The sequence below is a fragment of the Dipodomys merriami genome, unplaced genomic scaffold (genome assembly GCF_024711535.1).
Source record: "Dipodomys merriami isolate MVZ:Mamm:240054 unplaced genomic scaffold, mDipMer1.0.p SCAF_33, whole genome shotgun sequence".
In the NCBI taxonomy this organism is placed as follows: domain Eukaryota; kingdom Metazoa; phylum Chordata; class Mammalia; order Rodentia; family Heteromyidae; genus Dipodomys; species Dipodomys merriami.
The window spans coordinates 8,337,092-8,468,357 of NW_027204826.1; the positions used below are offsets into that span (position 1 = coordinate 8,337,092).

At 39.7% G+C, this 131,266-nt stretch overlaps 1 protein-coding gene across 6 annotated transcripts; it reads left to right on the forward strand.

The window, feature by feature from the left end:
• Positions 1 to 37,990: 37,990 nt before the first annotated feature.
• Positions 37,991 to 119,890, forward strand: Ube3a (ubiquitin protein ligase E3A). 6 transcript variants are annotated; one of them, XM_070043076.1, is made up of 14 exons: positions 37,991 to 38,519; positions 41,602 to 41,673; positions 59,579 to 59,698; positions 65,493 to 65,537; positions 69,545 to 69,675; positions 92,256 to 92,554; positions 94,697 to 95,943; positions 102,115 to 102,259; positions 103,732 to 103,937; positions 104,521 to 104,685; positions 104,925 to 105,080; positions 105,178 to 105,251; positions 112,615 to 112,758; positions 113,690 to 119,890. In XM_070043076.1, exons 5-14 carry the CDS (start codon positions 69,623 to 69,625, stop codon positions 113,808 to 113,810), a joined length of 2,610 nt encoding a protein of 869 aa, XP_069899177.1. In that variant the 5' UTR covers positions 37,991 to 38,519; positions 41,602 to 41,673; positions 59,579 to 59,698; positions 65,493 to 65,537; positions 69,545 to 69,622; the 3' UTR covers positions 113,811 to 119,890. The 6 variants fall into 6 exon arrangements, with proteins under 6 accessions (XP_069899177.1, XP_069899176.1, XP_069899178.1 ...); XM_070043075.1 differs by lacking the exon at positions 69,545 to 69,675; XM_070043077.1 differs by lacking the exon at positions 59,579 to 59,698.
• Positions 119,891 to 131,266: the final 11,376 nt, after the last annotated feature.

The following is a 131,266-nucleotide window of genomic DNA, read 5'->3' on the forward strand; positions in this document are numbered from 1 at the left end:
TTTGGTATCTTGCATTTTGTATATACATTTATTTAATTTGGGGAGGGGATGGGGAATAACAAAATGCTGAAACAAGGACACAGGATGACCCATTGCAACAATGAGACTCACTAGACATTATGTTGGAAATGAACCTTACAACTTTGGGCGGGAAGGGGGAGAGGGTGTGGGAAGTAGGAGAGAGAAGGGAGGGATAGTGGGAGAAAAAGGAGGGGGTAACAATGCCTGACAAGAAATGTACTCATTGCCTGACTGATGTAACTGTAACCTCTCTGTACAGCATCTTTACAATAAAATAAAAATTTTAAAAATCCAGCTAGTGTGCCAAGAACCAACAAAATCACATCTTGCCTAAGAAAGCACACTTAGTGTATTGAGATAAATATGTGGTTGGAATGATCAGATAAGGATTTTTTAAACAGCCATATAAATGTGTTAACAATCCATGGCAATTTTTCTTGAAACAAATTAAAATATTATTTACAAAATCTCAAGAGAGAAATAGAAATTACAAAAAAATTAGCAGAAATTTTACAACCAACCATTTGGACAGGGTCAATAATTGAATAGAGAGGCCAGAAGATTACAATCACTGAACTTGAAGGTGTAACTTTCCCAATTTGAAAAACAATTCAATAAAAAGAAAAAGAAAGTAGGCTAAAAATGAGCAATGGGAGGCCTATGGATATATAAAAGAGCTAAAGTTTATGTCATGAGAATCCCAAGAGAAGAGAGAGTAGAGCTAAAAGTCTGTTTTAAAAAGCAAAAGTTGGGCTGGGAAGGTGGCTCAGTGGTAGAGTGCTTGCTTTGCATGCATGAGGCCCTGGGTTCAATTCCTCAGCACCACATAAGCAGAAAAAGCTGAAAGTGGCCTGTGGCTCAAGCGGTAGAGCACTCTGAGCTGAAGAGCTGATGGACAGTGCCCAGGCCCAGAGTTCAGGCCCCACGACCAGCAAAAAATAAAAAGAAGAAGCAAAAGTTTAGCAATGTGTACAAACCTATAGATCAATTTTTTTAATTAAAAAAAAAAAAAACAGAGTAAAGCTCATTCACATGAAGCTCCAAAGTCCATGTCAAAGAAAAGAAAAAATATCTTGGAAGAAACAAGAGATAAATGACACATTACCTGTAGGAGGAAATTGATTCAAATAGCAGTAGATTGCTCATCTGAAACAATGAAGGAAAATAGCACATGTTTCAAGTATTTGAAAGGAAAAAAAATTAACCATGAATTTCATGTCTGGGAACTATATCTTTGAGGAATAAAGGAAAAAAATACATTCTTCTTCCTTTTTTTTTGCCAGTCCTGGGGCTTGAACGCAAGGCTAGTACTCTACCACTTGAGCCACAGTACCACTTCTGGCTTTTTCTGTTTATGGGACACTGAGGAATCGAACCCAGGGCTTCATGCATGCTAGGCAAACCCAGGGCTTCATGCATGCTAGGCAAGCACTCTACCACTAAGCCACATTCTCAGCCTACATTATTCTTTTTTTTTTTATGTTTTGTTTTGTTTTATTATTGTTGTTATTTTGTCAGTCATAGGGCTTGAACTCAGGGCCTGGATGCTGTCCCTGAGCTCTTTTTGCTAAAGGCTAATACTCTACTACTTTGAGCCAAAGGGCCATCTCTTGTTTTCTGGTGGTTAGTTCAAGATAAGAGTCTCACAGACTCTTCTGCCCTGGCTAGCTTTCAACTGCAATCCTCAGATCTCAGCCTCCTGAGTAACTAGAATGACAGGCATAAGCCACCAGCACCCAGCTAAGAAAGACATTCTTATTCTTAGATGAAAAGAAAAAAAGACTTTAAAAAAAAATCTGTCCCTATAAGATCTACAATTTGTCAAATCTGATGAAAGAGGGAATCTTGAAGTATTAGAAATGAAGACGGAATGGGACAAATAGCAAATACATGGGGCCATATAATAATAGACAATCCTCTACATGACTGGTATAGGTCATACTTTGTAAAACACTGTTGGGATCCAGTATTTTATGCCTGTAATCCTAGCTACTCAAGGAGGCTGAGACCTGAGGATGACTTTTCAAAGCCAGGTTCAAAGGCAGGTAAGTCCACAAGACTCTTTTTTTTTTTTTTTTGTCGGTCGTGGGGCTTGAACTCTAGGCCTGGGCGCTGTCCCTCAGCTCTTCAGCTCAAGGCGAGCTCTCTACCACTTGAGCTACAGCGCCACTTCCGGTTTTCTGGTGGTTTATTGGAGATAGGAGTCTCACAGTCTTTCCTGCCCGGGCTGGCTTTGAACTGCGATCCTCAGATCTCAGCCTCCTGAGTAGCTAGGATTACAGGCGCGAGCCACCAGCGCCCGGCAGTCCACAAGACTCTTATTTTTAATTAATTGGCAAAGAGAAACAGACGTGGAGTTGTGGTTCAAGTGACAGAGCAAAGTAAGAGTGGGAAGCCCTGAATTCAAGCCCCAAAAAGAAAAAGAAAACCACTATTTGGTTCTCAAACCAATGAACTTCAAAAGAAAAGAAAAAGAGCACTTGGTAGGGGTGAAACTCCACACAACACAATATGATAAAATATTGATGCTAGCCGGGCACTGGTGGCTCACGCCTGTAATCCTAGCTACTCAGGAGGCTGAGATCTGAGGATCGCGGTTCAAAGCCAGCCCGGGCAGGAGAGACCGTGAGACTCCTATTTCCAATAAACCACCAGAAAACCGGAAGTGGCGCTGTAGCTCAAGTGGTAGAGCGCTCGCCTTGAGCTGAAGAGCTGAGGGACAGCGCTCAGGCCCAGAGTTCAGGCCCCACGACCGACAAAAAAAAAAAAAATTGATGCTAGTAGATTGTGATGTTATATTAAAATACTGTGATGTTATATGTTTATATTAAAATACCCAGAGAAAACACACACACACACACACCAAAAAAAAAAAAAAAAAAAAACCTTTAAAAGCCATACTCAAAAGCACCAGGTGCTGGTGGCTCATGCCTTTAATCCCAGCTACTCAGGAGGCTAAGATCTGAGGCTCACAGTTCAAAGCCAGCCTGGGCAGAAAAGTCCATGAGACTCTTATCTACAATAAAGCACCAGAAAACCAAAAGTGGTGGTGTGGCTCATGTGGTAGAGTGCTCGCCTTGAGCTGAAGAGCTGAGGAACAGCGCCCAGGCCCAGAGCTCAAGCCCCACAACCAAAAAAAAAAAATTTAATAAATACACACACACACACACACACACACACACACACACACACACACACACACACACACACACACACACACACACACACACACACCACATATGCTCAAAAGCACAATAAATCAAGATAGAATTAAGAAACTGCCCAAGGAAAATCAGTCCTGGTACCTTATGCCTGCAATCCCAGATACATGAGAGGCACAGATTGTAGAATAATATTCCCACTCTACTCCCAGGCAAAACCATGAGAATCTCCCTGAGAAACAATGGAAGTTAAAATGGCCTTAAAGGATGGTACAAGTGGTAAAACCTAGCCAATGTAAGGTCCTCAGTTCAAAGCCCAGTACTACCCCCCCAAAAAAATTATTTAAATATCCAAGGTAAGAAAATAGAGAAAGGAAAAAGAACCCGAAGAAGCCAACAGAAAATAAAAATTATTTAAAAAGAAGATGTGAGCACCAAACATGTAAATATTTATCTTCTATATAGATAGTTTGAAGACAGCAATAAACAACACGGAGATGGGCAGAGTGGGTAAAAAGAATTCATGCTGTCTGGGAAATGTGACTTCAAATGACACAATATAGGTAAATTGGAAGGCTAAATAATAAAATAAATTCGATCATCTATACCATGGAACATTATTCAGTCGTACCAAGAAAGGAGTGGATTATTGATACACACAATGACTTGAATATGTGCCAGGAGAGTTACAATAATGGAAGAGGTAATCGCAGATGTCATAAGTGCATGGTTACATTCACATACAAAATTGTAGAAAGGAAGAATAATAGGTCTGTGATTGTGAAGGCAACAAGCAGAGAAGATGGGTGTGGCTTGCTTTCTTTCCTTCTTTTTTATTTTTGTTTGATGGGAGGTGGTGGGCTGGTACTGAGACTTGAACTCAGAGTCTGGGTACTGTCCCTTAGTATTTTTTCCTTTGGTTGGGTTTTCTTTCTGAAGGCTAGCATTCTGCCACTTGAACCACAGCTCTGGGCCCATTTATTTTATCTTATTTTTTGCTGGTTAATTGGAGACAAGAAACTCTGGGACTTTCTGGCCTTTCCTGGTTTTGAACCACGATCCTCAGATCTCGGCCTCTTGAGTAGCTATGATTATAGCCATGAGCCACTGGGATGTAGCTTTCGTTGGGCAACAGAAGAAAATCTAGTGGTGAAAAAGCATTCAGTATCTTGACTGTACAGGTAGAAAGCCAATTTTATACATATGAGAGAGAGAGAGAGAGAGAGAGAGAGAGAGAGAGATCTGCAACCTTCTCTCTTTATTGAACTAACATTTTGCTCACTCCTGGAGTTCATTGCTTCTCAGTAGTCCCTAGCTTCTCCCCCTCAGGCATCTCTGTAAGATGTTTGAATAAAAGGAAGCACTCTCAGGAAGCTACCTGACTCCTTTCTCCGCCTCTGCTTTTGTTCGATTCTCTGTACCTCGCTGATCTAACTCTCTAGTTCTGAGTCAGCTTGTCTTGGCTCCTGATAAGCCAGCTGTAGCGTTAACCGCAGGGCTTTGACTAAGCCCCAATTTGGCAAGCGCAGACAAAAGGGAAAGGAACAGAAAAAAAAGGAAAGCCAAGACTGCGGGAAGGCAGCATGGAGTAATAAAGACTTGAAGGCCAGGAGGCGCATGGCAATGTAGCTGCGCTTATAGCTCTTTGGGAGGCTACTGGCGCCTTCTCTGACAGCAGGAAGAATAGATTGGAAGTGGCTGTGATGTGCATCTATTAAGTACTAGGATGATCTATTAAATAGCAGTGGTATTGAAATAAGGATACTGGGTCTAAGTAACTATGTCTTTTCTTACCGCCATCCTGGTGTCTTGCTGGGTGGTTGGAGCTTTTCACCCAGCTGGGGTTGGGGTTGGGGGGGCGGGGGGCTAGAGGCGAGATAGGACATCCCTTGAATTGCAGATGTCGTGTTGCTTAATCTCACCAAAGCTTTGCTAGGGAGAATGCTCAAATGCTGAGTATTTCCCCAAACCGTTTGATTTGCTCACCTCTGATTATTTCCCTAGATGGCTTGCTTTTGTTGAGCCTGGGCTCCCCACCCCAAACATGTGGTTTTTGCCTTTAAAAGCTTTGTGCTGACGGCGTTCTGGACTGTAGGTCTTTGAGACAAGAGTCTACCTTCAGTTGCTGGCTTTCTAATAAAGACTCCCAATGTGACCTCTCAAAATGTGGCTTCTCTGTTTCTCATGATTGAATTCCCATATAACAGCATAAATGCCCTTCAGGACATACAAAAGGCTTAACTTGTTCCTTGGGCCATTCAAGGAGTCTGAACAGGTTAGACCAGGAACTTGGTATGAAATGTTAGTGTAAGATTTTTATCGTTGGCAGAATAGGATTGTCATCATTATAATCACCTTTAGACATTTTTTTTTGGTGTATTAGCATTAACAGACATTAGGGGGAATGTTCACTTAACTTTTACTCTATAATTGGGGTAACACCCTGTAATTGAAGTAACCAAATATCCCAGCAAAACCACCACCAGAAATCCAGCCAGTGACTCTGGATGCTTTAAGTTACCTACCTTGCCCTCCAGGGGATAGAGATGTTGGTCCCAATGAATTTCTATTGCTTTTCCAACCTAACGCCCTCTCCCTACACTTTCTTGTCTAAGAATTTCTCTTTTTTTCTTTGCTTTTTTTTTATTGTTGTTTTTGTTGGTTGTGGGTCTTGAACTCTGGGCCTGGGCACTGTCTCTCAGCTCTTCAGCTCAAGGCTGGCGCTCTACCACTTGAGCCACAGCGCCACTTTCGGCTTTTTCTGCTTATGTGGTGCTGAGGAATTGAACCCAGGACCTCATGCATTCAAGGTAAGCACTCTACCACTGAGCCACCTTCAGTTTATTATTTTGAATCTCAAAACTCATACTAAGTATCATTTGACCCTCAGGGTGACTCCACATTACTCAGCTTTGTTCATCTTTTTCTTTTTTGCTGGTCCTGGGACATGAATTCTGGGCCTGGGCACTGTCCCTGAGCTCTTTTGCTCAAGGCTAGTGCTCTGTCACTTTGAACCACAGCACCACTTCTGGTTTTCTGGTAGTTCATTGGAGATAAGCATCTGACCAGGCTGGTTTCCTCTGATCCTCAGATCTCAGCCTCCTGAGTAGCTAGGATGACAGGTGTGAGCCACCAGTGCCTGGCTGGAAAGCTCTTTGAGAATGTAAAATCTTTAGTATCCAAATCTGAACTCACCTTGTTCCCTGCCCTGCATAGTCTTGTATATGAATCTTACTTCTGTTCCTGGCACCAAACCCAGGAACTGCAGCATACCCTACCCTGTGCATCTCTCTTTTTTTTTTTTTTTTTTCTGTCAGTCATAGGGCCTGAACTTTGGGCCTGGGCACTGTCTTTCAACTCTTCAGCCCAAGGCTAGAGCTCTACCACTTGAGCCATAGCACCACTTCCAGCTTTCTCTGCTTATGTGGTGCTGAGGAATAGAACCCAGGGCCTCATGCATGCAAGGTAAGCACTCTACCACTGAGCCACCTTCCCAGCCCCAATCTTTTGAAGTAGAATGGGGGCTTCATCATTGAGGATCAGGCAGCTAGCACAAGATCTAATATAGAGTAGGAGCTGCTTAGGACATTTAGGAAAGGCCTCATCCTTTCTATCATCATTTGAACTAGCCACCACAAGTAATTCAGACGAAATGTACAAAAGGGTCTGGGTGAAGTTGGCAATGATGACAGAAATTGCAAGGAGCAGTGGAAATAGAATAAGATGTTGACCCGAATATACTATAGCTTTTCCATTGCATCAGGCTGCTCATAAACACAAAAGGAATTATTAGTAGAGAGTGGCTCATTACTGTCATCCTAGATACTCAGGAAGCTGAGATCTAAGGACCATGGTTCAAAGACAGCCTGGGCAGAAAAGTTTGTGAGACTTTTTTTTTTTGGTCGGTCATGGGGCTTGAACTCTCAGCTTGGGTATTGTTCCTCAGCTCTTCAGTTCAAGGCGAGTGCTCTACCACTTGAGCCACAGCACCACTTCCAGTTTCCTGGTGGTTTATTGGAAATAAGAGTCTCACAGACTTACCTGCCCAGGCTGGCTTTGAACCATGATCCTCAGATCTCAGCCTCCTGAGTAGCTAGGATGACAGGCATGAGCCACTGGTGCCTGGCTATGAGACTTTTATTTTCCAATTTTACCAGCAAAAAAAGCTGGCAGTGAGGCATGGCTCAAGTGGTACAACACCGGGCCTTGACTGAAAAAGATGAACAACGGTGTGAGGCCCTGAGTTCAACTCTCAGTACTAGCACTCACACATACACACACACAAAGAAAACATGAGGCAAAGAAGCGTCATTATATTGATTTTAAATATCTATTTTATATCCATCTCTACTGATCCCAGACAAGGGATTCTCATGGCTTTTCTAGCCCTTTCATTTAACAATCGTGTCATCAACAACTGTATTTGCTTTGGTTTTATTTCTTTTATGTTTCAAACAAGGCTCTCATTCATTTCCCCCCTTACTAATGTATATTAATTGTACAAAAGAGTTTCATTTGATAGTTTCATGTGTACATACAATGCGCTTTCACCAAACTCACTCCCCTTAAGACGTTCTTAAGTATTAATGAGAAGATGCCCCAAATTCTCACCTAGAATGCCTCATCTGCTAAGAAAATGTCTTGAATAAGATGTAATGAAGTTGGGAGCTGGTGGCTCACACTTGTAATCCCAGCTACTCAGGAGACTGAGATCTAAGGATTGCAGTTCAAAGCTAGCCAGGGCAGAAAAAGTCCATGAGCCTCTTTATTATTATTATTATTATTATTATTAAGTTTTTTATTGTGAAAATACCGTACAGAGGGGTTACAATTACATGAGCAAGGTAATGAGTACATTTCTTACCAAGCATTATTGCCTCCTTTGTTTCCCCTTCCCATCCCTACCCTCCCATCTCCCCCCCCCCCCCATGAGACTCTTATCTACAAGAAACCACTCAGAAAACCAGAAGTGGCATTGTGGCTCAAGGAGTAGAGCACTCGCCTTGAGCTGAAGAGCTGAGGGACAGTGCCCAGGCCCAGAGTTCAAGCCCCATGACCAAAAAAAAAAAAAAAAAAAAAAAAAAGATAGAATGGTGTTCATTTCTGTGTACACACGTGTGCACACACGCATGTGCGCACGCATGCATTCATGCTCACTTGTTAGGTTTCTGGGTTGGTAGCAGCGATCAGGGGACAAAATATAAATAAATAAATAAATGAATAAATAAATAAGCTTTCCAAAGACTCCATTTCCAATAGCAGTTAAAGGCCATCACCATTTCACAAAGAGTGCTAGGACAATGAAAATTGCAGACATTATTACCCAGTTGGATATTATTTTTATTGCCAGCAGATTTACATCCGCAGAGAAGGAAAGAGGAAATTCAGCTTAGATGAGATCAGAGCAGACACTGCCCTCAGGATCTAGGAGGAGGCACGAGATATGGATGAGGCAAAGCCCTGGAACCTTCGTTTCTAAGGGGACCTTGACTATCACTGTGCTGCGCAGGAGGTGGGTGATTTTACCTCCCTTTTTCTCATTCACTCTGCCAAAACCAACAAAGGAAAGGTCTCGAGAGATTTATTGAGATTTCCCTGTCATCAGAGCAGCATCCATACCATCTTGCTGTATGGAGGAAGAAATTTGGATCTCGGGTTTTGTTTTGTTTTTTCAAGAGTGAGATCTTTTTTTAAAAAAAAAAATAATAAAATTAACGCTCTTAGAGCGCCCCTCCAGCATCAAGATCATCGATAATGAGAAGAGCTGGGTGTCTGCTTGCGTTTATCATGGAACTGATTTTTTTTTTTTTAATCGATTCAACCCTTGCGGTTGTTTCTTATTCACACTGGGTAGTACACAATCTGGAAATTAGGAGGTTCTGGGTGACCTCTGACAAATCAGCTCTATTGATATTCTCCTCTCTCTCTCTCTCTCTCTCTCTCTCTCTCTCTCTCTCTCTCTCTCTCTCTCTCTCTCTCTCTCCACAAACAAAGCAGTTACTGTGTTTCAGGAGCTGGGTTTAGCACAGTGATAAACTACATTCATAAAGCCGCCAGCTTTTGCCAATTCATAATCTATTGTGAGGGAGCATGTAGATAAATAAAACACACATACACACACACACCATACATCATACACATACATTAGTAAAATGCGCTCTGAAGGAAAATAATAAGCACCATAACAAGACTTTACTTGTGTGGGCTGAGCAAGCAAGGCCTCTCCCCCAATAGGGACTCAAGGGGGTGAAAGGCCTTTGGAAGAGGAAGCGTGGGGGAGGGAAGTGGACTCCAGAACACAGCAGCCCGAGGGGCCTGGGACAGAAAGGAGCTCTGCCCATCCAGAAACTATGAGCAAGCAAACAATGGAAAGCTGACGGAGCCGCAGTGAACAGGTGGTAGGGCGAATCGTGCTGGGGTTTCTACAGACTTCATTAGAGGGTTTAAGCTGATTGGTGGATTTTGTTGAGATTAGAAGTATGTGTGGAATGGTGAACATAGGTATTGGATTGCACAAACTGAGGAAGAAATGGATGAGGCTATAGATAAGAAGTGGAAACATTCCCCCCTGCCCCTTCTACCCTGTACAAGTACTAGAACTTGAACTCAGGGCCTGGGTGCTGTCTCTTAGCTTTTTTGCTCAAGGCTGCTGCTCTACCACTTGTGCTATTCCTCCACTTCTGGCTTTTTGCTGGTTCGTTGCAGATAAGAATCTCCTGCACTTTCCTGCCCGGGCTGGCTTTGAACCTCAATCCTCAGATCTTAGCCTCCTGGGTAGCTGGGATTACAGGTATGAGCCACTATGCCCAGGTTCATCAATCTTTCTTTAAGAGATCTCCATCATAAAGGACTATAGAAAAGAGATGGAGAGAGGATTCTTTTTATGGGTAAGGTTTTATAGACTAGGGGTAAACTTTTATAGACTAAGTGTTTATAGACTCAAGAATGAGTCAGGGAGGACAATGGACATGAGGAGGATGGTCCCTCATCCTGGAACGGGAAGTGGTTCTCCAAGAATGTACAATGAACCCCCTGTGAGTCTCAGCCTCCTTCAGAGGCTGGTTAGAAGATTTCCTGGGTAACAGCCAGCATTGGTCTTGACTGAAGGTAAGGTCCATGAATTTTCCATCTTTACAAAGTCCTTAGTGTGTGTAACAGGGGCTGGGAGCCTCTGTGAGAACAATATCCTGAGTAGACCAGCCTCCAAGGAGAAAGGCACTTTATTACATCTGGTGACAATGAAAGCAGGAAGAAGTACTACTGTACAGGAAGAGGTAAATCTATCTACAGAGGAAGAAGCTCACCCTCGTAATATCCAATGAGGAAAGAGCCCCACCCTGTTCCAGTCCTGGTAAAAATGCACCAACACCACCACCACCCCAAAACACACACACACACACACACTAACAGCTCTGTGCCAGTCACCTGTGGCTCATGCCTGTAATCCTAGCTACCTAGCTGCTCAGGAGGCTGAGATATCAGGATTGTGGTTCAAAGCCAGCTCAGGCAGGAAAGTCTGTGAGACGCATATCTCCAATGAACCACCAGAAAGCCGGAAGTGGTGCTGTGGCACAAAGTGGTAAAGCACCAACCTTGATCAAGGACAGTGCCCAGACCCTGAGTTCAAGCCCCAAGACAAACAACAAAAAGCTGTGATTCTCAGCCCCTTTTTGGACATTACCTCAATCTCATACAAATCTGATTCTCCCTGGTTCTTTTGAGTGTGTAGCATGATTGATAACTGACCATCCTTGGTGGGACATGACAGCCTTTCCACCTGCTCCATGGAGTGGGTATCAGAGACATTGAACAAGAGAAAGCTAGAACATGGCAGCAACTCTCTCACAACCATCCATCCACTGCTGTGGAGCCACACAAGCTCTTGGCTACACCAACTTCCAACTTAGACAGCTGAGAAACAGCCTAAATAGACAGGCTTAGGCCTGGTGAGAATCTTCATAGATATGGCACTGGCCCACGTGAAAATGGCAGCTCTCAAATCCAACAGCTGAACACTACCATAAAAAAGTAAGGCTGGGACTGGGAAGGTGGCTCAGTGGTAGAGTGCGTGCCTTAGCATGCATGAAGCCCTGGGTTTGATTCCTGAGGACCACATAAACAGAAAAAGCCAGAAATGGCACTGTGGCTCAAAGTGGTAGAATGCTAGCCTTGAGTGAAAAAGCTTAGGGACTGTGCCCAGGTTTTGAGTTCAAGGCCCAGGACTAGCAAAAATAAAAAAAGAAAGAAAGAAAAGTAAGGATGACTAAAATCTGTGATTTCTTTTCAAACATGTTCTTCAAGTTTGTATGTCCTGTTCATAGTTTTCTAATGAGTCATAGTGTGGGGGGAAATATATACAGTTCTCAAACTCTCACAATACAATGCATTTTACTATTTCCAACTTTCAGAAGCGCTTTTAGAAGGCATCCGACCATTGTCTGAGCCTCGTTTCAATCAGCAGACCACACCCTTCTGCAATGATCTTCCAGTTCACCTTCTACAGGAGAGTGACCCCTAAAATACAGGCCCCCAGAGGACACCCCAGCTCTCTAAGTGTGACGAACAACTGTGCCCCCGCGGGAGAGAGTTCTCAGAGCAGGTGCTTTCTCCCCTCACATGATCCCCTAAAATAGTATCACCATCCAGAAATAGGGATGGGGTATCTAATGTTTGCCAGAATTGTAAGAGCAGAGCAGCTGGGAAGAGAAATCCTGGTCATGCTTACAACTCGTTATGTTTAAGGCCCAGGCCCAGCTCCGTCCTCCAGGGCCTCAGTGCTGTCCCTGAGCTTTTCTGCTCAAGGTGAGCGCTCTACCACTTTGAGCTCCACGTCTGGTTTTCTGGTGGTGTCATTGGAGATTAAGAGTCTCAGAAACTTTCCTGCCTGGGCTGGCTTCGAACTGGGCTCCTTAGATCACAGCCTCCTGAATAGCTAGGATTACAGGCATGAGTATCCAGCTCCCTGGGAAAAGTTTTTACATTTTCTTTTTTCTAATTGACTCAGTGTAATAATAATTGACTCATGGTAATAATACACATATCTATGACATTTATGGTAACAGCCTAATATGTATATACTATGCAATGATCAAATCAGGGTAATTAATATTTCCTTCTTTTTTTTTTTTCTTTGTGGGTCATGGGGCTTGAACTCTGGATCTGGGTGCCGTCCTGGAGCTCTTTTTCTCAAGGCAAGTGCTCTATCACTTGAGCCACAGCACCACTTCCAGCTTTCTAGTGGTTCATTGGAGATAAGAGTCTCACAGACTTTTCTGCCTGGGCTGGTATTAAACCTGGATTCTTAGATCTCAGCCTCCTGAGTAGCTAGGATTACAGGCATGAGCCACCTGCTTCTTGCTGAAATTTTACCTTCATTTACTGAATGACAACCACATTTCAGACAACAGCTGTATTTCATCTATATATCAAACCAATAACATTGAAATGAAATCTATAGATATTATTAAACATTCATATGTTCTCTTTCTCAACCTGTAAATAATATAATGGCTACCGGATCTATTTATTTATGAAACCATTGGTTTGAATCACTTTCTGAACTTTTACTTAACACCTCCTGGCAGAGGTGGGAGGATCTGAAAATAGCGTTCACTTTCCCAATAAATCTGACCTTCTTCAGCAGGGAGTCTTTATGTTGGTGTTTGTTATTGAAGAAATAGAAGAGGGGCTGAGAATGTGGCTTAATGGTGGAGTGCTTGCCCAGCATGCATGAAACCCTGGGTTCGATTCCTCAGTACCACATAAATAAAAAAAAAGCTGGAAGTGGTGCTGTGACTTAAGTGGTAGAACACTTGCCTTGAGCTGAAGAGCTGAAGGACAGTGCCCAGGCCCAGAATTCAGGCCCCACAACCCAGCAGGGGAGCAGGAGGGAAAGAATGATACAGGATTCCTTATCAAATCCTCAAGCCAGTGGGTGTCACACCCATTTCTAGTCTGGTCTGAATGTCAAGCACATTTGGGCTTTGCCATTCATATGGGAAATTGGTATCCACACCACCACATGTTTATGTCAATCAGTGGTGGTTTCTTTCTTTTTCCATTTTTTTTCCCGTGCCACCACAGATGTTTGCAGACTTGGCTTTCACAGAGAGGCGTGGCACCCAAATGGCTCTCCTTTAAGACCCCTGGGGATCGGGCAGGCCAGTGACGGTCCACCCACCTGCCACCATCCTTCAGCAGCAGCTTCCAGCTGATTTGTCCACTAGGATATCCTAACAGGACTAGAAAGCCAATCAAACACTGGGCTGAGCTTTGAACTGAATCTTCATGGTTGTAGTTCTTACTTGGAAATAAACACGTCATCTTTCTGGTCCTGGGAACATTAACAGGTGGAGGCCTCCATTTAGCCTGTGGTTGCCAGACAAGGCCCTCTAAAGAGATCACACACAGGGTTCTCTTCTCTCCCTGCCCCAGTGCTTATACAATGACAGTGCCCATGTCCTGTCTGGAAGTCTTGGGTGCTCTTTGGTTGCTAGTGAATCTTGTGTTCTTTGCAATAGAGAGAAGACTATGCTGCTCCTTAGGGGACACTCGAGTCCCTGGGCCCCTAACATTTCTGCACATGTCACAATCATCCGAAAGTTTTCTCCAATAGTTCCATCAGCCACTGAGCTCTTATTTCTGAGAGCTCAAAGTCCTCTCTGAAAAGTAGCTCTTGCCAGGCATTGATGGCTCACGCCTGTCATCCTAGCTACTCAGGAGGCTGAGATCGGAGGATCAAGGTTCAAAGGTAACCTGGGCAGGAAAGTCTGTGAGGTTTTTATCTCCAATGAACCACTGGGAAAAAACAAAATACAAAAAAAAAAAAAAACTGGAAGTGGTGCCATGGCTCAAAGCAGAAGAGCACAGGGACAGCATCCAAGCCCTGAGTTCAAGCAAGAAGAAGAAGAAGAAAGAAGAAGAAGAAGAAAGAAGAAGAAGAAGGAGGAGGAGGAGGAGGAGGAGGAGGAGGAGGAGGAGGAGGAGGAGGAGGAGGAGGAGGAGGAGGAGGAGGAGGAGGAGGAGGAGGAGGAGGAGGAGGAGGAGGAAGAGGAGGAAGAGGAGGAAGAGGAGGAGGAAGAAGAAGAAGAAGAAGAAGAAGAAGAAGAAGAAGAAGAAGAAGAAGAAGAAGAAGAAGAAGAAGAAGAAGAAGAAGAAGAAGAAGAAGAAGAAGAAGAAGCAGCAGCAGCAGCAACAGCAGCAGCAGCTGTGATTGACAGGTGTGACTTTTTATAGTGAATCATTGGGCAAGTTGACGCTGTCCAGCCTGTCAGTAGAATGTCCCTCCTCTTGGGACAGTGTTGCATTCCAGGGCAACTTTTCTGACTCTTAGTTCTCTACGCTGAGATCTGTCCATGTAAGCTTTATTTGACACTGCCCCTGATGTGAACAAAATATGCTGTGTGAATCCTGGCCTTCACAAGTCAGGAGCTGCTACAGAACTCAGCCTGTGAGCTACGAAAGAATACTCTCCTGTTTCTTGTCCCACTACATAGTTTCATATGGGTTCCCTATCTCAATCTGTAACCTTTAAACTCCTATTTAAAAAGCATCCAGTAGCCATCATGTTGGGCTCCTGCCCGCCCCCCCCCCCCGCCCCACTGTAACAAGGGTGGAAAATAGAACCCATCGATAAAAAGCTACCAGAGTCAGGGCAGAAGTAACTCAGAGAAAAGTGCCTGCAGATGCATACTTCTTGCAGGCTGGCCTTGTCTGTGCCAGTAGAATTATTTTAGGATTGTTCCTGAGGGCAGGAGGGACATTAGACACCCAGCATTCTCTCCTGGCTTCTGAGCCAGCGGTTGGCAAAGTTCCTTGGCAGAAGATCAAGGAAGTATGGCATGCTCACAGTAAGCTAAGAGAACTGGTTTATGTCAAGGTTTATTCCCTCAGCACTGTTTTTTTGTTTGTTTTTTTTTTGGAGGGGTTTGTTTGTTTGTTTGTTTTAAATCAATATGCCAAAAGCAGTGACCTCACCTGCTACTCCTAAAATATATGCTGAGGATTTGCATCTCATTCTTCATGATGATCAATATAAAGTGAAACTCTCCCCAATGCAAAACTTCCCTGAGACTCAACCGACAGTCTAACTTGTTTCAGATAATACTTGATGCAGTAGGTGCTGGAAATGAAAAATGAATTGGATACTAGTGACTCACGCCTGTCATCCTAGCAACTCAAGAGGCTTAGATGTGAGGATCGAAGTTCAAATCCAGCCAGGGTGGAGAAGTCCATGAGACTCTTATCTCCAATTAACCAGTTATAGAACCAGAAATAGAGCTGTGACTTAAGTGGTAGAGCACTAGCTTTGAGTGAAAAAGCTAAGGACCAGCTCCAAGGTTCTGAGTTCAATCCCCAGGACTGGTACAAAGAAAAAAAATGGAAGCCAGGCTTTGGTGGCTCACGCCTGTAATCCTAGCTACTCAAGAGGCTGAGATCTAAGAATCACAGTTCAAACCCAGCCTGAACAGGAAAGACCGTGAGACTCTTATCTCCAATAAACCACCAGAAAACTGGAAGTGGTGCTGTGGCTCAAGTGGTATAGCTTCACTGATGGTCCCAAGACCTCGCCGCTCCCCACACTGGCACCTCAAATTTTACATTGTATGAATATTGTGATATTTAGGGTTCCATCTCCAAGAGATTACAAGCCTGGGACTGAGATATGGTGGCCTTTATGCTGGGCAGTCAGTGTTCCCTAGGGACCAGTCTCTGGTGATACCAACTTTGGGCTCCTGATCTCTCATACACTCCATCCAATAAACTCATTAGTCACCTGTTTAGCAAGTTTCACCCCCGACACACACACACCAAGTGCTGTTTGTCTCTTCACCCCAACCAAAGCAGCTCCTTTCCAGATTCCAAATCCCATCTTTTTTTTTTTTTCGGTCAGTTGTGGGACTTGAACTCTGGGCCCGGGGAGCACTGTCCCTGAGCTTTTCAGCTCAAAGAAAGTGCTCTACCTCTTGAGCCACAGTGCCACTTCCGGTTTTCTGGTGGTTAATTGGAAATAAGAGTTTCATGAACTTTCCTGCCTGGGCTGGCTTTGAACCACGATCCTCAGATCTCAGCCTCCTCAGTAGCTAGGGTTACAGGAGTGAGCCACCAGCGTCCAGCCCAAATCCCATCATTTTAAAATGCATTTTTAATTGTTATTGTAAAGGTGATGTTCAGAGAGGTGACAGTTACATAAATCAGGTAAGGAGGGCATTTCTTCTTGAACACTGCCATCCCTTCCCTCACTCTTTCCAGTTTTCCTCTCCCATCCCCATCCATAAGTTTTCATTTTCCACATAGTATCCAGTGAGTACCACTGCTCTATTGGTTCACCCTTTGTCCTACCATTTGTATCCTCCCCTTACCTTCCCAAAGACAAATAAACAACCAAACAAGACAAAAGGAAGAGAAAACAAAAACAGCCACAAAGAAAAAAAGCTTATTGTTTCCATTTCTTGGAGTTTGTATCCATAAATACTATTTTGTTTGATCAGAGGCACATAGTTATTGTGCCATTGTGATCCTCTCCTAAGAAAACCCTCCCCAATCCCATCATTTTGCTCTTTTGTTGATTGTTGAATAGACCTGGAGACTCCAAGCTTTCCTTTGTACCCATGATGACTGCCGCTTCTTTCCTCACAGGCCTGCTCCTTCAAATGGATGTGCTTGTGCTTGTGTGGAAGTGGACATTCCCCTGCTTATACCAATCCCACTCTTCCAGAGTTTGGATCTTGGAATGTCCTCCAAAGGCTCATGTGTTAAATGTCTGAGCTCCGGGTAAATTGTGGGCCTCAGCCTGTGCTATTGGTTGGTGCTGAAACCTTTAGTAGGTGGGCCCTAATGAGAAGAAGTAGGTCTTTGGGGAGTGCCTTTGAAAGGGATAATGAGACCCTGGCTTCTAACCTCTTTCCTTCCCTTCCTCCTCTCCTCTCTTCTCCTCCCCTCCCCTCTCTCCTCTTCTTTCCTCCCATCCCTCTCTTCTCTTCATCCCTCCTCTCCCCTCCTCTTCCTTCCTCTCCCCTCTTTTCCCCCTCCCTCTCCCCTCGCCTCCACTCCCATCCCTTCCTGTCTTTCCCCTCTCCTTCTCCCCCTCTCCTCCCCTCCCATTCCCCCCTCAGTGAACTGTTCCTTCTACACTCCTGATTAGATACACTGCCTAGTCACAAGGGCCCAGGTAACCATGGACTGAGTGCTAGGAGCCCAAATAAACCTCATCTGCTTTACGTTGATTTGCCCCTGGTATGTGCTGCGATAAGGGAAAGCTGACTAACACGTGCTCCTATCTGATGCAATGCCTTGTTTTCCTTTCCTACTCCTTACTGTCCATCAGCCATCATTTTCCTTCCTCCTCAGACCTGACTGTGCTTGCCAAGCCCCAACTCTCAGTTTAAGTTTCCTCCAACTCTCCCTCTGGCCTGGGTACAACTGTCTCCCCCAGACAGAAACCTGAGGAGCCCTGGTTCACTGCCCGGTCATTTGCCCTAGGTCTGCCCTGCTACTCACCCCAAGTCTTGCCTTTCACATTTGCTGAGCTCCTCCTTTGGCTTTGACACCAAGGCCCTGGTTTGTGCCTCAGTTCTAATGATCATAGCCTTCTCTAGGGAGATGGAAAGCTGTCAGTTGAGGTAGCCATAGGGGCAGGGATGAGCTGTGAGTCTCTGTCTTCCGATCACATCACCAGCTCCTTGGCTTTCCTGCCCTTTAAATCTTCTTCACTCCTTTTCTAGCCCTTGCAGAAGCAACCCTCTTTACTAGAATGAGTTGCCCTCCCTCCATTTCATCCATATTTCACCCTAGTTTCATCCATACTTCCATAACAAAATCAAATCCCCCCAAAGTCCCTATTACCTTTACTCCAGCCTCACAGAGCATCTTTTTCTCAAAACCATAGTACCTGTAAGCCATACAGACTCAGTGAACACTTCGTTTATTGTAGAAGATACAGCGAGTATATTTATGTTACACATACTTGAAATGTGTAAGGCAACCAAGAGGAGAATGACGTCCAAAACTACTTTGAGAAATAGTGTCCTGCCAGGTGCCAATGGCTCACACCTGTAATCCTAGCTATCAGGAGATTGCGATCTAAGGACTGTGGTTCGAAGCCAGCCCAGGCATAAAAGTCTCTGTGAGACTCTTATCTCCAATGAACCACTCACCACAAGTGGTACTGTGGCTAGAGTGCTAGCTTTGAGTAAAAAGAGGCTCAAAGACAGCGCCCAGACCCTGAGTCCAAGGTCCATTACCAACAACAAAAAAAGAAAAGAAAAGAAAGTATTATCCTATTGGAGAGATTATGGACCAGAATAATAGTTTAAATATATGTCATGCCAGCCTTCCTGAGCTAAGACTTCATCTATACCAGGACCAGAACCTAGACCACAAAACCTGTTATACATCATACATTATTACCAAAGTCACTTTCTGGAGTGCTATACGATACACTTTCTGAAGGTTGGCAGAAAACTTCTTTGCATTTGTAAGGCCTTTTCCTATTGGTCCTAGCCTATATGTCACCTGTTATACCTGGTCCTCATACCTCCTGCATTTCTGATCTGCTGAAACATACCACTGCCCAGATACACCCCTACCTGGGAGACTCTGTTCTCTTGTCCATGTTTCAAAGAGAGCAGAATTCCTTGAGCTATTCTTCAAGATCCAAGTTATATATTGAATATTTATAAAAATTCCTTTCTGTTTTGCCAGTCTTGGGGCTTGAACTCAGGGCCCAGGCACTGTCCCTGAACCTCTTTATGTTCAAGGCTAGAGCTCTACCACTTGAGCCACAATACCACTTCTATCGTTTTCTGAGTAGTTTAATAGAGATAAGAATCTCATAGACTTTTCTGCCTGAGATGGCTTTGAACCATGACCCTCATTTCTCAAGCCTCTGAGTAGCTAGGATTACAGGCATGAGCCTCCAGCACCCAGCTTTGAAGAGATTTTATATGATCGAAATTTTATAAATATTCAATATCAGCCAGTGCTGGTGGCTCTGAGGATAGCCATTCCAAATTAGCCTGGGCAGGAAAGATCATGAGACTCTTCAATTAACCACCAGAAAACTGGAAGTGGAGCTGTGAGTCAATGTGGTAGAGTGTGAGACTCAGGGACAGTGCCCAGGCCCTGAGTTCGAGTCCCATGACCAACAAAAAAAAATTCCTCAAATATTCCTGGAGAATGATGTATTTCTCTGTCTCCAAAGTGATCCTTATCCATTGTGGGCCCCTTACCTCTGAGAAAATCTTCCTATCATTAGACTGTGAGCTCTTTGGGAACTCAACATGCATGGTGCTTACCACGGTTTCTGGAGTATAGGCAGTATTTAATGGGCTAGGTCATGCAAAGAATGAATAGTCTAGACATCATCGATGTTTCTGAAATGTTTGAAAGTGATTTCTTGGAAAACAGGATCCCATTTTCAAATAAGTATGGGTTTTGTTTTTTGTTTTGTGCCAGTTCTAGGGCTTGAACTCAGGGCCTGACCCTCTCCCTGATTTTTTTCTTTTCTTTTCTTTTCTTTTTTTCCACCTCAAGGCTAACACTGAGCCACAGCTCCATTTATGGCTTTTGGGTGGTGGTTAATTGGAGATATAAAAGTCCCATGGACTTTCCCTACTCAGGCTGGCTTTGAACCACCATTCTCAGATCTCAGCCTCTTGAGTAGCTAACATTACAGGCGTGACCCACTGGCACCTGCTTTTATATAGTTTTGATCTTGGAGAGTTACAATAAACCAAAAAAAAGTTAAAATCTCTGGGAAATCTCAGCTAAAGAAAAGTATTTAGATCTAACTACATGTCTCTCAGATTTTAATTAATAACCTTAAACACAGTGCCTACTAATACACTAGTAGTGAGTTTGGGATCCCTGCGGATGGGAGGAATTCCTCCTTTAAGGTGATCTGACTTTGCATGACTGAAGGTGCAACACCACCAGGCCTGACAAAGCAGAGGTGGTGGGGCTGGCAGAGGGCTAGCACGCTGTTCGACATGAAGTTTGGTCCTCACAGGCAGGCAGACAGGGTCATGGGGAAGTTACACACAGGCATTTATGCAGCTGCTCAAAGAAGTGTGCCAGGCAGCAGTGTCAGCTGCTAGTCTTTGGTTCTGATAGACAAGTTCAGGCTTTGAGAGAGACAGAGAGAGAAAGAGAGACAGAGAGAGACAGAGAGACAGAAAGACAGAAACAGATAGACAGAAAGCCATCTTCTAACAATGAATGAGGAATTAGGACAAAGAGATAGTAGGTCTAAAGATGACAAATTGACAATGGGAATACTTTGGTTGGGTGGTAAGAAGGGATGGGTGGCAAGTTTGGGAGCTAGCACTGGGAGAATCTGTCTAGCAATTTATGTAATGTGGAATCAAGGTTTTAAAGTAGGTGGAAGTTACCGTTGAAAGGGATGTTATTGTCTTAGGCATCAGAAGGTTGGCTTTTGCTATTAGAAGCTTGTGGCCTTGGAAAATTACTTTTTCTTCCATCATCCTATAAAATGGGCTAAAATAGCATACATCGGACAGAATGTGAGAAAGTTCTTAGAAGTGAGATAGATAAGATAGTAGATTATTTTCTGAATGGCAAGAGAAAGTACAGGCAGATGTAGTCATAATATTCAATGTACAAGCCAGGTGCCAGTGACTCACACTTGTCATCCTCGCTACTTAGGAGGCTGAGATCTGAGGCTCATGGTTCAAAGCCAGGAAAGTCCATGAGACTCTTATCTCCAATAAACCACCAGACAACCAGAAGTGGTGCTGTGGCTCAAGTGGTAGAGCCCTCACTTTGAGCTGAAGAGCTGAGGAACAGTGCCAAGGCCGAGTTCAAGCCCCATGACTGACAAATATATACATTCATATAGAAATATAAATACATATAGATTCAATGTACATAGGTTAAAATGGAATCATGAAACTGGAGGGAATGGGTGGGGTTGGGAGAGATGGGGGGAAAAGGATAGAAAAGGTGATATTGATCATGATACATTGTACTCATAAATCGACATGTTGAATTGACACCCCTTTGTATAGCTATTTAGAAATAAAATTATTATTTTTTAAATCTTAAATCAGAAAATGTCCATATTTTGACCAGCCTGTGGCTGGTTTAGTGTTCAGGATCAGGGAGTATCCCCTGGTGGATGTCATGTTGACTCCTCAGTGGGTCTGAGACCTGCACCCAGATTGGGTTTCAGGTGATACCCACAGACTTCTCTCTCTACAGGGATGTGACTTGTTAAGGCATGGCCTGAAAGCACTGGGACTGTTATTCAGTGAGAAAACAGAGAAGCCACATTTTGAGAGGTTGAATCTGGAGTCTTTATTCAAAACAGATATACAAATCCTGAGGGGGAAAAAAATCTCTAAAATCTTGGGATTGTAAATCTCAAAAACTCCAATAAAAAATTCAGTTGAACCAGGTGCTGGTGTCTCATGCCCATAATCCTAGCTACTCAGGAGGCTGAGATCTAAGGATCATGGTTTAAAGCCAGCCCAGGCAGCAAAGTTAGTGAGACTCTCTTATCTCTAATTAACTACACACAGAAAAGCCAGAAGTGGAGCTGTGGCTCAAGTGGTAGAGCAGTAACCTTGAACACAAAAGCTACGGCACACTGCCAGGTTGCAGAGGGGGATAGGGGAAGAAAAATAAATAAATACACACGGAATATATAAAAACCTTTGAGGTATCATCAAAAGATCAGAACTAAAAACTACAGGTAAAGAAGAAGAAATGATACAGGATAAATGTGTAGAAAACATACCTAATAGCAGAAAACTCCACCAATCTTGGGAAAGAGAGTCATCCAGGTGCAGGAGGCTTTCAGAAAACAGAAAAGGCAAGATCAGAAAAGAAAACACTTCTGGATATATTAGAGTTAAGACACTAGATGTACAGGAAAAATGGATATTGAAAGCTGCAAGAGGGAAGTGACAAGTCATATATAAAGGCAAACACATCAGAATAACAGCAGATTTTTCAACAGAAATTCTAAAATCAAAGGAGGCATGGAAGGATATATTCCAAACCCTGAAAGAAAATAACTGTCAGCCTAGATTAAAGTATCCAGCAAAGCAACTTTAAGAAATAAAGTAGAAATAAAACCTTACATGATAAACAAAACTAAAGGATTTCATGAGTGCTAAGCCAGTACAGTAGAAATACACTTAAAGAATAAATTCCACTGGAAGAGTAAATTAGCAGAAGAGGATCAGAGAAGTAAATCTCTCTCCTCTCTTTCTCTCTCTCTCTCTCTCTCTCTCTCACACACACACACATACACAAAACCACGCACGCACGAACGCAGGCAGGCAGGCAGGGAATACTATATACTTTTTAATATTAACACTGAATGTTAATGGTCAAAAATTGTTTAATCAAAAGACAAAATGGAGCCGGGCGCTGGTGGCTCACGCCTGTAATCCTAGCTACTCAGGAGGCTGAGATCTGAGGATCGCGGTTCAAAGCCAGCCCGGGCAAGAAAGACCGTGAGACTCCTATCTCCAATAAACCACCAGAAAACCGGAAGTGGCGCTGTAGCTCAAGTGGTAGAGCGCTCGCCTTGAGCTGAAGAGCTGAGGGACAACGCCCAGGCCCAGAGTTCAAGCCCCACGACGGACAAAAAAAAAAAAAAAGACAAAATGGACTGGAGCTGGTGGCTCATGCTTATAATCCTAGTTACTCAGGAGGCTGAGATCTGAGGAACAAAGTTCAAAACCAACACAGGCAGGAATGTCCATGAGACTCTTATCTCCAATTAACCACAAAAAGCAGAAAGTGGAGCTGTGGCTCAAGTGGTAGAATGCTAGCCTTGAGCACAAAAACTTAGGGACAGTGCCCAGGCCCTGAGGTCAAGTCCCATGACAGACCCTCCCCGACTCTCCCCCCCCCCCGCAAAAAAAGGGCTGAGAAGGTGGCTCAGTGGTAGAGTCCTTGCCTTGCATGCATGAGGCCTTGGGTTCTATTCCCCAACACCACATAAGCATTAAAAGCCGGAAGTGGCACTGTCGTTCAAGTGGTAGAGCACTAGCCTTGAGCTGAAGAGCTGAGGGACAGTGCCCAGGCCTAGAGTTCAGGCCCCACGACTGACAAAAAAAAAAAGGACATAGAATGGTGGATTGGATGAAAAGCAAGACCTGAACAGTTGCTGCCTACAAGAAAAATATTTCACTGATAGACATTCATTAATTTTCCTACTATTCACTCTTAGGAAATGTGTTGAATGTATCAACAGAACAATGAGGAAAGTGAAGATTATGTTTGCATTGCTGAATCACAAAGTCTAGTGGGGAAAAAAATACAATCAAGCAAACAGCTATGGAAAGCACAAAGCTAAACTACAATAAGCCTGGAGAACCACTTCTGTGGAAGAGTCCTTTGCTCATGATTCAGAAAACAGCAGGCTATCTTCACTTCAAGGATTTTCCTTGTGGCATTACTCTGTATAATTCCAAATAAGAAAGAACAAACATTGAATAGGTTAATAGATTAATTAATAGGTTAATTGTTCAGCAGTTGAGTAGATTAATCAGTTGCAGTATATTAGAATGACATAGCACTGAAAGTGAACCAAGAATAAATGCATGCAAAATAATGGCTAAATCTCACAAACATAATTTTGATTGGTATTTTTGTGGTAGAACCATATATATATATATATATATATTTATATGCCATATATATATTTATATATATTTATATACCACATATATATAAATAAAATGTGATTTGGGGGGGAGGTCCAGTCGTGGGGCCTGAACTCTGGGCCTGGGAGCTGTCCCTCAGCTCTTCAGCTCAAGGTTCCGGCTTTTTCTTTTTGCTTATGTAGTTCGAACCCAGGGCCTCATGCATGCAAGGCAAGAGCTCTACCACTGAGCCACCTTCCCAGCCCTATAATGTGGTTCTTTTCACATAAAGTTCAAAATGAAGGAAAACCCAATGATACTATGTTTAAGAATTTAAATGTAGGGCTGGGAAGGTGGCTCAGTGGTAGAGTACTTGCCTTCCATGCATGAGGCCCTGGGTTCCATTCCTCAGCACCACATAAGAAAAAGCCGGAAGTGGCACTGTGGCTCAAGTGGTAGAGTGCTAGCCTTGAGCTGAAGAGCTGAGGGACAGCGCCCAGGCCCAGAGTTCAGGCCCCACGACCGGACCCAAAAATAAAAAATAAAAAAAAATAAAAGAATTGAAATGTATATGACAAAAGTATGAAGAAATGGAAGGAAGTGATCTCTTTAAGTATTTCCTTTAGGGAAGAAAGAAAGATTAAGTCAAACTCATCCAGCCTCTCTATACAGACTCTTTCAAGTCAGAGATCTTAACAGCTATGCCAACAATGAAGCCAAGAAAACTGTTTTGGCTGCATCAACAATTCTTGATGAGTATCTGAGAAGGCAATTTGAGTGCTTTTATTTTTAAGTTGGTTTATGAATTCTGATGATTGGTTCTGTTGACTTTACATTATAGAATGCTAATTGTTTCCCCTAAAGATACTAAACTTTTCTTGAAAAATTGTCATTTTGCAAGGTACTTTTTTCTCAATTATTAATTTACTTTATGGTCATTAAAGAGGTAATGTACAGAGGGATTACAACTGCATGCATCAATTCATGCGCACATTTCCTTTTGAACAGTGTCTTCTGTTCCCTCATTCTCTCCCAGTCCCTCCCTCCGGTCTCCACCCACAAGTTGTACAGTTCATTTTCATCAGTGTCCAGTGAGCTCTACTGCTTTTCCCCTCAAGTTCTATACCCTCCCCCCAACCCTTCCAAAGATGTACACTTGAATACACCATACATAAAGTAAAGAGGACAGAATCATCAAAAACTAAAAACCAAAGGAAAAGAAAAAGATATGAAGAAAAAAAGAGGCCACTTGTTTCCATATCTTAGAGTTCACTTCCATATGTATATTATTTTATATAAATATGAAGAGTCACTTAAGGCAGTGAACCTTTGTGTTTCTCTCCAAAGAGTATCCTCTTTGGGTCTCCCTGTGAGTCTCTAGAATCCTGTATAATTTATCATGTCCAGTAAGTATAATGAAGAGTACAGAGCAGAGTGTAGTGGTCAACACCTATAAGCCCAATACTTGGGAGGCTAATGGGCGGGGGGGGAGGGAAGAAGGACTTGAATTTGAAATCAGCCTGGGTTACACAGAATCCATAGAAAAATAAATTTAAAAAAAAATAGCGTAGGCAGTGTGGGTTTGAAGTGAGCAATCAAAGACCTGTCAAGTCTGACTCATCCCTCTTACCCCGGTGGCTGCCTGTTTCCCAGAGATTGATTGAATGTGATTGTGATAGCTCTTTGTGCTCAAGACTCGGTGTTACTGTGGGGACTTAGGGATTTCTGACTTTCCGCCTTCTTTTCTGTCATTCATTGGCAGCACATAATTGTGAGCACTTACTTTAGGCTGCTATTCTTCCGAGATGCTGAAGAGACGGCCTTCCTAAGACTTATAATGTATCAGGTGAGATGGAAGCATGAAAAAAAAAAAAGGAAGCAATACAAATGGATAATTTAATGCAGTGATAAGTACTAGAGAAAAAAATGTACTAGAGAAAAGAGGAGTGAAATTATGTGGAGTCCGTGTCATTTTAATATGTAAGGGCCAGCAGGGCCTCGAACAAACACTTCAAGAATATGACCTCACAGAGATGGAAATTTTCTATAATTTCCTTGCATATAGGCTAGGGTGTCATTTCATTCTTCCCCCACTCCCCCCCTCCCGCCCAGTCTGCTTCTTTATTATTAGATCTAAAGGGCATGCAGTTATTCAGTCGCTGAATAGTCCAAAGAGTCAGATCCAGCCATAGTCACTAAATGACACTTCTTTTCCTCCTGTCTTCTATCTAGCTCCAAAGGCAAGCTTCAGATTAGCTTAAATGTTAATGAATGCCTTCACTCTAGGCTGGTAGGGTTGAGTAGTTGAGATCAAAACCATACAACTCCAAAAGCCTAAAACATTCACTGTTTGACCCTTTATGGAAAAATGCTGGTGACCTCAAGTTTAGAGGATTGGTCCCCAAATGTGACCCTATTTTGAGCCATTAGTTTCCCACTGCACATTTCTTTCATTATCACTTTTTAAACATTGCCCGAAACTTATTCTCTTACTGCTATCATTAGTGTGCTGTTCAACTGCTAATCTATTGGAAATTTGTTCTTCTGCGTTTAATTTTTTGTTTAAATTCATTGTGTTCGGAAGAATACACTATAAATGTATTTTAGTAATTTGAATTTTTTCAGATTTTAACCAGAGATTAATATATGGCATACGTAACTGTTCTATGTCCTTATAAGAGTGCATAGACATATATATTGATTTATACTGGTCAAACTCAGAGGCTGGGAACTGTCCCTGAGCTTCTTTTGCTCAAGACTAGAGCTCTACTACTTGAGCCACAGCTCCACTTCCAGCTTTTGGGTAGTTAATTGAAGATAAGAGTCTCATGGACTTTCCTGCCCAGTCTAGCTAACTATGATCCTCACATCTCAGCCTCCTAAGTAGCTAGGATTACAGGCATGAGCCACTAGTGCCTCATTCTATTAACAACTCTTGAGTAGTTATAGTTACTTAGAAATTCAGTATGAATACCTTGTTACTTCAGACTATATTATATTAGATTTTTGTTTTTAGCACATTCTGCTCAATACAAAAACATTGCAACAGCTAGGCACTGGTGGTTCACTCTTGTAATCTTAGCTATTCAGGAGGCAAAGATCTAAAGTTCATGGTTTGAAGCCAGCCTGGACAGAAAAGTCCGTGAGACATTTTCTTTTCTGTTTTCTTTTCTTTCTCTTCCTTCCTTCCTTCCTTCCTTCCTTCCTTCCTTCCTTCCTTCCTTCCTTCCTTCTTTCTTTCTTTCTTTCTTTCTTCCTTTCTTTCTTTCTTCCTTTCTTTCTTTCTTTCTTTTCTTTTCTTTTTTCTTTTCCTTTTTTTTTGTCAGTCATGGGGTTTGAATTCAGGGCCTGGGTACTGTACCTGAGCTTGTTTTGCTCAAGGCTAGTGCTCTACCACTTTGAGTCACAACACCACTTCTGGTTTTGTGGTGGTTACTTGGACGTAAGAGTCTCATAGACTTTCTTGCTCAGGCTGGCTTAGAATTGTGATCCTCAGATCTCAGCCTCCTGAGTACCTAGGATTATAGTCATGAGCCACCTGCACCCGGCTTCCATGAGACTCTTTTTTTTAATGATTGATTTCTTTATTAAAATTATGCTATATAAAACAATTTCTGTACAGAGGGATCAAATGTATCATAATATAGTTATCTGAATATTACAAGTTACAGTCATTATGATTATGAAATTTACCTAAGACATTTATCTTCAATTAACCACAAGAAATCTGGAAGTGGTGCTGTGGCTCAAAGTAGTAGAGCCCCAGCCTTGAACAAATGAGTTCAGGGTTAAGCATCCAGGCCCCAAGTTCAAGCCCCATGACAGAAAAACAAAAAAAAAATTTAAAAAGCACATTACAACATATATAGTCCCTTGAATGTTCTCATTTTTTTGTGCCATTGCTGGCATGCACTTTTATATTTACATGTCAGAAATTGTACACTATAATATATTATTTCTGACATTTATTTATGTATTTATTGTGGTACTAGGTTTGAACTCAGGGGGCCTTGCATTCACTAGGCAGGTGCTTTAACATTTGAGCAATGACCCCCTCTCAAGCCTGATTATATTCTTACACTTTTTCCATTTCATTCCTTATTCATTTTTGCAGTTGTATGCTTCCATTTGGGATGTTTTTCTTGCAGCCTAAAATATCTATTTTAGAATTTCTTTAGGAAAAGATTTGCTGGCCTTGGATATTATTAACTTCTCTAAAATACTTTCTTTTTGTTTCACACTTATTTATGAGGAAGAATGCTTTCTCTGAGTAGAGAATTCTACTCTGGCTGCTATTTTACTTTTACCTTTCAAAGATGCCATTCCCTGTCATGTGGTAGTGACAAAGTCAGTGTCAGTCTTATTACTAGTCCTTTAAGAATAATGTGACTCACTTCTCTATTTTTAAGATCATTCCATTATCTTTGGTTTTGTGGCTCTTTGGCTATGATGCATTTCAGTGATATTCTCTTTGTAATTTTTTTTGTCTGAGATTCACCAGTCTTTGGCTAGTGGGTTGATAGCTTTCAATAGAGTTTATACATACATATATATTCAAATAAATACATAATATAATATTTTCATAATATGTTTAAATAAACATGTATATTTATTTAAATTTACTTATTTTATCTTTTTGTGCAGGTAGTGGGGCTTGAACTCAGGGCCTGTGTGCTGTCTCTTAGTTTTTTTTGCTCAAAGCAGGTACTCTCCCACTCAAACCACAACTCTACTTCTGGGTTTTTGTTGGTTAGTTGGAAATACTAGTCTTGTGGACTTTCCTGCCTGGTTGTTTCAAACTATTATCACAAATCTTAGCCTCTTGAGTAGTTAAAAGTACACACCTGAGCTACTGGTGCTGGCCAGCATCATTATATTTAAAAAATATTCCTTATGGTCCATTTCATCCTCTTCATCTCAAGGAATTCTCATTAAGCATGCATTAGATTATTTTCTTTTAGATTGTTTATTTTACATACTTTTTATGCTCTTATCTTTATGTCCATTACTTTCTTCTCTTTATGCTTCAGTCTGGCTACCTTGTAATAACCTGTTTTGAACAAATATATTGTTCTTGTCTTCTATGCTATGTCTGGTCTGTTGCTAAAGCCACTCAAATTGTCCTTAATTGAGACATGTTATTTTTTCATTTCTAGAGTATTCATTTAACTATGTTTTAGAGTTTCATGTTTCTGTTAAAATTATTTCTTCACAGTTTCAGAGATTACTGGTTTTTTTTGTTTGTTTGTTTTTTAGCTTCTAGCTTTCTATGCAAAATCCTAACTAGGAGTGAAGAAAAACAGATCATGACATTGCTTCAATTCAGTCAGAAGGAAGAATTGCTCTAACTTTATGTGTATCTAATAACATAGCTTCAAAATACACAAAGCAAAAATTGATGCAACTCAAAAATAAGTAAAATACGCAATCAAAATAAATGTTACTGTACTTATTACTGATAAAAGCAAGTAGGAAAAAACACTTTTAAACAGTGAAATGGTTTCTGGGCTTGCCAGATAAAACTGAAACCTGACATTTCTATACATGACAGCTAATCATCAACAAAATCACTAAAGTTAGAATAGAAAATACTAGCTCTGACTTGCCAGTGAGCCTTGACTAAAAACCATCAAAGATTCTCAAATTCCTCCATCAAGACAAACCTTAATGAAATTTTGAATGTATTGGATATTTTATCTTATTGCCATCAAAATTCAGTTCCTTCAATTGCCTTATTTGCAAGTACACATTTTCTAATCAATCTGGTGTTATTTTGGGGCTTTGTATATTTTCTTTCAGGAAGAAAACAGGCTAATCCTTTCCAGCATTCTAATTCTCATGACACATCTCTCTCAACTTAAAATCAATAAACCAATGCTCTAATTTATAATAACCTATCTTGAGCTTGATTGGCGTGAATGTGGTCAGTGAGCTGGTTAAGATGAATTTTTAGCACGCAATTATGGAGACCAGACTGGATCTCTGAGATAAGTTCATTATTAATTTTTGGCTTGTTCATTCACTCGTTTGCTCTCGGTGCCCTGAATCTTGCAATCGATTGTCAGTCATCTGTATTTCTCGCCTAGGGCTTTTTTGTGACCAGCGGGTGCTCCAGTGCCCTGGCAGCAAGCTATCAGGATGAAGACAACTCTGCTATCCATTCACTGGATAAGTGGCTCCCAGAGGTACTTAGCAGAGGTCAATCCCAGTTACTGACTTTGGCATTTGCCCTTTCTGGGGGACCTTCTCTCTCTTCAAGGTCCTTCCTTCCTTAAGCCAGGGTTTTCAGGACTACCTCCCCAATAAATTATTTGCATTCAAATCATTGCCTCACAATATTCCCCCCCTTCCCCCCCCTGCCAGGGAACTTCAAAATAAGACCATTTCATTCATAAATTCATCAGCATCGCTAGATCATTGAGTATGTGTCCAGGTAGAGACCTGTCCTGGCCTTAGCAACAGGTAAATCACATTGTCTTTTTAATCATCAAAATAGCATTCCCTTTACAGATGAAAAAAAGGGGGTGCTTAAAGAAGATAGCCACACCATTAGGATATGGTACTGTGAAGGAAATTGGCATTCTGAGGTCGGCTAAGTCTCTGATGCCTAATATTCAATTGAAGAGTATGGAAAAAGAGCCCTTTAAGAATATTGTGGTATAATATGTCTATGAAGCAGTTAACAAAAAAGGCTGTTGACTGATGTAGAAAACATTCTATGAAACTTTATTTTGTTTTACTTTTTTATTGTTATTATGAAGGTGATGTACAGAGAAATTACAGTTTTATCTGACAGGTAATGAGTCCATTTATTTTTGGACAATGTCTCTCCTTCCTTTGCTCTTTCCCAGTTCTTCCCTCCCATCCCCACACACAAGTTGTACAGTTCATTTTCAACATAGTGTCATAGTCTCTGTAAGATACTTCTCTCTCGCCAATTAACCAGCAAAAAGCGGGAAGTGGAGGTGTGTCTCATGTAGTAGAAAGTCAGCCACGTAGATTGCTATTGGGAACACAAGGGTGACATGAAGGGAGCTTCCTTCTTTTTCAGAGTTTAAGGGGAAAAGAAGCAAGAGAACAAGATGGAGAAAAAAAGTGGCACAAAGGTATGAGCAATAACCAACCCTGTTTGGGTAGATCAGAAGCTTCTCAGGGTGATACTTGGTTCTGTCTAAAAGGTAGAAGGAACTGTATACAAAACAACTCTAAATACCTGAAAGTGTGTAAGTAGTGTTTGAGCAATAATTCATATATGGTGTGGGGAGAAGAGACTGGAAGGGAAGCAAAGGCTACATCCAATAGGCCTTATTTTTAAGAGTTTAGACTTCAGTAGGACATGCTGAACCATGGATAAAGTTAAGAAAAGGAACAAAGTGCTATTTGTTTCTTTTTTTAAAAAAGAAATTCTGTGATCAGGAGAGCATTATAATATGAACCAGCAATTTGCTGGGTGATAGGGATAAAATAGTGAAGATTCCTTTGTGGAGATTACAGTTTAGTTCAAGAAGGCTCTAAATTAAAATAGTAGTGGGGAGATTACATAGGAAGAAATGGGTATTATCATCATGATGGTGATCATCAAAATGACAATCATAATAATGATAGTGCTTATTACCATCTACTGAACATTTGCCCAGTGTCAGGCATTAATCACTTCACATGCTCTATTATCTTTGTCTCTTCTTCAGCTAGTAGCTATGGTGATTTTTTTTTTTATCAAAGCAAGGAGGGGTGGTGATGGTGAATACACAGTTTAAGAGGAATGGAGGGCTTGATCTAAATGGCGATTTTTACCTTGTACAACCCTTCCAGAGGCAACCCACCTCATTCAGTGCCTATCTCCAAGGTTTCAGATTAAGCTATGGTGCACTCCACACTCTGACTCACTTCTCTGCAAGTTCTGTCAGCTCATCCAGACTTTTTGTGATGGCTTCCGGACCTTCTCTGTTTCGAAGGCTTTTATAGCACCATAGTTCATCCCTGCACTTCTGTCAAGTCCATTCAAATGTTATCTTTTCAAGGAGACCTTCTTTGTCCACCCTGAGTGACACAGCTCCAGTAGCATTTCCTATTGCTTTTGCCTTGCTTTCTGGCTCTCTTGGACACTTATCACCTGCTGACACAACATACGTTTATTGGTTTTCTTCCTCTACTCATTCATTCATAAACTCCACGAGGACAGGGTCTTTGTCTTGCTTATACTTGTAGGTTTGGGAGCTAATATGGTGATGGTCTACTCTATTGAGTAACTGTGTACTGAGTGGAAGAAAGAAGTCTTACAATAACTCTACAAAGTCAGTATTATAATTTTCCCCCATTTTACTGATGAAGAGATTGAGATCAGTTGGAGTACTTGAGCTTCTCCATTTGGCAAGTGGCGGAACTGGGATTGGTGTGGGATATAAAAGCTTGTGAAGCCGGGCGCCAGTGGCTCATGCCTGTAATCCTAGCTACTCAGTAGGCTGAGATCTGAGGATGGAAATACAAAGCCAGCCCAGGCAGAAAAGCCAGTGAGACTCTTAGCTCTGAGGGCTAGCCTTGAGCTGAAGAGCTGAGGGATAGCACCCAGGCCCAGAGTTCAAGGCCCCCGACCGACACAGACACACAGACACACAGACACACAGACACACAGACACACAGACACACACACACACACACACACACACACACACACACACACACACAGAGCTTCTGTTTGTGGGCCTTGTACTATGTGCCTGGAAATCTTGAAAGTGCTTAGTGTATATTGACATTTAACCCTCCTAATACCTAATAAGGAAACTAAATGAGAGAGGAGTTTACGATCTTGTCTGACATTTTGCATGTGCATATAAGTTGGGAGCCTGTGTTCTTAACCTCTTTGCTATACTGTCTAACTTTAAAAAATAATCCTTTCAGGGATATATGACTTTGTATTTCAATTGAGGGAGAGGAAGAACTATTAAATTATTATTGGATATTGCCACAAATAGTCTTTATTAACCAAGTAAAGAAATGTAGAATGAGTTGGATTGATTTACTCCTAACTCCAGAGACCTACACCCAACTATATTTGATACCTTTACTTGGATATTAGGACACAAGATCAGGGAAGTAAAAGGGATCTAGAATAATCATGGCAGATTGTACAAGTTCATATAATGACACGTGAGCCTTCTCAAAGTTCAAACTGGTACATAAGCTTTGTTTAGTTAACTCCTCAGGGACTCACTGTATGACTTTGTGAGCTCTAGAATGTTTCTTTCTGACTAATGTTTGTGTTGTCATCACAAATTACCCAATATTGGGAAATTGAGAAAGAATAAAAGCTTATTTTCTCCCTGTTTTGAAGGCTGGTAAACTCAAGGTCAAGACACCAGGTGCCTTGGTGTCTGATGAGAACTGCTCTGTGCTTCCCAGCTAGTGCCTGCTGCTGGCAGAAGGACAAAGGAGACCCTACGCTTCTAGTCCCTTTCTAAGGGCACTAGTCCATTCGTGGGGGAAGAGCTCTTAGGGCTTTATCACTGAAGTTTTAACATGCACCTTGGCAAGGACATCATCAATGAAACCCTCTGGCATAGCTCACCTCTACCATCACATTGGTATCATTAGAAGGGGAGAAAGCAAAAGGGTATGGGACATTCCATTTCTCCCCTCCCCTACTCTTCTTCTTCCCCACCCCCCTTGCCCTACCTCTTCCTCCTCCCTCTCCCTGACTCCTCTGAGAAGGTCTTACTGTTGTCAGGCTTATCCTTAAATGTCCAGGCTCAAGTGACACCCCTTCCCCTTAAGCTCCCGAGACTAGGATTGCACACATATATCATCACACTCATTTCTTCTCTCTAGTGTGATCAAGAAACTGCAAACACCATTTCTACTCATACCTCAATGCCCAGAACTTATTGACATGGCCACACTTAGTACTTATTATGTGTGTCTAGCTAGATACATATATTATGCAATGAACGAGCAGTAGCAGTCTCTACTATAGATATCTGATAGCCTTTTCAAATTTTACACTAACTTCTTGTTCTTCCAAAATCTGTTCCTCCTCAGTTATTCACATTAATAGTGGGAAATGGTATAAACTCAGAAGTGTAATTTTAAACGTGCTGAGTTCAAGGTGCCTATGGGGCATCCACAGAAGCTGAAGATTTTGTCTGAGGCTTCAGTGAGTGGTCTGTGTTCAAAATTCAGATGCAATCTCTGACTGAAGTGATAGAGTATATAATATAAATGGTGCTGTCCAAGAGACTGTACTATGGTGGACAAACAAAATCAAGAATGGAGAAGGAGGGGATTCTGCATAAGAGACAGCAAGTATGGTACAAGACACCAGGAGAAGCAGAGAATGCAAGGTTATGGGACCAAGGCAGTCTTTTCCAGGAAGCAGTGATTATCAGGTAAGAGAAACCTTTGGATTTTGGTTACTATGCCGATGACATTGATAGAAAAGCACAATGTACACAGTAATGTGGAGAGAGATGCTAAACTTTAGTAGTTGAGAAGAACTGGTTGAGAACTAGCAATCTAAACACAGACCAGCTGTATGGGACATGGTCAATACAGGGAGAGTTAATGAACAGGAGAGGGAATGATTGAGGAAATAAGAGTCTTTAACTGACTCAAAACCCATGCTATAGGTCCAAGCCTTTTTGAAAGTTTATTGCTGGCAAATATGCCTTCAGCACATGAGCTTTTTTTTTTTTTTTCTCCTTTCTTTTTTGGGGGCAGGTTCTATTTAAACCACAACATTACTACTACCATTAGGTTTAACATTTATTGAGTGCTTAGAATATGCCAGAGAGTGTTCTCTGCAGGGAGCAAATTTTGCTTCAATAGTATTGCTTAAATACTGGGAGCTATTTATATACCAAAAGCTGAGTGACTGTCAGTAACTGACTGTGTAATAGTTTGATGCAGCCTAGAAATAACAATAGTGAATACAATCATATCTGACCCCTTTTCTATTCCATGTTCTCAGATTACTTCTGATTCTGTGGAAGGCTGGGTAATAAAAATTGTTTTGGGGGATCATTTGTTATAACTCCAATCAACAAGCAATCATTTTTTGTTTGTTTGTGTGGTACTGTGGTTTGAACTCAGGGCCTTATGCTTGATTGGTAGGTTGTTCTACCACTTGAGCCATACACTCAGCCCTTTAACATGGAATCTTGAACAACTGGTTTTGTCAAAAATCTAACTTCATTGATAGTTCCAGGTAAAATGTTTCAATTTCTACAGCCTGATTAGGCTTAGCAGCTACATACTAACAGATAACCCCATAGTCACTGAAGTGTTGGGTTACTCCTTAAAAAAAAAAAAAAGGTTCATAGGTGTGAAGAGGAAACCATAGGTATGATTTCCTCTTCAAATAATTTCTTCAGGGCAGGTATCAAGACTGCTGTCTTTTATGGTTTTCCAAAGCCTGGCACAGTTCTGGGTAAATTGTAGAAGTTTAAAGTTTGCTTAAGGCATTGCATATGTATCAATGATTTATGACCTCATGATTTATAAATCAATCTTATGATTTATAAGATTAAAACCGCTCCAGTCAAGTGTAGTACTTCAGGACTATAATCCCATTATTGTAATCCTAAATTTTAGAAGAAAAAGACAGGAAGATCATCAGTCCAAGGCTATCCTGGGATACTTGGTGAGATCCTGTCTCAAAAAAATAAAAATAACCAGGTATTGGTAGCTCATGCCTGTAACCTTAGCTACTCAGGAGGTTCAGAACAGAGGATCATGGTGAAGCCAGCCCAAGCAGGAAAGTCTGTGAGGCTTTATCTCCAATAAACTACTTAGAAAAAGCTAGAAGTAGAGGTGTGGCTCAAGTGGTAGAGTGCTGGCCTTGAGCAAAAGGAGCTCTGGGACAGCACCCAGGCCCTGAGTTCAAGCCCTCACCCCCCACAAAACAAAGTTTTTAAAAATTAAAAACCCAAAAAGCACTAAGAACAAAATTCCTCCTTTTATGCTACATCTGGAAATGAGAAAGGTTTTACAAATTATGTTGTCTCATTCTTATTTTTCTTGGGGAAAAGAATACCTAAAGGAAAACACAGTTCTGATATGGGAGAAGAATATTTTTCATTAAAAGTGACACATCAGGAGATACAGCCCTACTGGTATTCTGAGGATTCCTTGCCACATTAAGTATAACTTTCTTGCTCTTCCTTCTCATCTGTATTTTTTATTTTTAGAATCTTTATTTTTTGCAGCCCAGGCTAGCCTGGAAGTTGAGATGCTTCCAGTTTTACCTCCTGAGTGCTGAAATTACAGCCATGCACTACCATGTCTGATAGCAACACTCATTTTTAAATCTGAAAATGGACAAATCCAAAAAGTTCCTGTATCAAGTGGGACACCTGATACACAGTTAACATGAATAAACTAAAAGGATTCTCTTTGACCTTAGTAACAAACTGTATAGTCATTTTAACATCTGAAAGTAAATTTCTTTCCCTTCAGTCTTTAGAATTCAGGGATTGCAACTACATTTTGATACCTCAGAGTATTATAAATATCACATTTCCTTTATTCAGAGAGCTTCTACTTCAGATGAAGTAGCTATTAGTATCTTCACATGGTAGATACAGTCCTAATAATATTATTATTTTTTTATTTTATTTTTGGGTCCATTGTGGGGCCTGAATTCTGGGCCTGGGTGCTGTCCCTCAGCTCTTCAGCTCAAGGCTAGCACTCAACCACTTGAGCCACAGTGCCACTTCCGGCTTTTTTCTTTTTGCTTATGTGGTGCTGAGGAATCGAACCCAGGGCCTCAGGCACGCAAGGCAAGCACTCTACCACTGAGCCACCTTCCCAGCCCTAATATTAAAATTTAGTTATTTTAGTAAAGTCTTTAGCGATTTTGTTTCTAACTCCTCAGTTTCCTAAATTATAATAATAAAGTTTCCAAATGAGGATCTGTAAGGGCAGGGGGGGAGAAATGAAAAATAGATATTTAACAATATCTTAGAAATCTTAATCATGTTATCCTCAGCCCAGAAAACAATTTCTTCATATATTTTTATAGCTGGTTTTTTTTTTACAGCGGGATATATATATATATATATATGTTATAAAATATATAGTTATATACATATAACCCGCTGTAAAAAATATATAGGCACCTATGTGTATGCACATACTTAACAAGCCATAATACACGTTCATAGGTACACATATGACTAGATACACATATTCACATATATTAAAGGATGCCGTAAGAATGACAGTGGAAAAAAAAAATCCATATGTTTGATTGTTAATATGCAGGCAAAATCGAATACCAGGTTCCTGGGTCCTCCTGTAGTCTTGTGAGGGTTTATCTGCCAAGTGGTCAGACTCGTTATTTTGAGGGACTCCTCATTTTGCTAGCAAGCGTTGCAGAGTCATGAACAAACACTATTTTGGGGGGATCGGGGGGGAGGGGTTGGAGGTCAACCAGGCAGCCTCAATTCTCTCCAATTCTATCCGGGCACAATGCACTGGGGAGTCAGGCAGTGGGGTTGTTTTTTGAAACCTTCCAACCTCAGGTAAGAGCAGTGACACGTCCTAGGCTGGCTGGAGGCCTGAGCCCCTGACCTTGGGCCCCCCCCTCCAGCCCCCCCAAGCTGCTGGGCCTAAACTCCCCCGCCACCCGGACGGCTCGGGGTGGGGGCGGGTGGAGAGGGGTTTGGGGTCAGCACCCAGGATCCGAGGTCAGCACCTCGTGAACGGAGGCTTCGGCTCTTCCTCGGGGCCTGGGGCGCTAGGCCACGACTTGAAACGTGTCACCCAAGGAAAGGCGCGAAGGGAGACCCGAGCTCCGCCGTCACCCCGGCGGGGCCCGCCCCGGGTTCCAGTGTGCACCCAGGTCCTTTCAGTGAGGCCTGAGCGAGGGGAGCTGAACAAGGACTATTCTCTACCCCCCCCACCCCCGCCCCCTTTACCCAATCTCAAGATGGCGACCGACCCTGGTCGGTCTCCGCCAAGCCGCAAGCCCTGTCCCCTTCCCACCCGTCCCCGCGCCGGCGGCGACGGCGAGCAGGAGGCGGGCCGAGCGGGGCGGAAGGGGGCGTGTCGGACGACGTCACCCTGGGCGCGCGCGTCTTGGCCCCGCCCCGCGTCCTCGCGTCGCGGCCTGGATGGAGCCTGAGCCCGGGCGGCTGGCCGGCGCGCGCGCTGCCTGCTGGGATACTCGGCCCGCCCAGCCAGTCTTCCCGTCTTTGCGCGCTGGCGGTCGCGAGAGCCGTGGTTTCTCCCAAGATGGTGGCGCGGGGTTCGGGGTGACTACAGGAGACGAGCAGGGGCCTTTTCGCCTTCGCTGAGGAGCTCGACGCGCCATCCTTGGCCCGCACGCGCACCTCGTCGCCGCGTCCTCATCCGCCGCCGGCCGAGGCTCGCCCCCTCCCCCCTGCCCTCGCTTGGCCGAGCCCGGGTCGCCGGCCGCGTCGCCCTCCCCTCGGGCTCCGCGTCGGAGTGGATCGCGGCCTGCTCCCCGCCGACGGCCCCGCAGCCCCGCAGTGAGGACCGACAGCGGCCAGCGCGCCGGGTTTTCGGTGGTCCGGGTGCCCCCGTCTTCCCGGCCTCCCGTTTCCCCAGAAGGAAGCGCGGGTCCCGCATGAGCTCCGGCGGTGGCGCCAGCGAAAGGGAACGAGGCGGTGGCGGGCGGAGGCGGCGGGCGCGGGCGACGACAACCACCAGCGAGGCGGCCGCAGCTGCGGGAGCAGCAGCCCGGGTGCGGGGGCCGAGACAGGTCAGTGTGGGCCGCGGACGCGGCCTGGCCGGGGCGCGCTGCCTCCCCCCGCCCCCTCCCCCACCCCCCTCCCCCCCACCCCCCCACGTCCGCATCCCCGCCGCCCCTCGGCGGTGGGGGAGCCCAGCTCTGGCAAGGATGGAGACCCCCCCTCCCCTCTCCCTCCCTCCCCCTTCGCTTCTGCGCCAGCCAGCGAGGGTTTGGTGGTGGTGGTGGGGGGGGATCGCATGTTCTGGAGTGTGTGTGTGGGGGGGGGGGGGCTGTGCCAAGGACTAGGCCTCTCTGGATGGCCGCGGCTGCTGCAGCCTCAACTGTCAGTCCTGGCTGAGCGCCGGAGGGAGGGTTTGGTCACCCCCAAGGGGACGCGGGCAGCGGGCCCCGGGGCGGGGCGGGGCGGACGTGGCGGTGCGGTGCGTCGAGTCGAGATTTGGCCTCCCCCCCCTCCTCCCCGCCCCCCTCCTCAGCGGAGCCAGGATCGCCAGAGCCCAGCCGCCCTCCCCTCCCTCCCTCCCTCCCTCCCTCCCTCCCACCCCGAGGCTGGGAAAGGCAGGCCTTTTGGCTTGGAAAAGGAGAGAGCTCTTTTCTCAGCATTTCCGAGGTTTGGGGGAAGACATATTTGGACGTGTGCTCGGTGGGTTGGGAGTCGGTGGAGGGGGCGGGGGTGGGCCTGTGGACGGATATCTGGGCAGGGAGGGCGGATGGATTCGCCTCGTCCAACCCCCGGGGTTCGTGCACACCGATTGATGACCCGCGTGTGTTGGTTGCCTGGCTGGCCACCGGGATTCCGGAGTTGACTGTGAGTTCCTGGATCTAGCCGGGAGGCCGCTCGCTGTATTACATTTAAATGCAAACCTGCGAGCCGGTGGTCGTGTGCGTGTGTGTGCGCGCGCGCGTGTGTGTGTGTGTGTGTGTGTGTGGTTTCCCCCCCTCCCCCCTCTCTTACAGTTGTCAAATGGAAAGGACTCTTTCCTCATCTTTGGTGTGGAGGCTTTTATTGAAATCAGAATTGAACGTGTTTAGTCCCTCTGATTGATTGAAATGCAGACCCGGGTGGTTCACCTTAGAATCCTCGAAAGATGATTTTGTCAATTTTAAAAAATGACTTCCTGTAAACGAGCTAAAATAGAATCTGTACGATCCGTTTGGGATTATATTTATTAAATGGCTAGGGCGCACATGTAAACTGAGTTAGCATATGGGATTTATGGTGCAAGGTTGTTCCTTTCAAATGATGAAGGAATACGAATTTGACCCAGAATTTTGGATTATTCCACTAGAAGCGGTGGATCATTCCAGAAATTTTGGAGCAAGATGGGGATTTGGAATAAATGAAATGATTTGGTTTAAGAAATGCAGTTGTGTCAAAGACAGGTAGTCCATTTGTTGAATAAATTGTACAAGTGGGTTGAAACGTGTTCCTCACACCACTGACTAATAAGTATCCTTACTAAAGAGATTATTTGATAAATCCTGAAATTTAGAATTTAGGAGAGATAAACAGAAAATGTTGTCTTGGTATGTGTAATAGGATTGCTTTGGAATTTGGTACTCTGGAATATAAGCTCTTAAAATAACTAATGGAATGAGTACAATATTAATGATTATTGATACTGTTGATAATCCGCAAGGATATTCAGAAATTCTTAAGCACTAATAAGTACATGCATGACCAAAACCAAAAAACTGAAACCAAACATTTCCAACAAGATGCATTCAAAAACCAACAGCAAAACAAGAAATAGCTTCAAAAAATAGTCTTTATGTATTTGTCACATACATATATACAAAAACAAAATACAAAGGGAACTTGTAATCAAAATATTTTTCTGTGAAATTAGAATGTAAGCTATGAAAGTCGAATTGTGTTAATATTTAACTTGCTAAGTCGTGCACACACCATTTATTTCTCTCTGGACATTGCCCCTGATGGAACCTGAAGAGTTTAACTTTATACAGAAATGGAAAATAATGTTTTGATTCCTTTTCAGAAATTTTGTAGGCTGCTTTTGTCTCTCTTAAAATCTATCCTTTCTTAGTTACTTAAAAAAATTAACTTTCTAAGTAAGGGTACTACTGATCAGAGATGTGAGAAAGAAAACACTCATGTATTCAATAATCTAACAGACTCCATTGGGGTTACAGTGTCTTTGACATGTAACAATCAGTTTCTAAAACTTAGATCATTTCTATTTCACTTCTACAATTTTTTTGTGTGTGTGATAATTTATTTTCTATGGTTAAGTGTCATGGCCCCAAATTGTGGGCCATATCTAGGTTTTTCAATTCAAACACTTGAAATAATGTTTCCAAATGTGTTTTTTTCCTTAAGCATGTTCTTAATTATATTGCACTCTTTCTGTTTAGATTTCTTGTATAGGCCTAAATTTGAAACATTGTGTTAAGTGCATACACAGCTGTTAAAAATAGCATTCTGATTTTTGTGAGCAAGTTTTTCAAGTAAGTAATGCATGTGCCAAAGGGTTTTATAAAAAGGTCTTAGATGTTCTTTTCATGAAGGTTTAGACAGTTTTCCCCTCATTTCCAAGTGTAAAGACAATGTAAAAATCAAAGATACCATGGAATATATAATGGAAATAGTTTTACAATTAGGGCCTGCTTTTATTTGTGGTGCCCTACAGTTTTGTTATTTATAAAACAGGATGGTGAAACTACCTCAGATTTGTGAGGATTAAGGTATGTAAAATGCCTAATACATAGTCACTAAATAAGTATTTCCTTATAAGTCTTCTTACCAAATTTTCCTGAATGGTTTTAAAATACTTTGTATGTAGTGGACTATAGTGTGTTATGCTTTCTAATGCTTGTTTTCTTTCCCACTGTAAACTCATTCTTAATAGCTATGAACTTCTAGTGTTTACCAGAGAGTCTTACCAGTTGTCTTAGTCTGTTCAGGATGCTATAATAGAATAATCAGACTGGGTGGCTTACAGAAAACGAAAAAAAACCCTTTTTTTTGTTTTTGGTGGTGCTGTGTATCAGACCCGTGGCCTGGTGTGTGCTAGGCAATTGCTATACAACTGAGCTAAATTCCCAGCCCACTAATTTTTTTTCTTTTAAACAGAAACTTATTTCTCACAGTTACGGAGGCTGAGAAGTCCCAAGATCAAAGTGCTGGAAAATTCATGGATATCTGGTGAGGGTCCACCTGCTGATTCATAGACAGTATCTTTTTACTTGTAACCTTATGTAGTAGAAGAGTAAAAGGGGTTCTGTGTGGTCTCTTATTTTTTTAAAAAAGGGGGATCATTGGCCCAATTCATAAGGACTGTTTTCCCCAAATTCCCACTTCCTAATACCATCAGTTTAGAGATTAGACTTGTAATTTAGGAATTTCAGTTCAGGAATTCTAATTTAGCAATTTTAATTTAAGAATTTTTTGGGGGGAAAGGGTTCAGACTATAACACTAGAATATGCCTGAATTAGTCAAATGATCAGCTAACATTTGTTAGGTACCTACTGTGGCCTCTATGAGCTTTGCTAGGTTACAGGGGCCACAAAGGCAAGAAACATTTGCATTTGGAAGCTGATAATGTTATATTAAAATCTGAAACCTAATCAGATAATGGACTTAAGTCTGCCAATCCTTCCACTTGTGAAATGTTTCTATAGTATAGGCTCAGCCCCTCCTTCCTCATTGTTATGACACCAGTGACTTATTGTGTTACCCCTTTTCTTTGGTACAGCCTTCTAACACACATTTCTTCACATCTTTGTTCCAGTCTACTCATTTTCTGCCACGTAGTATGTGTGTGTGTGTGTGTTTGTGTATTTTGTATGTAATATGCAAGTTTACTCTGCTATTAACAAAATACATTTTTCTGAGGAGAGCTTGCCATTCTAGCTTCAGGTAATGGATTAATAGATGTTGTAAATTTGAATATGACTCCAAGTTATTCATTTTATATGTAAGGAAATTGAAATACAAGGCTTTAAAGTGGTTTCCTTAGAGTCACTGAGACTACTTGCTCACAAGTGTTTGTCTTCTATTAAGAACTTTCCATATATTGGTACATGTTCTGTTCTATCTGTTGGAAAGAGTAGTTGCCTTTGTGATTACCCACCCAATTTTGGGGACTTAATGTTAGTATTTGTCTTATCATTTCTAGCAGGGAACAAGGTGCCACTTAGGAACCTTGTATTTCTTCTAATAAAGGAAATGGTGTGCAATTACATTAAATAGAAATAGTGTTATCTTCTATCTTATATAAGATAAACTTATATCCTATGTTCAAACTTAGGATGTTTGAAATGAAATACTTATTCTCTAAAGTCTTTTTAACAATAAAATGATTTAATCTGCAGCAAATATCTTGGTCAGCTTTCAGTTTCATTAAATATCAAAATGAAGCTTGTGCTGAGGTCTCTGTGATCAGTACCCAGTAAATTCTAATTGGGTAATTATTTGGAGAGATTGTGTTAGGCCTATCTGGAAGGGAAATAAAATTAACATTTTAAAATTACTGTTTACACATGAAGTTATGCTATAAGCCAATTGTTATTTGATTCTGGTATGTATGACTTACCTCCTTAGAATTTTATATAAAATTTTAAGTGCTTCAGAATTTCAACAAGTGAACAAAACCCACCAAGGATGATTGAAATGGAGGAGAGTGCCATTAACTTTCGTGTCAGAAGATTTTGCATTTGCCTGTCTTCTCTGGCTTTCATCTAGTCATGAGCATGTCATTTAGCTTTCTAAGCCTTGTTTCTTTACCTGTGAGTGAGGTGATAGATGCTTGAGGTTATAGATGCTTTGCTATTTCAGAGGACTGTGCTTTTCAAATATGGCATTTCTCAAAATGAATTAATATTGCACAAAATGACCTTGTAGCTTTTAATAGGTTACTGAAACTTATTTTTTCTTTTCTGTTAACATTCTCAACCAACCATTACTTTGGAGATTTATAATCTATGAGTTTACTTTAAATTTGTAACTATGTCTGAGATGTTTAGTTGTAAATGATATGTCAGTGTTATTGACCCAAAGTAAAATCCTTTTTCAGACTACAAGTAAACCAAAAGCAGGAGCGGTTTCAGAGGACCTAGACACATCCGGGTTAACATTAGTCTTGAGGTTCAGTTCCAGAATATCTGAGCAGGAATGCTAAGTAAGGTATTGTATTGCCTCTGAATCAGGGAAAGGAATCCTATGGAAGTGACTCATAAAGTCACTATCACTACCTCTGTTAGGCCCTGAACACTTACATGCCAGTAGAATTTTCCATATATGAAACTGCTGACTCACCTATATGTAGTTTGCTGCTGTCACTGGTAGCAGCAGCTGAGTATGTTCCACAGGTTGGTGTTTTGTGCCTTCATGATCAATTGGAAACATTGTTACAGAAATTAAACATGAAAAAGAGGTTTTATTGCTCTCAATCCTGGGGATGGAACCCTAGGCCTTGTACATGCTAGGGAGATGCATCCCTGGTTTGGCACTCCACCGCCTCCCATTCTGGGGTTTGAATTCAGGGCCTCACACCTGCCTGGCTTGCCTGTTCATTTGGCTTGCTCCATTGGTATTCTGCCAACTTAAGCCACACCTACAGCTCAGCTTTTTGCTGGTTATTTTTGGCAGACTTTTCTGCCCTGGCTGGCTTTGAACTATGATATTCCAGATCTCAGCCTTCAAAGTAGCTGTGAATTTAGGTGTGAATTATCATCATGCAGCTTTTTTTTTTTTTTTTTGACTCTTTTTATTAAACTATCTTTATGTTTTTCAGGCTTCTAGCTCTTTTCTAGTTACCCTCCATACACCTTCCTTTTTTTCTCCCTGAAGCTGTACTCTACCACTTGAGTCTTACCCTTAAACCCTTATTACTTTAGTTATCCTTCAGTTAGGATCTGTGTCTTGGGCTGCTGGACTGCAGTCCTTCTATGCATGTCTCTTTTTTTTTTTTTTTTAATGCATGTCTCTTGTATAGCAGGATGACAGGCAGGTGCCACCATGCCTAGCTTATTGGTTGTGATGAGAAACTCAACTGACTTTTTCCCTCATCCTGGCTTTGAACCTTGATCTTCCTGATCTTTACATATGGAGTAGCTGGGATTATGCTTTGCTCTTTCCTGATCTTAATGTGTGCCATTGTATATGCAGATTTCACACTTAAGACAGTATTGTTGCATGCACATTATATAGCTGTGGGGTGAATGAAGATGCTACTAAGTGCTGTACTTTCCTACTCTTAAGTTATTTACATGAAGTAACTTCTGTTTCCTTGCATCCAATAGATGGCTTATCCATTTGAAGCTTCTGAGGGTCAGCAGCCCACTGCCATCATTACTTTTAACTTTTTTTTTTCCTTGGTGACAGGTTCTTGGCTGTGTAACTCAGTTTCATCTCAGACTTGGTGTGGAGCCTAAGCTGGCTTCCAGCTTCTTGTCACCTGCTTCAGGCATGTGCCACCACACCTGCTTCATTTGTTTTAATAGTCTTTGTGAAGTAGAATAAGTTCAGTTCGTCCTCCCAGTTAAATAGATGGCCAGTATAGAGCATAATACAATAAACCACCAGGAATGTACCATTTACTGTGGACAAACCTCACATTTCATTATTTCTTTGAATTTTGTTGCTCTGTCTGGAACTGCCATTCTTTATTTCTTCTCACTTGATACCTTTAGCACCACAAGCATGTTTCTCTTCATATTTCCAAAAAGTAATACTTTCCTACTTGTTATTTGATTTAAAGTATGATATTCTTTGGAAGGGAATGTATTAAATTTCTATTAGTGTTTTCTATATAAACTACGAGGTATAGGGAGAAATATGGAGTATTTCCAGCTCGTTAGTGCTTTTTTTCTAATTTTTAATTACTGTGTATTAACACAAAACAATGAGTTTCATTATAACATTTTCATACATAATGTATTCCTTCACCCCTTATGCATTTTTCCTTAAGATTTCTTATTATATCTGTGTGTGTGCATGCATGCATCCATTTGCTAACCTTCAAATGTGCATAAATGAGGCTCATTTATCATTGTTACTATTTTTTTGGAGGGGAAGGAATTTTATCTTTTTAAAATGATCTTTTATTAGCATACATTAATTGTACAAGGGCAAATTTCATCAAAGAATTATATCTTTTGAACACATCTACTATTTGTGATTGTGCTAATTGATAAATACTATTTCATACAAAGATTAATTGGATAACATTTTTCTTTCCTAGCTTTCTGAAATGAGCTCATAATTCTGAGATGGTAATGAAAAAATATGTATACTATTTATGAGACTCTAAACCACTAGTTTTTTTAAAGAAGTGAACCTTTTTAATTTCTAAAGCTGGTTCATTGTTACTCAGTATCTTACCCACTTCACGGATCCTTTAACATATTCAACAGGCTTAAATAACAAAGATGGAAAATAGGAAATTAAATTGATAACATCTGGAAACTTATAGTAAAACATTCTGCTGCTCTGTGGATTAGAATTTTAAAAATTTATTTGTATTTTTTGATAGTACTAGGATTGGGTTTAGTGCTTCGAGCTTGCTAGGTGAGCACTCTTACCACTTGAACCACGCCTTTTGCATTGACTGTTTTTGAAATATGTCTCATTTTTCCCTCTGCTAGCCTGGGTTATGATCCTTCTACCTATGTTTCCCTGTGTCACTAAGGCTGACAAGTGTGCTGAGCCATTTGTTGAAATGGAGTCTTATGGTATTATTTAATTCAGTGTGTTACCTAGTCCTCAAAGCATGTATAATTGTGCAGTATATTTCAGATTATTTTAGTAATTAAGACCTTGTGGATATTACTTAATTTTGTGTGGAATCTTCACTCGCATGCAAAATACTTTACACATGTAGGGCTAACTGAACGATACCATAAAGGATAGGGAGGGGTGAACTAATACATAAATGGATTTGAGCTAGAGAATAGATGGACTAAGTCTTAAACCCTTTCTCATTATCTAGACTTAACTGTTTTAAAGTTACTGAATATATTTTATATTCTTTTATAGTTGTATGGGTTCATGTGTTTGTGATATATTGTGTTGACATTTTACAGATAGGTTTTGCACATATCTTTTATCAGTTAGCCTTTTTGAGAGATGTATGTTGGTACACATTGGTTTTATAACTGTGTGGTATTCCATTGTCTGCCTATCTAAATTGATTATATCCCACTATATGGGATATAGTGGTTTGCTGTTATAAATAATGCTGCAGTGATCATTTTTACATGTACTTATGTGCAGGTTTTCCTCTTGGGAAGATTAAGTAAATTTGCCAGAGAATAGAATGTGAATACAATAGACCCTTAGGATCTATGATACATAGTTTTAAGGAGACCCCCCACTGAGGAAAAACTGATCTATAGTTTTAAGAGATCCCCATTGGGGAATGCTCATAATTACTAAAATTTTTGCTGGGTGCCAGTGGCTCATGCCTGTAAATCCTACCTACTTAGACATCTGAGGATCATGAAGCCAGCATGGGCAGGAAATGCCTGTGAGACCCTTACCTCCAGTTAACCACTAAAGAGCCAGAACTGGAGCCATGGTTCAAGTGGTAGTGCCTTGAGCAAAAAAGCTAAGGGACCATGCCCAGGCCCTAAATTGAAGTCCTAAGAGCTACAAAAAAATTAAATAAAAATCACTAAAATTTAATCTATATTTTACTTTTGCAGTAGTTCTGAGCATCCATAGCTTGAAACCTCATGGAGTATGCTATATTATCACAAAAATTCAGCTTACCAAAAATTAGAATACTATTTCATGTTCTCTTGTGAGTACAGTGGATGCTTGCTTATATTTTCCCATAACGCTGTACAAGCTTACACAAAGGACGTGGCACCTTTCAACAAATGTAATATTTTTACCTTACCACCTAAATTGAGCACATGATCCTCTCTTTTTGCCGTGGGAGGATTAGCATACTTTTGTTTTGCCTTTTTGGTACCACTTGCTTTTTAGGAGACATTTTCCAAAATTAAGGGCAGAGAAACACTCAGTGACTCAGTAAGCTCACATAACCATTTAAACCCAACTGAGGATAATATGGGATTGACTTACAGCTCTCTGCATCATCGGAGCTGCATAATTTGAGAATCAAAATTTTATTTTCAAAAAGTTAGTGAATTTTTAATGTATTTTATTTTTGACATCACTTAGTCAAAAGCATGTGTAAGAAATCCATCCCAGTCTTGTTTGTAATTTTACTACATAGGGCCAAATTCTTCTCTGAAAAGTGGATCTACTAATACATACCTTATCAGCAATGTAGGCCTTTGTTTCTGTCAATGTAAAATGCTAGCCAATGTAAAGGATGTGAAGTGATATTTTGTGTTCTCATTATTGAGTTTATGAGTGGTTCTTAAAAAGATAAAGGTTTTATGGGTTTTTTGTGTTTGTACGTTTTAGGTGAGAACTGTACCACTTGAGCCACACCACTAGTTCATTTTTTCGTGTGTTTTAAATGCTTCACAATTTAAAGAAATACCTTTAAAAGAAAGATACTACAATGCAGTATTAATGTTGAAAGAACTTTGAAGATAGTTTCAGTCAACCTTAATTACTTACATTGCAGCCATGAAAAATTTTCAGAATGAGAATAAAATAGAAAATCAGTCCTATTATAGGATTCTTTTTTGTGGTATAAAATCACACAGTTTTTTAATGTCAAAATTATGAGTCTTGGCTGGGTGCCAGTGGCTCATAAGTGCCTCACTTGTAATCCTAGCTATTTTAGGAGACTGAGATATGATAACCTTGGTTTGAAACTAGTCCAGGCAGAGAAATCCATGAGACACTTACCTACAAAACTCAGAAGTGGAGATGTAGCTCAAATGGTAGAGAATCAGCCTTGAGCAGAAAATGAGTGAAGAGTATGATGATGCCCTGACTGAATTCACCCTCCAGTACCAGGCTACCTCTTACCACCCCCTCCCAAAAAAACCCCACTTTTATTATGTCTACTAATAGGTTTTTTTAATGTTACTGTTTAATTTTTGCATTTAGGGTCATCGGAAGGAAGCCAGTCATTTCAGATGTTTTTTTTCCTTCATATGAAAATTTTGTAGCTCTAGCATTTTTTTTGGGGGGGGGTCCGGTCGTGGGGCCTGAACTCTGGGCCTGGGCACTGTCCCTCAGCTCTCCAGCTCAAGGCTAGCACTCTATCACTTGAGCCACAGCGCCACTTCCGGCTTTTTTCTAATGTGGTGCTGAGGAATCGAACCCAGGGCCTCGAGCATGCAAGGCAAGTGCTCTACCACTGAGCCACCTTCCCAGCCCAGCTCTAGCATTTTAAGTAGTAAACTACTCCATTTTTTAAAAAAGTAACTTGTATGATTATTGGATTTAGATTATTTTTCAGTTTTTGGCTTTAATTTTTTTTTGGTATCAGGAATACATTTTGTTTATAACTACAGAAACATTTGAAGGTGTGTGTGTGTGTGTGTGTGTATATATATATATATAGTCTACGACTTTTCACTTTTCAGAATTGTCTCAGTTCTTAGACCTTTACTATTTGATATACTATAAAACCAGTTTGTCAGGTTCCTTTGGAGAACTGCACACTATCTCCCTAGTCAACATTACTGACCGTATTGAAGTTTTGTTTTGTGAATGTCTGTTAAAATGTTTTATACATTATTTTGGAGTGTAAGTTCTTTGTTAGCTATAGACACACACACACACACACACACACATTTCTTATGCACGTTTACTGTTTCTACCTACTACGAGAAGTATTAATCTTCTGTAATTTGCCGTCCTTCCTTCTATTTTTCCTTCATATTTTTAAAAGCTATTAGGTGTATTTATGTTTAGAACTGTTAGGTCCCTTGTTGAATTGAACAGTTTATTTTTATGAAGTGTATCTGTTTATCTCTAATAATGTTCTTTGTCGTTAAGTCTTCTTTGAGTGGTAATAATATAGCCAACCCTGTCTTATAATTACTGCATAGTATACATTTTACTATCCATCACTTTCAACCTAACCTGTCATATTTAGTGTTATTATTAATACTTTTAGTGTGCTGGTACTGGGGTTTGCACTCGAGGCCTCCCTTGGCTTTTTTTGTTCAAGGTTAGTACTCTACCACTCAAGCCACGCCTCTACTTTTGCTGTTTAGGTAGAGTCTTGGGTTTGCTTGCCTAGGCTTGGTTTGACCTATGATCCTTAGATCTCAGCTTCCTGAGTAGCTTGTTTCTAGCCACCAGTTCCCAAATTTAATGTCTTTTAGATAACTTACAGTAATATCTTGCTTCTCAAAATTTGTTACCATTATTTTATTTTTAAAATACTTTTTGATTAAAACATACAATGGGATTTATTGTGGTATTTCTATAAAGGCACATATAATGTACTATGATAATATTCACCTCATTATTCCTTTTGTACCTCTTTAAAAATTTTTAAATGAGTTTCATTGTGCTATTTTTATGTGTACGTTATATGAACACATAAAACAATGTGTACCCCATTTTGCTCCAATAACCAGTCCCATCCTCAAACCCACCCCCTTGTACAAAATTCATATTCATATGTATATGTGCATATACATCTTATCTATGTATCTATCTGACCATGTCTACCAACCTACTTACCTATTCTTTCAAGTCTAGATTCTACATTTGAGGGAAAATATGTGGTATTGGTCTTCCTGAATATGGCGTATTTTCCATCCTTTTTCCTGCAGACATAGTTTCATTTTTATGGACAAATAATATTCCATAGTATGTATATACCATACTTTTTTATCCATTCATTGGCTGATGGGCACCTAGGCTGGTAACAGCTTGGCTATTATGAATAGTGCTGCAATAAACATGAATTGTATTCCTGGACATCTGTGTTTATTGTATCACTTACATTCATTTGGGTATGCACCCAGGAGTGGTATAACTGGATTATGTGGCAGTTCTTCTTTTAGGTTTTTGGAGAACCTCCACACTTACTTTCATATTCATTGCACCCATTTATTTACATTAACAGTATATAAGGGTGCATAGCCTTGTTGGCCTTCTTATTCCTGTTTTCTCTTCACCCATATCTGCATTGTTCTGTCACCCAATCCCCTACCCCCCAATCCCAGGTTATTCTTCCTATTCCAATGTCTTCCCTTCCTTTCTCCATTCTTGCCAGCATTTATTGTTGTTTGCTTCCTTGGTGATAGCTATTCTGTCTGGGATGAGATAGAATCCCACAGTTTTCTGATTTGCGTTTCCTTTATGAATAAAGATGTTGGACATTTCTTCATTATTTATTGGCCATTTGTGCTTTTGAGGGCTTTTCAATCATATCAGTCCATTTATTACTGGTTCTTTTGGCTCTTAATTTTTTTGAGTTCTTTATAATTTCTTAATCCCTTAATTTTTCAATAAATAATTATGTTGGGGATTGATTGAATTTTACAGTCTCTGACACTTTTTCAATCTTTTTAGTTTGATTGTTCAGGTGATTTACATTTTAGTAGAGTTGTTTATATGGTGGTGTTTATGATACTTTCTTTTCATTCTTCTATCTTAGTCTTTTTTTTTTTTTAATGCTGGCACAGGGATTTGAACCTCACATTCTTGTACTCTTGTTCAGCTTTTTTGCTCAAGGCTGGCATTCTACCAGTTGAGCCATACCTCTACCTCCAGCATTTTGCTTTCTGATTGGAGATTTGTGTACCTGGACTGATTTCGATCCTCAGGTATCAGCCTCCTGAGTAGCCAGGATCACAGGCATGAGCTACTAGTGCCTGGCTGTCTTTTTCCTTTAAGAAATTTCTCCTTTTCTTTCTTTCATTTTTACAAATTATTGTTCTGTTTCTAGTATTAGCTAATACCTACCCCCACCAACTGCCAGTGGTTACTGTAGGAATTACGAGTATACATGTTTAGTTTATTTCAGTGTATGTTGAAAAAGGTACATTTCAGTGTATCATAACATCAGAACAATATAGAATTGTTTTCCTTCCCTCATCTTTTTGTTGTTATGGTTTTATGGTTTACTTCAGTATGCTATTCTGTAGTAGGGTTTATAGAGAAATTATAAATTCTTATAAAGAAATTTATGTTGAGGTTGTCTTTTTTTCTGTTTACCCTTATATTTACCATTTTATTTTGTGTAAGACTTACATTGTTTTCTTTTTATAGATCCAGGTTTCTTTCTTTTTTGGGGGGGGGGTGTTATTTTTCTTCTGTTTGAAGAACTGTAAAAACATTTTTTTCCCTTGGTGCCAAGTTTGAACTCAGTACATTGTGTTTGATGGGAGACTTGCTCAGCTGGCGCTGGGCGGTTGGCCTTCCCAGATTACTTTTGGAGATGGAGTCCCATGGATTTTCCTGTGTTGACTAGCTTTGAGCTATTCAAACTACCATCCTCTGGATCTTAGCCTCCTGAGTACCTAGAATTACAGGCTTGAGCCACCAGCTGGACTTCAGCAATTTTAAAGTGCAGCTCTACTGGTAATATTTAATTTAAAAAGTTTTCAGACTTAAATTTGCCTTAAAATATTTGTGCACTATAATTCTAAAATTAATGTTTTGCAGTGTTTGCTTTGTTTCATATCCGCAACTACTCATTTTTTAATCCTTCTGTTAATTTGGTTTTTCAAAAAAAGTTGCAGATGTTAGTGTACCACACCTTGAACTTCAGCATTCATATTTTTAACTAAAACTTATGTAGAATTTAATATACTGTTCACTTAAATACTGCTGTGTAACAAATTGTCTTGGATGTATTTTCATAAGCACCAGCAGTTATTGACACCACTTACAAATGTCTAATTTGAGGATATCAGCTGGAATGTGGCCTGATCACTGGAGGCTAGAATCATCTGAAGGGCTTGCTCATTCATGCACCTGGAGATAGAAGCAGGTTGTCAGCATGTGACATGTTGTTTTTACATATAGTTACTTGACTGCCTTGCCATATGTATGGCTGAATAGATTCCTTAGGCGATCATCTCAGAGAAGCAAGAAATTGATGCCTTTTTTTTTTTATGAACTAGCATCAAAAGTCACAGAACTAATACTGTACTGTATTCTTTAGAGGCATCGTCGCTGAGGCCAGTGTGGAACTTTGTTATGGAACCCAACTAAATAATTTGCTGGTTATGGTATTCATACCTTCAAGGGTGTTATTTATTAGAGTCTGTCTAGAGACAATTAATAATAAAATAAAAGTAATAAAAGATAGTTTCTAGCTTCATATATTTAATGGAAAGTTCCAGAAACAGTTTATGTCTTAAATTGCCACACTGGCCCGCCTTATCCTGCCCTGTATATGAATCATTTCCTTTTTTAATCGATGTCCACTTGGTTATAGATGGGTTGTTAAAGTTTCGCAGTGTTTTTATTAAGGTAAACCTTAGTTTTCTATCAGTGTCTTCAAAAGTGCAAGAGTAGTGATGGCAGGCAGCAGTTTAAATATGCCAAAAAGAAGCCACCAAGTTTTCCTTTTAAGTGTCTTCTAACACCGTCACACAGAAAGAAACGTATGCAGCACAACAAGATATTTTGAAATTTATATAACTTTTATTGAATTTCTTGTAATTACTCTTTTACTAGAGTCTGGTATTATCTGCAGTTTCTGGCATCCACTGTGGGTCTTGGAACATATGCTTGGGCACGTGGGGTGACTAATGTTCTGTGTTGCTAAGCTACAATGTTCAATAAGTGGGTCAAATGCATTTTCACCTTCCGATGGCTTCCCCGCCCCTCCCTCCCACAATAAGTTGATGAACACCTGTAGTTAGCTGTGTGTGGCTTTTTTCATTTAGCATACTTGTGAGATTATCTCTTGGGTATAAAAGTTGATTTTTTATAGTAGTTGCCATGTAGTATTCTGTTTTGGGAGTTTTTCGCTTAGTTTTCTGTTGATGGACATTTTCATTTTGGTTTGGGGCTATTAAGAGTATTGCTTGGTGCTGGTGACTTACACCTATAATCCTAGTAATCAAGAGGCTGAGATGTAAGGATCACAGTTCCAAGCTGCTCTGGCAGGAAAGTCCATGAGATTCTTATTCTCATAAACTGAAAGTGGACCTGTATGTAGCTCAACAGGTAAAACATTAGCGTTGAGCAAAAGAAGCTTAGGTACACCTAGGTAGGCCCTGAGTTCAACCCTAGGACTAGCACACACATACACAAACACACACACGACTTGCTACTCTAAGCACTGCAATAAATGTTTTCTTGTGAGTATGTCCTTACATCTGTTTATACATAGCGAAAATTTCAAATCGTACAGTATGTTTATGAAAATTTCAAATCATACAGAATACTTATTTAGTTTTAGTGAATTTTGGCAATGATTTTTCTAAGGAGTTGTACTGATTTTAATTGTATTTATAAATTAATGTACTATATTTTAAAATCTGGAAGATTCTTTGGAAGAAAGATATATTCTTGTATGAGAAACAACTATTTGGTTATTCTTACATATTTAGTATTTGAAATAGCTAGTGAAATTGGCATTGGATTATATTTATGTTAATTTTGGAAGAAATGATAAACTTATTTAGCAAGGAATTGCATTTGGGACTAGCTCATGATAGTGTCAGGCCATGGACCCTCATTCCTTTCTTTCTTTGGTTTCAGTGTGGTACTGTTGCTCAGGATGTTTTTTATTTTATTTATTTTCATTTACATTAGTTAGACAGATTGATAGCCTTTTAGATAGGGGCTCCTTTTTTTTCTGGGATGGCCTGGGCCTTGATTGTCCTTCCCCATAGCTTCCTGAATAGCTGGGCCACAGGATGCAGCACTAGCTTAATTGGTTGAGATAGAATCTATCCTTCTCCCTGTGATGGCTTTGAGCCCTGATTTTCCTGGTCTGTGACTACCAGGCATGAGCCACTATACCTGGCTGTGCAGTAGACTTGGTACATAAGTTGGGAATGGGAGTTGGAGAGCACAGGGAAGCATTTGTAAATGAAATGTCTTGAGAAACAAAGCCATTGAAATTGGAATTACACATAGGTATTATGTGATTGCCAGTAATTTGATGACTGGATTCAATTAGATTTGGTATATGATGATGGTATGTATCTTTTGTGAGAGAGCTGTAATGCTTGAATGGTGGGTGGTAGGGACCTGGTGGCAAGGGCCGCAAACAGTATGTGATTGAATTGGAAATGTATTTTCAATGACAAGTCCTAGAAATGTTTGAATATAAAAGTGATATAGTTAGGTTTTTTTAGGAGGATAATTGAAGCAATTAATAATTCTACCAGGTTAGATAGAAACCAGATAAAATGAGGAGGCACTGTGTTTTAGCAATGTAGGTAAGCATGGGAAAAGAAAATAATTTTTTTTACAGGCATTAGAATATATACCAGAAGAGATTGCAAGGTAATGTGCACAGTGTTTAGATTCAAGTGAATTTGAGTTTAGTTTGATTTCTTAAATTCACAGCCTCATGCTTGATCACTCCTAGCTGGTGCCTTACCACTTGAGCCATCCTTCACTCTGGCTTTTTGCTAGTTACTTCTGGAGATGGATTCTCGATTGATTTTAAACCGTAATCCTCCAAGTCTTAGCCTCCTGATTAGGATTATAGGCATGAGCTATTAGTACCTAGCTTAGATTTGAATTTTAACCTTGGCAATTACTAAAAGATCTAAAATGAGATGTCTGAATTTTACTTTTTTTAAAGATGTCATTCTGTAATGTTGGTTAAGCACTGGAAGCACACGAGCAAATGATCTACATATTCCGTAGAAGTTTCATGTAGCTGAGAAGAAAAGGCTACACTAGTATGTTTTCTCCAGACTGTGTATACAGTAGTGTTAACTGACATTTAGTTTTATTCTTGGAGTAACTAAAAGCCATCAGAAGATGATAGTTGGAGGATAGTTGAAATGTGGAGAAATTCCTGTGGTAGAATTGATAAAGCTTGGTAAGTAATTTGGTATACTGAGGAAGAGAGGCTTTAGAATTATATGCTTTCCTGATTTTGGCAACCAGTACCTCATAAGGTTTAGTTATTGTCTGATAAATCTTGCTCTTCTCTTTACCACAGATGAAGTCAGGACTTTGTAATACCTTTGCCTGTATTTTTAGCTTACTATCATTGTAATTATGCAATTCATTGTGATTTACTTGTGGCCCTCCACATGAAGACTAGAGATGACTTTTTTTTTAACTAACTGCATTTTCTTGCACCTAATAGACACTTAAATTCCAGTTGATAGATTTTGAATGAAAGACTTGTAAGAATTTGATGACCGACAAGTAGTGGTTAAACTAAGTAAAAATAAGGGGAGAAAAGAAAGAATGGCATTTTTTTGTACATAACTTGGAGATTAGGAATATGAAGAGTAGAATGAAGTGTGTTGGGGGGGGGTGCACATGCTTGCGCACAGGTTGTGGGGCTTAAACTCAGCCTGGGTGCTGTGCCTGAACTTCTTTTGCTCAAGGCTGTCTGCTATGTGAGCCCCAACTCCACTTCTGGATTTTTGTTGTTTAATGGGAGATAAGTCCCATGGACTTTCCTGCTTGGGCATCTGTCAAACCCTAACTCCCACATCTGAGTTTAACAAATATGCTAAGAAGATACAGTTGCATGTCTTTGGTAATTGGTAATTGCAGTATTATAACTATAGATAAGGACTTCAAGCTACATAAGGACTTCAAGCTACATAAAGGTAGAACAGTGGTAATGGGGCAAGTTAAAAATTCAGATACACGCACTAAATTAGAATCATTGCAGGTCCATTCTAAGTAGGTGTATGTTTATAGATTCCTCAAGTAGTTCTACTATAGACAAGTTTTGAAAGTTCTCTGGGGCCTTAAAATTTGGTTTAACTTCATTAAAAATACTGCAGGGTATTTTATTACATCAGCCTGTAGGACACTGGGTGGATTTCTTTGTGAGATTTAGGTCTTAATTATGATAGAAAAGTGAAAGACTTGAATTCCTGTTTATAAATGAGTTAAGAATTTACAAAGATGACTTTGGGGCTTGCTCTAAGCTTTAAAATAAGTTTTTGTTTTGTAAGTATTACAATCAGTAGATTTATTAATTGAGAAAATAACTCCAACAATATGTTGAGTGTCAGCAAGGCATTCTACATTTCTTCTTTTTTCTTGTGTGTATTTGTGTTTACTGGCAGTAGGGCTTGAACTCAGAGCCTTAAACTGTTACTTGGCCCTTTTTGCTCACAGCTGGCACTCTACCTACCCCATATCTTCAATTCATTTTGCTAGTTAATTACAGATATGCACTGCTTGGCTGGCTTTGAACAATGACCTTCAGATCTCAGCCTCCTGAGTAGTTAGGATTACAGGTATAAGCCACAAGTACCTGGTTTCTATGTTGTTTTAGTACATGGTGTCTCTAAAAACAACAGTCTTTCCCTGTGGACTCAGGTCAGAGGATCTGCCCCTGGTTGTTACTCAAGGCGGCAGTGTATTTATATCCATGTTTGTAGATAACAGATGCTCAGCATATTAAAAGCAGAATTACTGTAGGTATCTGAAAGGGATTAGAGGTATAGAGTCGGTTTTCATATATTTTTAGCCTATGTGTAGTGTGAATAGAGTAATTAATGAACAGGAAAATGTCACCTTTTGGATAAAAACGGGAACTTGCCTCTGCCAAGTTCAGGCTACAAGGCCTGCTCAACCACCTTGCCTCTCATACTGGCAACAAGCAGTAGGGTAATTTGTCTCTTGATGTATTTTTGGATCTTCTTAAATATTTCAGAAGATGGAATTGCTTTTATTTTATAATGAAGCTTAGTTTTAAAAAAAATTGGAAGTTTATCCAGTTTTCTATGTAAAGAGAATTGAGTGAAGTGTTTTATATTTTAGGTTAAAAATACGTCCTAAGAGACTGATTTTAGAATTCACCACCTCCTCAGAAGTTTGGCAAAGTAATGTTATATTGGTTTTATTGTTTGAAATTCATATTGCATGAATTATCTTAATGTCATATTGGAATAATGACATGTTCAATAAATTTGAACACTTGTCAATTTAAAAGCATTTCTGTAAGTATTGAATGTGCTACCAGGTAGACTATATGAGGGACCTAAGTGGGCTGCTGAAAGAATTTATAAGCAATTAGTACGATATGAAATATAAAATGATACACGTATAGAGATCGAGGATATAGGTTTGGCTGTTAGACTGTGTAGATTAGTAATCACTTCCATTTGTAAGCATATTATATACCAGGCATTGTTGTGGCTAATTAGATGTCATTCATACTAATGACAGCTTATATTACTGTTAATTCTGTCTACATAGAAACTGAGATTCAGTAAGGTTAAGTAATTTGCCCAAGATTTCTCAGCTAGTAAATGACCATGCAGGCATGAATCCCAGCCTTGACGTTGGAACCTGTTTGTATTCTGCTGAGCACTGTGCCTCATAAACGAGGGGACTGGAAGATAGTATTTGACTGTAGTCGTTCTAAATTTACATGCAGCTTGTAATTATTTGAGGTCAATTTGTCAGCTGCAAAATATTTTATCTTTCTCATTTCTGTTTGTGAGTTGGAAGTTGTTCTGAGACCTCTGGGATCTCTTAAGTCCACATACTATTTCAGGAGAAAAGAAGAAAAACCTGCCTTGAGTACATTGTGTATTTCAGGAATGTCATTGCTTCTTTATTACTTATTCAGTGATGCTTGCATCCTTCTTAGGAATTATGGCTAAGATAGGAAAGTAGAGGAAATAGAGTTACTTCTTACAGGGATTATAAATTCTATTTACTATAATCCACTAAAGTTTGGTCAACTGTAACCCTTATCTGGATTTGAAGCTTAGTCTTCCTAGCTGCTTGGCTATGAGCTTAAGCACTGATGTTTCAAGCCTTCATCTGGTGCTGGGTCCATGTTGTTACTAGTGTGAAGGTTTTAATTATGAAATTTCCTTCTTCTTAATCATCTCATCTTTGCTTATTTTGCTTCTCAGATTTGCTTTGATACATAGTTGGGTAGAGAAATTTTAAGGGGAAAATGATTGGCAAGAAGGATCTCTACCTCCTGGGGTTTTTTTACATGTGATTTTTTTTTTTTTGTCAGAATCATATTATGATTGAGGAGGTCTGCTAAATTTCACTCAGGAAGTTTGGTTAAGACTATGCATGGAAGTAAGAAAGATACATACGTGGTCAAGAGAGATATATTTGTATATTTTGTGTTAGTCTTTCATAAAACAGAATGTAATGGGTTTGTGACTGAGAATGAGTAAAACATAGTTTGGTAAAGCACTCCAGGTATTTTTGCTGCTGTTAGATGACTACTTAATAATGCACAGTAAGTGGGTGTGTGTGTATGTGTGTGTATATTTAGAATTTGCAACCCATTGCTCCTTTACTTTAAGAATCCTGTGATGAATCATTAGTCTCATTGAAACTGTTGCCATATTGTTATACATCCTTTTTCATCTGTTATATTCATTTATTTGTCATAAAACTCTGTATAGCAAAACTAAGCCAAAACAAAACCTCCAACCCCTCAGTATAAAGTCAGTAGATTTTGATTTTAATTTCAAAATTGATTCTAAAATCTTGGGCAGGTCAATCACCCTGCATCTGATTCTTATTAGTATTAAATTGTTGTGAGACTTTTAAACTATGATCAGAGTACCTTGAGAACTCTTATACTACATAAAAAGTACAAGGAATTTTTAAGGATAAGTACCTTACCCAAAGTGCCTGAGACATATAGTCTCAGATTTCAGTTTTCAGTGCTTCTCAGATGTTTCAGATTTCAGTGCTTTTCAGCTTTTGAAATATTTGTATAGACTTTGCTGGTTGAGTATTCCTAATTCAAAAATCCTGAGACTGAAATGCCCGCAAATGTACAACTTGAGTTGTTGACTTGGTGTTTCAGACATTTTGAATTTTGTGGGCATATTTCATTTTAGGGTTAGGGATGCTTATCCTATATCACATTTTCTCAAGAGAAGACATTTTAAAGAAAATTACATGCTAGCAAAGTCTTCAGAAAATTTCCTGTGATAATTATCCTTGTGATACATTTTGTATGAATACCTGATTTACAGCTTCAAAAATTATTATTTGAACAATGAATTGAGTTTATATATTAAGTGTTTCTAACTAAAGATTTGTTTAATTTATTAGAGTTACTAAGCCTACGCTCAGATCAAGTTAGCAGCTAGACTGGTGTGACAACCTGTTTTTAATCAGTGACTCAAAGCTGTGATCACCCTGATGTCACCGAATGGCCACAGCTTGTAAAAGGTAATTTTGAACGTTATTTTACAGCCTTTAAAAGGCTGTCATTGTAAAGTAAAATACATGCTATACATACAAACAAAGAAAATGTATAGTTAGAAGGAACATTGTAAAAAATAGAGGACCTAAGAATTGACCTTTTATTTATTTTTTTCTTTCTGTACCAGTTTGGGGGTTTGAACTCAGTGCTTCTTGTTTTTTCTTGACTTTTCTGCCCAATGCTCATGCTCTACTACTTGAGCTACATTTCTTCCTCCTTACTTTTTACTGGGTAATTGGAGATAGTCCCTGGGAATTGTCTGCCTGGGCGGGCTTCTAACTTCAGTCTCCAGATTTCAGTTCCCTGAGTAGCTGGGATTATAGGCATGAGCCACTAGCACCAGCAAGAGTTGACTTTTTTGTCCATTTAATTTTCCTGAAATGTTTCAGTGCTTCGCTCCCATTCCTATCCATGAGATAAGAAACTACCACCAAAGATTTGTTTACATGGATAAAGAAGTATTAATCAGGATTCAGGTTTTAAAATATGAACATTTTACAGAAGACATGGAAAATGTCTTAGTGTATGCTTTATCCCCCCTCACCCCTTTGCCGATACCAGAACTTGAGGCTTTCTGTTTGCTCTGCTTGCATGCTCACCACCACTTGAGCCATGCCTCTAGTCTAGCATTTATTGGTTAATTGGAGATGGAGTCGCATGCTTCTCTGCCTGGGCTTGTTTTAATCCTCCAGATTTTAGCCTCTTGAATGGCTGGAAATATACATGTACATACACACATACATATATGCCACCATGCTACCATTACCCAGCTCTGTATATTGTAATAAGCCACCAGTGCCCAGCTTAGTATACATTGTAATCTATGCCTTTATGTGGCGGAAGTTAAAATACTTGTCTAGAAGTTTTTGCATCTTTAATGAAAATAATAAGCTGTTCTCTCAGAGAGTTACAGTGGTGTAAAAGTAGCTTTATAGAATGCAGTAGCTACACTCAGTGTTACTGGAAATGAGTCAGCATTTGAATTTACTAGCTCATACTGCACTATTCAGATTAGTGGTGTTTTATGGTCATATTTTCTTGTTGTTTAATGACCATATTTTCTCTCCTTCAATTAAGACCTAAAAATTGATACTCCTGAGATTTATTTTTTAATATTACTTTAAAATGTTTCTATTTGAAACTGTCTTTCTGGTGAATCTCCTGGCAAACTTTAGGATATGTCATACTTTTTTTTTTTAAACATCTTTATTTAAAAATTTTTTCCTTTGTTAAATCTTTTGAATTTTTATAACATTTTCTAAAATTAAGATCATGTACAAGATTCCTAAATACATTATTTAGGAGCCAAAATGTAGATTGGGAACTATTAGAAGAGGAGATAGATAAGTATATGTTTATACACATTTGCATGCTTGTATACATATACATATACATATATATATATATATGCCATGTTTTGAGAGTTTGAGTCTTGATTTTAGAATTTTTTTTTCTTTTAATGATACTAGGGTTTGAACTTGCTAGGCAGGCACTGCACCACTTGAGCCATACTTCTACCCCCTTTTACTTTAGTTATTTTTTACATAAACTCTCAAGCTTTTGCCTGGGTCAGTCTTGGCTCCAGCTCACAGATTTTTACATACTTCTACCAAGTAGCTGGGATCTTAGGCAGGTGCTACCATGTCTGGTATATATGTTGAGGTAGGTTTTTGCTAGCTTTTACCTAGGCCACACTCCTGATTTCTGTATCCTAAATTGCTGGGATTATAAGTATGAGCCACCACACACAGCCATAGACTAATTTTAGAGTAACTAATTTAGAATATTAGAGAAATTACTATAAGCAAGGGTGTCTGGAAATTTATTCAGACATGTACTATGATTATTGAACACATTTCTATTAGTGTATATATATATATTCACTTCTCTCTGGTTTAAAAAAGCTGACAATTTGAATAGAAAGCAACTTATGTTTCAGACCCATGACAGATTTATTTTAGGGCTAATTATCTTTGAATCCTCACTGCTCTCTTGGCTTTCTAGACTTGATTGGCTTAAATTATTTGGTTTGACTTAACTGGTTTTTGATATATGTAAACATATTAGATTACTAATTGATGTTTACAATATTTTGGTGCGATTTTGTTACTAATACATATTTGCTTCTTTAGGGAACATGATTTGGGAAAAAACCTGTAGTTGCCTTTTGATGATACTTTCAATTTTTGTACAGTTTCAGGATCTTAAAACTTGGAGCACTTATTGTTCTTTTGAGATGGATTAATTTCCCTTGTTTTATCTTTTTACATGTTAATTTGGAACTTTTTTTTCTATTTACCTGTATAAAAGCTTCTAATCTGCTTCTCTTTTCTCAGTGCCAGTATTTGTTTTGTAAGCCGGCAGTTTTTCCTTATAGTATGACATTTGATGCTAGATGATTACACAGTCAACAATGAGTCACCTGGTTATCATGAAATTTGTGTTCTGTTTTGAGGATTCGAGTCTGGAAGCAGTCTTGTATTTACCTACAGAACTGGTAGAGAGCACATGCATCATATAGGTGATTTGCTTATTCCCTTGGGGAGACAGTGCAGAAAATTTGTATTGATGTCATTGCTGTGACACTGCTACACTTATTTGGCCAGTCCTGGGGCTTGAACTCAGGGCGTGGGCACTGTGTCTGAGCTTCTTTTTGCTCAAAGCTAGCACTCTACCACCTGAGCCATAGTGTCACTTGTGGCTTTTTGTTTTTTGTTTATGTGGTACTGAGGAATTGAACCCAAGGCTTTGTTCTTGCTAGGCAAGTACTATACCACTAAGGCACATTCCTAGCCCCACCTGCCTCAGTGGTTCCTATATTATTTTGTATAGATTGAAAATATAAATAAAGGTCTTTTTGCATTATTGACTTAGAATGTTGAATGGATTGTGATGTGTAATTTTGAAATCCTAGTATAGAAATGAGGTTTTCTTTTAAGTGAGGAAATTTAGGATAGAGCTGATTTTTTAAGATTACTTTTTATCTCTTGTGATACTGAGTATTGAACTTGAGGCCTCCAGCCCACTAAGCAAGTGTTCTACCACTTAAGCCAAGCTCTAAGCCCTTGAAGATTCTTCTGTTTAAAAAAAAAATTAAAATTAAAATTCTATAGTCTAATACATTCACAAATCACTTCCTTGTATGCCTGTTTAAAGGGAGAGGTGTATGTGTGTGTGTGTGTGTGTGTATGTATGTATGTATGTATGTATGTATGTATGTATGTATGTATGTATGTATGTATATGTATGTGTACACTGGAGCTTGAACTCAAGGCCTAGATGCTGTCCCTGAGCTTTTTTTTTTTTTTTTTTTTGATCCGTGTGGGGACAGTGGGCCTGGGCACTGTCCCTGAGCTCTTCAACTCAGGGTGAGTGCTCTACCACTTGAGCCATGGCGCCACTTGAGCCATGGCGCCACTTCCAGTTTTCTGGTGGTTGATTAGAGAGTCTCACAGACTTTCCTGCCTGGACTGGCTTTGAACCTTGATCCTCAGATCTCAGCCTCCTGAGTAGCTAGGCTCCCAGCTTGTCCCTGAGCTTTTAAAAAAGTTAAAGGCAAGTGGTAGAGCACTCACCTTAAGCTGAAAAGTGCAGGGACAGCAACCAAGGCCAGAGTTCAAGCCCCACAACACACGCACGCACGCACGCACGCATGCATGCATGCACGTGCGCTTCTGCAAGTGGTAGAGCACTCACCTTGAGCTGTGCAGGGACAGCACCCAACGCCAGAGTTCAAGCCACACAACACACACACACACACACACACATGCATGCATTCATGCATGCATTCACGCATGAATGCACACACGCACGTGCGTGCTCAGCTACTTGAACCACAGCTCCCATTTCCAGCCTTTTGGTGGTTAATTGGAGATCAGGCTCATATTTTCTTACCTGGCTTCAAACCATGATCAGATCTCAGCCTCCTGAATAGCTAGGATTAGAAGAATGAGCCATACTTAAATGTTTGAAAAAATCATTTAGGGAATTTGTAATCATTAGAAATAGGTTCTTAAATTATCCACTTTATAACATTGACTCCTACCAGTGATACTTTTTATGGAGTAAAAGAGATTTTTGTTTGCTTTTTTAAGATAGGGTCTCATCATGTAGTTGTGAGTGGTCTTGAACTTGAGATCCTCTTGCATCAGCTTCACTAGTGCTGATGTTGGGCCACTCTGTTTGGTTCTGAGGTTTCTTTTTGTTGTTGTTGTTTGTTTTAAAGTAACACACTAGGGATAGGAAAAATTGTTCCCCAAAATGAAAGTGAAAAACTTCTTAATGCCTTAGAATTTTAAGACTTCATATATATTTATATATTTAGAAATAAAACAGTTGACAACTATTTTACACTAAAGTTAGTTATTGATTATACTGCGGATGATACACTTTTGGTTTTGGCAGTTACTGGGGTTTGAACTTACAGCCTTGTACTTTGTAGACTGGCACAATACCACTGAACCACACCTCCAGCCCTGTTTTTCACTGGTTAGTTTTTAGGGTAGGGTTTGGCTTCCTGCCATGAGCTCCCCAAGCAGCAATCTGCTAACTTCAGGTTTTCCGTCATCATTGGACCACTGTGTCTAACTTTCCTCCACAGCAAGAGTCTTGGACTTTTCTGCCAGTACTGGCCTGGTACTATTGTTCTCTCATTCTCAACATCTGTTGCTTGGGATGACAGGCACAGGCCACTGTGCTTAGCTATGGGTTATTAAAGGGTCTCATGTACTTTTCTGTAGATGAGGCTGGCCTTGAGCCTCAGTCTTGCTGTTGGCCTTCCAAGTAGCTGGGATTATAGATAGGCTTGAACATTGGGCACCTGGCTTACTTATATGATGCATTTTTGACAGGTGTTCTTGCTAGTGTGTGTGTGTGTGTGTGTGTGTGTGTGTGTGTGTGTGTGTTTGAGACAAGATAATCATGTTTGTCTCTGAAATGTGCCAGAGCTATTAGATTTTTGTTTTTTCCTTTTTTTGGTAGATGTTTGGTAGACCTTTTCTTAAACAGTCACCTAGTTAATATTTTAGGCTTTCTATGTGTACACATACACACACAATATGTATATATGATGCTTAAATCAGGTTAAACATTTATCTCGTCAGACTTTAAAATTACTGTGTATTAGCTATACAGAAGGGGGTGTGCTGTTCCATGCTTGTATGCAATGTATTCTAGTCAGCCTAGTGCCTTTAACGTGAAAGCTGTCATAGACAGTTCCTAAATGATTGTGGCTACCCTTTAAACACACACACTCACACACACACACACACACACACCACACACACACACACACACACACACACACACACACACACCAAAAAAGTAGTTGGTGAGCCTAGTATTTAGTGTGTTTGCCCAGTCTGCAGTTTGCTGACCCCCTTCCCGATCTTTTAAAAAAAAAAAAAAATTAAGAGCAGGAAAATCACTTTGTTACTGGGATAACCAGTACTTGGCTATAGAAAAATTCACAGTTGTGTGTTTTTATTACAAATCTTTCACTTTTCAAATAATTATGGCTTATATTCATTTGTCAAATACAGTATTGGTACTTTTCTTTCCTTTGCATTTTATTAGTCCTTAAACTAGATGTTTTCTATGGCAATCTGATCCGACCACTATTTTTTTCTTACATTGAAGTCTTTATTTTTACAATTCTTACTTAGTGCTTAAGCTTGTTTTAGAGTTTGCCTTCCCAAGTTGCATGTGTGTTCTTTGCACTATGGAGTGCTATGCTAACTTTTCCTTCATTGCATTTTGCAGATCATCAGGAGAATCCCAGTCTGACAACACTGAAACTAGCCGAATGTAAGTATAACTTGGTTGAGGCTGGGGAGTAGTTTAAGTTACACTACACTGCTTTAAATGGTATCACATTATTTTAAAACAATTTCTAGATAGAAGAAAAGTAATGACTTAAAAATGTATCAAGAGATAAGAACATATTTACTCTTTCTCTACCAAATACTTCTACCCTTCTTACGCTAAGACACTGGATAATCTGCTTTTGACAGTTATCTAGTAATTGATAATTTACTTGTAATTATCTAGGAAATAGATAATTATTTATTTGTGCAATTACCTATAGTGCATATTCCTGAAGATGCTTACATCTCTACTCCCCTTGCATTTGTGAGGAAATTAGGAGACTAGGTGAAGAGTACAGTAACCTTAGTGTCTGTTATCAGGCAGTTTGGCTCATTTTAAAGCAGGATTGTTTAAATGCATCCTTAGGATCTAGATCCTATATTGTGGATGAAAGATGTATAAGAATTTTCCTAATTCTTATAATATGTACAAAGAAGCTTATACATAGATGAAAGACTCTGCGGCACATCTTTTCTGTCATTGAAATAGGATGGTATTGGGGATGCATTGGACACACAAGTACCTCTTGGATGATAGGAACTTAAGTCCACATGGCAGAAAGACAGATGTGACTAGTCTTTTAATGTTACTGGGAGTTGGGCAGCTGGAAACTTGAGTTAGGGTTATTTTAAGTAGAAGCGTGCCCAAGGTCATGAGGCAGCATACTGAGTGTAGGAAGTAGTAGGCAATTGAGGTCTTTTAGATTATTGATTGAGAGAAGCATCAAATAATGGAAATGAATTGATTGTTAAGACATGACTCAGTAGGGCTTTGTATGCTATGAAAAGGGTTTTGGCTTCTGTCTCCTAGATATGAGGGAATCATAAGCCATTGGCTTAGTATTAGTCCTGCCAGGCATTTTGATTTCCATTTCCTGGAATTCATTTTGATGCTTATTACTTTATATATAATCAGAGACATTGTGCCTTTGGGTTCTTCCTCTCAGACATTGAAAACAATGAATTTAATAGCAGAAAGTCGATTTAAAGACAAATGTGGTATGGTATTAGGGTAATTAGGGCATTAGTAGTTGTTCAGTCACTTAAAGCCTTAATAAGGCAGTGCTATAATGAGGATTCATGATCAGATTTTTTTCTGAATTTAAGGCAAGTATTCAGAAAATGAAATAAGTAATACTGGGGTAATTTCTTGTAAGAATTTTAGATGTTTAACATTATATAGGTAGTCATTATTAAAACAAGGTTTTTAAGATGTAAAGTTTCAGGTTGAATAAGTGGAAAGACCCTCATCAGGAGGTGTAAAGATAGATATGATTAAATGGTATGTGATTAAATGGTATGGGTTAGCAAGTTTGACAAAATTAATTTTTTATCTGTAAATAGATCACATCATTCCAAATGCTTATGAACATTGTGAGTCTCAAAGTTTAAAGTTATTCCTCAAATTATGTGACTCTGTAACTTCTAAAAATTGTAAAATAAACATGAAAAAGTTGAACATTTGAGTGGTATTATGAATGTTAATACTGTTGTGCAGTCATCACTAGAACTCTGCCAATTCTAGGGGTTGAATTCAGGGTGTTATGCTTGTTGATTTCGCTTGCTTGGCTACCACTTAAGCCGTGCTTCCAGCCTGGCTTTTTGCGGGTTATTTTGGTGATGGAGTCTTGTGGACTTTTCTGCCCAGATTTACTTCGAACCACAATCCTCTGGATCTCAGCATTCTGAGGAGCTAGAATTACAGGCAAGAACCACTGGCACCTGGTTAAACATTTTCTTTTTTCTCCATTTTTTGGTTCATGCTGGGATTGAACTCAGGACCCTCATGCTTGGCTAGGCAGGCATTCTACCACTTGAACCATACCTCCAGCCATCACCAGAACTCTTAATTTTGTAATACTGAAACTGTGCCCAGTAAGTCAGTTGCCCGTACTCACTGCTCCTGGCAACTACCCTTATACTTACTATCTTATTTGTAGCTACCCTGAGTACCTCATGTAAGTGTATGCATCAGGTTTTGCCTTTGGGTGATTAGTGTGATTAGTGTATTTCACTTAGTATATGGAATGTCCTCAGATTTCATGCATGTTAGAGCATATGTCAGAATTTCTTTTTAAGGCTGAATAATACCTCTCTATATATGCAGTACTTTGTCCATTTATCTGTTAATGATTATTTTCATGATTTAGCTGTTGTGAATAATGTTGCTATGAGTATATGTATACTGTTTGAGGTCCTGCTTTAAATTATTCTGGGTATATACCCGCAAGTGGAATTACTCAGTGATAGGGTAATTATGTGTTTATTATTTGAGAACTTGACATTGTGTTATCCGTGGTTTCTATACTTTTTACATTGCACCAGTAGTGCACAAGGATTTCAATTTTCCTACATCTTTGTTAAATAAACTTAATTTACTTTTTGGTAGTAGTTACCTAATGGATGTGAGGTGGCATTTCATTGACTTTTTATGAAATATTTTTTCACATTTTGTGGAATACTATGAAGAATATGAGTTTTGGTTAAAGGATTTGCAATACTGAAAACGTAGAAAGTTACTGAGTTTATTATGGAAGAAGCAGAGTAGTAACTATTGAAAATCTAATGCACTGAACAGCCAGCTGAGGTTAGAAGACTTTCATACTTGTAATCTAATGACTTCTCCAGGAGCCAAAAAGTTATTTATGGTATTTCAGATTGTGTTTTAGCAGATTCAGTGAGACAGAACTAATCACATAGAATTTTCACATTATAGTAGTTAAATCTATATGCTCTTGACAGTGCCATGTTTGGAAAGATGGTGGGGCCAAACTAAGTTGTAGGATTATTTGCAAAAGAGAGTTGTGTCGTGTAGTCTAGTTGTTAGATGGTTAGATGGTTGGAGTACGATTTGCAGTACTCATCACACTGTAGAAACAAGAAATGATTATCCATGGATAAAATCACCTTTTTAAAAGGTAAGGAAACCAGATGAGAGGTGGGGTATGGCATGGAAAAAAGAAACAATGCATTGAAGAGGTTTGGAAGATCATATTACATTTCCTGCTTTACCTGTCCCTCTACCTCAGCATCAGCCATGGACATGGCGGGAGTGGGGGGTGTGGTGGGAGGAGGAGGTTGGGTTCTTAATAACACCCAGGGCTTGGTCAGTCCCTGGCTATGGATTCCAGCTAGTACCCAATTGAACTTCCAGGCCATCCCAGTGCCAGACCAAATCCTATAATCCAGGGCTCTAGGCTTGCCCAGTGCCAGGCTGAACCTCCAAATCCATATCTAGCCTAACCTCTAGGGCTCTACATTCCAGTAGGCCCAGGATTCAGGCCAGACCTGGATCTGCATATGCTTAGTCCCCTCTAGGCTCCAGCTCCAGGATCATCCCTGTACTAGGTCAGCCTCAGCAGCCTTCTTTCAGGGACCTGCCCGCTAGGCCAGCACCTCACTCAGCCTCCCGACTGGCTCTTCCGGATCCTGGCTACACGGGCTGTCACAGAACTAGTTTGACTCCAAACCAGGTTCTCTGGCCTCAAGCTTCAGTGATCCAAGAGTATTAAACCAACCCGCCTGAGCCTTCTGTTACCATGCCCTGTGCTGAGGCTCCAGGATTTCTTTCCCCAAGCAACTGGCCAAATACTGTGTGCTCAGCCATCAGGTTTATCTCAGGAAACTCACATGTTATGTCCATCCCAGTATAGGAGTAGCTGCTGCATATTTAGCCTTTAGGCCTACCCCAGTGCCCATTAGTCTCCATGGAACTCTGCATCATGCCAGCCCCTGTGGATGTAGATTTTTGGCATGTATGGGGATATGGATCCTTATGGACCAAATCAATAAACCCACTCCTGTAAATCAGGCTTCATCTCCAGTCTTTTAGATGCAGGGTAGAGGCCTGCCTACGTGCTGACCTGTGGGATTGCCTGTTTAGTCAGAGACTCAAGTGCAGGCCTACCCATGGTCACATCAGATGATGTGCTGAAAATTTCTTTACAGGTTGGCTGTTTTTTAAAGGCAAAACACATCTACAAAGACCAGTCAATCCTTACTTCTTCAAATATTGAGACACCAAATATGACCACAAGGATCAAGAACAGTCGGAAACATGTCACCACCAAAGGAACAAAGTAAAGCACCATTACCTAATCCTAAAAAATGTCCATTTGATAATTCAAACTCCCTCCCCTTCATTTTCTTCCTCCCTTCCCTCCCCTCTTACCTTCTCCTCTCTTTTCCCTTCCTCTTCCCCTCCTTTCTTGTCTTGGCTTTGGGATTGAGCTCAGGGCTTTACACATGTTAGGCAAGCATTCTATCACTATGTCCTTTATTCCTTTTGTTTTTATTTTGATTTTTTTCTAGACAGGATCTGAAACGTTCTGGCCTTGAGTTTGTGATCTTCCTATGTACCTTTTTGGAGTTGCTGGGTTTACAAGCATGCACAGCATGCTTAACAAGAATAATAGTTTTTAAGGAGGCAGATGAATTAAAAAAAAATACAGAGATGTAATTCAGGAAAACAGCAACACAAATAGAATATTAAGAGATTGAAACTATTTAAAAGAAATTCTGAAATTGCATCATTGACAGAATTGATGTAACAGAAGAATCTACATAGGAAGGTAATTTATTTAAACATTTATAGCTAGCACGTATAGAAGAACTAAGATTGTAAAGGAATAAAGAAAGCTTGCAGGATTTATGAGACAGCAGCAAAAGAAATGCTTGCATTATAAAAATCAAGTAAAAATCAAAGTTTATTTGAGAAAATTGTAGCAATATATCTGCATGTGAGGTCAGAGGTTCCCAGTAAGTTTCAGTTCAGATAAAAACAGCATGAAGATAGGATACATATAACCATAACAAATTCAGAACCAAAGAAGATTCTGAAAGCACCAAAGGAACAATGCTTCACATATAAAAGAGGTCCAAGAATTAGGAAGAGACTTCTTTTTCCATTTTTTGTGCCAGTCCTGGTTTATGTGGGTGATAACCCCTGAACTGTTTTGCTCAAGGCTTGTGTCTACCGCTTGAGCCACAGATCCATTGCCTATTTATTTGGTGCTTAATTGGAGATAAGAGTCTCATGGACTATTTTATTTTATCCTGCCCGGGCTGGCTTAGAACTGCTATCCTCAGATCTCAGCCTCCTGAACAGCTAGGATTACAAGTGAGAGCCACTGGCACCAGTAAAAGAGGACACTTCTTAAGTAGAAGACTTTGGGGTCAAAGAGAATGGAATGATAAATTTAGCCTGTGAAATAAAGGACTATAAAGAAAGAACCCAGCAGACTACCAGCCAAGATTCTTTAACTTGGTAACACTGTCCTTCAGAAACAGATAAAGTTTTCATAGAAATTAAATCAGATATTTAAGTACTGGACTGCTCTTAAAAGAAGTACTACCAAGAATTCTTTTATGTGAGGCTATATTGGCATTTGAAATCTAGGCCTTGTGTTTGGTAGGCAGGTGATCTACTACTTGTGCCATGCCTCCAGCCTGGGAAATTTTCAAGCTGAAAAGAAAGTTTTCTAATTTGTAGCATAAAAATAGATGAAAAATTGAATTAAATAGTATGTTAAATGCACGGCCTAATTTAGAATGTTCCTAATTCTATGGTAGTGGTGTATAGGTCACATATCTTTAAAATGTTAAAGCACAACCTCTTCAGATAGTAGCAACAGCAATAATAGTTATGACACCAAAAATGTAAAAAATAAATGGAGAATAAATGATGAGTTTTTTATGCAATCACATGTTAAAATTGTTAATAGTAATAGTACTGGGACAAACAAACAACCATGAAAACCAAAGGTCAGGACCACGTGATAGGTCACTTGACAAGGTAGGGGTTTAATCACCAGTACTGTAGGAAAAACATACCAGTCACCCCCTCTCAAATGTAGTTGAACGTATCATACTTTCTGACATGAAAGTGCACTATGAAAGCTGTAGGCTAGCACAGCATAAAATTCCACACATAAACAAAATGGATGCAATAAAGATCCTAGAAATAAGTACACATAATTTCAGTTGATTTTTTTTTTTTTGATATAGTTGTTAAGCACATACAAAGCATAACAAAAAATGGTGTTCGGAAGACTGGATATCACATGGAGAAGAATGAAATTGTACTGTCTTGGCTCATACCCTATAACAGAGCCCAACTCAGAATAGCTTAAACACACAAATAGGAACTGGAACTAAAAGTAAAAGAAGATAGAGGAAAAAGGTCTAATTTTGGTTGCAACTTTTTTTTTTTTAACTACAACCCCAAAGAACAGGCAAGTAAACCCAACATAGTTTGTATCTACCAAATGAAAAAGCAGCTGCACAGGCCAAAGATACAATCAAGAATGAAGAGGCAGCCTGTGGAGTGAAAGCATTTGCAGCTGCACATCTGAGAAGAGCTACAACATAAGGAACGCTAAATCACACAGTAGCATGAGAGTTACCCATCGAAGAAATGGGCAAAGGACCTTGGTAGATATTCCTCAAAAGAAGTAATAACAAATGACTAACTGGTGAATGCAAACAAAAATCATAATCATTTAGGGAATGCTAATGAAAACAATGAGATGTCACCTTACACCTATTAAGAGTTTACTTGTATTCCTCATACCTGTTCAAATAAACATCCATGTTGGTAAGGATGTGGCGAAAAGAGAAACCTTGCGTTCAGTGCAGCAGTTACAGAGAAAAATCATATGGAACTTCCTCCAAAAAATGATAGAATTGACAAGATTCAGCATACTTACTGTTGGATATGTAGTCCAAGGAAATCAAATAAAATCAAATTGGCATGTTGCAAAAGGTATATGGCATTGCAGCATTAGTCACAATAGTCAAGAAAATTTAAAAGTAAGTGTTCATTGCTGGATGAATAGGTTTAAAATTTGTCCAGTAATATACATGTTATACTACGCAACTGAAATCCTGTCTTTTCCTGACATGGATGGAAGCTGAGGTTGCTGTGTTAAAGTCAGGTACAAGGGGAAAATACTGCGTGATATTACCTGGATGTGGACTGTCAAAAGGGTAATTTATTTTTTTGTTTTTTTGTTTTTTGGGTCCGGTAATGGGGCCTGAACTCTGGGCCTGGGCGCTGTCCCTCAGCTCTTCAGCTCAAGGCTAGCGCTCTACCACTTGAGCCACAGCACCACTTCCGGCTTTTTTCTTTTTGCTTATGTGGTGCTGAGGAATCCAACCCAGGGCCTCTGGCATGCATGGCATGCGTTCTACCACTGAGCCACCTTCCCAGCCCCAAAAGGGTAATTTAGAAATAGAGAGTAGAATATTGGTTAGTGGGGGCAGCAGAGATGTTGGAAAAGGGAGGAAAAAATTAGAAATTGATTCATATTTATTGTACTGCATGATGATTTGTAGTTACTAACTGTATTGTCTTGAAAATCACTAAGAAACGTGTTTATCAAGAAACTGCTGTGTATATGTTACATAAATTAACTTGCTGTATCATGTTACATGTGGCAAATATATACATTTCTTGTCAATTCGAAAAAAATAAAGAAAATTGAAAAAAATCTGGTGTCATGGTATTTTGGAAAGATGTTGTATGAGTAAATTTTTTAACTGTCTATTTTTTTCTATACAAATAGATCCTTGTGTTAATAACTCTATAAATGCTGTTCTAAAGCTTTATAATTACCTTACGTTAGTTATGGGAGAGGATATTTTATTGTTACCTTTCTACCCATTTACAGTGGATTCCATCAGCCTCACTCCTTGGTCATTCTGCCTTTCTCTGTCCTAGAACATTTTCAGCAGTTTTCACTGTTCTATTTTCAAATAATTTATTTCAACTGTATTCAACATCTTCATCCTCCTCATTAGCCTGGCCATTTGCCATTTGAACCTTCCTCTAATAGACTAGTTTTCTTTTTCTACCTCTTTCTTCTACTGATAAATGAGGTTGTTCATGCTGTTTTTGTATATATTTGCATTGTATAAAAATAATGACTATTCTATTTTACCCTTATTTCTCTTCTCTTCTAAAATGTTTCTTAGCTTGATATTCGTACTGTTTTAAATAATTGACACACATGTATATATATACCTATATACATATGCATGCATGTATAACATATGTATGTTCATATCTAGGAATATATGTCTTTTAAGTCTAGTTTGCCCATAGAAATGAAAACATAGGGTTATTTCTTTCTTTCTTTTTTTTTTTTTTTTTGAGCTTTAGTTTTCCTCATTTTCTCCAATTGCATCACATTTCATTTCTCTTTTTATTTTTGGTTGGTGGTGGGGCTTAAACTCAGGGCCTGGGCACTGCCCCTGAGCTTTATATGCTCAAGGCTAGGACTCTACCACTTTGAGCCACAGTTTTCTGGTGGATATTTGGAGACAGTGGTCCTGACTGGCTGGCTTTGAACTTTGATGCTCAAGATCTCAGCCTTCTGAGCAGCTAGGATTACAATCATGAGCCACCAGTGCCTGGCTACATTTTCTTTATGTGCCTGTTTAATACTCCCCATCTTAGGTAGGTTATGAGTTTCTAAAATAGAACTTATTCTCTGTTTTATCTTAGGAGGTGGACACTGTCTTTAAAACAGGGAATTAGGAAAATGGGCTTAGGAGTTTTAAGAGTCTTAACACTGCACATAAAAATGTTGCAGCATAAGAAGTACCTTTGAGAAAGAGCCAACCTGTATTGAAATCTTAAGAGGCTGAAGAACCTTTATATAAAGCAGTTGAAGATGGCTTTTTAGAGATCTTGGAGGAGTCAGGAAGATGACTCCAGACTAAATGCAAGAGTTTAAATGAAACTTGGATTTATAGTAAAAATTAAGGATGTTGACATGAGCTATGATAGATTTGTCACTTAATCTCTGGCATAAGCCCAAGTTTATTAAAGAAGCTCTCATAGTGCTTATTTTGACCATGTTAAAATAGAGCAACAGCAAAGTAGACCTACCATGTCCCATCAGGGCAGTGTAAGGTCCTAGTCATAAGTCCTGTGGGGACACAGTTGTAAGCCTTCACATCTGCCAACATATCTTGAGTTTCTATACATGTAGAAACTGTAACTAGGCAGCACTTTAGTGAGTAAGATCCAGGTTTGTTCCACCATAATATTGTCTTAATAGGTATTTTACCTGGAAATAAGTGAAGGTTCATTAATGACAGTATCTCCTGTTCATCCAGGCATTTTCTTTGCAATTTGATACACATTTGCATCTGTCATATCTCAAATACATTTACAGATACACTGAATGTATGTGAAATAATAATTTCTGCTGTTGCTTGTAATTTTTGCACTTGCTAGTTAGGCACTCTACCACTTGAGAAACACCTCCAGCCCCTTTCACATTGGTTCTGGCCCAGGCTTCAATTCTACTTAGGCTACCTTGTTGGTAGGAAGACTGGTACACACCATCGTGCCCAGCCATAGCGTTTCCCCATAGCTGGTAAAGTGGGTGTGCACCACTATGCCCAGTCATTGGTTGAGATGAGCCTTACAAACTTTTTTTTTGACCTGGAGTGGTCTCAAACTATGACCTCCTATTTGCCTCCCAAGTAGTTAGAATTAAAGATTTGAGCCATTGCTTCTAGCACTTACTACTTTTTTTAATTTTTAAATTTAATTTTTAAATTTAATGCTTCCTATTTCTTGGGACACAAAAGCATAGCAAAGATTATTAACTGCTACTACTTTGGAACAGCCTAGAAATAGAACTAACTTAATGAGATCTTTTTATTTAATTATATGCTTATACCTAGGTTTTTGTTTAAACTAATAACATGTAATACAATCTTTTTGTATGTATTTAGACTTGTGAATTTTCTTAATTTCAGAGTAGTTTGTCAGTAACATCAGGTTTCTCATAATTGCTATTACTACAAATGAAGCAAGGGTAAATGTATCAAGTAACTGGTTTATTAAAACCATATTCTTTAAATAATCTTCAGTGTACTTTAAACGTTGGAACGTCCCCAGACCATTTCTAAAGTTGCTTTTATCCTTTCTAGATAAGAGTTCTGCAGTCTATATTCTTATAACTTTCCGTTATCTGTCTCCAATTCTGATTTGGCTCTACATTTATTCATGCAGCAATTGGATAACTTCTCAGTTAAAAGTACAAAAAGAAAAAAAAATGAAGCAATCAATTTCTAGCCTCTCAAAACTACTTGTCACATTTCCCCCTCCCCACCATATCATTCTCTTCAGTCAAAGCCTTGGAAGCCTTTTTTTTTTTTTAAATTCACATACTTAAGTAATTGACATCCATTTGCCTCCACCTTAATCACACCTTTTTCCATTCCTAGCTGTATTAACCCTGAGTAAAGCTGTCACTTTGGTTTGTTTGTATGGGATAGGGTTTAGGGTCTGAACTCCTGGCCTGGTATTTGCGAGGCATGTATTCGGTTGCTGAGCCATGTCTCTAGCCCTTTTTTGCACTGACTGGTCTTGTTTCTTGCTGTAGCAGGGAAAACAGATGTGAGCCACCATTCCTAGCTTGTTCCATTGAGATGGAGTCTCACAGACTTTCTGCCTAGGCTTGGCTGGAGCTGTGGTCATTCTTACCTCAGCATACCAGTTAGCTAAGGTTACAGGTATGAGCCACTGGGCCAATTAAGGCCATCATCTTTTACTGAAAGAATTTTCCAGTAGTAGTCTTGTCCTTGGCTGGGTAATAGGTTGCCTGCCCATCACCATAGCTACTCCATAGATGAAGTAGGAGGATTGCAGTCTGAGGCCTGTATAGGCCAAAATGTGACGCTCTGTTAAAAAGAAATTAAAGCACGAAGGTCTGGGACAGTAGCACAAGTGGTAGTGGCCTGGATTCAATCCTCACTCCTCCCTACCACTCCCCTCAAAAGTCTCTCTTTGCATTCTCTAATAAATACATTGTTATATTATGTTTCCTATACTCCATCCCTTTCAAAGACTTCTATTTCTCTCAAAATAATACCTAGAAGTCTACTTGGCCCCCAGTTAACTTGTTTTCCTTTCACTAACTCATTGTTGTATGCATGGGATTTATGCTCTTGCCCCTACATCTTTGTGTTCTTATGACTTGTACCTACAGTGTGTTGTCATTCTTGATGGTATCCACAGTCTCCATTCTCATTTTTTTGGCCAGCCCTGGGGCTTGAACTCAGGGCCTGGGCACTGTCCCTGAGCTTTTTGCTCAAGGCTAGCACTCTACTACTTGAGCCACAGAGCCACTTCTGGCCTTTTCTGTTTATGTGGTACTGAGGAATCGAACCCACGGTCTCAAGCATGCTAGGCAAGCACTCTACTGCTAAGCCACATTCCCAGCCTGCTCTTTCTTTTTTTTAATGACTTAATGTCTTTTGCCTTCCCTATTGATTTCTTGCATTGTTTTACTACAGTGGGAGCCTCCTGGGACATATAAGAGGTTAATTCACAGTGTTATCTATCTAGGCATCATCAGAGGAGAGAGAGATGTTTATTGAGGCTCTCAGTAATTTATTAGCTTCTAAGTACAAGACAGTAATGAGATCTATTTACTAAATGAGCAGTTCTAATAAGGTGTGATGGTGAAGTAATGGAGAAGGTACATGGCTGTGGACACAGTCAACAAGGATACCAAGGTGAATCCTCCAGGATGGTGATTGGGCACAAGGAAAGACAATAGTGTACTAGGCAGGAGGCAAGACACTTTTTAGGCCTGGAATCAAAGAAGACATCAGAGCTAGCTAGTTCACTGAACTGTACAGGCAGTTCTTACTGATGGAATGTAGGGCCTGGCAATGAGAGGAGGCATGGAAATTATAGTTAGGAAACTACAACTCGATCATGAAAGATCTTGACCAAGTGTTAAAGTTCTTGGTTTTCTCTCACAGAAGACACGGGAGACAGGTGAAAGGCCTTGGGCACTCTGTTCTTTCTACCACATGAAACATTTAGACCTCTACCTTCCATTTTAAATATGAGAGACTTATGTTCTGGTTTACATTAGTTGAACTTGTGTCTGAACCTTCTCAGAAGTTAGATTGTGTAAAATCTGGTTTATTCTGTTGAAATTAATCTTAGGGGTTTGATTTCAGGATCTCACACTTGCTCTTGGCAGGTAATTGAACCATTCACCTACATCTTTTTTTTTCCCCTAAGTTATTTTCTTGCTTTTTCCCTGAGACCAGTCTCAAATGCCAGGCCTCCTACTTAGGCCCTTGAATAGTTGGGGTTATAACAGCACTGTGCCAAGAATGTGCTAAATCTTGATGAGTGTTTTATTGGCAGTGTTTGTTTTTGCTTTTTCAGAGCCTGGAACATGCTGGGCAGTTGGTCTACCACTGAGCTGTATCCCCAACCTTGTCCTCCCTCCCTTCCCCCCCACCCCCCAAGTCCTGGGGCTTGAACACAGCCTGGTTGCTGTCCCTGAGCTTCTTTTGCTCAAGGATAGCACTCTACCACTTGAGCTACACAACGCCACTTCCAGCTTTTTCTGTGTCTGTGGTAGTGAAGAATTGAACCCAGGGCTTCATGCATGCCAGGCAAGCACTCTACCACTAAGCTACATTCCCAGCCAGGTCCTTTTGTCAAGGTTGGACCTCCCAACTCCTGTATCTGCCTGGGGTTATAGAAGTGTACCAACACTCTGGGTCCTTAATATACCATCTTCTGGCACTATTCCTTTATCCTGTTGCTGATAAAGAAACTTAGGTGTTATAGTCAGCATTTCCTGCTTAGATACATTCTACAAATTACTTACCTTTAAGTACTTCGACCATAGCCTCTTCATTCTTGCTAGTTCTTCATTCTTTTCCTGGATGGGCTTTGCAGTGGTTACCACCTAACTGGATTGCCTTCATCCAGTTCTATCTATTTTGTCCACATTTAGAACACTTTGTAGAGGCAAACTGGATTAGTCACTTCCCTGCTGAAAACCCATTAGTGACTAGCTTCATTGATTACTATTTAGTGGTTTATTGAGTGTGTGAAATGTCTGATACGAGTAAGCATCTGTTTACTTTTAAGGGAATATAATTAGCTTTTATTTCACTGTTGACAAAAATGAAAATTTGTCATTGGTGGTGAGGCTTCCCATGATCTGGCATCTTCCCTTTGTTGTTTTCATATTTATTGAGCATGTCCTTGAACTAAACTGCTGCTGTTATCCTATAAGTACCATGTTTGCAAATCTGTTTGTTCACACATACTCCTCTGTCTGAACATTTTTCCCACTCTTTGTATCATCAATTCCAAGCCATCTCTAGTGCTCCACCTCTGCAGAGTTGCCTCTCTTTGTATTGCATGCTTCTACAGGCATGACCATGGCATTACAGTCATTGGTCTTTGTCCTTTAAATATAATGTCATTAAGGAGCTCATTTCATATTGCTTGTTGACCTGGGATCTTGATTCTCAGAATGATTTTGATCTGTACTGAAGGAGACATTTTGAAGTCATGTGGTTATTAAACTGAAAGAAGATGCAACTGTCCAGAGAAGAAGTATCTAATAGTAGATAAATCCCAGGGGAGTAAATGTGTTTCTAGAAACGATATGTGTCTAGAAAGGAAGTGTTTGAAAGCCAAAGAGAAAGAAAAGCAAGAAATAGTGTCCTAAAAGCCTGAAGTCAGTATTTTTTTCAAAAGTCTGTATTTCTTCCTTAGTATAAGTCAATTAAAATAAGTATGAAAAGGACTGACAGTAGCCAAAAGTTACAGAAGCTGAGTATTGGAAGCTACTTTTTTCTCCCACACTCTGTTCTTGTCCCCATACCCTGGTTCACTGCACCTGTAAGCATAAAAATTATTTCTTTCAGCATAAATACTGCTTTTTGAAGGTTCATGTCTTCTGGAACGTCCGTCTTGTATCTTTTTTAGTTGTTGGGAGATTGATGTGTGAACCTTACTAACTTGTCTTTTGTCACCTGTGTTTATTATTGCCAATCATCTCTGTGTCAACAATTTTATTTGCAATAGACCTCATCTGGGCCTCACTGTGGCTTCCTACATCCCCAGTGGTGTCAAACTTTTAATGAAAACACCCACCTTAGTTTATGAAGTCTTTGGATCTTTGGTTATGTTTCTCAAATTGCTTTCTGTTACTTCATTTCTTCTTCCTTTTCCTGGGCTCCAGTAATCTCTTCCATTTGCAATCCTGTATTTTACCTACTTTCTCACCTTTACGATGCAAACCCAAGAGCTGTAATAAATAATACTGGTTGACATGTTCCTTTTCCAGGGTGTACCAGATACGTACTAGAAGAAAGGTTTTGTCAGTTTTTGAGGTAGAGAAATTAATGAATGCCAGTTTAAAAATTAAGTAAAAAACAATTTATCACATTAATGATTTTAGTAGTAAGGTAGTATTAGCTGTATATGCATTATTTATTGTGTGGCAGATTTCTAGAATTTTTTTCATCTTCTAAAACAACTGAAAATGTGCATTTATAGAATAACTACTGTTCTTTTCCCTTCATGGCGTATGATACTATCCCCTCAGCCACTATGGGAATGGCTATGATTATTGTTTTAAATGCTGGGAAAGAAGAATTTTCTGGAGAACATATGTACATATGATGCTTTCTGGCTCAAAATTAATTCATTAAAAAAATACCTATTAAGATTATTTTTTTGAAATGCAGGGGATTGAACACTGAGGATTGTGTGGGTTAGGCAGTGCTTTACCATTGAGCATTTGTTCTTAAGGGGCATTCTGATCGTGGCTTGAGGAATTTGCACCTTTCATACTGGTTATCAAATTTAGGTACCTAACTAGGTACATTCATTGAATTTTTTTAATTAACCTTTCCCCACCCCCACCCTTGTTTTTTTTTCTGGTCCTGGGGCTTGTATTCAGTGGCCAGCCCCTGTCCTGAAGCTTTTTTTTTCTCAGGGCTAAAACTTGGTTAATTGGTGATAAGAGTCTCAGCAGGCTTTGATTAATCTTACATGGGAACTGTATTGAAGTTTCCTCCTTTATTTCTAGTATTACTATTTTTTAGCACTTTGTCTCTTTCTTAGACTGGCTAGAGGTTTATTGTTTTTATTGATTGTTTTAACGAGCCAGTTTTTTAATTTTTTTTTCTGTTGATATTTTATTTCAATGATTTCTTACTGTTATTTTTTTCTACTTGCTTTTAATTTAATCATCTTTTGTTAGTTTCCTTAGAAGATGCTAGCTTACATGATTTTAGATCTTCTTTTCTATATATACACGAACTTCAATTTCCTTGAAGCAATGTATTCCATAAATTCTAGTAGGTTGCACTTCCTTTTTCATTTAAGTGGTTTTGAGTTTCTTGAGCTTTCTTCTTTATGAATTATGTGGAAGCATTTTTCTCAATCTGCCAATATTTTGTAATATTCTAGCTATCTGTAACTCATTTCTTGTTTATTTCAGGTGTGGTCTTAGAGTGAACATTGCATTTCTGTTATTAATGCCTTAGGGTTCAAAATGTAGGCTATCGTAAACATAAACATGCTCTTTGTGAGCATGAGAAGATGAAGTAATCTGCCATTGTTGGATATAGTGGCTTGCAGATATCAGTTATAGTTGACCCATATTTTTCTTGCTGAATTAACCCTCTAATCATTGCCTCATTTCTTTATCTCACAGAAGCTTTTGATTCCTGTATGCTTTTGGATACTAGTTATATGCAATATTTTTTTCCGTTCCTCTTGTTTAGTCTTTAGGTAAATTCTTGTAAGCATCATATTGATACATTTTTTATTTTTTGGTCTCTCTTGGGGCTTGAACTCTGGGCCTGGACACTGTCCCTCAGCTCTTCAGCTCAAGGGAAGCACTCTACCACTTGCCACAGCGCCACTTCCGGCTTTTTTCTTTTTGCTTATGTGGTGTTTGAGGAATCGAACCCAGGGCCTCAGGCATGCAAGGGAAGCACTCTACCACTGAGCCACCTTCCCAGCCCTGTTGATACATTTTTAAAGACAGTTTTTGTTTTACACACTTAGTCTTAAGGAGAGTATTTAATTCATTCACATGAGTAATAAACCTACTTTCATCCCTTGCTCCTCACATTTTGAATTTCTGATATCTCTGATATCTTTTCTTAGCATATTAATGGGGCTAATATTTTAGTCATTTTGTTTTTCATCTTTATGCTAAAGTATCAGTGGCTACATGTCATGTTAGTGCATTCTGAATTTGTATGTTTACTTACTCTTTTTTTTTTTTTTTTTTGGGGGGTCCGGTCATGGAGCCTGAACTCTGGGCCTGGGCGCTGTCCCTCAGCTCTTCAGCTCAAGGCTAGCACTCTACCACTTGAGCCACAGTGCCACTTCCGGCTTTTTTCTTTTTGCTTATGTGGTGCTGAGGAATCGAACCCAGGGCCTCGAGCATGCAAGGCAAGCGCTCTACCACTGAGCCACCTTCCCAGCCCACTGTTTACTTACTCTTGCTAGTGAGGTTTATACTTTGCAGCACTTTTTTTCTCTCAGTCCCTGTTTGACTCTTTCTTAAACCTTCCTCCCTCTCCCTTTTCCCCTCTTGTCTAGTTAGAACCTTGAGGACGGTTTGGAGGTGTGGCTTGATAGCCAGTGAGTGAAAGAAAACATTGGGTATTGAGTTCGAGGTCCTGTCTTGGACTCTCTCCCTCCCCCCCCCCCCAAAAAAAAAATAATCTGAGGATTTTTTTTTGTCTGCTTGGGCTGGCTCCAGACCTTGGTTTCTTAGATTTTATGGCCTCCTAAGGAGCTAGGATTTATAGCTGTGAGCTACTGGTGCCAGTTTCAATGTTTTCTTCTGATTTGCTAATTTGTCTTTATGTTTGAAAAACTCCCTTTCGCTTTTCTTTTAGGCCATATCTGTGGTGAGAAATTGTCACAGCTTTGTTTTTCTTGGAAAGTCTCCATCTGTCCTTCATGTCCAAGAAAATATTCTTAGAAAATTGAAAAATGTTTTCCTTCTAGAGTGTTAAAATCTCATTTCTCTCTCCCATAGTCTGTAACAGTTTTTTTCTGAGAAGTCTGTTGTCAGGCACATGTCATATATGTAATGTATTTTATCTTCCTTTATGAATCCTCTATCTTAAATCTTTGAGAGCTTGACTATAATAAGTCTTGGTATAGACTAGCTTGAAGTGAATTTGACTAGTGATTTCTGATGTTGTAGATGGACATTTGTATAGCCTTCTAGGATTGAAATTTTTTCTTATAGCATCTCTTTGAACAATTTTTGTGTCATTGTCATTCTCTACTTCTTGTTGGACCTCAGTAACTTGAATGGTTTGTTCTTTTAATGCTATTTCAGCATTTCTGTGAGATTTCTTCTTTCTTATTAATTCTGGTTCTCTCCCCCCCTACACACACACCTTTTTTGTCTCATTAAGTATCCCAGGCTGGATTCCAGCTGGGTATGCAGTCCTTTCTGGCTTCAGATTTGGGGGCGGGGAGAGTCCAAGACAGGACCTCGAACTCAATACCCAATGTTTTCTTTCACTCACTGGCTATCAAGCCACACCTCCAAACCGTCCTCAATGTCAGATTGGGGATAGTGGAAGGTGTACACTATGAGCTCCTGTTTTAGGCTACTGCGTCTTTGTGGAGTCTGGACAGTTGTGAAAACTGTGGTTAAAACTGACATTGTTACGTACTATCTGGCACCATCTTGAAAGCACTGCTAGAGTGTGTTCTGGCCTGGAGCTAAGTGCCCACAGAGATCTCCTTCAGACTGTGGTCATTCCAGCACACTATTCACGTGTGTGACCATGGCTCAGCCCCAGTGCTCAGACCTAGGTTCAGCACTTGAGCCATGCCTGCAGCCTGATTTTTTGCTATTCATTTGGAGATTGCAGTCTTGTATACTTCTGCCTGGACTGTCTTTGAATCATATCCTCAAGCTCTCTTGAGTACCTCTTGCCTGAGCCACTGGTGTCTGGCTCAGATTTTATTTTACTTTTTTGAGGGTGCACCTGTGCATCTTCCCAAGGTTTACCTTTCTCTCATTGCTCCACTGACGAGTAAACTTTCTTTTCCCTATCATTTAGTGTTTTGTGCTAGGCTTTGTTTGTTTCCTAAATCAAGTTGTGTTCAGTATTGGCAGATGTCACCTGGTGTTTAGTACTATTACTGTTGCTTTCCCTTGCTTTTGTTCATTCCACTGCCCTCCCTGAACCAGGACTCAGGCTCAGTGTTGCATAGACTTAAGAAGGTGCTGTCTTTATCTGCCACCATTGAATTTTATGCGTTCTCATACGTTTGTGTACTTCTTTTCCTTCTGCTTCTATATTTAGGACTCTTAATCATTTCTTTTAGAGTTGATAGGGTGATGAATTTCGTCAGCTTTTGCTTGTCTGAGACTTTCTCCTTTATTTCTGAAGATTAACTTTGATGTATATAATATTATTGACTGGCAGAGTTTTTAGTTGTTTTTTTGTTGTTGTTGTTGTTGTTTTGTCTTTCAGAATTTAGAACTCTAAATATTTCATCCCATCTGCTTCTGGTCTTAAGGTGATTCTGAATAGTCTTTGCTTAGTCAATGAGGAGTTCCTATGTATGATTTGACATGTTTCTCCTGCTACTCTTAGAATTGTCTCATTGTCCTGTAACAGCTTTCTTTCTTTCTTTCTTTCTTTTTTGTTTTTTTGTTCAGTTGTGGGCCTGAACTCTGGGCCTGGGCACTGTCCCTCAGCTCTTCAGCTCAAGGCTAGTGCTCTACCACTTGAGCCACAGCGCCACTCCCGGTTTTTTTTTGTGTATGTGGTGCTGAGGAATTGAACCCAGGGCCTCATACATGCAAGGCAAGCACTCTACCACTGAGCCACCTTCCCAGCCCACAGCTTTCTTATAATATGCCTTCGTACATCATCTTTTTGGATTGAATATAACTGGGTTCTTTTAGTTTTATCTGTCTGGGTGTCCGTATCTGTCCTGTGATCTGGGAAGGTTTCAATTACTAACTTTTTATGCCTTCCTTCCTCTTGTCTCTTGAGATAGTCCATAATATAATTATTTGTCTTGTAGTTACTGTTGAATTTCTTATTCTTTGATCTTTTTTCTTTGTTCTCTGATTGCTTAATCAAAAGCATGTTTTTCAAGCTCAGGAAATCTTCTGTTGCATCTAGTGTCTTGTCATTCCTGGTTATAGTTCCTAATTTCATCCAGTTATTTAAGTACAATATTAATTTTGTTCTTTTGCCATCACTTTGTTGAATTTCTCATTTGTATCATGATTTTTTTTCTGATCTCCTTAAATAGTTTGTAGCTTCCTGAGATCATTAATTTCTCCAAGTCCTTTGTAAGTGGCAGTTTTAAAATTTCTTTCTCTTTGGGGATTGTTACAGGAGAATTATTATGTTCCCTTGGTGTCATGTTTCCTAGGTTTCTCGTGTTTCTTACATATTTACGTAGATACCAGTGCTTCTAGTGTGATAGTTGTTCTTTACATTTTTAGGTCTCCTCATTAAATTTCTCTGTTTTCTGGTGAACTAGTGCTAATGTATTGTTGGGTATAATAAGAGTGTTGGTTTTGATTTGTTTTGATTCTGTGCAGTACTGTGATCTGCAGTTTCTTCAGATGTAATCCTCTCATGGCTGCCTGCAGCTGTCTCTGTCTTCTAGGCTGAGCATATTTGTGTTTGCAGTGGCAGGAGACTGTTGGTGCTGTGGTTGCTGTGTGAGTCTGTCTGCTGCTGCTTGATACCAGTTGGAGTAGGCTCTCTGAGAGGATGATGAGACCTTTGTCTGCCTGGCTGTGAAGTCTGACGTAGGCACACATAGACATATGAGGGCACCACCAGGGTGTCAGCTTTCTCTCAGTGGAAGTCCACTAGGTTCCAGGATTATGTGGTAATGCGTGGGTTTAGTAGCTGGAAATTCTGCTTGCTGAACCTAGGATCTGAGCACTGGGGCTGAGCCATGGCCACACACGTGAGTAGTGTGCTGGAATGACCACAGTCTGAAGGAGATCTTTGTGGGCACTTAGCTCCAGGCCAGAACACACTCTAGCAGTGCTTTCAAGATGGTGCCAGATAGTAAGCAACAACGTCAGATTGGGGACAGTGGAAGGTGTACACTATGAGCTCCTGTTTTAGAGTCTGGACAGTTGTCAAAACTGTTGAGAGTCTACCAGGGTTGTGGGAGTCGGCTGCAGACATCGGCAGCGGCATTGGGTGCTGTTGTACGTCTCTAGCTTACCTTTGCTTGTGTCAGGAGAAGTCATTTTTCTTGGCTCCTCTGCAGATCTGAGAGGGACAGACATTGTTAGACAGGCAATATATCTCACGCTTCTCTATGTTGCTTTCCTGGGTTTTGCTATTCCGCAGGAGTTGCGCCACCATTCTAGCACACATCCCAGTTATTCCAGTTGGGATACGGTTTGCTTTCCCTCCCTCCCTCCCTACTCAGTCCTTCCTTCCTCCTTCCCTCCCTCGCTGACTCTCTTCTTTCCTCCTTCCTTCTTTTCCTACCTTCTTTCCTCTCCTTTTTCCCTCTACTCATATCCTCCCACATTGAAAAAATAATATAGCTATATGAATATGTTCATATTATTTATGACCTATTTAATAATTTAAGGCAAAACCATACAATTCCCTCCAACATTTCAAAATTTAAAAAGTGTCTAGCCTTGGTTCTCCTGCCTCAACTGGGATTGTAGGTGTGAGCAGCCACAGTGGGCTAGCTTGTATTGTGTTTTTTTCTTGTAGTAACTTTATGTGGTTTTGATATCTAAATAATTCTGACCTCGGAAGTGGCGCTGTGGCTCAAGTGGCAAAGCGCTAGCCTTGAGCTGAAGGGCTGAGGGACAGCGCCCAGGCCCAGAGTTTAGGCCCCACTACAGACATTAAAATAAATAAATAAATTCTGTCCTCATCAGATGCTTTTGCAAGTGTTTTCTGCGCAAATGTTTACTGTTAGAATTTGAAGGGGTATTGTTGATACTTCAAATGTTAGATGGGATTCTGTTTCTCAATGAAAGCATATGGTATTAGTTTGGGGATTTGCTTTGTTGAGATATTTTGGATTACTGATTCCATTTATGAGTTATAAGCCCGTTTCAGTTTGTAGCTTATGATTCATCTTAACTTTGTTTTTTGTTTCTTGTTTTGTTTCTGGGGCTTGGACATAGGCTTGACTGTAGGGCCTCAAGATCTTACTCAGTTTTGTTGCTCATGGCTCATGCCGTAACTTGAGCCACACTTCCAACATGACGTTTTTACTGGTTAATAAATATGAGATGGAGTCTTAGACTTTCCTGCTCAGGCTGGTTTCATATTGTGATCCTCTGGGTTTCAGGCTCCTGATTACAAGCATGAGCCAGTATCCCTAGCTCATCTTAGACTTCATGTGTCTAGGAGTTTGTCTTTTTCTTCTGGGTTAATAAGATTTTTGGAATAGCATTAATATATCACTGACTCTTTTTATGAGGAACCACTAAACCATTGTTACTAGCTTTACAGGCTGACAGTATGACCGGGCCATTTTTAAACTGTGACCCTTCTCACTTCTGCCTCCTAGTAGGTGAGATTATAGGTATGAGCCGCCATGCCTGGCTCATTTTTTTCTTTATACTTATCTAGCCACCCTTTGTTTCTGTGTTTTGTCTCAATTTATTATTTTCTATCCTATCATTGCCGTTTATAATTTTAATTCCTATCCTCTGCTCTTTGTTCACTGTCACATCTTCACTTTGTAAGTTGTTTTTTGGCTTCTTCGTGCTTTTATTTATTGCTTTGTCTTGGATTTTAGTTCACTTTTAAGATCTTTTTTAGTTTCTGCATTCTGCAATGGTGGCAACTGTTTTATGTTTCTGATTGCCATGGCTTGTTGCTATTTATGTGGATATAGTCTTCTAGTATTTATTTCTTGGATTGGGTGAACTAAAGTGCTGTATGTAGTTACCCTCTTTATTAGTTTTATAATAGTATTTTTCTTTGGTAAGTTCTGGACTGTTCTAAACTAGAAGATGCAAACATGATAATTAATACTGTCGGTAATACTGAGATATTTCTTCTTCTTGTGGAAATCATTGTTCCACTATGCCAGCAGATTTGCTTTCTAGAAAGTTGCAATATGGTAATAGCATTTTTCTCCCAACGTTTTGCTATGAAAGTTCTGAAGCACATAGCAAACTGAGACAATTGGACAGGTGACAGCCGTGTACCTGCTGCTCAGAGGCTGCTGCTAATAATCTCCATCCACTGCTTTCTAACACATCAGTCCTTTGTTTTTATGCATTTCAGCTCATTGCTGACATCAGCATATTTCCCAAGATGGATTTTAAAGATGTCAGTCAAGTTGTTTCCACAAGAGAAATTAGATAAATGATTAAAAAAATACTTCTTTTAGATGGAAAAGTATTTTCAGGTGTCCTCATTAACATTTAGTATTCTCAGTGGAAGGTCTTACTTGATCTTCATTATTGATTAAATAAAAAGGCATATATATTTAACAAATCATTGCAGCATAAAGTACTATGTTTTGGTTTGTAAGGAAAGTTGATGGAATATGAGAAATCTACAGATAGTAAACTATACCTCTTTTTTGTAGAGTTTTGCTTATGAATGACTGGTAAGTTTCATCAGTGGGACCCAGTCAAAAGAATGCCCAAAATGAATTCTTTCCTTCCTCTCCTCTTCACCACCACCTTCTTTCCTTCCCCTCTTTCTTATCTGTAGTAATGCTTAGATTTAAGGTCTACATTTTATTGCATTTATCTGCTGAGGAGAAAATCTGAAGAGGCCAGAGAAGGGAAGGGTAGAGAGAATATTGACATTTAAATGATGGTGATTTTTTTCTTTTCTTTTTTTCTTTTTCTTTTTAATTTTTCAGTCAAGTGCCAGGTGGTATTGTTTAGGCTGTCCGGGCTACCCAGTATGTTAAAACCGCGGTTGCAGTGAGAAAAGAGCTATGTCATGTCTCAATAAACATAGACAGGGGCTGGGAATATGACTTAATGGTAGAATACTTGCCTAACACGAATGAAGCCCTGGGTTGGATTCCTCAGTACCTCATAAACAGAGAAAGTCAGAAATGGCGCTGTGGCTCATGTGGTAGAGTGGTAGCTTTGAGCAAAAGAAGCTCAGAGACAGTGCCCAGTCCCTGAGTTCAAGCCCCAGGACTGGCCCCCCCCCTCCCAAAAAAAAATTTATGGACATGAAAATTGATTTCATATATCTATCTATTATTCTTGTCACTTTTTCATCCATTTAAGAATGTAAAATATTGTAAGTTTGTTAGCTATTAAATTAAAAAACAGGTGGTGGGCACAGGAACTGTGCTTTGGTGAGTCATCTGTACAGACTTTGACCTTAAACAGGCATTTTCCTAAAAGAGTCATTGCTGTGCAGCCTTTCAACTGAAATTTACATGCCTTAAATTAGATGCGCTGAGATAATTTGGGGTGTCATTGTAGTGAGGCAAAAGTAATGCTCACTGTGGTTTATTCTACCAGTGTAATGAAGGTTCTGGTAGCACCACCCATTAGTCATTTATTAGTGAAGGTGCTGTTTGTCGCCGGGGGGTCAGAGGAGCATAATAATCTGAGGTAGTTATTCCACAGTATCCCTGTGCTAGTATTTAAAGTTCAAGTTTTGAAGTCTGGCCTAGATTAGATTGAATGCTTTTCATTAAAAATGTGACTTGTTAATATTTCTGAGTGTCAGCGGAATGAGAGTTAATATAGCCATCTCATAGCAGCTAACACTTAAATCGGCCAGGCAAGCGTCTGAGCACTTTATATTTAGTAACACATTTGATTCTCATAACCACAAGTGTATATTTTCATATGTATATTGCCATCTAATGATGAGCAAACCAAGACACAAAAAGGTTTCTTGTTGAAGGTCATGTAATAAGTTACAGAACTAGCAGATGAACTTGGGCAGTGTGGCCTGAGAGTAGAGTTCTTTTAAGATACACTGCCTTCTAGAATGGGACTGCTTACCACACGTTGGTCTTCCGAAATTAGATACAGGGCTGGGAAAGTGGCTCAGTGGTAGAGCGCTTGCCTTGCATGCTCGAGGCCCTGGGTTCGATTCCTCAGCACCACATAAGCAAAAAGAAAAAAGCTGGGAAGTGGCGCTGTGGCTCAAGTGGTAGAGCGCTAGCCTTGAGCTGAAGAGCTAAGGGACAGCACCCAGGCCCAGAGTTCAGGCCCCACGACCGGACCCAAAAAAACAAAAATTAGATACATTAACTTAATAGAATACAGAGCATTATTTCCTCAGGGAAGTCCTGTGTGGTACCAGACAACATGCATATGTATGAGATTCAACTGCAGTTTTGTGCTCTTATCATTTATGCACTATTGGGTTTCTTTTTTCTCTTAAAACTTCTGAGGACTACTAGTGTTAAGAACAGCCTGGTATAGGGTCTCCTACCCCAAATCCCTACTGCTCAGGAGGTGGAGTTTGCTAGGATTGTAACTCAACACCAACCCAGGAAAAATAGTTATGGAGAGGCAAATAACTATAGTTCCAACTCTACCAATAAACAGAGTTGGGTGTTTGAGGCTTATAACCCTAGCTACTGGAAGGCGTGCGCAGGAGGATTGTGTTCCAAGGCTCACCCTAGACAAACAGGCAAGACCTTATCCAAAAACAAAGCCAAAAGGGCTGGAGGTATGGTTCATTTTAGGGCACCTGCTAGCAAGCTAAGGCCCTGAGTTCAAACCCTAGTAACTCCTCTTTCTCCAGAGTTTTTTTGAATTTTCTTTTCTAAATTACTGTCTGTGAAAACAATATGTCAATGACTTAACACATGAACAAGTTGGGATATTCCCCAAATGTTCCTAGTTGTTTTTTTTTTTTCCTTTGTGTGATATTGTTATAAGATTTGGCTACAGGGTATGGTAAGACATGCCTGTAATCCCTAGCACTGGGGGTGGGGGGGATAAGGGGGGTTAGGTTCTGAGGCAGAAGCACAAGTTCAAAGCCAGTTTCTGGGGCTGGGAAGGTGGCTCAGCGGTAGAGCGCTTGCCTTGCATGCCTGAGGCCCTGGGTTCAATTCCTCAGCACCACATAAGCAAAAAAAAAAAAAAAAAAAAATTGCAAAGCCAGTGTCTGCTACATAAGTGAGGCCTTGCTTCTAAAAAGATTTAACTCCTTCCTTCACTTCTGTCTTCCTACTGACTATCCACTGAAGATCATCCTTCAGTCCTGGAATTCAAAGAAATTAACCAATGTCAAGTTCCTGGCAAAATGTTGAGCTTCTTACCCAGCCAGTCAACAAATGGCAGTGAATGGGAAGGACTTCCTAAAAGTGGGGACGTTGATGGAGAGAGTTAATTGTGGTTGCTCAGAGTACTCAGGAGCTGACACTTAGTGTAGATCCACTGACTTGTTGGTCTTGTTCAGTTTTCATTATTCAGTAAATTCAGAAGTAAATCTTAAGTAATCTTTTAAGTAAACCCCCTGTTGTTGGACACAGACTCTTCCCAGATTACAGAGAAATATTTTCATAAAATTGTCTGTTTTCCTCAAGTGAGATTTCTCACTCATGATATTTACTTATATTTTAAGATTAACTTCCTTCCAAAAAAGAAAAAAGCTATATTACTACAAAAGTTGCACAATAGTTTATGAGAGCTTAGCATAAATCTCCTTTAGTGAAGAATGACAATACATCCTTTAAAGTTTCTGTATATTTCTTTTTTAGGTGCCATTTTTACATTTTGCATGTATTTATATCAGGAACAAATTTTCTACCCAAGTGATTTTTTTTTATAGCTACTTATAAGTAAAATACCTCAGTCACATTTGTACAATTTTTGAGTGAGTTTTGTGGTTCTTTTTTTGCTGTCTGCATGCCATGAGTTGTAAATTATCATACAGTGTTTTGCACCTGTAAGTACCAGAATGAACTGAATGTGTTTGAATTGCCACTCTTTGTAAGCTACTTTGCTGGTTTAAGAGTCCTACATTTCAGATAAAATTAGACTTACTGGTGTTCCTTACTTACCTGTTCACCACTTTCTGGAGCATCTCAGAAATAACAGGCTATAAATTCCAGTGGAGATAGTTCATGTAGTCTGTTATTCTTGGATATTGCCCTGGGACAGCTGTGATAAGACATTAATCTACATTAATCTACAGTTTACAATGTAAGGGGATGTTAGATTTTGCATTAATGGGGTTTGAAATCTTTTAGTGGTCCTGCCATTTAGATTTACCAAGGAGGTTTAGAAGCAAGTTTTGTACATTTTGGATTATAATATCAACTTTAGATAATTTATTTGTAGGGTTACTTGTAAATTTCTCATGGTTGGTAATTGGAAAAATGTCTTTATTTTAAGTGGAAACTAATAATTGCAAATCAAGTGTTTACAACTCTTGAGTTGCAGGGGTGCTTAAATAGCAGGAATACTGAGTGTACAGCAGTAGTGAAGCACTTGTGTAGGTAGCATGCACAAGGCCATGAAAGGGGCAGAGGAGAAAACTTAGATTTCATCAGTAAAGTGATAAAATAACAAGCTTGGAGTTGTAAATACCTATTTTCCAGCTGTTGCATTATCCAGTTTAAGCACATACACCACCAAAAAAGTATCTTCCCATTTTTAACCAAAGCATAGTGTACAAAACAGTACCTTTGACAAGCATTGGTGTTTTAGTCTTGGTTTCCTAGAAAATACCGATTGTTCCATTATGCAAAGGTTGTGAGTGAGTAGTGGATTTCATTTTTTTCACATCTCATCTTAATATTGTAAATTTGTTACTTTAGTGCTTGACTAACGTTTGCCTTGATCTGCTGTGCTTTGTTTCTGAGCTGTACTAGTGACTGTGCTTCTTGTTTGAATGTTTGGTACAGGAAGCGAGCAGCTGCAAAGCATCTAATAGAACGCTACTACCACCAGTTAACTGAGGGCTGTGGAAATGAGGCCTGCACGAATGAGTTTTGTGCTTCTTGTCCAACTTTTCTTCGTATGGATAACAATGCAGCAGCTATTAAAGCCCTGGAGCTTTATAAGATTAATGCAAAACTCTGTGATCCTCATCCCTCCAAGAAAGGAGCAAGCTCGGCTTACCTTGAGAACTCAAAAGGTGCCCCTAACAACTCGGAGATAAAAATGAACAAGAAGGAAGGAAAACCTAGGATTGATTTTAAAGGTAAGATATTTTTAAATATCTTAAAGGTAACATATTTTTAATTGAGCATGCTTGTTTGGAAGCCATATGAGAGATTTAAATGTGAGGGTCTGTGTTTTGTCTTATACTGTGGGACCTTAATGCATCATAGTATAGTGAGACCAGCTTTTAATTGTGAATAGGACAGAAATACTTTGAATTCTTGTCTTAACTACATTTTATACATCTAGTAGTTGCTGATCAGAAGCAGCTTATACTTCAAGAGTTTGTTAATAAACTGATTGCAACTTTAAAATATTTTTCACTAGAAAAATGGATTAAGATGCATTTAAGTTTTTTAGACAAGCTCACAAAATCTAGTTAAGTTATAGAGCTGGAATAAATATCTGGCATGAGCTCTGGATCCCCAGGACTTTATGCTGAAAAAACAACAACAGAAGAACAAGATAATCCATAGAGGGGTCTGTAAGTCTGGGAATGTTGCTGTCTGTCAGGTAGACTATTACTGCACCTAAATCAGGTCATCACCTTATCATTTGCTGACTAAGAGACAAAAATGCTATATATCCAAAAGCTTATTCATTTTATTTTTATTTTTTGGGTATAGCCCCCAGGTGATCTGCAATTCACTATGAAGCCCAGGTTGACCTCAAACTTCTGACCCTTCTGTCTCAGTCTCCTGAATACCACCATGTCCAGTTTGGGTTATTTCTTTATAGTAGATACTTATAATAGATGTTTTGTCATTAGAAAATGAGAAATAGGCCCTCTCACTTTTCAAGAAGGGTGTTTAGTAAAAGATACCTAAACCAGGATGATGACTCACAGCTGATTCCAGCGCTTCGGAGTTTGAGGTAGGAGTAGAATGTTCAAGGCAGCCTATGCTATACAGCAAGACTGTGTCTCTGAAAATGATTTAAAAAAGTAAATGATATCTATATTTTATAATCTTTCACACTTGAGAATTAAATAATTTGAGCCCTTAGAAGAAATTACAGTTAAGGGCCCTCATGGAGGAGGGCCACAAATAGGATTTGTAGTGTTGATGGCATTTTGCAGTTTAATTTTTGGAGCCATTTCTTCAGTACTCCTTTGCCATTTTATATTGTCCTTTATAATAGAACAAGTAGTCATTAAAACTTTCAACATGCCTTACAGTGTTTGTATGTAAGGAAGTATTTAGTACAGCCAGGGTAGGATTGAATTGTCAACATGAGTAGAAATTATCCTCTGCCTTAGCTATTTAATAATAATCGGTCATTCCCTTGATGAAAATGATGGATCAGCTACTCTTAGCTCTACATTATTTGACCAGTATATTTAATCTTAGAATTTTGGTTTGGCTGTACTGGAGTTTGAGCCCAGGGGTTTGTACTTGGTATGTTTGCATTCTACCACTTGATCCATGCCCCCAAGTCCTTTTGCTTTTGTTTCTCCTGAGTAGCTGGGATCACAGACTTAAAGACCATGTAAGGTATATTGGTTATGATATCTTGCCAACTTATTGCCAACTATATATTATGTTTCATTAGAAAAATATGTAATACATTATAGTTAAAATCCATGTCCAAATTATATATTACTATGTTGCATTAATGATAATTGTAAACCAATATATCATACCCTATTTCAACACAATAATCTATTTCACCCTTGCTTTGTAGAGAAGAAATACTATTGTTTTGAAAGGCTGTTAAACCTATTTTCTTCTCACAAGCCTAAGACCTGCCAGTTAATCCTAGCTATTCAGTATGCTGAGATCTGAGGATCATGATTCAAAACCAGCCTGGGCAAGAAAGTTCATGAGACACTTATCTCCAATTATCTTAAAAAAAAAAAAAGAAAAAGCAGAAGCTAGCAATGGCTGTGGCTCAAGTGATAGAATGCTAGCCTTAAATAAAACAGCTCAGGGACAGTACTCAAGAGGCTGAGATCTTTTGTGGGGCTGTAGCTGCACTGTGGTAGAGTGCTAGCCTTAAGCCATAGAGCTTAGGAACAGTGCCCATGACTGATAAAAATAAAAAAGAATTCTAATTTGATTATTGGCTCTTTTATTTTATAATATTTAGCTATTCTGTTTTTCACTAGAACTTTAAAGTAAACATGCATGTATTACAAAAATGAATGGTCTTTCTCTTTTTTCTCTTGATTTTTGTTTTTTAGATGTGAGTTTCTTAACTGAAGAGCTGGTATATGAAATTCTTGAATTATGTAGAGAAAGAGAGGATTATTCCCCTTTAATTCGTGTCATTGGAAGAGTTTTTTCTAGTGCTGAGGCATTGGTACAGAGTTTTCGGAAAATCAAACAACATACCAAGGAAGAACTGAAGTCTCTTCAAGGAAAGGATGAAGACAAAGATGAAGATGAAAAGGAAAAAGCTGCGTGTTCTGCTGCTGCCATGGAAGAAGATTCAGAAGCGTCTTCCTCCAGGATAGGTGATAGCTCACAGGGAGAAAACAATGTACAAAAATTAGGCTGTGAGGATGTGTCAGTAGATATTGATTCGATTAGAAGGGTCTACACAAGATTGCTCTCTAATGAAAAAATAGAAACTGCCTTTCTCAATGCACTTGTATATTTGTCACCTAATGTGGAATGTGATTTGACATATCATAACGTGTACTCCCGAGATCCTAATTACCTGAATCTGTTCATTATTGTAATGGAGAATAGAAATCTCCACAGTCCTGAGTACCTGGAAATGGCCTTGCCATTATTTTGCAAAGCTATGAGCAAGTTACCTCTTGCAGCCCAAGGCAAACTGATTAGACTGTGGTCAAAATACAGTGCAGACCAGATTCGGAGAATGATGGAAACGTTTCAGCAACTCATTACTTATAAAGTCATAAGCAATGAATTTAACAGCCGAAATCTAGTGAATGATGATGATGCCATTGTTGCTGCTTCAAAGTGCTTGAAAATGGTTTACTATGCAAATGTAGTGGGAGGGGAAGTGGACACAAACCATAATGAAGAAGATGATGAAGAGCCCATCCCTGAGTCCAGCGAATTGACACTTCAAGAGCTTTTGGGAGAGGAAAGAAGAAATAAGAAAGGTCCTCGAGTGGACCCACTAGAAACTGAACTTGGTGTTAAAACTCTGGATTGTCGGAAACCACTTATCTCTTTTGAAGAGTTCATTAATGAACCACTGAATGATGTTCTAGAAATGGATAAAGATTACACTTTTTTCAAAGTAGAAACAGAGAACAAATTCTCTTTTATGACATGTCCCTTTATATTGAATGCTGTCACAAAAAATTTGGGACTATACTATGACAATAGAATTCGCATGTACAGTGAACGAAGAATCACTGTTCTCTACAGCCTAGTTCAAGGACAGCAGTTGAATCCGTATTTGAGACTCAAAGTCAGACGTGACCATATCATAGATGATGCGCTTGTCCGGGTAAGTTTGGTTGCTGTTTAACATCAGTACTAAATTAAAAGGCTGATGGAGATAATTGATTTACACCCACGAATTCATTTAATAAGTGATATAGACGTAGGCACACAGTGGTTATTTCTAATGAATATTATACATTCTTTGTGTCTCCAAAGTTTTGGTTATCTTTATCTGATGATGACCCTTATCTGATGATAACCCTATCTTGAGATTTTCCAAGTCTTGAAAATTAATTTTAAAAGTTTCTCCAGCAAAGAACAGCATGTTAGGAAAGTGGAAGCAAGGACAGTGTGGTAATACCTGGAATGAAGTGTGAGAGGAAGTAGTTACCAAAAGCAATACAGTAAAGCTACTTGACAAAGATACATGACGTCCAGTACATTCTGTCATGAAAAGCTTGAGCTAGAGGAAATAACAAGGACAGTTTGGTGCATGTTGTCAAGTAAGACTTGGAAGTCCTCTTGAGAAGTTTTTCTCTCTTTCTTTTTTTTTTTTTTTAAGAGAGATATTCTCTCTTCATCTTAAATCTTTCCCAAAGATATACTGTACATGTAAATTTTTTTACTTTGCTTTTTAAAGGAGATAGACTGTAGGCATGAAGGAAGAAGACAGAATTGCCATCTGTAAGGTGCCTTTAGTTGCCTTTATAATTTCTGAATGGGGTAAAGTTGTCAAAATAAAGTAAAACCAAACAAAAACCAAGGTTCTGACTTCCAGACTTCAAATTAAAAGAGTTCTGATGGGGAGTCTAGGAATCTGTGCTTCTGATAATATCCCCAGATATTCTGGTAAAACCATGTTGCTGACCAATATTTGGGGAAGATAACTGCAGTGCAGTGTAGTACAGAGAGAGAGAAAGGAGAGAGGGAGAGAGAGGCAAAGAGGAGAGGGAGAGGGTTTTATTTGATAGAGCATGTTAAAGAGGATATGAGCAAATTTCTGGGAAAATAGCAACTATTCTAAGAATAGGGGGATTAATAGCCCCTGTATCATCAGTCAGCTCCAGAGAGATTAAACTGGGAAAATAGTAAGACATTAAATAACTAGCATGCTTAGGATAGAATTTAAGGTGGTAGGAGACTTTGTTTTCTGATTAGTAAGTGAATTTTAGGAGTTTGAGTGCCTACTTAAAAAACAAATGGAAGTTGCCTCAGTGGTAGAGTGCTTGCTTCGCATGCAGGAGGTCCTGGGTTCGATTCCTCAGCACCACAAAAGCAGAAAAAAGCCAGAAGTGGTGCTGTGGCTAAAGTGGTAGGGCTCTAGCCTTGAGCTGAGGGACAGTGCCCAGGCCCAGAGTTCAAGCCCAACGACTGGCAAAAAAATAAAAACAAAAAAACAAATGGAGGGTTGGAAAGATGGCTCAGTGGTAGAGTGCTAGCCTAGCATACATGAAGCCCTGACTTGGATTCCTCAGCACCACAAAAACAGAAAAGGCCAAAAATGGTGCTGTGGCTCAAATGATAGTAGACCACTAGGCTTGAGCAAAAGAAGCCCAGAGACAGGGCTCAAGCCCCCTGAGTTCAAGCCCCAGGGCTGGCAAAAAAAACCCAAAAACCCTCAAAACAAAAACAAAATAGATTGGCTAAAATGTGCAACTGGATAGGGGAATCCAAAAACAGAAATCAAGACAAATGGTGAGAGGTACGAATGTAAAGCTCAGTACCCGAAAGTCCCTGTCCCATTGTATCTGGGGTAGAACATGACAATCTGACCTACTTTCCACAATGACCCTTGGTAATACCCTTAGTTATCATTGAGCCATCAATTTGGTTCTTTAACTGGTTGACTTACAGATAGTGGTTTAAAAGTAAGATCAACCAGACACCTTGGCTAAGAAGATTGTAAGATTGTTGTTCAAGGCCAGCTCAACAACAAGCAGTTTGTGAGATTCTTAGCTGGACATGGTGGTATGTACCTGTTACTCTAGCTATGGGAGAAGCACAGCGGCTGGTGCAGCAAGGCCCATCTATGAGCCCTAGCCACACTGGGTAGCACAAGTAGGAGGATCACAGCCTTCCTTGAAAATGAGCAGTACAAGAAGGGGCTGGGTGGTTAGCACACCTCCAGTAATAGGGTGTCTCCTAACAAGCACCAGGCCCTGAGTTAAAGGGCCGGTACTACTTGGGTGGGGCCAGGGAGGCTTAATTTTATCTTATATCTTCACTATATTGTGCTTAATTCGATTGTCATTGCTGTTTATTACTATTCAAATTGAAGAGCTTTCTTCTTGGTTTCTGTCCTCAAAGAAGTTTCTTAGGACTAGAATGAGAGAATGAAGTAGTCAGCATAATAAATTCTAGGCATCATACAATTAAACAGTGAAACACTTCGCACTCCTTATTACATGTTAGAAAAATGAAATGTATAGAGATTCTTACCTGCAGAAATCAGTGGCAAAATTGGAAGTAGAACTCAGGATTCCAGGACTCAAAGACAGATAGGTGATTGGGCTATTACTTAAATATTTAAAGTTTATTCTTAAGACATAACAAACTGTTCTGCCTTTTTTTATGGAAAACATGAAAATGTTAAACATATCTGGATACCCTAAAAAAAAAATCTCATTGTAATAGTTTAATGCTGTTCACTAGCACTCTGTTGTCTGTAGAGTCTAGAAGTTGACTAAAATAGTAGCATATCCAAACAGCTTTTGATATTAAAGATTGTTTTAAATTAAACATGTGCATCAAGTAGTACCCTTTATAATTGAGTTCATTCTTTGGTTGAGACAGGCTATTTTTAAGAATAAGAAAAATGGAGTCCTCTATGTAATAATGGATTTTTTTCAGTTATTTAATTTTATGTTCTGTATTTGTTGCTACAATTTTAAAAATATTTTTAAAGAGACAAGCTACCCATGTATCTTTTTTTTTAATCTCAAGAACCCTTTTTTAATATTAATTTTATTGCCAGGGTGATGTGTACTAAGGGGTTAAAATTACATAAGTAAGGTAGTAATACATTTCTTGTCTGACTTGTTACCACCTCCCTTATTTTTCTCCTTCCTTCCATCCCTCTACCCATGTATCTTTAAATCAGATATTTTATAGAATCACTTAGAGTGCGACTCTAAAATAGATAATTGGAAGTTTTCATCTGTAGAAGTTAGTTACACAATTTTTTAAATACTTGCATTTGAACATATCATGATTCCCAAAATAATAATGTACTCACTATAAACAGTTAAAATATGGAAAGCCTAAATAAAAAGAAAAGTTACTGATAATTAAAAAAAATATTACTAGTCATCATAAAGAGGCAGTGAAATATTTCAGAGACTGCAGCCTTGACCAGCAATCTCTTGTTTGTGACTTGAGTAATTTATCTTAGATTTTCATTTCTTCAGAGTCCCCATTTGTAAAATGAGATTAATAATAACTATTCCATAAGATTGTTGTGAAATGGAGTAAGTTGCTATTTGTAAAGTATTTTATAAATTCTGTATATTGTTCCTAGAATGTTTATTCAATGATGGCATGGTGGTTAGACTTTTACACAAGCCAGAAAAAACCCACATAACTTTTAGAATCATCATCATCATAATAATAGCAAACTGGTACAGATAAACATTGACTTCCAGTAGTGAATTCATTTAAGCTCATTATGCATTTCAAGTTCATACTGTATTATGATGCTTCTTGTGCATGCAGTTTAGTTGCATGCAAAAGTAGGTGAAGTTAAATGTTTATGGGAACTATACAGACCCTATTGCATTAAATTCTTGTGGCACCCAGCGTAGAGAGTAGAGACTGATGGAAGTGAACAGACATATATCACCTTATTTAAAATGAAAATAAATTTGTCTCGAGTGTTATGTGATGTATTTTAGGTGAAGCTAATACTAGAATACATGACATCTGAATCTCAGGGAAAATCTCTATCAAATCTTCTGAAAAGTTACATATCCCATAAGAATGGGAGGAGCAATAAGCTGTGTAGTCTAAATATCATACCATTTTTTCACTTTGGAATTAAATATATGATATAAGCATGTTTGTCTTGGTGATAGAAATAAAAAAATAAACATTTACCTACTTCAACACCTAGCTAATTGAGAACTGGGAGAAGAAAAACAGAAATGGGCTACATAGCAATACAGGAGGTTACCAAGTTACCAAATTTGAGCTGAGACAGTAATTAGAAGTTTAGTCTTCAAAGTTTTATATGTTCCTTAGCATGTGACAGGTTTCTAATTAGAATCCCCTGTCCTCCCAACCTTGAAGGTTATTTTCAAGTTTACATTTATTTTACTGTGGAATCTTGAAACTGGATTCCAAGATTTTATGTCCTTTTTGGACATAAAATTGTGACCCTATTGTTCAAAGAACAAAGTTGCTCTAAAAGAACATTTCGATCTTAATCATTGCCAGCTTCATACAACTCTTTTCCCCTCATATTCTTAAGCTTTCACACCCTTGTAGTAGGAAGAGTATTACCTGCTTTTTTTTTTTGCAGTTTAGAAAGTAAGATTTGAGTTCCCTACTAAGGTTTAAAAGTTAAAAATTAACCAGGTGCTGGTGGCTCACACCTGTAATCCTAGCTACTCAGGAGGCTGAGATATGAGGATCAAGGTTCAAAGCCAGCCTGGGCAGCAAAGTCTGTGAGACTCTTACCTCAAATAAAACACTCAGAAAACCAGAAGTGGCGCTATGGCTCAAGTAGTAGAGTGCTCTCCTTGAGCTGAAGAGCTGAGGGACAGTGCCCAGGTTCAGAGTTCAAGCCCCACAACTGACCAAAAAAAATTGAAAATTAAGTGACAGTGAGACAAGTGAGGATTATTCTCAGACTCAGTCTTTCTACAACATAATGCTGTCTCAAAAATAATAGGCCTTAATAATGTCTCTTGATAAAGCCTAAAAGTGAATTTGTAAATGAGACTACTGTTGAGCAACAGATGTTCTTTAAAGCTGAAGCTAAGAACCTCCATGGCTAAAACTATAGAACCCTAAGGTTAAAGATATCCAGGAAGTAATTTTAGCCACGCATCCCTAGCAGTTGTTACATAGCTTCCTAGTACACAATTTATATATCTCATTAAAACAAAACTTTGACAAAATTGTAAATTCTTTTACTATGCGGCATGCAATCTCATTTTTCCTCATTGTTGTTCGCAAACCTTTAATTGTATTAGCCTATCTAGCTGGCCTTGCAGTTGGCATTTTGAGAATGAGTGGATATAGGGCAACCTGATTTTTGTTTTTTATGTGGCTGAAATTACTATTATACACTTATTCTAATGAGGTTTGTGTGGCCCAAAACTGCTTGTAAAATAACACTTGGAATAATTACAAACATCTTGAAGAGTAGCTTTCTTTTTAAGTTAGCCAGCAAATGTTGGAAGCATTTTAGGGAAAAAAAAAATGGGTAATCAGGCTTTGTTATCAAATTCTAAACTTATAAAGTAATATATATAAGACAGATTACAGAGTAAATACTTCACATTAGACTCTGGTGTTGATGATTAATCCCATAATTAACTGAAGTTAATCACCACTACATTATTCTGTGGATATATATGTAGTTGGTGAAAGATTCATATCTGAAGAAATACTAAGTAGGGTTTGTTTGTTACCTGATAGATGCGAAGAATAAGGACATCAGCCAGGGTGTTTCACTCTCAGGAAAATACGGATATAAGCTACATTCTAATCCATCAGAAGTGGTAACTTACACTAATGCTATTGTGAGAGACCATGAACTCCTTTCTTATTTATCCAGTATATTTTGCTAATCTAATAAACATAATGGACTACTGATGAGCAGTTTTGAAGTCAAGTTCCTGTACCCCACTATTTTTGCTAAAATCAGAGCAGTCTGTAACAGCAGACCTTCTGTTGTCTTACCCATTTTGGTATCCTTTAATATAAAAAGTAGCAGAAAATCCAATTCCAATTTTCTACTCTATATTAATCGTACAACAAATCAGCAAAGTAACTTATTTTTTATTCTTGTTTCGTATCCTATTTTCCCATTTCTGTGAGACTGAATTTGTCTTTACAGTTTCATTAACAAAAAAATATAGCAGTTTGTCTCCTTTTTTAACCTGGAAAAAAAGTCACAATCTTCTCTGTTACTTAGCATGTTTCCTTGTTTTTGTTTCCATTTATTTTTATCTTGTTTTTACTCTGAAATTGACATACATTTTCTCTCTACATTTATCTTTCCAATTACTAGCTAGAGATGATTGCTATGGAAAATCCTGCAGACTTGAAGAAACAGTTGTATGTAGAATTTGAAGGAGAACAAGGAGTCGATGAGGGTGGTGTTTCCAAAGAATTTTTTCAGTTGGTTGTGGAGGAAATCTTCAATCCAGATATTGGTAAATATAAATAATTATAGTATTCTATCATTTTGAATTTAGAATATGAAGAGCAACAAAAGAATTTGGTATGGATTATCTATAATCCATAATCATATATAACTAGATTTTTTTCTTTTTGTGACTGATCTGTATTACTCCCTTACTCAAGTTGTTCTTTAAGTTACTTAGCCAAATATTTTAATGACATCAAATTACCATTTTCGGTAAATTTAGTTGGAACAATTTAGAATGCAATACTTTATATTTACTTTCTATTTTATAAATAGAAAGACCTTTGTTGCTCTTGATAGTCTGAAATGGCTGCCCAGCTCATGGTATTCCTGAAACTAAATTAGTTGGAAAATACCTGTTGAGAACTGGCTTACTGTGTATTGTACTTAAGGTTCAGAAACACTGGCTCATATCAAATTAGGCTTATTTGCTATAAAATTTCTTGCAGAGAGCATTTGTCTGATTTGGGCTCAGAGTTCACACCCAATTACAGCAATAATAAGTCTAATCAAACAATAACATGAATGAGGGAGACTCCATTTTTCACTCCACATATAATATTTGTTTCCCAAAAAGTTTTATTTGAACACAGTTTGGGAAAGACACATTACATATGTCAGTCTGAAAGTGAAAATCAAAGTATGCTTTTATTCCTTTTCCTACTGATAAAGTAGGCCAGGAAGAAATGATATGGTCTTTTGGATAGTCCGCTTAACTTGATAATTCTGAGCTGGTTCAGAATTAAAATTCTGGGTTTGCTTGTATTTAAAACTGAGAAAAGAATTAGTAGAAAGGACTCCCCTAAAGAGGCTATCACACTGTAAGGATTCATGGCATAGGATAATGTATATCATCTTGCTAGACGTTAAGAGTTGAGCTGTTGGGCCTGTGGATTCTTAGTGCTGTATGTATATTGAATTGACCTTTCTGTTACTGTTTGTAGTTATTCATTTTATCTGAGTGTGTATATGTGGAAACAGAAGCAAACATTTTGGGTTCATGAAACAAATATTGTTATGGTGAGATTAACTTTGCTATATTCTATAGTCATGGTTATTATTAATCAAAACTGTTTTTGTATTTTATTGTGTTCATTGAAAGCCAAAGACACAAAACTGCCCTATTTGAGAGAAAATAAATATATGCATGTATTTTTACCTATTCAGTATATAAAGTATGAATGTAAATTAACCATTCATTACTTGAATTAATGAAAACTTTTTTTTCCTTTCTAGAATTCTTCCACAGCCGCTTATTACTTTGGCAACTTAAAATTACATACTATTTCACACTTTTAACCACATTCAGATATTATATTTAGGCATTATTTTCTCTGGTTTAACTATAATAGAAAAAGCTTTTATAATATACTATATTTTAAGTTGTAGGCATGAATTCCTTCAAATTGACATCTGTATTGTTCATTACTTTGTCATAAAATATAAAAGTAATATATTTTTAAAAATTATTTCTTGTAGGTATGTTCACATATGATGAATCTACAAAATTGTTTTGGTTTAACCCATCCTCTTTTGAAACGGAGGGTCAGTTTACTCTGATTGGCATAGTTCTGGGTCTGGCTATTTACAATAACTGTATACTGGATGTACATTTTCCCATGGTTGTCTACAGGAAGCTGATGGGGAAAAAAGGAACTTTCCGAGACTTGGGAGACTCTCACCCAGTAAGTTCATTGTTGTTTTGTATTCAGTCTCTTAGATTTTTTTATTTAAGTGATGAATTGCAATTTCTACAAAAGTGTTGAAGTTTGTGTTTGGGATTCTTGTTGGTATTTATACACAGTAAAATAATTTTTTTAATCTAGCTTAAGTAAAAAAAGGACAAATTTTATAGATGCTGCCAACAATCACTTACTTCTGTGGAGAAGCATTTTTAAAATAATTTGCTTTTGGACAGACTTAGTGAATCTGCCAGCTGATCTCAGAGCTGCTTGGGTTAATTGATAGCTACAGTTAGTATGCCTATTTCCCATCCTCCACCCTGCCCAGTAGCCTAGATGGAGGCACTGTGGAGGATCTCATCGTTAATCATGTGAAATGTGTTACTGCATTGCTGGTGGAAGGTTTCAGAGATTTCTCTGCTGCAATATTGATGAAAACTCATGACTGATAATCTTCCTTTGCTATTACCAACTATTAGCAGACAGGAGAGATATGGTCTATGCTTACATTCTAAGAAGAATGAAATAAGCATGTCTTGTGTTTTAGTCTTCTGTGGTAGCTCACTTTTCCATTTTTGGTTCTTAGGTTCTATATCAGAGCTTAAAAGATTTATTGGAATATGAAGGGAATGTAGAAGATGATATGATGATCACTTTCCAGATATCACAGACAGATCTTTTTGGCAACCCAATGATGTATGATCTAAAGGAGAATGGTGATAAAATTCCAATTACAAATGAAAACAGGAAGGTAATATCATTGTTACTTTAACGGTTTCAAAGCATGCATGTTGTAGTCTTCAAAGAAGTACCTTACATAGTTCAAACCAAGAACAATATGTCAAGAAACAAAATTCATATAAATGGCAAAGCTACAGTTTGCTAAATCTTGGATATAAATAATTCTTGAATGTTTTTACCTTGAAAAGAAGAGTTTTTTTATTTGCATACAATATTTTAAAAGTAGATCTTTGGTTGTGTTTCCTACAGGAATTTGTCAATCTCTATTCTGATTACATTCTCAATAAATCAGTAGAAAAACAATTTAAGGCTTTTCGTAGAGGTTTTCATATGGTAACCAATGAATCTCCCTTAAAATACTTATTCAGACCAGAAGAAATTGAATTGCTTATATGTGGAAGCCGGGTAAGTGCAAACGTCTTCCAGAACAATCACGTATTGATTTACTGTTTGTAATACTGTAGTGTAGAAGATGTTAAGACATATTTTCTTGAATTTGCAGAATCTAGATTTCCAGGCACTAGAAGAAACTACAGAATATGACGGTGGCTATACCAGGGACTCTGTTGTGATTAGGTGAGGTGCTTAATTCTTAAAAGGAAGATTCGATTCACCAAAGAAGTGTGTATGCTTGTGCTTCAGTCCTTTGTCTCTAGGTGCTACTTCTACACAATTTTACTTATAAAAATAGGACTATATTTATGATGGTCAGTTTTTGTAGTCTCTTTCATAAATGAAATACTTTATGTGAGTCTCATGTTATTTCCTGCATTTGGACTATAAATTATTTGATAGCCTGTTTACATGTGAAATGCATTCCTTAACTTAATCCTCAAGGTAATATGACAAGAAGTATATCTACTAATATTTCCAAATAATTCCAAAGTTAGTATTCCCAGCACCATGTTGTCTGTCCTGTGCCATTTAATCCTGAAAGATGTAGGCTTTCATGTTCTCTACTGAGGCTGGTAAAAGGGACCATGATGCTCTTTTGCCACCCTTTGGTAGGGTGAGGTGAGAAAGCATTCAAACAAGAGGCTTCTTGGAAGGTTATTGCTTTACAACTCCTTTAAGTGCCAGCTTGAGAGTTAACTCTGTCCAGCAATAAGTATTCTTTCATGTTATTATTTTTACTGCCCTATTATATGTTAAAATTCTTTCATCATGGTTTGTAGGTTACTGCTCTTTCTGTTAGTCGCTTCTCTCAATTTTTGTAAACGTATTTACTCTTAGCAACTATTATATTACTATTAACTCAGTTCCGAAGGTTATTCATAAAATGTTTGAGATAATAAACATAATGATTAAAAAAGAGCCCCACATTGGTCAAAAGTCATATCAGAAATATTTTCAATACTACTGATAGTACATTTAACAGAGTTATGATGAAAGTGATATCTTAATGCTTCCTTGAAAATAGAAATATCTTGTATTATTTGTTATGGAGAAATTCTCTTTGAAATTGAAATCATTAGCTTTTATAGCAACATTATTTTACTTAATTGTGCACTTGAAGAGCATGTGTGCGTACATTATTTTAAGGACAAATACTGTGTGAAATGACAGCGGTACAGCAGCTTAGAGTTGATAAAAGCCTTTTTGAATGATTCAACTTACTGATTTCATCAGTAGAAATATGATGAATACATCACTAGTATCTACAGATGATAAGAAGTCAAAGCCCTAAATAGTGGTTGTAATACTAGGAATTAAATGACAAGAAAGTATCTCCATTAGTATTTATTTCATGTGTTCTGAATTCATAAAAACAAGATGTATAAGGAAGTTTTTGTGTTTTCCAGTAGCTGTAAAAGTTTGGATTTTTTTCTTGACTACTCACAATCATTTTTACAAGTCATCCCCCTTATCTTTTTGGGGTGCAAGGTAGAAAGAAATTCATTTTTTTAACTCATCTATTTCAGTGGCTTGGTTCAGAAATTTATTTAGTTTCCAACCAAGTATTTCACAGGTTTTAGTTTGTTTCTTTCTACTTAGACATTTTTGACTAGTTTTGTTGTTGTTGTTGTTGGTCATGGGGCCTGAACTCTGGGCCTGGGCGCTGTCCCTCAGCTCTTCAGCTCAAAGCTAGAGCTCTACCACTTGAGCCACAGCACTACTTCCGGCTTTTTCTGCTTATGTGGTGCTGAGGAATCAAACCCAGGGCCTCATACACGCAAGGCAAGCACTCTACCACTGAGCTACCTTCCCAGCCCCTGACTAGGTTTTTTAGTGACTTTTTATCATGGATTATGATTGCCTGGATCTAGTAACTCATCAAAGACTACAGTAATTATACTATTGTAATTCCTTATTACTACCAGTTAGTGCTTCTTGAGTATTACCTGCAGTAGTCATCAACTTGTTGGTTTCTCATCATTTCAGGTACATAAATATGGTCTAACATATTTGTAAATATACCTATCAAACTAGATTAGTACCTGAATGTTCCTCGTTATTTACTAATTTTCCATATACTAATGTTCTTTATGTGTTACCAAATTTGGCCTTGGTAGTAATGACGGAATTGATGTTGTATGGAATGAAATTTGAGTACAGTAAGCAGAGCAGAACTTAACTGGACAGTGTAGAATTTAGAAAAGGATACCCTTAGAACACATCCTCAGTCCAGATAAACTCCCAGAGTTCTGTGTCTCCAGTCAGTCTCCATCCCCCACAGGCAACCACTGTTTGGATTGCTGTCCACATTAGACTTGTTCTTGGCTTTCCTATAATGAAGTCACACAGTATATGCTTTTCCAGTTCATGTTATTACATTAATGTATTCATTGGTTTTTGGCAGAGTAGTGGTAAAGTAGATGAGTATACACTATGTGTTTATCCATTACCCTGCTGGTGGGCAACTAGATAGATTATTTGGGGGCTTGGTTTATTATGGATAAAATGGTATGTAGTCTTAATGTGGAGCTTTTTTCTCTTGAATAAATATGTAAAGAGTATTAGTTTGGGGTTGGTTATATTTAACTATGTAATAATTTTATAATACTGCAAGAATGATTTGTAATGCAACCATATCATTTACCAGCAATGTGAGTTCCAGTTGTTAAACATCTTCAGGATTTGGTAGTAATATTCTTTAACTTTAGTCATCCTACTGAGTGTAAAATGATATAACTCATTGAACTTTTAATTTGCATTCTCTTGCTCTCTTGAGTAATGATGTTGAGTATGTGTTTATTGGTGTGTCATGCCTTTTTAAATAGTCTCCTCCAGTCTTCCCTTTTAAGATGTACTCTGTGTAACCATGGAATGAAAGTAATTTTTTGGTGAATATATTTTTCCAGGCAGCTTTTCTTTTTCTGCTGAATTGCCCTTGGACTTCTGTTTGAAAAATCAGCTTATGTATGTCTTTCTTTTTGTTCTCTTTTTCCTCTGTTGATAAATATTTTTTTTTCTGTCAGAAATCACAATTTGATTTAAATATCCTCTGTTTAAATCAAATGCTGTAAGTCCTTCCACATTGATTTGGCTATTTCTATAGAAGTATCAAGATTAGTTTGTGAAGTTTTACAGAGAGAAAAAAAAAGCCTGCTGTGATTTCAAGTTTTGGTGGATGTAGGTAAATTTGCAGTTGATTTTCTCTTTCTAAGTTCTGATAGTTCTTTTCATGTGTTGTAGATATACTTCTGTTCTTGCTTCCTAGTCATTTTTCTCCTATCAGAAATCATTTGGGCATATTGGATTGATTTCTGGGATTTGTCTCTATCTCTGTTGGCTCTGCTATTTGGTCCTTACCCATTTAAAAATTATTTAATCTTGATGGATTAGTTCTTTTATCAAGATCTCATTCCTTGTAATTTTACTTGTTCTGGATATCATATAACTGTTACTGTTTTTAAAATTAGTAATTGCATATTTTTCTCTCATTACTTTTAACCTGTGTTGCTGTATTTGAAATCAGTTTCGTGTAAACAGCATATAGTTGGGCTATTGTTTTTCAGCCATTCTTTTAGTCTCTACCCTTCAATTCGTACATTAAGGTATTAGCATTTGAGGTTGTTATGGATATGTTAGAACTTCCTTTTGCAATTTTCTCATTTGTTGTCTTTCTTTTCTCTTCGTGGCTCCTTGTTTACATTATTCTTCCTTGGATTACTTACTAAACAGTTTTAAGAATTATCTGTTTTATGTTCTTTTTTGTATTTTTTGCCTTGTATAGTTTTCTTTTGTGTATATTACAGATAATATACATGTGACAGCATTATTCATGGATGTTAACACTACTTTGTGTAAAGTGTTGAAACTCATTTTTAATCATTTCCCTTGATCTTCAGTGGAACATTGACTAATGTTAGATTCTTTTAATTTTCCTTTGTTAAAGCCATTTTTTCCTCTCTTGCTGAAGATTGGTTTCATGTATGCTATTTAGGGTTTGTTCAGCCTAAGCTTTGGTTGTATCTTTTACCAAACAAGGAGAATTTTCAGCCATTCTTTCTTCACATATTCTTTAAGCCCTATTCTCTCTATTTTTTTTCTTTTCTTTTTGGGCCTGAAAAGATGAGAATTGGTGAGTCATTTATTATTGTTCTGCATGTACCTAATGCTTGGTTCACTTTTCAGTGTATTGTTTCTCTTGTTCAGATTTCTGTCTCCTGTCATCTTCATCACATGTTTATAATTTCCATTTGGCTCTTTTCTGTTGTGACTTCTATTATTATTATTATTATTATTGCCGAGAGTGCCTATTGTTTCTGAAACAGAGCTTGTACTAGCTTGTCAGATCATTTTTATGATGACAGCATCAAAACCTTTGTCAGATAATTCCAAGATCTTATTCATCTGTGTTGGCGTCAGATGATTTTCTTTCCATCTTGTGACTTTTCCTTGTTCTTGGTATGACAAGTGATGTTTGCATTGTATCCTGAACATTTTGCCTGCTAAATCCACAGACTCGGGGTCCTGTTTAGGTTTTGTTTGTTTTTTGTTTTGCATTAGCGGGAGTCATGCTGTTTAGTTTGAGCATGCAGAGTCCTGACATACCTTATGGATTGAGGTTCCAGTGACAGCTTCTATCTTCCTACTTTATGCCTCCCACTTAGCAGGGATTACAAGTCAAGCCTATGCTTGACTTGAGATGATGTCTCTTTATTTATGTTTGTTGGCTTGGTTTCCTTAACTGGCCTCGAATTTCAGTCTTCCTAACATCTTGAATAACTGGAGTTACAGTTACCAACCAAACCAAGTCCTCTATGTTGATCTTTACTTTTTAACTTTTCTTTCCTTTTTATGTTTTTAGGTTCTTTATCTTTAGTAGAAATTTTGGTTGTATTAATTTATCCTTTGGTCACTTTATATATGAGTGTGTTTGTTCTTTATTTCTGAATTTTTATATCTTTCTTTTTTGGTCCAGTCGTGGAGCCTGAACTCTGGGCCTCGGTGCTGTCCCTCAGCTCTTCAGCTCAAGGCTAGCATTCTACCACTTGAGCCAGAGTGCCACTTCCGGCTTTTTTCTTTTTGCTTATGTGGTGCTGAGGAATTGAACCCAGGGCCTCATGCATGCAAGGCAAGCGCTCTACCACTGAGCCACCTCCCTGAATTTTTATATATTGATATTTATTGTTTTTTCATACCTGTCATTGTACTTTCAATTTGGAATGTGACATTTGCATGTTTTGTATTATTTTTTTCTCTTGGAATTTTCTCTGTTAGAAAACTGCTTCTTACTTGGCAAGATTTTTTTTCCTAACACATTTATTTGAATTTTGAAACTTTGCTTTCTTATTCATTTGCTATTACTAGATCTCATAGGCAAGTAGGGACGGGTTTGGGTGTCTTCAGTGATCTTCTGTTGCTGAGATCCAAGAATTCTTTAAGTATATGGTTCTTACTTAGGTGACACAGTGCCTTCTGATTCTTCAGCTTCATCTTGTTTTGTTAAAGATCCTTTTCTAGCCACTTTCATCCATTGGTGTCCAGAAACTACGTTCAGGGGACATCTTGGCTGGTTCTGGCCCCATTGATCCCTGAATGTAAATCTAGGGTGCTTTTAGTGTTCTCTCTCTGTAGATGTGGGCAAGTTGTTGAGCTACGAGGAGCACAGCTGTGACTCAGGTGCTGCTGTGGAAGCTTCTTCTAATATTTTTTTTTTTTTTTTGTCGGTCATGGGGCTTGAACTCTGGGCCTGGGCGCTGTCCCTCAGCTCTTCAGCTCAAGGCGAGCACTCTACCACTTGAGCTACAGCGCCACTTCCGGTTTTCTGGTGATTTATTGGAGATAGGAGTCTCACGGTCTCTCCTGCCCGGGCTGGCTTTGAACCGTGATCCTCAGATCTCAGCCTCCTGAGTAGCTAGGATTACAGGCGTGAGCCACCAGCGCCCAGCTTCTTCTAATATTTTTTATGTAGCACTTAATACAGGAAAAGACGAATTTTATTTAGCAATTGTTTTCATTATGTAGGTTGAGCATGTTTCAAATTTTATTTTTAAAAGCCAAAGAAATAGCTTTTTAATAATATGTCCAGCCCAGACTTGTGATCATCACTCATTGGCCAGTGCATTCGAGGTTTTTCTCCTTCCTCAGTGGTGCCTGTGGCTCTCTGTACAGTGTGAGGATGCTGTGTTGGCATCCACTGTGGTGCAGCTTTAGCCCGAGAGAGGGCAGTAAACTTACTTTCTCTTGCCAGTCTTCCAAAAGGAATGGCAATAACAGCTCTGATTCTTCTCCTTCCTGAGAGGTGGCTTCTACAAGCTGCATTTCCTGGTTTCTGTCGCAGTGTATGTCCTTATTGTGTCTTCTAAGTGAGTAGTAAGTTTGCAGGAACAGTGACAAAATAGTATCAAAAGATTAGTGAAAGCCAGGAAAGCTTATCAAGCCGGTGAAACATGACATCACAGAAATAAAAATGCCAGCATCTTGGTCATAAAAGTGGTATGAAAGCGCAATATAAAACTCCAGAATTCCAGTTAATGATTTGTGAAATGTGACATTCTCTTCTGTGATTTTGGAAAGAACTTGTCAGATGAATACTAAAATGAAACTTATTTGTATATAAAATCTTAAATTTTTAGCTGTGGATTAATGTACATATTATTTTTATAGATAGCTAATTATTTAAATAAGCATGAGATTGCATTTTGCTTCTTAGGACAGAATGGCATCAGATTATTACATAGCTTTTAGGAAGCCAGGACTTTGTCTTCAGATAGCTTCACATGATGATAAATGGCAAAAATCATTCTCTCCTACCACACACAGTACATACTATTTTATATGTTTTCATTCCTATAAAAAAATTTTTTTGGGGGGGTTGTTTGTTTTTTTGGGGGGTCCAGTCGTGGGGCCTGACCTCTGGGCCTGGGCGCTGTCCCTCAGCTCTTCAGCTCAAGGCTAGCTCTACCACTAGAGCCACAGTGCCACTTCCGGCTTTTTTCTTTTTGCTCATGTGGTGCTGAGGAATCAAACCCAGGGCCTCATGCATGCAAGGCAAGCGCTCTACCACTGAGCCACCTTTCCAGCCCCTCCTATAAAATATTTGTACTTTTTACTGCTACAAAATATTGTTTGGCTTGTTATTAATCTGTATCACCTCCCACTAACTAAGGTAAAGAATGAGTAGATTGGAGGAAAATTGAGGGAGCAAGGCAACATCTGCAGTTAATTTTGACAACCTTCTTAGTGTTTTTCAGTTGTAGATGTGTTTTATTGTTATTGACTACCTATTGTGATTATACTATGATTATATTGTCATTTCTTATTGTGAGGGCTTACCTTTTTTCAGTCTTGTAAATAGTGTGAAGAAAATGTTTTATATATTTGTGTTGGTTTTCCTAAAATAAATTTGCCTTAGAATTACTATCAGTTGACTCTTTAGTCCTAAAAATTAACTTTAAAGTTGTCTCCTAGTATTTATACTGTAAGCTTATATTAGTGCTAATACTAGTGAATGCCAAATTAAAATCAGAATTCTGTCTTTTCTCTCTAGGGAGTTCTGGGAAATTGTTCATTCATTTTCAGATGAACAGAAAAGACTCTTCTTGCAGTTCACAACAGGCACCGACAGAGCGCCTGTAGGAGGACTAGGAAAATTAAAGATGATTATAGCCAAAAATGGCCCAGACACAGAAAGGTAATTACTGAGTTTTGATTCCATAACTACTGAAAACTTGGCATCCCATATCACTCACATATGAGCTTTCTTTGTAGCTTCTGGGCACCCTTTTGCTTTTATTTTAAAATACAATTCATATCAAGCATTAGTTCAGAGAATATTTGGCTATTATTGTTAGAGAAGTCCTTTAAAGTGACAAATTAAAATTATGGTCCTGATTTACAAATTAGTATGATTCTTTTTTAACAGTTTTGTTCATTGGAAAGACTAATTATGTGGAAATCCATTTAGAATGGTTTAAATTGAGGTTTAGGAGATTGTCAGTTCAGCATGAGATTATTCTATAACCCTCTATGAATATAATTTTGGTATTTAATTTTATTATCTCATTGTGTACCTTTGTACGTGGGAGAGCTAATATATTGTACCACCAGCAGTTGCATATTTTGTGCTTTAAGTGTACAGACTTAACTCATTATAGTACTAACATAAATGTATATTTGTTAGGAAATCATTTTCCCCGTCAGATTTCCAGCAATAGCTAATAAACATTAAAGAACACAGACTTAGAAATCTAAAATCAGGTTTGAATATTTTTCCCAAATAGGTTAGTTCTCAGTGATTTCAATTTTAAAAAGTCTGTATGTCTGTTGTGGGAAGACTTAGTTACATAAACTACAAAGATTAAAAACCTAAAATGATAACTGCTATGGGGTGATAGCTCAGTGGAGGTAATATGCCGCCATCGCAATCATCATCATCATCATCTCGTAGTATTAGTTATAGGATAAAGACAGCGTGATTCTTGTTTATGACTTGCTGAATGTATAGTGCTTCATTGCAAACCATCCTAACCATATATACTCCATCTAAAAGTAGGAACATTTAATATTGAGCATATTTCCCATGACTTACTATTTTCCTGTTTTTCCCTCTTTTCTCTATTTAGGTTACCTACATCTCACACTTGCTTTAATGTCCTTTTACTTCCGGAGTATTCAAGCAAAGAAAAACTTAAAGAGAGATTGTTGAAGGCCATCACATATGCCAAAGGATTTGGCATGCTGTAAAACAAAAATCAAAACAAAAAACACAAAAGGAAGAAAAAAAAAAGAGAAAAAGTTTAAAAATTTAATAAATATACTGAGGGATAAGTTTGGTGGTGATAGTGTCACAGTAAAAAGGCTGTAAGATAGTGAACCACAGTAGTCATCCGTGTCTGCCTCCCTTCTTCATTTGGGGACATGTGGGCTGGAACAGCAGATTTCAGCTGCATAGATGAACAAATCCTTTATTATTATTATAATTATTTTTTGTGTGAAAGTGTTACATATTCTTTCACTTGTATGTACAGAGAGGTTTTTCTGAATATTTATTTTAAGGGTTAAATCACTTTTGCTTGTGTTTATTACTGCTTGAGGTTGAGCCTTTTTGAGTATTTAAATATATATACCAACAAAACTACTCTCCCAAGAAAACCATTGCCATCATTTGTAGACCATGTAACCTGCAAGTATGTGCTTTTTTTTTTTTTTTGTCCCTGTATCTAACTCAAATCAGGAACTGGTTTTTTTTGTGGGTTTTTTTTTTTTTCTGTTTTTTTCCCCCCCTAATGATTTTTGCTTTTGAAACTTGAAGTCTTGGAAACAGTGTGATGCAAGTACTGCTGTTCTAGCCCCCCTAAAAGAGTTTTCTGTGCAAAATCTTGAAAATCAATAAAGATGGGAGAACTTAGAATGTTCGAACTGCAACCCTCAGAACTTTAGTAACAGCACAACAAATTAAAAAGCAACTCCTGCCACAGTACGTTGTCTTCATGTGTCTTGCAATGAACTGTTTCAGTAGCCAATCCTTTTTCTTAGACTATGGAAGGACAGGGATTTTTTTTTTTTTCGGTTACTGTTCTTGTTTTAAGTTTACTGGGGAAAGTGCATTTGGCCAAATGATATGGTAGTCAAACCTGTTGCAACGAAGTTAGGAAGTTCGTTGTTCGTTATAAAAAGCATGTGAAAGTGCACTTAAACTTTATTAATTACTTATTACCTAGATTTTAAATAGACAATCCAACGTCTCCCCTTCGTGTTGCTATCACCTCGTTTAATCGACTACGTTATGAAGGCACGTGATCAGTGTTGCAGTGTAACAGGAAGGGTGGCTACCGTGCCTTGCGCCTTGCGTTACTTAGTCATACGAGTAAGTAGGCCTGGAAGTGAATGGAATTACATTGTATATCCCCAAAGATTAAATTTTGCTTTCAAAAGTACTGTTAAAAGATTACTTTCATATACTACAGGAAAGAACAAATAGGTTTAAATTACTGGATATTTAAGGTAGTGGTTTCCCTGTTCCTAGTCTTCTATGTCTGTGATGTTAATTTCTTTTTTTTCTTTTGCATTATAAAATAAAAGGATTATGTATTTTTAACTAAGGAGAGACATTGATATATCATTTTACTACAGGCTACAGCTAATGTGCTGAGCTTGTGCCTTGATGATTAAACAGATTACTGCAGATCAGCCTGATAATTTGTTTGAAATTGGCATGAAAAATACAGCTTTCAAATCATTGGAGGGGGAAAAAGGATGTCTTTCAGGATTATTTTAATTCTTTTAGTAATTGAAATACAACTGTCAATGTACTGTGATGCTAATAAAACAGTGGCATTTATTTTTCACTATAATGGAAAAAGAAAATAATGCTTTTCATATTGTAATGTGATAAGGTAACATGGGGTTTTTCTGGGCCAACTTTCAGAATACTGATGGTATATACATTATAATACAAGGAACTCTCAATCATTTAAAAGAGCCTCTCATCCACTGTGCTTCTTAGTATTATGAACGTAAGAAGTAAAATGTGCTGGGGATATTCTATATAATCAGTTCATGAAGAAACTCATGTTGGTAAATTCTCAAATTCCATTATAAGTATAGGTTATCAGTTAAAAGTCACATCAATAGATTTAGCAAGGTGTCCAAAATAAATCCACCCTAAACCTTTTTTTTTTCTTTTTGGAGAAGAAAATCACTCCTCAGTAATCAGTTACTGCATCATATTATTTATTATGATAGTCTTTTATTACTTACTAGAATGCCAGTGAATAGAATCTTAAGGAAGACCAAAACAGATTCCGACTGTAACCGCTACTCTCCCTTCCCCACACGTTGGTTATCAAAGCACTGCTGGTTGCGGGAGGCTGTTTTCTTAGCTGCTTTGCTTCTCTTTGAATTGGCCAATTATCTCCAGGGCAGAGGGAGAATTGAACTATAAAATAGTTCCCTAATTATAAAATGTGATTTTCTTAAATGTAATTTCTTACCTTTTAGAATTGTAGAGCACTCACACATACAACAAAAATATAGCCTGCTGCCACAAACTTGGGAGCAGGTGACCTGGCTGTCCAGACCGTGTTTATTGCTTTTCTGGACTGTGGTCATGTGATAAAGTCCAATTTGGATTTCTTTAGCTTTATTTTCAGACACATTTCTATGTAGGTACACTGAAATAAAGAAACCTGAGAATGAGGCTTCAAACAGAGCACTTCTATATCATTCATTCAGAATTGAGCCAGGTGTTTACTAGAAAGGACAAATGGTTGGACTGGGCCCTATCACCCCATTTCAGTAGGAGCCTGATAAGGCTGAGGTTTCAAGTCCCTGTTGAGATTTTCTCATTGATTCATATAAGCTGTCAGAGCAAGTATCTTCTAAAATCACTGTAATCTAGGTCCCTTTACCTGCTTACCTCAAAAATAGTTTTTCTATCCATCAGCCTTCCCTTCATCTAGGACTGCCTATAATCTCCCTTTCTTCCCTCAGACCACCAAAGAGCCAAAAACAACAACAAAAAAACCCGCTTCCAATTGCTGCCTCTTTTACTTGGCTTGCTTTTACCATGTCAGTGTGAAGCGATCTGGGGAGAAGATTTCTAAGCATAAAGTTCCTGCTTTTTCTCCCTTCCCTGTTCTTGTATTGACACTTGTTAATCCTAACAAGAGGGTTTGGGCGTATATGTAGGCTAGATTTCACTGTGGGAGAGGCCTCTAATCCAATACTGTTTCACTTAAAATTGATTACCGAAGCACATTCCTCACTTCCTCATTGCCAAAATCTAAATTCTTGGCTTTGAACCTTGACAGCTCTGAACTCGGGCTGCTCTTTTCTGTCTGCCCCCTTTCCATCCCAGCTCATCCAGATTTTACTTAAAAGGCCTTGCCTGAACTTCACCAGCGCTCTTTGGTCTGCCTCTTTCGCTGTCAGTCATTCTTCCTCAATTTTGTAACTTCTCAGCCCTCTGCTGTAATGATGGAAGATGCCCCAGCACGCAGTAGCATGTCTAATGAAGCTGCCTGACCTCTCACTAAACACAGCCTTTCCCACCCCTGTTTAAAACTACTTGGATATCTAGTGGTTAAGGATCTGCCTCCTTGAGGCCGCGGCTCCTTGGAGTCCCTGGCTCTGTTACTCAGTGTGTAGATTGGTCAATCAGTAGCTGAGGCCTGGGGCGGGGCGGGGGGGGGGGGGGCTTGGGAGCACCATTTTGTGCAACTTTGTCCAGTCTGCGCTTCTGCTGTGTCCTGGAGCCGCCTGCAGCGGCTGCTCTGCCCTCCTCCCCAGGGGAGGTGGGAGTGGAGATTTGACACTTCGGATATTGCCAAATTTTCAAGAAGGCTGTGCTGCATAAAGCACTGTGACCCAGGGTCCCGCGGTGCTGCGGGACGGTCACGTTAGCCTTTTTCTTGCACTTCTAATTTAGGTTCTCAAGGGAGCTAACTTCAGTGCACACCAGGCGCCTCGTACAGGTGATCTCTCATAGAGCATCTGCACTGTGATATGATAGAGGTCATGGACCTTGCCTGAGTTAACACAGCCAGATGAATTAAGGGCTGTGCCTACACCTATCTAAAATGAGCCATTTTCCCCATTGCCAAAAATGTGCAAATGAAGAGTTGTAGGTTTTAGCTCAATAGGACTTTGAATACTTATCCTAACTCTCCTCCAGCCCCCAAAGAAACCACAGGAAATGGGTTGGGATGGGGAACAAAGAGTACACAGTGGTGGAGGGGGCAAGCCCTGAGAGTCAGAGGACTCCAGGTTTCATTCCTGGCCTTGCCATGTCCGTGGCTTGAGTTACACCCAATCCTACCTTATCACTGGCTGTCAGGATTCAGTGGACTGAGATCCAGACACTAGGCAACATCTTGCAAGACATCCTGAAGATAGAGATGGGTTCTCCCAAAATTTTTGCCAGTGAAATAAGAGAAAGAGAATTCCTGAGAGATTGGGAGTGTGCTCGCTAAAGCTTTATTTTGCAAGAGTTGACCTCTCATCCACCTCCAAACGGAAGAGGAGTGCTCCCCTCATCTTTAAGATAGAATTCACGTGCATAAAACCACCCTTTTTGGAAGTGTAAAATTTGTGGTTCTTAGTATGTTCACAGAATTGTGCAGTTGTCATCATTATATAGTTCCAGAGCATTTTCATCACTGTAAAAAAAAACAAAAACAACAACAAAAAAAAAACCTCTGTACCCATAGCAGTGACTGCCTGTTCTGACCCCCAGCCCCTGACAACTACTCATCTACTTTCTGCTCATGGATTTGCTTATTTTGGATATTTCCTATCAATGGAATCATAATATGTGGCCTTTTGTATCTCCCTCCCCCTTAGAGTAATGTTTTCAAAGTGCATCTGTGTTGTAGCATGTATTGGTACTTTGTTTCTTTTGTGGCTGAATACTGTCATTGTATTGATATCCTGTATTTTTTGTTTATCCATTTGGTTGGTGGATACTTGTGTTGTTTCTGCTTCTTGGCTATTATGAATACTACAATCATGAAAATTTGTGTACAAGTTTTTATGTGGACCTAAGTTTTCATTTCTCTTGGTTATATCCTTTAAGTGTCTTGTGGTTTTAGTTCTTATATTTAGGGGTCTTTGGTCCATTTTTGCATGTGGTGCATTGTAGCGGTCCAGCTCCGTTTGTTGGTATGTGGATATCCAGTAAAACACACACCGATTGTTCTAAAGACTGTTCTCTCCTCGTGAATGGTCTTGGCACCCTTGTCAAAAAAAGCAAGTGACCATAAATATAAGACTTTGATTTTGGACTGTCAGTCCTCCCCGCACCCCATTGTTCTGTATGTGTGCCCTTATGCCGGTGTCCTGTTGTGTAGATTACTGTAACTCTTGTGGTAAGTTTTGAATTTGAGATTTGTGAGTCCTTCAACTTTGTTCTATTTCAAGATCATTTTGGATTTATTCTGAGTCCCTTGTATTCTACATGAATTTTGAGATCAATTTGTTAATTTCTGCAAAAACAAGCACCTGGGATTTTGATAGTGATTGTGTTGAATCTATAGATCACATTGAAGAATGTTGCTATTTTAACAGTATTAAATTTCCCAGTTCATGAACATGGAGTCTCTTTCCATTTGTTGAGGTCTGTAGTTTCTTTCAATGATGTTTTATTGATTTCTGTGTATAAGTCTTGACCTGTTTGGTTAAATATTTTGCAGGTATTTTATTTTTGATGTTACTACAAACATTTATTTTCTAGTTTTCATTTTTTGGGTTATCTATTGGTAGTGTTTAGAAATGCAATTGATTTTTGTATATTGACCTTGTATACTGTAGCTATTCAGAACTCATTTATTCTAATTTTTTAAAAAAAAATTTCTACATACAAGATCATGTGTCTGTGACTAGAAATACTTTTACTTCCTTTCAAATCTGGATTCTTTTTTATTTTATTTTCTTGCCTAAGTGCCCTGGCTAGCACCTTCAGTACAATATTGAGTAGAAATGGCAAGAATGGACATCTTTTTCTTGTTCCTGATTTTACGGGGGAAAGCATTCAGTCTTTCACCATAAAGTATGATGTTAGCTGTGGGTTTTTCATCGATGCTTCCAGTTGAGGAAATTCCCATCTATTCCTCCTTTGTTGAGTGTTTTTATCAAAAAAAAAAAAAAGTATTGGATTTTTGTCAAATGCTTCTTCTGTATCTATAAAGGTTGTCATGTAGTTTTTGTCCTTTATTCTATTGATATGTTGTATTACATTGATGGATTTTTGTATATTGAATCAACCTTGCATTCCTGGAATAATCCCACTTGTCTATGCTACATAAACCATTTTCTATGCTGCTGGACTTGGTTTGCTAGTATTTTGTTTAGAATATTTGCATCTATATTCATAAAGGATATTGGTCTGTAGCTTTCTTTTCCTGTTATCTTTTTGTCTGGTCTTGGTGTCAGGGTACTGCTGGTCTCATAGACTGCTGGGAGCTTTCCCTGGCGTTAATCTCACTGAGATATATTTCAAATGGAATATATCAAGTCCTAGTCCTTGACCTGTGGCCTTTAGTTATTGGGGAACACAGAAATGGATTTGGCTCTGGCGAGGGTCCCCAGGTAAGATATGCTCAAAGCAGCCTTTGGCCGCTGACTAGAGGACGCTTGCACCAAGGATGGGCTCAAGGCCACGGAAGGGGAATGAGCCACTGAAAACGGTGTTGCACAAGTAAGCGGCCTTCGGGCCGGGCACAGCACGGAGGACCACCTGAAGTAGAATCTCCCAGGGCAGGGGAGGTTGGAAGCCACCAGCCAAGCCGGAGAATCTCCATTGGGACTTCCAGGAAGGTGTCCTCCATCAGAAAATCACTAACCTCCCCACTGTAGCTCAGTGACATAATACCACCTGATAGTCCAAGTTTTGCCCTCAGATCCCTCTACTGCAAACAAGTCAGAAATGTGTGCGGAGTGGCAATGATGGTGCAGGGAGAAAACCAAGTCCCCCCCCCCCCCCCCCCCCCCCAGCTCAGGCTTTCCGTCCATAGACAGATGCAAGTGAGAGGCAGAGTTATCCCTTCAACTCAGGGAGTCTGGCATTTCACCCCTTGCTTTTTACTACTTCAGTAGATGCTTTATTTCTACCAAGTGACTAGAAAAGCCACATGGCTTGATGTTTCATTCCCAGAAAAGTCTAGAGACAAGGATACAGAAAGAAAAAACAGTATTTCAGGAATTGTTCTCACCACCACACCATACTTAAAAAGTAAGTCGGCTCTTTGGATCGAGAGGGTAACCATCCTGGGCGCTCAGGATGGTATTTGCTGTGAGGAAAGTTCTCTGGGCGATCTCAAGCCCTTCCTCTCATCCTAGGAAATGTTGGTGCCTTAAAAATCTTTTTAGTGACATTTTCTGGGACTAAAGAGTCGAGGTAAATACCACAGGGAAAGAGCTCAAATTGGGTAAAAGGAATATATAAAAGCACAGTTTGGACTTACAGTTCCAATGTTGTACATACATGCAGGCACATGATAGATGGAGGGGGTGTCGAGCACCCAGAGTTCAGGGCTTGCAGGCCTTGGGATGGGGGGGAGGGGCGTCTTCTATGCTTGACTTTGCGGAAGCCTCACACTCAGCTATTCTATGAACCGGGAGAGTGTAATGCCCCTATGGTCGTTGCCTTTCAGAGATCACTGCCGTGGTTTTAGCAAGGTGGACTGCCTGCGAGTAGAATGGGGAAGATAGCCCTCACAAACTCCGTTCAGACAACAGAGACAGTCTTCGTTCTGACTGCAGATGGGGGGGGGAGGGGCTGAGTACAGGTTGGCCATGTTCTAGTCCGAGTGCCAGAGATACCCAATGGCATCTCTCCTGAGCTAAGGCTACAGGTCTAGAAAGAATCCTATAAAGAGAATGAAACCAGACAGCCCTGTAGGTCACGCACACCACCGTTTCTCCAGAGCATTATCACCAAGGGCAAGCCGGAAGGTCAGGGGGAGCAAGGATGTCCCATGGAGATGCTACCACTGGAAACAAGGAGCCTGTGGTTGAGCAGCAACAAAACCAGACCACGTTCTGTGCGAGGAGGGAGTTTGCGCTGCACACGGCCCACATGATGGCCAGTCTCAGAATCTCTCCCCCTCATTTCTCTGCTGTTTGCAACTGATTTCCACTCATAAAAGTGCACGCATGCACACGCACGCGCACACACACACACAGAGTCATTGCATGGAGACAAAAGAGCCAAGAGAAAGTATTTCAGAGCTTTCAAGCCAATAACTCCAAAACCAGTTCCATTGGCTAGCCTATGTGGTTTTCACACCTGCCCTGCTGCCTATTCGGATTAAATCTGGGTGCATTTGTTTCCGTGGGGATGGAACCCAGGGCCTTGGTACGGTGCCCAGCAACCGAACCTAGCACAGCCATTCTCTGGTGGCTCGGATGTTTTGTTTGGGATTGGGGGGATTGAATTCAAACACCACTTCCTAGACAAGTGTGTTCCCACGCCAATGACAACCCCGGCACTTGTCTGCATTTAGTTATTTTCCAGGTCTTGTGATCCCCTCCCTCTCCCCCCACCCCAGGCTGGCCTCAAAGCACAAGTCTCTGCCCTTCCAGTAACTCACTTGAGTTTTTGCTTTAGATAGCCTTTCTTGCCTTTACCCGGGACAGCTGTGGACTGTGATCCTCCTCCTCCTCCCTCCCAGCAGATTGCTTGAACGCATGTGCTTTATTTGTTGAGAATAGAGTCCCACTTAGCTCCTTGGGCTGGCCTTGTACTATGATCTCCTATCTCCACTGAAATGGCTGAGATTACAGGCATAGCTACCATACCTGTCCCTCTGGGTCTGTTTGTTCAGACAAAGAAGAATGAATCCTTGCCCTCCAGACACAGTCATCTAAGGCAGGAAGATCAACTCCACAAGCTTAGGATGAGGTGGAGTACAATTCCCGTTCCCTATCAGTAGATGGTGTCCACCTGGCCCCTTGTGAGTTGGACGTTGTCCTGTCACCTGCTTTCAATTTTTGCCCGCTTCCAGCACCTCCATCTAGTAGCAGTGCCGTTCACCATCAGTGTAGTACCACCACTGCCTTGTTTTTCAAATTTCAATTGTGTTCTCCAGCATTTGTAATTCTGCAGGGCCTCTTACACTCTGCATTTCTGTTACGATAGCTTAACTCCCTCAGTTTGTAGGGTCTGTGAAAGGAAAACTACTCACTCATCCTCAAGCTCAGAACATAATCATATGAATAATGGGATTGTGAAGTCAGAGAGCCTGATTTGCCAACCAGACTTGCAGATTTCTACAAAACCACCAGTAGGAGGTAGCACACAAAGTGCCATTTTAGGGTTTGTTTGCTCTGCTGTTTTGTTGGCATTCAGGGGCTCCTTACCTTTCCCCTGTGTAGTGATAACTCAGGTGCTCATTGGAGTACCCCTAATTTTGGAAAAGCACTAAAAGGAAAACTCATTCTTTCCATATATTCCTAAGGAAGTGTGAAGTCCATTATGTTTTCCTAAGGGACTTACAAGGGTTTTGTTCCCCCCCCCGCCCCCCCCGCTCCTCTCTGTCTTGGCCTCTACTTCTACCTAGCTCCTCAGCCCACTCAAAGGTGGCCTTTTGTTTTTCATCATTACCATGTGTACACATAACCACCGCACAGAGGAAATAAAATGGCGAATCCATTTGAAGTGGAAGCTGCCATGCAGGAGAGCAGGAGGTCTCACACACAACACTTGAAACCCTGCAGTTGTCTAGCTGTGTGCTTCAGAGGCTCAATTTCACTTTCGTTGGTTATAAATGTATTTAAAAAAAAAAAAATCACAGAACTTACTCCCCAGAAGTAATTGGGAGCCAATAGGTTCTAGTCATTCAAATGTCAAATGCCATTTACTTTAGGACTACCCAATTAACAAAAAGAATGTAACTACCCTATATTGTCTGAAATGCTGAGCTGCAGAGGACAAAGGATTTGAGTATTAGTCAACTCAAGGGCAAGCTATCTCATACCAAAGTAATTGGATTGTGTGAGGCTTCTGGGGCAGCCATAACAAGAGACCATCTTGTTCAACTCTTGAAGATACTTTTCAACGACTCACATGCTCTAAGTCATCTTGCCCAAGGTCTCAGGCCACTGCCTGTACATAAATACAGCTAAACAACAGAGCCTCTGCCTAGTACTTGCTGATCATTTAACTCTAGAGAACTATAGTTCCCTTCAGCGGGCACTGATTCCTAGTAAATACTGGGGCGAGGGGGAGGCTAGCGATTCTCTAGGCAGCTAGCTTTCGTTCCTTTGATTCATTTTATTATAAGAAACTAGGACGAGATTCCTTATGCAAGTCACTGAAGAATCAAAAGTTGCTAACATTCCCCAAATTATTGTCTTTTACTCTCTCTCTTTTTTTTTTTTTTACAGTAAGAGCAATACTGCCAAATGTGTCCCAGAGTCATGTATCTTCTTAAATATTTCTCCTTGAAAAATAAAAATTTGTTATTTGGTAATGAAGAGGAAGCCTGGTGTGGAAAGTTCAAGATGTCCTGGTCCCAGCCCAGCCTGCCCTTCTTTTTGCTGCCTGCTCTAGCTGCTGGGTCTCCGTGTCTCCATTCAAGGAGATGCAGGGTCGGAGGTGACCTGGGTCTACTGTCTTACTGTTTAAAATCCTGCCTTGGTTGCTGTGATCTTATAGAAGAGGAAAGCATTTTTGCTTCCTGAGTTCAGGAGCAGTCTTGAGATCAGGGGTAAGATTTTTTTTTTTTGTCTTCCTTACACAGGTAAGAATTAAGAAGTAGCTATTGAATGGTAACTGGGTAGAAGAGGGGAAAGGGTGTGTAAAAGGGGAACGGGGAGAAAAAATACACATTCTATGTGACAAAGATCGCTTCCAGTCTCTTCCAGAACTAGTTCTGTCTTCTTCCCGCACCATGAATTCTGGGTGTCCCCTCCCTTCCTAGCTCCAAGGAGCTTATGGGAAAGGAAACTGGAATGTAGGAGGGTGCTGGGGTGCTCACGAGCCTGTCCGTGGGGGACAGATCTCTTCCGCTCGCGAGCCTGTCACTGGGGCTGGCCTGCGTGTCCGTGGGATCCGTGGGATCCGTGGGGATGGACTGTTGGCCCTGGGGGCTGTCCTTGGGTTTTGACCTCTTCTTTTTCGAGTGATCTATTAAGAATTTCAGAAGCTTGCCTCTCAGCCTCCCGCCACTCGCTGGCCTCGGTGGGTCGCTCTCCACGGAGCTTGCGTAGCCGCTGGAGAAGCCATCCCAGGACGATGATGACAAGGACGAGGAGGAGGAGGAGAGCCTGCTGTCCACGGGAAGGGTTTTCGGTTGCACTTGCTCGGGATTCCCCGGAGGTTCTGAGGATAGAGCCACCGCTGGCTGCTTCCTGCCTTTCTTTGTTTTCCTATTGCTTGCCCTCCGGCCTGCTTCCCTGCCATCGGCCTTCCCTGTCACTCTGGAAACAGACTGAACCTGGAGCTTGTTCGAAGACCGGCCGCTCCTGATGGCCGGGCAGACCCTCTGTTGGTGCTTGCCTTCGTTCTCCCCGCCGTTCTTGATGATGGCCTTCACCGCCGCCTCGCTGTCGTCCACCAGGGGCACGTTGTAGATGGAGAGCGTGTTCTTGGACGTGAGCTGTTTGACCAGCTCCTTGTTGCCTAGCAGCCGGGCGTGGGCCAGCTCCGACCTCTGATACTTTGAGAAACACTGCTTGTAAAAGGCGATTTGCTCCATGAGACGCGCGTTCGCCTCGTACCTCTTCATGGACTCTAGGAAGCTGAGTTTCTTCTTCAGCAACTTCTCTTCCTTCCAGTTGAAGGAGAGAATGGAGTAGGACTTCTCTGTTTCTTTGAGTTTGAGGGTCTCTCTGAATACAGTGGGGCGCCTGCTTCCCTGGTGGCTGCAAGTGTCCAGCGAGCTCTCAGAGCTGAGCCGGTAGCTTCGCCTTGCGCTTCCCACTTGATCCAGGGCGCCTGCCATTTCTCCATCCACTTAAGGCTGTAGCAAGCCAGGGATCTGTGTCCAGACCCGCGAGGGTACTTAGTGATTCATGGCCTCTGTGACCACACAGTTCTATTCCAGGGCGGGGTAGGGGTGGGGGGTGAAGAACTCTGTGGTGGGCAGGACTGGCAGTCCAGTGGCCAGCTGGACTGTCTGCAAGGCCTGCGTACTGCGTGCTTCAGCCCCAGGCCCGTCTCCTTCTGCAGGGCTCAGAGGGCTCAAATGCCACCTGCGAAGTCGCTCTGCAGCAGGAGCTAGATTGGCCACAGCTGCACTTACTTTTCAGTGACTCTAGGCCTTAGAGGTTTCTTCCATTTGGTTCGCTCTCCCTGGCAGAGGATGAAAGGGACACCGCCGGGAGGTGACAAGCAGCGAGGACATTGAACCGTTACAATGTCGTCAGGGACATTCTCTGTAGGCTGCTGCTCAAAACATATACCTGTCGGTGTCATGGGGTGAACTCTCGAGGGTGGAATTCATGGTTTGGCTCCCTTTCGGCCCTCTTCTGGGCTGGTGATAGGATCCCACATGAGTTTACGCAGCAGTTAGGGGCGAAAAGAAAGAGACCGTGCAAAGGCAGGAGACGCGGCTGTCCCCGAAGGCCAAGTTCACACCCTGTCGCACTGGTTCCATGTCTGAGCTCTGGGCGGCCCCGCAGCTGAGTGGCAGCAGCCAGGCCATGGGTGGATGGGGCCCAAGTCAGCCTGCGGGACTCTGACAACTCCTGCTACGTCAGCCCTCAGACAGGGTCCTATGGACACAAGCACCTTCACACAAGGCTAGTGACTCGTTCTCAGTGTACCGAGTGTCTCCCGCTACGGTGCAGTTCAAGGTTTTTATTGGGGATTGGGGGCACTGGCCAAAAGGTGGAGCACCAGGAAGAGGGTAGAGACCTTGAGTTCAAGCCCCAGTATCCACACACACACACACACACACACACACACACACACACACACACACACACACACACACACACACACACACACACACACACACACACACACACACACACACACACACACACACACACACACACACACACACACAACTGGCTGGGTACCGGGGGCTCCCGCCTGTAATCCTAGCTACTCAGGAGGCTGAGACCTAGAGGATCACGGTTCAAAGCTAACCCCAAGCAGAAAAGTCTGAGACATCCCATCTTCTATTCATGAATCACGGGGGTCGTGGCTCAGCGTGGCCAGCAGCGAGCTAGAAAGGGGAGCAAGAGCACAAGGCCCTGGGTTCGAGACCCGGCATCGGCACACACACATTCGAAGGGATTCCTGTAATCGTTTTTGGGGGGTACAGTTTTTTTTTAATTGTATGGGGGGGTTCATGGTGACATTTCCCTACATGTCTACAGTATATCCCAATCACCTCACCCCATTTGTCACCATCCTTCACCCCCATTCCTGCTTCAACAGGTTTTGTTACTCTATTTAACCTACTTCCTCCACTCATCCGCTACCCCCTCCCGCTGATTCCCTACTTGCCAGCAGAGCCTGTGGTTCACCTCTTTTTTAGCCTGTATTTAATTGTACCAAGGAGTTTCACGACAGCATTTCAGAGCTGCGTATATTTAAATCATCCTCCATTCCCCATTCTATTGCTGAACAGCTCTGGCTGAGATTTCCTTATTCATTCTTTCACACACAACTTGCAGTGGATTTTGCTATTTGCCTTCCATCATTCTTTTTAAACCAGCCATCTGCCCCTCCTCTCAAACAGTTCCATAGTCTATGTATGTGCACACACAGCCGCATTTCCATGTATCTGTGTCCTTTAGATGTAGCTTATGCATTCGCTGCTTGGCTTCTGAACATGGCTGAACGTGATCTGTTTCCATCTTTTCCTGTAAATGATGTGGTTTTAGTTTTCTATGGTATATGTATCGTATTTTCTTTATCCACTCTTCTGTGGTTGGGCACTTTGAGTGATGGTATTGTGAACAAAGCTACAATAATGGACTGTCCTTGTAGCCTTCTCTTTATTGATTTACACTCCTTCACATAAGTGCCCAGTAGTATTATGTTGGTATGATAATATTTTTGCATTTTTTAGGAAATACCATACTGTTTTCTATAGTAGTTGCACTGGTTTATATTCCCCCTAGCAGGGTACAAGGATTTTTTTTTTTTTTTTTTTTTGGTCCACACATCTTTGCTAGCATTTGTTGTTTTCTTAAGAATTGCTATTCTGACTAGTGTGAGGTAGAATCTTAGTGTGGTTTTGGTTTTGCATTTCCTTTGTGGCCAAGGATGTTAATTATTTCTTCATGTATCTATTAGCCATTTGTACTTTTTCTTCTAAGAAGAATTTGCTTGCCCATTAATTCATTGCCTGATCTGTTATTCTGCTGCTTAATTTGTTTTTGAGCTACTTGTATATTTTGGATGTCAATCTTAAATCTGTTGAATAGCCAGCAAAGCATGTCTCCCATCTTGTGGGCTGTCCTTTGGTTCTGGAAATTGTTTCTTTCACTATACAGAAACTAAGGCTGTCTTGTTATGTTCAGTGGGTGAACTTTTACCAGCTTCATCTTTCTGTCTGCAAGGCTCCATGGATGGTCCTCTATGCAGTCTACGCCAGTCACCTGTACCCCACTTCCTGCTGGTTCCCTGACTACACGCCACTCTCCCTTAAACACTTAAAACACTAGTGCCCCTTTCTTCTTCCCATCAAATCCTGAAGCCTTCTTTTCTTGCTTTTCCCGGTAGCCGACACCACGTGAGTTCTCTTTTCTCAACAAGAGCTGCTTCATCCTCACTAAATACACAAAGCTATGAACATACCTCACCTTCCTTCCAAAGGAATCCTACTCTTGGCTTAGATTCAGGGCAAAGGTTGTAGATTGTTCTAGTGAAATTAAATGGTTAAAGGTAGTTATTTTTGAGCTGGGTGTGGAGTAGCTCCTGGCTACCCAGGAGGCTGAGAGCTGAGGATTGCAGTTCAAAGCCATCCCAGGTGGAGCCTCTTATCTCCAGTAAACTATTCAGAAAAAGCCAGAGGTAGTGCTGTGCCTCAAAGCTGTACAGCGCTAGCCTTGAGAAAAAGAATCTTAGAGACAGTGCCCAGGCCTAGAGTTCAAACCCCACAACTGACAAAAAAGAAAAGAAAAAGGAATAATTGGAGATATTAATGCCCTATATTTAATAATGGATAAAAAGATTCATAAATAAGTGACTTCAGTACTACAGACAATGAGCTAACAGATAATCCATTTACATTCATGCAGTCCTTTAAAGGACAATGTTTAAAAAAATATATATGCTCTCCTATAGGACTGTATATGACAACCCCGTGGTAACCACAAAGAAAATACCTGGACCCATCACATAAAAGCAAGTAGGAAAGGAATGTGCATCATATTTTTTTCCAGTTTTGCAAAGTGAGTCATAGTAAATTTTCATGCCAGTGTGGTAGAGCATGCTTGTAATCTCACTTGTAGGCTGAGGCTTGTGAGTTCCAGATCCAACATGTCGCAAAACCAAGGAGGAAATATGCTGATGATGTTTCATGAAAGTTTTGAAAACACTGAGGTCATAGAAATCAGCTTTTTTGATTATAATAGAATGAGACCAGGAATCAGAAAGGAAAGGGGGAAATTCACAAATACCAATGGGAATCTGCAACTGAAAGGCTTATTGAAAGCCAGGTGTGGCGGTGGCTGAGGCTTCTAATGCTCAGGAGGCAGTGATTGGAAGGATGGTAGTTTGAGGCCAACCTGGGCAAAAAAATAGCCATGCCCCAATTTCAGTCACTAAACTTGAGTGGAGTGATCTGTGCCTGTGATCTCGGCTACGAAGGTGGTGTAAATATGAGATTCCAGATCCAGCCCAGCCTTAACGAAAATCACCTGACTCTAACATTGTACACAAACTCAGAAAGGGTTGGGGTATGAGCCAAGCTACGGTAGCTTGCCTGCCTAGCCACCCCAAGGCACTGACTTCAAACCCAAGTACTCTCTTCACACAAACATATACACACATACTCAGGAACGCCATCAGCTTTGTGCAAGAAGAACCAGCAAACCTGAAGAGAATGAAGCACAAACAAGCCAGAAGATGGATGCTACACCATCGAGTGTATCCACACACTTACTGGGAATGTGGAGAAGTAGAAAAGGGGAGAAACATCTTACGTCCACATTTGAGGAAAAGAAGAATGTACACATTCAAGAAATTCATCTCACTCCAACCAGAACAAGTGTCTACCTCAAGGCCATGTTGTTTGAGAAAACAGTAAGTGTAGTCCTTGTCACGCTACGGGATCTTCAAATAACAGCGACAGGAAATTTCTGTTTAGAAGCAATGGAAACCCAAAAGCCGCTGGGAGAAATATCTAAAGCACCGAAAGAAAAACGTGTGAAGCCGTAAGTGTGCTCTCAGGTAGAAATAAAAAATAGACCTGTGACCACCCCCTAGAAGACTTGCCCAGCAAGAAATGCTAAGGAGCGTGCTTCAAGCTGAAGCACAATACTCAGAGCAGTAGAAAAATCCTTCAGAAGGGTCGCCGACTAGCTAAATCTCAGAGCCACTAGTCGGCCTGTATTGGGTTATGAGCCTTTTTCATTGATTTAAGAAATATCAAGAGGTAGAAATTGGGTCTTCGGCTGGCACCCATCTAGGAAAAAAAGCAGGACCTTATTTCAACCAACGAGGTGAGCATGGTGGTCTACTGCATAGGTAGGAGGATTGCAGTCTAAGGTTAGTCCTTGGCAAAAACTTGAGCCTTTATCTAAAAAATAACTAAAACAAATAGGTCTGGTGAAAGAATGTTTTCCTAGCAAACACAAGGCCCTGTGTTTAAATATCAGTACCACCACAAGGATATGTTGCAATTTTTTTTTTTTTTTTGGGTCCGGTCTTGGGGCCTGAACTCTGGGCCTGGGCGCTGTCCCTCAGCTCAAGGCTAGCACTTGAGCCACAGCGCCACTTCCGGCTTTTTTCTTTTTGCTTATGTGGTGCTGAGGAATCGAACCCAGGGCCTCATGCATGCAAGGCAAGCACTCTACCACTGAGCCACCTTCCCAGCCACTATGTTGCAATTTTTTTTACAAGGATATGGGTCTCAGAGTTATTAAAGAATTTTTCTGCCATAAAATTAATTGATAAATCATTATGAAATTGAGGTGTTTTTCACTCCTTGGATAGCCATGAAGAGAAAGTCAAAGTATATATCAAGAAAATACTAGGAGGGAATTGTACTGGTACACTAGGAGCCATGAAATTCCCCAAAGGACCTGAGGCTGGGCGCTGGTGGCTCACGCCTGTAATCCAAGCTACTCAGAGCCTGAGATCTGAGGAGCTGGGTCTGGCAGAAGTCTGTAAGACTCTAAATAAAAGTCCAAAAAAGCTGGTTCAAGTGGTAGAGGACCAGCTTGGGGGGCTTGTTGCTTTCATCAACGTGGATTACCCTCCTTACCCTAAATAATTTTTTCCCACAGTGTGAAAATACTATTACTGTTAAGGGTCACCTGTAAACTGAGTTACTAGGTGAAACTCAGGGACAACCAACCAAATGTTTGTGCCTCACCAAAAACTTAGCGAAGTCTAGAGTTCTATCAGGACCTGCCTGCCATCTGTGTTTTCCAAATTTCTTTTTAGATGAGCTCACCCCAAAACCAAGAGCATCGTTCATATATTAGACATTTTCATAATTAATAGATATTTTCAAGTCGAAAATTTTAGCCAGGCACCAGGAGGCTGAGAGCTGAGGATCGCAATTTGAAGCCAG

Excerpts from the sequence above, each read along its gene's own strand:
- Ube3a (XM_070043075.1), top strand. The coding sequence starts at position 59,679 with ATGGCCACAGCTTGTAAAAG. Across the intron at positions 65,538-92,255 it reads AACACTGAAACTAGCCGAAT|GAAGCGAGCAGCTGCAAAGC; the intron begins GTAAGTATAACT and ends TGTTTGGTACAG. Across the intron at positions 105,081-105,177 it reads TGCTTATATGTGGAAGCCGG|AATCTAGATTTCCAGGCACT; the intron begins GTAAGTGCAAAC and ends TTGAATTTGCAG.